Genomic DNA, 114,364 nt, shown 5'->3' with positions numbered 1-114,364 from the left:
CCTCTTCCATGAACGGTAACTCAAGCCACTGACAACTCAACAGTTCCTGTATCAATGACATCGAAGAGCTGTTGTACAGCGTTACTTTTGGACAAGTTTTGAACTTTTGGTCACACAAGGAGTGAATAATTTACTCCAGATATGAGATGTCCGTTACCGTGTATATGACTTCCGACTACACTTCAGGCCACTCGGTCGCCCCTGCGCCAAATGATGACATGTTCAACATTATGTTAATGTTTCAGTACTTGTACAATACCACCGATACAATAAGCAGAACAGGAAATGTCAATGTATGTGAACGGATTGGGGAAGTAATTCATACAAAGCTTGTGAACATTGCAAATACGCATATGACTGATATTCGATGAATAAACTGATTAATATGTGTGTGAGACATTATCAATCTTCCCCTTATGAAAATAAAAAATTCGTACATTTAGACAATGTATAACAATGCCGATGTGATAGCAACCGTATGCAGGGGGGATAATGTACCTTCATAATATAATTTCCGAGCAATGGTATTTATATTCTCACAACCCGTGTGGTCCCTGGAATCAGCACTGCCTTCCACAACTTGGGCTGTTTGTGGGGAACGGAGGATATGGCCACAGAAAATATAGTGAATCTATGTTGCAAAGTAAACAGTGTCCTCTGTATGTGTAGGATCTGTCCTACTGGAACGGGCATTTGCAGAGATTAATGTGTGATGTGAGAATCATATCGGTAGTGTAGAAGATCAGAGAGTCATTTGTAAAACATGTCTTTGTTTCAGTACCTATTACTGTATCCTTTGAGGCTTTCTCGTGAGACGGTGTTAGATTAATTCACTTTAACGTTTCATATATCAATGCATATTTGGCGAGTTGATTATTATTACCAATTCATATAATAAGTAATGCTTGTATATAAAAAACCCAACTTTCCAAGCCAAATAATGTAAGGCAACGTGTACATATGTTAACGTTATTAACAAATAGAAAATTGTAAAAGCGCTCGGTTCCAAATTAAGATAAAAGGTATCTACTCTACAATGATGACTCCATCAAATTTCAAAACAGTAGGTTTGTCTCCTTAGTAGAAAGCTGTAAAAACACGGGGAAATGTAGAGAAATTAAATTGGCGGTGTTGGTAATCATGAAATGAATCATTACCAAAATATCGAAAATCATTCCTCATTTCATTATAGGTCAAAACCAGGAACATCTACAATGCTTGCTTCCTTGAAGATTTAAGGAAAGTTGCCTGGCTTAACAAGAGCACGTACAAAGACACGATATTGACGCATTATCAATAAACAACGATACAATTTTCTTCCTGCATTTTATTTACACATTCAGCAGTTGCGGCCCTTTGTCTAAGAAGCTGGCCTGGCGTAGATGGCAACACGAGCTGGTGACATTGTGGTTAATTCTATTTAATTCAAGTTGTGGAAATAATCGATGTATTTCTGATCTAAAGACGTGTTTATAGCATTTAGGATGTATTCGAAGGTAAACAAGACACCAAGAATGGCTGGGAAAGGTAGGACTCTAGAACATACCATCGCAACTGTATATCTTCATGTATGTTAGTTTGTGACAATATAAAGTGAAACGACTGTACTGAGACCTATATATGGTTTGTGATATTTCGACTTTAATATTTATTTGGAAGTATGATATTTGGACTTGAATATTTAATTGGAAGTATGATATTTGGACTTGAATATTTAATTGGAAGTATGGTCTGGCAAAAAAAAAAAAAAAAAATATATATACAGTAACACGTGTGTACCCAAGCCATAGTTTTATCCATTCAATGCAGTATGTTCAAGAATATCAACTGGTAATTCTCATTTTGTCTGTTTGGGATAGGTCTGGTAAACTGCGGTGTACTAAATAATGTTAGGGGCCGACCATTTGATGTGTGGGCCTGGGATGTTATAGATAAAAAGAAATTGTCCCCGAAATTTCTTGAAAAAGTTAATGATGCTTCCTATTGTTGGGTAATTGTCTGCAACAAAATTTTCATTGTTGCAAAGGGTTTTTAGAAAAACATATTTTGGCTCACAGATGTAATAAAAACAGTTTTGCAGCTGTAGCTGAAAGAGCATCTGGTCTCAAAACAAAACACCGAACCCACACACGCCCAACCCCCGCACCCAACCCCACACCCCTATAATATCAAATGGTCGGTACCCTTAGAATATACATTCAATTCAATCTCAACAGAGACATACTTGCTGATTGAATACATACACGTTGTTACAGCGGATGTTAGACGCCGGTACGGTAGAGTCGTTTAACATTGTCAATATATCCGGAGAAGCTTAAATCTGTCACACCACACCTACCGGATGTTTGCTAGTGGTGATAGGACACAGCGTTACCCCATTTACTGATCGGCTAAAGCCTTCGCACATACACTGGTTCATGCAAGGATTTACGATGTATTTATGCATGCAATACATGCAATACATGCAACACATGTGGCAACACTTTCGATGTATGTTAGAATAATTCCAAATAATTGTTATGTGTTCCTGTTGATGTGGAACACACTATATCTTGTTTGGGATTAAATGTACTCACGTCACAAACAAACAATTACACCCAGCAGCATGTTTGTATAAACATACTTTGATAAAAAGACAAACATTTATCAACTTTTCCAACAAATAATCTTATTGAAAGTTATTACATAAATATATGATTTTTTATTATTGCAAACAGGATATACGACGATACTGATTTGATGTTACTATTCACCATAACCAATCTGAGGAATGGATTTGCCCTCGGTTACTTTCAGGGAAATATTTAAGAAGTAATAGAGACTGTATCTTCAGGTTGAGGCCTTTGACCAACATTAGCAGCATTATATTTATGTTAACTGTGACACAATTATAGAGTGTTGTATTTTCAGCAAACTTATTGTCCGTACAAAACGTTGAAGAGCGTCACCTTTACTTAATGAGTTAGTGAGTGATTGAGTGAGTTTGGTTTTACGCCGCTCTTTGCAATATTCCAGCAATATCACCAGACACCAGAAATGGGCTTCACACAATGTACCCATGTCGGGAATCGAACCCGGGTCTTCGGCGTGCCGAGCGAACGCTTTAACCACTAGGCTACCCGACCGCCCCCCTTTACTTAATGACAAGTGACAGTGATGTATCTGTATGCTTAAGGTCATAGAATACTAGTGCATGTTGGAATGTGAGTGAGTTCGGTTTTACGCCGCTTTTTAGCAATATTCCAGCTATATCACGGCGGGGAACACCAGAAAAGGGCTTCACACATTGTACCCATGTCGGGAATCGAACCCGGGTCTTCGGCGTGACGAGCGAACGCTTTAACCACTAGGCTACCCGACCGCCCCTGTTGGAATATGGTTGATATAGGCGCTTGTAATAGAATGACACAATACACTCTTTAAAATTGAAAGGCTTTGAAAGCGTCATATTTCAAACTAAAAAGGTTGCAACACACAGACTCAAACATAGCATGTATCAACAAAGAGCTAAGAATCAAAAGCTGAAAGTAAAAGTAATCATTTTTGTTAAAGTTATTTTCCTCATCTTTTTTTTATAGCAATAAATTTCTCGGTTGACTATGTTTTAAGTAGTTTTAAAAGTATATATATTTTCGGTTTAATTCCTTGGATTCAACATATATTTTAATGTCGCAGATGTAGTTGAATTTCTGCCTTGCATTTCAGGTATAGACTTTGCTTTATTTTATGCACATGATGGGAAAGACCTGGCAGCGTTCATACAGCAACGCTTTGGTGACACACGATTTGGGTGTTCTGTTGAAACTGTGGATGTCGCTGACCTGAGTAAGAAAAACAATAACCTGACTGACCACACTAACCGCACAGAAGCTAAAGTAAATGTAATGATCGTTTCGCCGTCCTTCCTTGCTGGAGTCAGTTCGTCAGGAATATTCCTACACGATGCCTTGGTCAAGTCACTGAAGCGAACCGTCGTTCTCTATTTCTATGTGGATGTTTCTGAAGCAGAGAAGGTTGTTCGTGGACTGAGTGACGAGGCGGTGAAGTGGATTCATAAGGATGTCGGAAACAGCAAAGAAGCACTCCGTGAATGTCTTGTGACTCTCATGGCGGTATGTGAGGAGGACAATGATGAACAACTTCCCATGCTGAAGACATTCCGACTAATGCCAGCGGTGGTGACATGGGTGAGTCTATTATCTGTAACATGCAAGCCGTTCCCTCATGCGCACGGTTGACTTGCCTTCGCTTGTTTTTGTGACGGGTGCCACAGGTGGGGCAGGATACACTCACTAGGAATCGTGCAATCGACGGTAGAGATTTCTTATGAATATGGAAAGGGTTGTGTCGCTTGTATTTACTTTAAATAGTTGTTTGACCTGGAAGGGTACTCAAGATATGTGTTGACTTCTGACAGAAGGTTAGATCAGGCAAGAGTAATGTTGGGCTGACGTGGACAATTCTGGCGTAGCCATCAAGGTTGTAAGATCAGTTTTGTCGCGGTTCTTTTTATCACATATTGTGACACATGTGTATGTAAGATAGAGAGATTAATACACGACTTAATTCAACAAGTGTATTTCACATCGTAGGACAAAAGAGAGAAAACTAATGGAGACGAGTGTAGTAATGTTTTCGTTACTTACGTAAATGTAGCTCTGTATGTACATTCGTACATAAAAACATTTTACTTGTAACATCATAGCGTCTGAAGACAGAAGTAATTGGTTCATTTTGTTCGTTTGTTTGTATGTTTTTTAATGTCCCGTACAGCAATATTCCAGCTATATGAAGCACGTGTGTTTATATGTGTGTATGTGTTTGTGATAATAAAGTACGTGGGTATATGTGTGTTAGTGTAAGTTCGTGTAAATATATATATATACACACACTCTGTGTGTGTGTGTGTGTGTGTGTGTGTGTGTGTGTGTGTGTGTGTGTGTGTGTGTGTGTGTGTGTGTGTGTGTGTGTGTGTGTGTTAATAGTGAGTGAGTATGGCTTTACGCTGCTATTAGCAATATTCCAGCAATATCACGGTGGGAACACCAGAAATACATATGTGGGGAATCGAAACCACGTGGCGTAACGTGCGAACGCTTTAAACCACTACGCTACACCACCGTCCATGTGTTAATAAGGGACGTGTGTATAGGTGTGTGTAAATAAATTACGTGTGTATATATGTGTGGTAATGAAGTACGTTGTTTATTAATAAAGTACCTGTGTACGTGTATATGATGAGGTACGTGTGTATGTGTGTGATAATGAAGTACGTGTGTACGTGTGTGTTAATGAAGTACGTGTGTATGTGTGTGTTAATGAAGTACGTGTGTATGTGTGTGTAATAATGAAGTACGTGTGTAAGTGTGTGTTAATGAAGTACGTGTGTATGTGTGTGTTGATGAAGTAGGTGTGTATGTGTGTGTTAATGAAGTAGGTGTGTATGTGTGTGTAAATGCAGTACCTGTGTATATGTGTGTGTTAATGAAGTGCCTGTGTATGTGTGTGTGTGATAATGAAGTATGTGGGTATGTGTGTGACAATGAAGTACCTGTTTATGTGTGATAAGTACGTGTGTGTATGTGTGTTAATGAAGTACCTATGTATGTGTGTGTGTTAATGAAGTACTTGTGTATGTGTGTGTTAATGAAGTAGGTGTGTATGTGTGTGTTAATGAAGTATGTGTGTATGTGTGTGTAATGCAGTACCTGTGTATATGTGTGTGTTAATGAAGTGCCTGTGTATGTGTGTGTGATAATGAAGTATGTGTGTATGTGTGTGACAATGAAGTACCTGTTAATGTGTGATAGGTACGTGTGTGTATGTGTGTTAATGAAGTACCTCGGTATGTGTGTGTGTTAATGAAGTACTTGTGTATGTGTGTGTTAGTGAAGTACCTAGGTATGTGTGTGTTAATAAAGTACGTGTGTATGTGTGTGTTAGTGAAGTACCTAGGTATGTGTGTGTGTTAATGAAGTACGTGTGTATGTGTGTGTTAGTGAAGTACGTGTGTATGTGTGTGTAAATGCAGTACCTGTGTATATGTGTGTGTTAATGAAGTGCTTGTGTATGTGTGTGTGATAATGAAGTATGTGTGTATGTGTGTGACAATGAAGTACCTGTTTATGTGTGATAGGTACGTGTGTGTATGTGTGTTAATGAAGTACCTCGGTATGTGTGTGTGTTAATGAAGTACTTGTGTATGTGTGTGTTAGTGAAGTACCTAGGTATGTGTGTGTTAATAAAGTACGTGTGTATGTATGTGTTAGTGAAGTACCTAGGTATGTGTGTGTGTTAATGAAGTACGTGTGTATGTGTGTGTTAGTGAAGTACGTGTGTATGTGTGTGTTAATGAAGTACGTGTGTATGTGTGTGTTAATGAAGTAGGTGTGTATGTGTGTGTTAATGAAGTATGTGTGTATGTGGGTGTTAATGTAGTACCTGTGTATATGTGTGTGTTAATGAAGTACCTAGGTATATGTGTGTGTTAATGAAGTACGTGTGTATTAGTGAAGTACCTAGGTGTGTGTGTGTATGTGTGTGTTAGTGAAGTACCTAGGTATGTGTGTGTGTTAATGAAGTACGTGTGTATGTGTGTGTTATTGAAGTACCTGTATATGTGTGTGTGATAATGAAGTACCTGTGCATATGTGGGTGATAATGAAGTACGTGTGTATATGTGTATTAATAATGAACACATGTAAATGGGTGTGTTACAATTTTGTCAATCCAAGTTATACAAGGACGCCCAGTTCACGGCCAATGCATGTCACATTATAACAGGATGTTTGATTGAATAAACAGGGAACTGCGTCGTATCACAACAAGGCTAAACGACCCTGGTGAATGTCACATGTATTTTCCTTGTTCCTTCTTGAATGTTCGTGTTCGTCGAGGGACAATGAATAATATAGAATAATGGTGATTATGACTAGGTTATAAACTTTCTTAACCAATAAAACCGTCGTGACGATGGAAGGTGCGTATAGACACGCATGGATGACGAAAACGCGTATAGGTGTATGTATGAGTATGTGTGTGAGTGGGCTGGATATTAGCGCCGCTTTTAACAGTATTCCAGTTATATCACGGCGTGTCAGCTCTATGTGGGAGGAAAGCCCGAAGTGATGCAGACGTTTACCACTTCGATGACACCCACGAGCACGGGTATGGTGCTGATAAACCTAGAAACATAATCGGGGCGAACCGGGATTCGAACCCACAATCAAAGGTTTCTGGGCGCCCAAGGGACGCAAATCTGCACAGCGATTCGCGGCGCCTTAGACGACTGGGCCACCCGTGCCCCCGTATGTGTGTGTGTGAATGAAGTACACTTGTATATATGTGTGTGAAAAGAATGATACTAACATGTGTTTATATATGTGAATGAAAAACGTGCATATGTGTATGCATAAAGACCATGTGCACTTGTGAGTAAAGGAGGTACATACAAGTTGCTCTCCGGCATGTGTAGTCTAATAAAGTATAGTTTGCCCTGAACACTTATAGTTGAAGCATGAGGACGCTTGCAGTGAATCCATTTTATGAGATTTTCGAACGACAACATTTATAGTTTGCTGGATGTTGGTATTGTAAATGATGGTACAGTGATTGATACTAGCACGGAAGGAAGTTTGACGATTGCCTAAACGTTGCCAGGGTAAGGGGTTTTCCCCGTGTTTGATCGTGAATCTGTGGTTCGATTCACCTTCCATCTGCAAGCTCTTGTTTGTTTCCTCATCTAAATCGTTGTTGAGTCTTTCAGGATATATTCGCGACCTAAATACTTGCTCAGTCCCGGAGTCGACAGAGATGTACGATAGCCAGACGCATTGTTTTATTATATTAGTATGCGACTTAAACAAAATCAGGGCATTGTCAAATTACAGTGACCAGCACTTTGACAGATAACGCTTTATGATAACTCTAGCAATTCTACCGATAACACATTTTATCATATAATGGGTAGGTTTCTCGACAGGATAAAGCCAACGGATAAAAACGATATCCGTTGGGGTCATATGCGGATAGAGATGCAAATATCAAAGGTCAAGTAGGGACTACTTTCACTGTTTATAAACAAACATGGCGTCGCACTCGTCATTCGGCGATCGAGTCAGAATTAACCATCGGGAATCTGGATAAACTACAGGGATAATTGCTATTATTATCAAAAGAACAGTCTAATATACTGAAAATCTGTGTCTAACTGTGACGTAGCTAAGGCATTTTATAAGTTTTGGCAACTTTGGAGATATAAATTTCGAAACAATTTGGCGAGGGCACGAGGCCTAGCCAAGCGGAATCAGTAGCCATATCTGTGCTTGTAGACCTCTGCGGCTTGGAACCTCCTCCACAAATTAAAATAGTTGGATTTGGCGGAAATATGTTTGAATTGTTACCTTGTTTCGTTTTGTCGCTGTGTGTACATCTGACTACACTTCTTATCGTTATGACAGGACAGACCGACTGTCAACAACGTCTGACCGTGGCCGTGACGTCTCATAGACTAGGGTTAGAGTAGCTTCCCTTTGACAAAGAGCAGTTACTCTAGCGGACAGACAGATGGATTGCCGCGAAAGGCAATTAAAAACAATTGTTGTTTTGCGTATATGTTGCTTCGCCACTGTATAAGAAACATATTTCAGTTGGAACTATATCGGCTACTGTCACTGTCCGACTGACACATCACTTACCCTGTGACGTAATAAATATTAATGCGCGCATTCCAGGAAAACTCGCAATGTTTCTGTAATGTTTGTGAGAGAGGGAAAGCGATTTTGAAGCACAGAATTAAAGAATGACATTATATGATAAAGAGGTTATCACTCTTGTGTGTTTGGGGATGTTTAATATCCTGTATTAGGAATAAACACTATGTATTTAGCTCGCCAAGGCTCGCTAAATACAATGTTTATTCCTAATGCAGGATATTTACCATCCCCAAACACACTCGCGTGATAACCTCTATTTATACAAATCATGCAAAATACATTTATCATACAATTGCTAAAAAGAAGATAGTATGATCTAGGTGTTCTATCACTGGTAACATAGCCTATTGTTTCATAAGTCTTTCTTGCAGAGTTTCGTGTACACAATATAGAAGTTACACTTTGTTTGTTTATTTTGACAGAATGTAGACAAGGTCTATGTGATGTTTTCAAGAGAAACTCGAGGATGTGTTGAAATACAGCAAGACAAATCGGACAAGATTGCTGCAACTTTCTACAACCCTTACACGTATTTTTTCAACCCTGTGGGTAAGTATCATGACATATGTTTTAGAAACGGGAAATATAATCTTAAAGTTCGAATAAAAGGTAGCACATAAACTTTATTTACGTTAACCTGATACATGGGTGTGGTAACGTGACATATTTAAGATAAACATAGTGACTCTATATGTATGCGTTGATGGATTTGCAAATGGAAAAAAACCCACGTATTATCAAACTGCTGTGGGGTCCCATCTGTGTCATGATAGAGCGACGACGACTTTAAACGATGTGACCATGTTGTGACATTTGGTACTTCTCTAGGATCCGCCGCTTTTTAAAGACGATTAAGTGACGAACTCGTTGACGTGGCGATATGCCATTTCGAACCCCACAGTGAACAGGAAACTATATGCGACATTTAGCACACTTAGCATATTGTTGCGTTTAAACACATATTCATTTAGATATTCATTTTGTCGAGAGGAATACGAAGACAATCAATAAACCAAATCACATCGTCGCTGTACACACGTCTTTTGAGATATGAGTTCCATATGTACTATCTGGGCATCGAATACTCAATACCAAACGCAAATCTAAAAGCGCGTTGTGTTTATTTTCTGAATCTGTGATCATTAAGCTGTTGTTATCAATAATAACAATGAGCTTCATTCAGTTGTACACTGTTATGCCAGGATGTGTTCTGTGTGAAGGTGTTTACTCGGGCGAGACAGAGGTGCAAGTGTTCGTGAACGGGTGTTCATCGGGCGTGGAAACGTTGGTATACTACTCAAAGCTGGCCGAGGTTCAGTATCTCCTTGACGAAGTGACCAGGCCTTTGGATCTGCTGTGTCAGGCAGTGCTAGGGGACACTAGCTCCAACACCGGCATCCTTGACCAAACTCTATGCCACATGTTCGGCAATGCCCACAGCTTAACGACAATAGATTGTGATAAACAAGATGTTCAAGGTAAATGAATATCTATTTCAATGACAATATATGTGTCATGGTACTTTTAAGTTTGGCTAGAAATATAGCACGGCACTTCATGTAATATTTAATATACCAAAAGCAATACCTATACTCACCGACAAAAGAAACGTGAATACCCTTACATGTCGGTTAACATAAGAAGGATTACTCATATTCAAGAGATGTTAGATTTGTTCAATGCACAAACGGACATATTGGTATGTTGTGTGAATCGAAGCTCATGAACACATTACATGTGACGTCACAGACCCATGACACGAGATGAAAAAATTGTCTCGTGCAGGGTTAGCGTAAGTTTGGAAATCACGTGCAGCATATTGTGATCAGAATAAAGACACGCAGTGGTAAAACTTGACTGATTGTTAGTTTTGTCATTACGTGGTACACATTGGAAACATATCTCTTCTTAAACTACGCACTTCTCCATATGTTTCTAAATTCGAGTTTCTTTTGGCGGTGAGTATATAAGTATGGTGTGTTCTTCTTGGCATAATGTGCGTCGTAAATATGTACTTGCATGTCTCATTATGGACAATTGTAACTTTGCTTCTATGCGAGAATCATGACCGACAGCCAGATTTTGAGGTCAGAGAGAAGTTTGATCATTTACTTAGAAACTGCTTTCCTGTGTACTCATCAATTGCAAAGATTTTAGAAATTGCAGACACAATAATTACAGAAACATATTTTATTTTTTTTGCCTTGGTACTTTGAAAGAAATATCTTTGGAAAATATGGTCCACGTCTACAAAAACCTATAGAATGTTCAGAATGGATCTAGGTTTTACAAAAAGAAAAGATTAACCAGTTTGGAAAATATATAAATGCCCCTTTTACTGACCAGTGTGTGCTTCATGGCCCTGTGGCCCAGCGTTGTGCTTCGTGCATGGGTGAATATGCCAAACAATAATTACGAATTAATTACGTTCGAAATGTATGTCGTTTTCCTGGTCAAATAGGTGTATCAGTGAATGCTCGATTGACTTTTTTGACTGCATGGTTTCATAGGCAACAGAGAACAGGATTCGCCAACGTTACTTCATGTAGCGGCTCGGTTTGGACTCAAGGAGTTATGCAGATCCATACAGGATACACCAGTGGGAAAACTAGCCAGCAAGATGAAAAACAGAAATGGTCTCACACCAGCAGATATCGCACTGAAATTTCAACACATCCGGCTTTCCGAAAGTCTCAGGGTATTAATGGTTAGGGATGTCAGCAGTGACCATTTGATGTTCTGTGTGTGTGTGTGTGTGTGTGTGTGTGTGTGTGCGTGCGTGCGTGTGCGTGCGTGCGTGCGTGCGTGCGTGCGTGGATGCGTCCATTACTACCACCCTTTGTAGGTCATATGGAGTGAAGTGAAGTGAAGTGAGGTGAAGTGAAGTGGTGTTAAACGTTCTCCACTGAGAAACCATGGCACAGTTTAACATAATTATCCAACTCAGACACAGCATACTGATTCCGAGTCCAACAGTCCTTGTTTTAACCGCTTAATGCCGAGCGTAATACCATCATTTAACGTTTTTTGGTATGACGCGGGTGGGGATCGAACCCCCGACCTTCCACTAGACCACGGAGTTGGTCTCATGTGGAGTGAATGAGTTTGTATGAATCTAACCTACAGAGTCATATGTTTGTCGTGAATGACTTAGTCGTTCTTTCGTCGCGTCAAAGACACGAATTCCCCCTTTTTTACGATGGTACAAAGTATGAAACATAAATTTTGGGTCCTAGGCCCTTATTAAACTGTAATATATTAAACTAGGTGTCAATATTTAACAATTCACAATATTCGAATCAATTGTTTGTTTATATTTTGACACAACATTTTTGTTTGGTGTAATAATCAACCTGCAGTAGCTGATCTGAACAGGACTATTTGGCTGTATCAAACAGTGTCTGTATTTGTAATGTTATAGGTCTATCCATTTGTTTTTAAGGAGCCTTCGCTAACACAGTCAGAAAAGGAAACGATAGAGGCTGCACAAGGTAAATATGTGAGAAGCTGTACTTGAGCATGATCAAACCACATTAGGACGCACGTCTTGTCATGATTAATGTCTTGCTGATCTGTCTTTTAGCCATCATGTGTTTTGCTCATTCGTGGGGATGGTCATAGCATGGCTCAAATCAAGGCTTTACTCAAATACAACATTGTTTTTCTGGACAAACATTGAGGAATAAACTCGTGATCCTATTCGTGTGATTCTGTACTCGAGAATTGAACAGGATCATTTGATCAAAGCAGACACTCAGTATCAGCCTTCCATGGCGTCCTCAAGTTGAATAGTATGTCTGACCGCCGATTCGTTTATGGTTGGTTTCAACATTATTGATTGGTTTCACATTTAGGTGGGACATGTTTAACTTAAGTTAGTGTTGATTGAGGGACGGATACAAAATGAGTGAACATGCAAGACGTGTTTCGCTGCAGACTCTAACCTCTCTATACACTACTTGCTTCCCATGTACCGTCCCCTTTAACCCATGCTTCTTACTAATATTGCCAAGCAACTCGTCATAAACTACATCTGAAGGCTATCCTCATGTTTGTATTAATGTATACTCTTTCAAAAAAGAAACGCACTCTTGGTGTGGAAAGATGCAATTTCAAATATTTGTCAGAAATCGTCTTTGATTGTAACATGTTTACTAACAAAATGCTCCTATATGTTAACGGAAAAGATTCAGCGTGTCAAAACGTAACATTTTAAAATGAAGTGCATTTCTGCGTGGGGTAGTGTAAATTTGCATGAAAATGTAATGCAGAAAGAACTGTTTGGAATATCGACGAGCAATTTAAGGAATCGTGGGCAGCGGTAGTACCTATTTAAAACCACACTGCATCGTCTTTGGGATTTAGGTCAGCGATACAATTCCAAGCAACATCGGCCACGAAGTAGTGGAACTCGGATCACCACTGCAGCGGCAACTGAAACTGAGTTAGAGTGTCTGTTGTAAGCAGTGTGACGGCAGAGTAACGAAAGAGTGATGTGCATATCCTACACGCAGAGATCAAACCATGTGCACGTAAAGACTAATTGAACAGTTATTCGCTACAGGGATGACCTTTTACGTCATTAGATTCAAAGACTTCATCAATCTAGGCCGAAAAGATGCAGAGCAGTTTTGGTGGCACATGGTGGTCACAATAGGTACCGACGCCCACTTGTGAATTGACGTCACCACTGATTGAACTTCTTTTATTTACTTATTTATGTTACTGACATTCCGACTTCCTTTTTATATAATTTGGCTGAAAATGATATTGTATTAAATGGGTTATCCTACTTTGGACACACCAGACTATGCGTTTCTTTGGAGAGTATATTTCGTTCAACACTGCTGAATGTTTTCTATCCTATATCTTGGTCTTACAAATGCACATATATCTCTTGCAAATAATACCGAAAGGATAACCTACACGGAGAGTGTGCAATAAGCGTTCACACGCATCATATTGGTAGAAATATCCGATCTACAATTGACCACTGTGACACATTTGTGTTTTATGAAATACAGTTTACTGTATACACATGGGCAAAAGATAAGTGCCCCCAGTTGATTTGGAGTTATGTTTAAAAACCATGCGATGGTCCGAAATATATGGCATAGAAACCAGAACATATGCTGTTTTTGTCAATAAACAAAGACAACAATCATGATATTTTAGGAAATAGTATTCATATTATCGGTGGACAGTGTATTGTGTATATTATTGACAAAATTAGTACGTAACTACGTACGTAACCCAGACAGTTGTTGCTGGTAAAATTGACCCTCATGTCCCCAAAATGACTTTATGTGACGAGATTGTCCACAAAATGTACATCCGCCACGTGACCGGAAGACCGCCTCAACCCTGCTCCCGAACCCGCCTCCTCATGCCTCATGTGAGATGCCTCCTGCGTTCCTGCGTCCCTGCGTCCCTGCGGTAGGTTTTGCCATTCTTGGTGGTGCTGTGATTGTGCCAGTTCCTATAGATTGGCTAGTAGTGGGTACAGCTTCTGTATCTTCTGCGCTCTATGGTGTCCTAGATGTATTGCACCGTGTTGAGATCTGGATTCATGGTGGGCCAAGGGATGGGTTGTGACAGCGTTTTGCTGGAGGACCTCTGTCACCTGTCGAGAAGGGTGTGGTCTCGCGTAGCCGTCCTTGTAGAAGGGTCTGGATGCCATAGGTTTTCCTAATGTGGTTTATCGATCGGATCCAGAATTTAAGGCCTGCACCCGTGACGTCACCCATTAGAAGCCCCCTATGTCCGGCTTAGAATCGCGGTACAGGCAACCCCATGTCATGACTGATCCTTCAGCAAAGGGGACTGTGGGAATCTTCTTGGGCGTGTATGGCGTGTCTCGTTGCCGCCAGGTGCGAGTACCCACCAGTGACACGCCACCAGAACATGCTCCCATACAACCAGTGGATTTACCTCAATGCCCAGTTCTTCTCGTGTATAAAGGAATGTCGCCTAACCAAGCGAAGCAGGCTGCGATCTTCGCGGCCCTTTACCTCAGCACTTTGCATACCTATTATTCCCACGAGCCCTGTTGAACATACATTAAGACAACAGTTCAGGATAATTTCAAAGTGTGCTTGGATTTAGCGTTGACAAGCGTTGTTAACAAGTCGTAGTTCACTTGTTGCACGTCTTTGGCGCGTCACAACCGGTAGCAAACATTTACATTCTAGCTATGGCTAACTGTTGGTATGATTACCAAAATGATTTGACAATTATATTCGCGGTCGCCCGACAGTGGTTAACTTTTTTCAGGGAGTGCTTAACATTTTCACTTGTGTATGTAAACGTTCTAATCGTGAAGAAGTAACTTTGTCATGAGATAGACAACATGATGAAATATACTGAAATTTCTTTGAATGAATGTTCATTATCCGTGTTTATTTATAGACAAAGAAGCTTATTGTGACATGATGAAAGATGCAAATAGTGCTTTAAGAGGCAAGTATTCTGTTTAATCAAAGGATAAACAATACCACTTTTCTGGTCAATTTATACCCGCTTTGTAGTATTCCTGGTGACAAAGTATGATTCAAGACACTCCTTATTTATTTCAATATTGCATGTCATATAATTATGCTTGTTTCCTTACTAACCTACTAGGAACATAATAAGCAGTCTAGGATTGATACCATTTAACGTAAAAGGAACTAAATGTGACTCTCTTTAATATTTATTATTTATTACCTTCAATCAAAATGTATGAATATTTGTTACTGGTAAATGAAAACGTTATCAGAGTACATCCGAGAAAAGTCGTATCGGAGAGATAATAGTGAAATGAAACATCATATGCTTATACTATTCTTCTTATTGGCAAGTGTATTTCCCTGACAACATTCAATGACGTTGCAGAGGTAAAGAGAATAGACTATGAAGATATCAGTGCTTCTCAAGTTCCTGACGGCGGTATGAAAAATAATGATAACAAACTAACTTGAGACATGTGATAGACACGCTGTAGAAGCGAGGTATTGTTTTCATGGTATCATGAGATACCACCATACCAAGTAGTTTATCTTCGAAACACAACCGGATATTATATCCTGGTGTTCCTTCGCTTACCATTACTGTTGTCTCATTGTTACTCCTATAATAATATCATTTAAAGGGTATGTATAGTATAGTGTATGATTATGCGTAAAATGTTTGATTTACTTGTGGGTGCCACTGCATTTAGGAATGAAATTGGATGTGTTTTTAATTTATGAAACATGCAGTCATGTGCATTTTCATGTCATTTTTACACTTTCTTTTCAGTTCAAAGATCAATATTGCCAGCCGGCAATCACTACATGGCCATGGATATGGTATGAATAACGATTCACGTTAAAACTGCCTATCAATGCATTCGTTGACTACGGACAATATATGTTTATTGATTAAATATCGGAAAGTATTTTACTGCTCAGATATCAATTCCTCATGGATATATATTTCGGAAACAACAGCAATACATATATGGTCAAGGAAAAAGCAAATTCAGATACCCTTAACCACTGCCATGTCTATGTACATGCACTAGAGAATAAGCTGTCCAGCCAAGACAACAGACACGTGCACTCTTCAGTATTGCATGCTCTTTGTAAAGCATGAAACAACCAGCATTGTTGATTGGTACACAAACCATGGGCATAAACAAGGAATTTATGTTTTGGCAGGTGGGCACAGAATTTCGCCCCAGAATTGGTATCAGGGACGACAACAGCAATCGTGAGTTTATTTATTCGATGTACCTGATCAATGTCTACCTCACTTTACAATGAATATCTTAAATGTACAACGCACTGTCTTTAACTTCAACATATGTCGTGATTTTTTGTTGTGACTATTATTATTTTGGTTTCATTATCTATGTATTTGGACAGCGGTGCCCCCAACTGTTACTCTAAGAAGTCGCAGCAGAACACTCAACACTGAGGTAAAGTGGTTGCAATTCACTTTACGGGAATTCAGTTTCGTGCGGTAGATTGAGTAACAGTGTACATACTTATTATTTAAACAAGTTATTCACTTCAGTTGTTTCGTTATGAAAGTGGCCAACAGTTAGTATGATTAAACTGAAAATGTAATCTCTGTGCGTTTTCTTTTCACTTACAAATTGGTATAACACAATAATAATATATAATATTTTGCAGTCTTCGCGGGAATCAGCACGCATATCGATGATCAAGGAAGAAGACATTGTTTTCTTGCCACGGTTACCACCAAGAAGAGATGACAGAATCTACGCAAGCATAAAGGATGTCTCACAGCCGACACAAAACACCAGGGCTGAAATGTTGCATTTCAGAAAATCCTAGAAGAGTTCTCACAGACTGACGGGGATAATTACAGAATGCAACGAGTTTTTAAAGTGTTCGACCGACATTTTAATGATTCGTAACTCCGAGTATATTAGATTCAGTATATATTATTCCTGATATTACAATGTTTCATGCTTAGAAGGCAAATGCAAGAACATCTTTAAGATGTAGATATCCTATGAAGCCAAGCTATTGTTCGTTTCTTAATAGTTGCGTCTCGTTGCCGTGCCAGTAATCATTGATCGTGGGTTCGAATCCCTGATTTGAACCGGTCGTGATTAATGGTTTGTTACTCTTAAACATCTACGACATGCATAACCGTTAAGTACCCCCGCATTGCACTGATCTAACTGAAATACTGTTCAAACTGAGATCAACCAAGCCATGTCGCGGATGTCTCCAAAAGGTCTACATTCCAAAACATCTACACTTAGTTAAAACAACAAAGGAAGTTTCCTAATGCTGGAATGGAACAGATCAGGAGAAGAGATTAGACGAGAAACGGTGAAGTCATTGAGAGGATTGAGACAGCAGATAAGCCAAGACATTGTCCTTCTTGGATGCAGTGGCATATTTGCTAAAACTTGGATACTTGAACTTGAACATTGTAGGAATTATGAACTCAGTGCTATGTCATATGAAATATTGTCAAAATAATGATACTTTTAACAGTTAAGTTAGCAGAGGCTTTCGTGAAATTTGTAAATAATTGTAAAGGTATTACCTAGATTTTTCAATATTATGTTACTATGTTTTTTTATGTTTAATACATGCAACACGAACAAAATCTAAAGAGCTAAATTTAGTATACCTGCAAAACACGCGGTTCATTGATGGGCCTTGGAAAGATAACATTCTCGTGAGAGAACATGCATTTATTGTCCTTTTCGGTGTGGATTCTAAAAGTGCACTCTTGGTGCGCTCGCTGCCAAATGGTTGCAGCCTTGTAGGTACATGCTTGACATCCTCCTCATTTACTTGTCTACATCACGTTTTGACATATATACTTTGAAACAAGACCTATGCACAATAAACAATCAAATTATAATAAACTGTCCATGGATTTTTCAGAATCGTGCATCATAATCACATGTAAGGGCACTTACTTACACATGATTACCCGTGATGATCCTGAAATTGCACGCGTATCCCGGTCATTGCATGCATAAAATACCATGAGTAAGAAATTCATCACGCATTTACATTACACCTGAGACCGAGTCAAACACAAAGTAAATCGTTGAAGTGCTTTAACTATGAAAAGCAACTTTGTTGAAACCTCGTAAACGTTATGCCACATCCATCTGAAAATGAGTGGTTGCGTGCAGTTAAAAAGCTTGAAACTTGAATTGGACAAAACACTGCTTGGCGTTTTGGTGTAAATCGTAACACACCATACAGTCACTCTGGGGTCGGTACCAACAGACGTGTAACACCACGGACCGACCACGTTCTACGTCCACGAGTAACGTCACGTCGGCAAGATACTCATATTCGTCTGGTTCACCTGGAAAATCGGTTTCAGACTGCAACTTGACTGCCCGTTGAATCGTTGGTGTACTTCCGATTAGTGCAAGGACTGTGAGGAATCGATTACAAGAGCACAACATCCGACCACGACGTGCAGCTGTACGTCCAATTTTGCTGCCACGTCATCGAACTGCCCGCAAACATGTTCAAGACAACATCTGAGGTTCAGTCCTCTTCACAGTTGAGTCCAGGTTTCATCCGGACAGCAGTGATGGTCGTCAGCGTGTTTATCGACGTCGAATGGAACGTTACAGCTGCGACAGGCCTTGGTCCAGACATGGAATGACTTCCAATAAGGCTCCCTCTGATGGTTCGACTGGTATACTAGGTCCTGACAAAAATCTCGATTCGTCTGAACGCCAAGCTAATACGTTATACCTATATGTGACAACTGGATTCGAAAAACACACCTACGCAATCGATTCCAGCCAGCAACAGTGACTGCAAGAAGCATCCCTGGCCTTCGACGAATATCTTCACAAACCGTATGTCGTCGCCTCAGATGTGTATGGACTGTCGCCAGAAGAACCACGTCCCATTTTGACGTCCCATTTTGACAGAAAAACCACCGTCAAGCACGTATACAGTGGTTCAGACAGCGTCTACGCTGGACGGCCATGCAGTGGGGATAAGTTCTATTCACTGACGAGTCTCGTTTTCACCTCAGTCACAGCGATGGACGGATTCGAGTGTACCGACGTCGAGGTGAACGTTACGTCAATCATTGTGTCATGGAAGAAGATCGGTTCGGTGGCGGCAACGTTATGGTATGGGGTGGGATTACAGCAAGACAGAGGACCCATTTGATAGTGGTAGAGGGAAATCTCAATGGACAGCGCTACCGCGACGAGATCATCGGCCCTGTTGTTCTACCATTTTTGCGTCGTCATGGCTCAGGCATTACCTTTCAACATGACAACGCCCGGCCTCATATTGCTCGACTTGTTCAGGATTCTTTTCAACAAAACAACGTGAATGTCATCCCCTGGTCGGCTCTCTCCCCTGATCTCTCACCAATCGAGCACATGTGAGATGTGATGGATCGGCGCCTTCGACGTCAACCACGTGTTACACAGACACTCCGGGCACTTCGAAACATGCTCCAGCAGATATGGACAGATATCCCACAGGACTTTGTGCGACGGCTGGTCCATTCCATGAGACGAAGATGTGTTGCTTGCATCGCAACCAGAGGTGGACACACTCGCTATTGATTTGTAAATTGACATTTTGGCATGTTCATGGTTTTTTTTATGAAATCACGCATTTTCTGAAGTCAGTATGGCAAATTAAACCATTCGAACACTTACAGGAGTCTTTTATCTGTTGCAAAACGAAATTGATTCAGATTTGGTAAAAAACATAACTTTGCATTAAATCTTATTCAATGTCACAGGAACTTTTGTTGTTCAGTATATAAAGTGGAAGTAAGGCGGCAAAGAGAAAAACTTATATTATCTAAAAGTATATTCCCCTGTATTCACAGGTGCTTAACCCTGTTCCTAAATCACATGTAACTTCAACTGATCTCCCATTGAATTATAAAGACTAAAAGAAGCAACGCTCCTCGCTGTAAAAAAAGCAAACATTCAGAACCCAGTATTCCCAGAAATAAGGGTAACACAAGTGGATAGATGTGTTAATGACCGTTAAAACAGGTTACCTGGTGAAGCTACACTTTGTCATTATGAAATTATACGAGGGCTGGTCAAAACGTTCTAAGCCTAACATACAAAACTAAGAATTGTATAAGTTTTAAATTTTATTTTTCAACATAATCTCCACGCTTATCAATACACTTTCTTATATCGAGAGTGAAGCTTTTCAATTCAAGTCAGGAAGACGTTTTCTGAATCCACCCTGAAAGCCCCATTCACGGCAGCTTTGGGGTTATCGTTGTCGTCATAGCGCTTCCCACAAAGGTGTTCTTTCAGTTTAGGAAACAGGTTGAAATCACTTGGTGCCAGGTCAGGCGACTATGGAGGAAGCTCTTCGAACCCACATTGTCGCACAGCAGTCTTTGCAAGTCGAGAGGTGTGAGAAGAGGCATTGTCATGAGGAAGTGGAAAACCAGCAGTAACCATTCCTCGCCGCTTTTCTTTGATAGAATATCTCAGGCGATGAAACAAATCAGCATAGTAGGCACCGGTAATCGTCTTTTGACTTTCTAAGTAATCAACAGGGATCACACCCTTTGCATCACAGAATACAGTGGCCATAACTTCCTTCACTGATCTTGAAGATTTGATTTTTTTTGGTGCCGAAGAAGTGGAATGGTGCCATTCCATGGATTGACGTTTTGACTCGTGATTCTAGTGGTAGGCCCATGTTTCATCACCCGTTACTGATCTCTTTCCGAATTTGACGAAATCCTCGCCAAACAGCTTTAAATGTCCTCTGGCGATGTCGTTCTTTTTTCCTTAAGATCAGAATTTAGAAACTTTGCCACTCATCGAGCAGATATGTTATTCATGAATAATAGTTTCAATGGATCCATGGCTTAGACCTGTATCTTCCTCAAGTTCAACTATGCTAATACGTCTATCTGACAGTATAAGTTTTATCTCCTTGACTGAATCTTCATTAATGGAAGTTAAGGGACGTCCAGACCTAGGGTCATCATCAAGGCTTGTTCTCCCAGCCTTAAACATAGCTGCTTAACGTTTAACAGTGGAATAGCTAGGGCATTTATCCCAATACACTTGTGACATGCGGTCATGAATTTCTTGGCGAGTGCTTTTCTCTAAAGTCTAAAAACTTGATGACTGCTCGGTACTCATTCTTTTCCATGTCTGTGTCCATTTGTACCCATATAACTATTCAAACGGCATCAACAGACCAAATACACTTGCAATGTTCTATTCAAACATGTACTACATTGACTACAGTCCGTTTGATTCCATCTGAGACCGATGAATTGCTCACTAACTCAAAATCTAATAATTGCAACAAAACCAAAATGTGCACAGCGACATGAATTGGACAGACCAACTCTGATGGTTTGTTATCCCCCCGGCATATAATGCGGGGGGATATAGCGATCAGCCAGTCTGTCTGTCCGTCCGTCTGTCCGTACGTAATCATTTCCTTTTCCGGGGCAGAATTCCCAAACCATTCAGTGTATTTGATCGAAACTTGGCAAAGGTATCAGGCACATACTGAAGTGGTGCCTTTTGATATTTTGGGATTTTTCTAATTTGTATTTTTTAAATTTTTTATGGAATGAAGTTCGACATAGACTCAATTGGGGATGGGGTTCGTTTCCGGGGCAGAATTCGAAAACCATTCAGTGTATTTGATCGAAACTTGGCAAAGCTATCAGGCACATACTGAAGTGGTGCCTTTTGATATTTTGGGTTTTTTCTAATTTTTATTTTTTAAAATTTTTATGGAATGAAGTTGGACATAGACTCAATTGGGGATGGGGTTCGTTTCCGGGGAAGAATTCGAAAACCATTCAGTGTATTTGATCGAAACTTAGCAAAGCTATCAGGCACATACTGAAGTGGTGCCTTTTGATATTTTGGGTTTTTTCTAATTTTTATTTTTTTAAATTTTTATGGAATGAAGTTGGACATAGATGGTGGATCATTTGTGGGTAAACAATGTATGCTTCTTAAAGAACATTAAACTGTTGACTCATTACATACAAAATTGCACATTTACTAGTGGTTACTTTACAGACAGCTGCCGGGGGGATATGTCATCTTTCTGATGACTCTTGTCTCATAATTTTGGACCCCCCGAATAAAAAAAAAATGTTTTACAAACGATCATCATATTGTTGACATTCTTCGCCATCCCATACCAGGGAGGACCAGTCGCTCATGGAACAGCCCGGTAATGAACACGCGTGTGCACCGTATATGGGGGTCATCTCAAAAGCCGTTTGGGGTTTTCAATCGGAGTCACTGTTGCAGGTTTCTGAAGCCGTGACAGTGCATTCGGAATCGGCGTCGCTGTTGTCCGAATCGCTATCGCCGCTGTCCGAGTCTACTCTGATGATCACTGGCTTGGTTGTGGCATGGTCTAATCCACTGTGATCCCAATAATGTCTCTCTATTTCATTCTCAACACACTTTTGCCACGTTTCCTGCGTGATGGTGTCTAGTGATTGTTGAACCAGTTTCTGTACATCCCGCAGTTTGAATGTTGTATTTGCCTGGCAACATCCGCTTTAATGATACCCCAAATTAGTTCTATTGGGTTTAAATCGCAATGATAGGGCGGCAATCGCAAAACTGAATGGCCATGTTCTTTAAGATACTCGTCAACTTTAAAGACATGTGTGGTTTTATTAGACTTTATAATACCACACAGAACAGGTTTCGTTGCTTTTTGTGGATACGGTATTGCTTTGTGTGTCAACCATTCTATCATAACGTCGTTAGACGTTGGGGCTTTTGTGTTAGGTACCTAAACGCCATGATATGGAGCATTGTCCATGACAACCAGACTCTTGGGGGGCAATACCGGTACCAGTTGAGTTTTAACCCATTCTAGGAATAACGCTCCGTTCATTTCGGTATGATAGTCTCGGTATGTCCTTGGATTTTTTCTTGAAGACTAGCGAACAGCCTGGTAGGAATCCCTGACTCTTGCAGCCAGCATGGAGCACAATAAGCCACTCACCCTTGACAAGTGGCAATTTCCTGGCACAGAAATCAGAAGAGGAGCTAGGGAACCATTGTGTTCATGTGGTATGGGAAGCGTTTACCCACGTTTCGTCCAAGTATACGGGCTCATAACCCTCGTAACGTTTTTCTCGTATTGTGCGTAAGAAATGGTTCCTTAGTCGAACAATATCAGACCTCTCGCATAATGCATGTCTATTTTCGGTGCCTACTTTTTTGTAGGCAATTTCCATAACTGATATTTTGAAATGGTCAAAGAATGTTTTGTCTCCATATATTTTTTTAGAGTACGGAGAGAGACATAGATATTTTGTTTATACAGAGTCTTAATGGCGTTTCTAACCATCTCTTGTTGAAATGAATCGACTTTAAAACATCGCTTGGGTTTTGAGATGGTCCCTTCAGGTGTGTCACTGCAGGTTGAATCAGTACACTTTTTTAACATAGTTTTTACCTTCCCTTCTGTTATCCCAACTGCACGTGCAGTTCGTAAACGATACTTTTTCAAAGCATATTGTGGTCTACCTCTTTCACAATCTTTTAAAAAAAAATTGAAGACGTTGCAAATAATTGACTTCGCGTCGAGTGATGTTCTCATTGTTTCAGGTATAGCAATCACGCATCTATGGTTTGCTCAGCAAGCCTTACGTCACTTTCGCACACCTGGCTGTTCTATGAGCGACTGGTCCTCCCTAGTAGGTATGGCGAAGAATGTCAACAATATGATGTTCGTTTGTTAAACAATTTTTTTATTCGGGTGTCCAAAATTATGAGACAAACCATCAGAGTTGGTCTGTCCAATTCATGTCGCTGTGCACATTTTGGTTTTGTTGCAATTATTAGATTTTGAGTTAATGAGCAATTCATCGGTCTCAAATGGAATCAAACGGACTGTAGTTGCCTCTGTTATGGCCCTTAGTTAGTCAGGCTTAGAACATTTTGACCAGCCCTCGTATTCAACGTACAGAACATGATTAGGGGATGTGAACAGATGTGGGGTGAAGGAATATTGGTTCCATGAGTGTTATTTTGTGTTATATTTGTGTTATATGTATGGCTGTTACGAGTTATGTCCCTTCTATGTCCCTCCTATGGACCAATCAGAGTCCAACCCTCATATTACTTGCATTTGCTTCAAACAAAATGGCGGCGCCCATGTTGATCAAGATCTATATTGTAATAAAACGGGTCTTACCTCGCGAAGTGCATTAAACCACATGAGCACCTTGATTAAAAACATAAAAAGGTTTAGAAAAAAACTGTCGATACCCAGTTGGCGCTATACATCCCTTGCAAATCCTGCAGTCGACCGAAATCTGCACATTGAAATCCATGTTGGTTATGAAGCAGATGTCGATTTTGTTACGCGATTTTGATTGGTCTATGCACAGACTCATTAGTCCAGGCAGCGAGATAGAAAGAAGACTGTGAAGAAATATTTTTGCTCTATATCAGATCAAAAACCATGTTATAATTGAATGTTTAGTATTATCAGAGCAGGTTTAAGATACACATTTTTACAGAGAATGACATACCACCCAAATCTCCATCACCCATAATTACTATAAAGGAAAACACGCAAAATGCTGTGATTTAATTTCTTTGTATTCTTAAAGATGTCTCGGCAATTGACGGTTTATGTCTATTTTGTCCCGAAATGAATTAAAAGTAGGAAGTCGGTACTATGTATTTTTGACAATTTATGGATCCACTTCGAAAATAACGCATTAATGTAGTAACGCTGCGGTAATGAAAAATATATTGGAAAAACGAAACTTAAGTTGAAATGAATTTGTAACACATCACAAATAAAACTAGAAAGTGTTTTTACTCGTAAAAACATATGTCTCCCCCCCCACTCCCCTAACCCCCATTCATTCGTTTACTTCACGTTAAACCCCATCTCTTCATTCCCACCCTCCATTACTAAATAACAGAGACAAAAAAAGAACTCCTAGAAATTTCAAACAACTAATGGGCACCACTTCAGTGCTGGGTTAATGTGTATACAAAGTTTCGCGAAAAAATATTAAACGGTTTCTGAGTTATGGTCAGGAAACAAAGCTTACCCCCATTCAGAGCTTTGTTCAAGTTATCTCCATGGAAACGAGAAAAAATAAAAATGTCAAAAATCTCTAAATAGCAAAAGGCACCACTTCAGTGCTGGGTTAATGTGTATATAAAGTTTCACGAAAACATATTAAACGGTTTCTGAGTTATGGTCAGGAAACAAAGCTTACCCCCATTCAGAGCTTTGTTCAACTTATCTCCATGGAAACGAGAAAAAATAAAAATGTCAAAAATCTCTAAATAGCAAAAGGCACCACTTCAGTGCTGGGTTAATGTGTATATAAAGTTTCACGAAAACATATTAAACGGTTTCTGAGTTATGGTCAGGAAACAAAGCTTACCCCCATTCAGAGCCTATGTTCAACTTATCTCCATGGAAACGAGAAAAAATAAAAATGTCAAAAATCTCTAAATAGCAAAAGGCACCACTTCAGTGCTGGGTTAATGTGTATATAAAGTTTCACGAAAAACTATTAAACGGTTTCCGAGTTATGGTCCGGAAACCAAGCTTACCCCCATTCAGAGTCTATGTTCAACTTATCTCCATGGAAACGAGAAAAATAAAAATGTCAAAAATCTCTAAATAGCAAAAGGCACCACTTCAGTGCTGGGTTAATGTGTATACAAAGTTTCGCGAAAAAATATTAAACGGTTTCCGAGTTATGGTCCGGAAACCAAGGTCACCCCCATTCAAAGTCTATGTTCAAGTTATCTCCATGGAAACGAGAAAAAATAAAAATGTCAAAAATCTCTAAATAGCAAAAGGCACCACTTCAGTGCTGGGTTAATGTGTATACAAAGTTTCGCGAAAAAATATTAAACGGTTTCCGAGTTATGGTCCGGAAACCAAGCTTACCCCCATTCAGAGTCTATGTTCAAGTTATCTCCATGGAAACGAGAAAAAATAAAAATGTCAAATATCTCTAAATAGCAAAAGGCACCACTTCAGTACTGGGTTAATGTGTATACAAAGTTTCGCGAAAAAATATTAAACGGTTTCTGAGTTATGGTCCGGAAACGGTGGGAACGCTGACGCCAACGCCGACGCCAACGCCGACGCCGACGCCGACGCCGACGCCGACGCCGACGCCGACGGGAACCGTGCCAAAAACAATATGTCTCCCTCCATTCTGGGGGAGACATAATAATCTCATTAAGTATACTATACCTAAACGTAATCATTTTGGAAAATATCGACACTGGCCATTTACAGTTTATTTCAAAATACTTTTTTACAATGATAAGTGAACCGTGATGATTATCTCCTTCGTTTCCGTCATATAATATACTTGTAAAACAATTATATTTTTAGCAATAACATGTACATAATGTTAGAGAAAAACACTGGATTGTTTTCAACTTTGAATATTTCAGAATATTAAACTGTTCTATACTAAACAAATATATTTGATAATATATATCGTTTGAGTACTGGATTTATAATGTATATATATAACATTGATGACTAACAGGTATTCCGTCTTTTGTCGTAAAAATTAAATATACAAACAGATTCTTGTATACTATGAACAATAAACAGATGAAATATACATTTATCAAAATAGCGCTGTCGTCTTTTATCGGCGTCGTGAAAAACACAAAACAAGTCTTGATGTCAAATGCACAGTTGTGAAAATGTATTGAATTCTTTATGTATGTAATACGCTATGAATTATGGTGGCAACATGAGACACTTACATAATTAAGTGAATGCGGGAATCCATTTCGCTATCCTGTTCTTTATGTCGATATCCTCAACTAATCCCTCCCTCCAACCCTCTCATGAACAATCAACTAGCCTGTAAGCATCGAAGTCGTATTTACCAAATTTATTGCAAGAAAAATTGCAGTGATCTGGCAAAGCGGAAAGGACATGGGAATCATCATGTAAAGTATATTGCATGACTGGGGGGGGGGGGGGGGGGGGTTCTGATGTCTCAAATGCTATTTGTTTAGATGTTGGGTGGCATTGGCGTTAATGCTCTTTTTGTTTCTTTTCGCTAATATCATTAATGTTGAGCGTTGTGTAAATGTGGGGAGGTGAGGTGAGGTGAAGTGAAATGGGGTTTAACGTCGTGTCCAAGATCATTGCACTTACATAGCGACGTGCATGCACGTGTGTGTGTGTAGCTGCTTGTACAAGTCCGGACTGATGCCGATTTATAGCTCACTGAGATATTATGCCGCAGTTTAACATGAATACCCCACTCAGACACAGTATACTGACTCCTAGCCGACCAGTCCTTCTTTTAAGTACCATCTTTTAACGTCTTTTGGTATGACACGGCCTGGGATCGAACCCCGGACCTTCCGCTCTCTGCCACCAGACCATGGAGGCGGTCCAAACAAAATGGCGACAGATGGGATGGAAAGGTCGTCTCATTACATTAACTGCATTACCCAATAGAATCAAATCTGCTCTTGTTGTCAATAGAAAATTCCGTACAATAACATAATGGCGAATTTCAACTTTTATTTACAAAAAGAAACGGCTCTGTGCAGCCCGTCTGAAAGCAAGGCGTCCTGTCAAGGATGTGATACTAACAGCTTATCATAGACGGCAAAGATTGGGGTGGACAAGGCAACACCAGGGACGGGATGTGCGCCAATGGCGATACACCATGTTGACAGACGAATCAAGGTTTTGCCTTGAATTCACAGATGGCAAAAAAGTTGTTGGCGACGTAGCGGCGAGCAGTATGCCAGGGCAACAATTTGGACAATGATCGGTATTGAAAAGGTAGTGTCATGGTGTAGGGCGGTATCACACTTGCTATTGGAACTGATGTGGTTATTGTAAATGGACAATTGATTGGCCAGCGATGTGTTGTCGAAATTCTGCGTTCTGTTGTTCTTCGCTAGAATTATAGGCAGTAACTTTGAACTGACAATGCCAAACCAGGTGGTCACCGATTATCTCCGACCAGAAGGCATACGGACATTGGACTGGCCAGCTAAATGCCCATGTCATAGAGCCTCTGTAAGATGTTCTCGGGCGGAGAGTGTAAGCCAGAGACCAGGCACCAGCCAACGTGGCCCAGCTTGTGGTAGCTCTTCAGGCGGAATGGCGGGCAATGCCAAGGTAAACCATATGCAAGTAAATCAACAGTATGCAATCAAGGTTTCATGCTAACATGGTGGACATGCCAGATGTTGATATACATGCCCAAAAATAATTTAACAGACATTTATCCTCATTACACCTTCACTATTACTTCACCAGTTTCCTTACTTGTCAGTGATATATTTATTTGAACATGCTAAACTAACATTTCCTGAAATCTACCAGCTAAAATGTCCAAAAATTACTTGGTTCATGACTATGGACTTTCCAGAAGCACATTTTTTTATATAAACAAACTAATTATCAAGAAGACCTTCGACTTCATGATATAAAAATTATGTATATTTACTTCATTGTACAAAAGAATATGTATTAATGCAAAATATGTAGGAATGCTTAAACAGGTTCTTGTCACATGGAGTCAGCAGGGTTTTCCATGAGGCAGAAATATGCGTCCAGTACACACAAATGTATAGAATGGACGCAGTAAAAAATTATGTAGAATAATGAATATATCGATGAAGAAATCTATTATTTGTTACATTTTCTTACAACATAAAACGTTCATCATGAAATCATCATGACAAGGTTTAAGATGTGAAAAACATTTAAAAATATCAAACAATTCTTGCTGTAATGTGGTATACCACATTCAAAGTGTATACTCCATGAAAAATATCTGGAAAATGTACGCGCTAGTCTGAAATATTAATGTCATTATCAGGCTGAAAAGCACCTAGCTTTAAAAGCGCCTCTATCATGGCAGATGATAACATAAAGTAAAGAAAACAATATTGAACGTATTATTGAGTGTCGTATATAAATACTATCACGATTATGGTCTGGTGCATGCTATAAGTTAGATTTAGTTCAAAATGTCACCTAAAGGGGTTAAAAACTTGCATAAATCATGCTCCATGAGTTTTGGTGAAATCACAATTTGTACTGTCCAGCCAAAAAATGGTAGTTGCTACTTACCAATTTCTGCTTTGGCGTGGACAGCGCTTAACCCCTTTGATATACTTCTACAATGTCTCATTTAACATGCTTATTCGCAAAATATTTTATTTCATTTGTATAGCTTGTTAAAGATGACAAACTTGGTTTTATCCACATTCACATTGAGTTGAGTCATTTACACACAGCTTTTATTTATCAATTCACTTTGCAATTCTACCATAGCTTCAGCAACAGGCATCAGAAAATAACAAGAAAATGTATAAAATCAGGACCTACAACTAAATAGCAGGATAACATGATGATCTTATTTTATCTAGTAAATATATCAACTTAATACAACCTTGGTTGAGAAGATTCAACTCGGAGATCCATGGTAACATATCATATTAAAATCATTACACAGAAGCTGTTTCATTTTTCAAATGTTTAATTTCAAGGACTCATATTCAAGGAAATTTCACCTGTACAAAAGAAAACCAACTAACACCATTCATCTCCCAAACGTCTTCATATTCTGGGGTATAGCAGGTGTACAAATGACATGCCTGCTGATCACAAAGAGTGTATGTAGTAACAGCTGGTAGTGATCAGCATCTAGAAATTCAATTATTGTATTGTCTACAGCCTAGTCACTACATTATGCTTGGCTCTCCAACTTGCGTCTCTCCCAGATCAGCCGATGCTTTTGTTTCATGTAGGCATCAATTCCTGTGGCGCTGGCACCAATATCACCATCTGGAAGCAAATGCTTGTAATAGTGTATGAATCCTCATTAGGCTATCCATAAAATTGTGTCTACCTTCTTATTAGTCAGTCCATACTTTTTTCTGTGTATACCATCTCTAACTCGCCCTGAATTTCCATTCTGAAGTGAAATAATAAAGTTTTCTTATCTTAATTTTCCTGCTGCTGTGGACATATATGCCCTGATGTGATAAGAAATACTCATACAAATAACACATCAGAATGATCTTTCTTTAGCTATATTTAATAAAGATTCGCTTTCAAAGCAAGGTGATTTGACCTACATAATAAATTAATTTAAGGACTGTAACAAACTGTTCTAAACTTAAAAATTTCATTTAAAAAGTTACACAATTACTGAAAAACAGGTCTTTAAAAAAAATAATCAAACTTTTAAAAACAATTTGCCCACCTGCACTCTTGCTGGTTGAGGTTGGAGATGAGAAACACATAAAACATATAAATGGCTTCAAGAACAGACAATTGACAGAGATATAAGACAATAATCAACTGCCAGAAATGCTGCCAGGATTTGGGAGATAACATTCTCCCATCCTTTAACAGAGATAGTCATATCAGAGGGAAGGGAAATCACCATGTCAGTTGGTATCCCCCTACACTTGCGTTCTGCAACAGAATTCTGTGAAACAAAGTTGCTTGTTGCAAAACGATCTCACTAAGTAATTCAAGCAAAGTTTTGGTATACATGTTGATATACACTGACTTGGCCCTTATGAATAAATTTCCAGCAATCTTTATAGTGGATATTGGGAAATCACACACTAAAAAACCTAGAATAAACATCATCAGAAAGATAATTTAAATATGGTATCTACTGGGCCATATATGGATAAAAATGCAAATATGAAAGGTCAGACAGGTACTGTTTTTGGTCTTGCCAAACAAACAATGAGTCAGAATTAACCATCAGGGATCAGGATAACCTACTTGGATAACTGTTATCATCATTAAAATGATAGTCTAAGATACTGAAATAGGTGTCTTATATAAGCGGGGCATTGTCAAAGTTTTGGCAAGTCTCGAGATTAAAATGTGAAACAATTTATTGTGGATAGTAGTGGGATTAGCTTCCATTAGTGCTTGAAGACCTCTGCAGCATGGGGTCTTTTCCCAATGTAAACAGTTGGATTTGGCCTTAATAGTTTTGAAATGTTACCTTGTTTCATGTATTCATTGTGTGGAACATCTGACTACAGTTTATAACATTGTGACAGGTCAGGCAGACAAACATGATGTCTCACAGACTAGAGTATCTTTCCTTTGACATAGCTCTAGTGGGCGGACCGATGGACTGCCATGAAAGACCAGTAGACAAAATACGTGAAGATGACTGTCATTTTGCCTATATGTAGTTATGTCACTGTATGAAAAAACAAATTTCATTTGGAACCATATCCCCTGATGTCACTCTCTGACTGACTAATGTAATATATATATTTAAGCACACATTCCAGGAAAACTTGCCATGTGTAGGTACCGATTGTAGGATAGGATAGGATAGGATTTCAACAACAAAATTTAAGAATGACATCATGATAAAGAGTTTATCATGCTTGTGTCTTTTGGGATGTTAAATATCCTGTATTAAAAATATACTCTATTTATTTAGCTTTCTAAATTTGATGTTTATTACTAACACAGGATATTTACCATCCATACCACAGAATGAAAACAGATCAACCTGAACGCACCCTGGAAGTACACCCACAGGGTTATCTGCCCCTCATCTTCCCCTTGCTTCAATCGTACATCTAAGATCGTCAACTTAATAACTTGCTGTTGCGGGTGCCCTCACTAGTCTGTATCAACAACACCCCAGTTGTATCAGAACACGATACACCAGCAGGAAGACTCATGGCAATAGACCAAAAGCATTTATGAATGTAGATAAGCAAGGAACAAGTAGGTGATTGATTATTCAGCCAATTCAGTGTTTAGGGATGATGGTCCTCCTCTGGCAAAGACAGATCAGATCACCAAAAGCAGCCTTTTGTCACATCCACTTCAGATACATTCTTATGAAGGGCCAGGGTGGATGCTTACACTCATCGTTCATGGGGATTATTAGCTTCAGGAGGCGGCAATGCTTCCAGAATTGTCAATAATAATGACAGTGAGATCGTATTCTTGGAAATCTCTGCTGAACTTGTACGGGTAATTGACAGAAACAATCACTTCCACAAGTGCACAAAGCAGACACAAAGCAAGGTTTTTGGTATCGCTAGGGCCCAAGATCATAGATAAAGCTGAAAGGGTGAATAAAGCTAGAAGGTTGAATAAAGCTGAAAGGTTAAATAAAGCTGAAAGGTTGAATAAAGCTGAAAGGGTGAATAAAGCTAGAAGGTTGAATAAAGCTGAAAGGTTAAATAAAGCTGAAAGGTTGAATAAAGCTGAAAGGTTGAATAAAGCTGAAAGGGGGAATAAAGCTGAAAGGTTGAATAAAGCTGAAAGGTTGAATAAAGCTGAAAGGGTGAATAAAGCTGAAAGGGTGAATAAAGCTGAAAGGATGAATAAAGCTGAAAGGGGGAATAAAGCTGAAAGGTTAAATAAAGCTGAAAGGTTGAATAAAGCTGAAAGGTTGAATAAAGCTGAAAGGGTGAATAAAGCTGAAAGGGTGAATAAAGCTGAAAGGATGAATAAAGCTGAAAGGGGGAATAAAACTGAAAGGGGGAATAAAGCTGAAAGGGGGAATAAAGCTGAAAGGGTGAATAAAGCTGAAAGGGTGAATAAAGCTGAAAGGGTGAATAAAAGCTAAAAGGGTGCCCAGGTCATCAATTCTATGCCACAAAATCAAACATTAGGCCAAAATACACTTGAGCCATTGTCGCCACAGTCAAAGATGTGACGACAAGTGTGTGAATATCACAGATTCTTGCTTCTGTTGCTAATGCCGACAGAAACACTGTTTTTTGTATCAGACCGAGTAGACTGCAGAAGTTCGTAAGTATTGGAAATGAGATAAAATAATGTCATATTAAGATCCCACTCTGGGGAATGGAATTTTTTAAGCTGTTCATCGTGATGGAAATCCCTAATTCCTAGAGCCTTGCTTATCTTGTAAGGAGTGATTGAGTGAGACAGCATCTGTGAGGACATTCATCCCAGAATGTTACAAGTTCGGGACTCCAACATAATTCGGTCTATCAGACTGCAAAACTGATTAGAACGCTGTAAATGGAGCCTACAGAGTCGTCAAGAAGTTTGGGAAGTTCCAACATTATAGGCGCCGGAGGCAGGGTTAGGCGGATCTTGTCCTCGAATCCCTAGATTGAAGCCCCCCCCATCGGTGACCTACTTCTGCATTGTGTTTGGGCAAGCTGTTTTCATTCTATGTCTTATAAGATGAACCAAGCGTGCAGATGAAATCTGCTTGGCTTTGGGTGAGGTAGTTTGCTGTGAGGGTGGATGAGCGAGTTCAACCACTCTGGGAGGAGAAGTGGATCTTCATCTGCAAGGTTTTTTAGGTCGACGAAGCTCCCCCTCACTGGCCACCAGGCATAACGGAAATCAGAGCAAGGCTCTTGGTAGCTTTGTATCACCCTGGGAAGTAGGCTGAAAAGCGTATGCTTTTAGCCCTTCCCAGAGGATGCTGAATGTATCTACTGCCCAAGCCTGTGGATCTGGGAGCGATGAGACATACGTCATAAGCTGGTGGTTCTGCAAACAGGTCTTTTTTGGGTTGACCAAAGCACTGAAGCACCAGTTGGAACGCCTCTGAGTGGAGTTTCCACTCAGTCGGAGACACCCTGTCTGACATCTGGGGATGTGCTGGACTATGAATTGTAGTCTCAGACGATCCACTAGATGAAAGAACCTATACTTCTGTTGCAGAAGGGAGTGAGAGTGTGTTGTCCCTTGTTTGCAGAGGCACCTCACCACCGTGCTGTTGTTGGTGGAGACTGCAAGTTGTGTGAGTTAAAATTTAACGTCACATCAGCAGTATCTCAGCCATATAGTGACGAAAACAAATTGAAAGCTGAATACCTGTCACAAAGGACAGTAAAACATTAGCATGATATCACAGATTGATAAAAAACCTGAGACTGTCTGACCCTGTAGATGAGCACCCCACCCCTAAGGCATCTACAAACAGGTGTAGATCAGGATAAGGAGACGCCTCTTTATATGTTTGAATTCACCTGTTGAGATGAGTCCTTTGATAGGATGGTAGAATGATAGCAGTGTACAGATACAGAACTGTTGTATTGGGCGCAGATGTAGGCGGCCTCTGCTTGTCAAATCCTGGGCTCAAGCAAGTAGCCCCAGCAACACTTATCATTGGTGAAGTCTGCGTGATTGACACAGGGCAGATGACAGGTGTTGTAAGATCTTGAGCCATCTGTCCCTTGGTATTGGAATTAAGTCCTGATCTGTCTGAAAAAGGCCTCCTGCGAACTGGAGCCGGTAAGAGGGAGTTAACTCCGACTTCGCCTCATTGACATCCATCCCAATTGACATAGTGAAATCCCGATGGAGCACCAGTGTGGACGTTTTCAGATGACGCACAAGACAATTGTCTATGTACAACTCAAACCAGATTTCCTCAGGTGTAGAAAGCAGATATTGGCTTGGTTAATTGTGTAAATAGTCACTGGGCCACTCAAATTGCAATTGCAGGACTGCCCATTGGTAGTGGACCCCATTTAACTTGAACCTGAGGAACCAGCAGTCAGAGGGATGGACAGGTACATGCAGGTACGCATCCTGCAAATCAAGACTGATCAGGAATCGAAAGGGTTGAAAGGGTCACGAAAGTTTGTGAGGTGGAAGTAAGGTGGACAATCCAGGTAGCGCTCGTTGAACAAGGAGAGATTGTCCTATTAGGGTACCAGAAAGATGGTAGAGTAAAAGCCTGGTGTTAATGCTGGGGCATGTACAATCTCTACAGCTCTTTTCTTCAACAAGATGTCTATTTTGGATTTTAGTAGCAGATGTTGCTTCCTTGGATAATACCAAGGTGGAGTAGCTGTGGTCAACGGTGGATCTACCTCTATGTTTAGACGGTAACCATAGCGCAGTACATTGACTTTAAACTCAGAATCCCATTTGGAGAGTGCTAGGCATCCATTTCTCATATGGTCGATTTGGCAGTGCTGACAAACCACAATCTGGAAATGATCTAGACCAATCTGGTTAATTTGTGACCAGTCCTGCTCCCTTGCACGTGTAGAAGATGCTAGTGTGGGCGATGGTTCAGTCTCAATAAAGGCAAATCTGGTGACTGGGAACCAGTCATCCTCTGCAAGTTCTCATCCAAAGCGTGAGCCTGGTCTGCTACAGTGAAATCATGGATAATGAAATCATCTGTCCTGAACATTGGCGCCTTGAATGACGGTTCAAGTGTCAACCTGGAAAAGTCTTCATCCAGCGCCCTGACCATACCCTTAAGCATAGGATCCACTGGTATAGATGTGGGCTGCGACCAGATACTGGCGCTTCTGATGTGCCATGGACTGCTGCCATATGAACTGCATGAAGAAGCGTCGTAAGACATGTACGCCGGCGTTGCTGGGACCATCACAGTGGAAGCCAGGGACGCCTGAAAATTAGAGAATGGTGCAATACTCACAATCAAGTCGAGTGCCGTAGTACGCTGAGGCAATGAATGTTGGCAGTAGAGAACCTTAGATAATGCTCCATTAGACAACAAAAGTTGAATGGTGATGACCGGGGAAGGGTGACTAGAAGTATCCTGCGACTCTGAGATCTTCCTCACAACATGACGGGACTGCTGTAGAATAGATTTGTGTGTGACCTGTCCATAAATGGAGAAGCTCGGTGGGGAGAGAGGTGAGCAAAAATTATATTTAAAAAATTTGGAGCGCATACCTGACTGCAGCCCAAGCAACATGGATGAAGATCTTTAGAAGATTTATCACCACGGCAATTAGTGCACCACGCAAACATAAGTTGAAAACAAAAATTGAATTTTAAAGTGTATCAGAAATAGAAATGTGATAACTCCAAAAGGCTAAAGGTATTTAAACATACATAAAGTAATACCTAGCCAAGAGTTGCAAACAATAAAGACAGCCTCCCAGGGAGACAAACATTGTAACGCAAATTCAAAATGGTGGAAACAAGCCACAGGGCGGGAAAAAGACAAAGTCTTTTGAGATGGAAAACACCTGCATATTAATACACATTTAAGTGAACATAATATGAAAAGGAATACATTATGCTTCGCCAACGACATTTTACGTGATATCCACAAAACTAAGCCAAAAGTTGAAGGAGCAAAATAAAGTACATCTTCCCAGTAGAACGATGAGCAGGAAAGTGAATTGGTTGTGACATCACAATCTGTCACATGACAGCAGCGATGGGTCCTGCAAAAAGTAGACCGAAGATGGAAACATTTTTCTTCACCCAGGACCATTGGGAGGCGCTGTCTTTATTTGCCGTAAGGTAAGCAGTATATGCACTAAGGAGTAACGTAAAAAATATACATAGTAGTATCACTGAATAATGCCCTTGTAATAAACATATAATCAACATCAACATACACTGTCCAATCTTGATAAATATAATGATCTAAACAGCCATACTTGTCCAACAGGACCAGCAACATAAATTATTTATGTCTATTCTCAATTTGTATGCATATAGGAATCTATTTTGCCTCCCGTAAAAGAGTGATATTGTTTGAAACATTTTGCATATTTGGTTTTGGTTACTGTTCAGAGTCACAAGTGTTTTCTTAATTAAAACACTTGCCCATTGTATAAGTTGTTTACTTACATTTGATGAACCAGTTGGTGGCTGAGGTTTCATAGTCCTCGGTCACTTTCTTGCATTTCCTGGAGGCATCAGGACCCTCCCAGGCCAAACACTCTATCTTCCTCTGTCGCAGGATCTTCAGAATCTGGTTGTCAACAAGTCTGCAAACAATTCATCATGTACTTGATAGTGTCACAGATGAAGGCCAGGAAACTGTATATTGTCAGCAGTCAATTCAATCAGTTCATTCATATATAACTGTAAGGCCACAGGCCCATTGTACAGAATACATGACAATGTGGAAGCGGTTAGAAATGTTACAAGGATTCATTTCTTAATAACATGGCATGATATATAAAGAGAGAGAGATTTTGTATAGCCGTTTTGCTCAAATGTGATATTAAAGAGATAAACTTGTATTTATTTGGATGTACATAGTATTTCTGTTCAATATATTTTTTCCTTAAATTATCATATCTACAACATACAAGTAGAAAATGAAATTCATCTTCGACAACATTTAAAGAACATTGTTTACATAATCTTAAACATTTGGGTATTTTGTTGTGCCTGCCAACTTCAACCATTAACCTGTGTGAGCTGCTTCTAAATTGTGTTAATGATATTCTGCATTTTCTTATATTTACATCAGTTAAATATTTTCTGCGCATATTTGCATTTTAAAATATCTATAATATTCGCATTTGCAAGAAACATCTACAGTAGATCTCCATGTTTGAAAGTACATGTCAAAAAGCGTCTGCCTTATTTTCGATATGAACATGGCATGATTCTCTAAGAAACATTGGTTTTCCCAGATGTAACCATACCCACATTTATACAGTAGACATTTAACATTGTATGCCCAATTTTGATCTCCATTCTTTTCATACAATAGCATCATATTATAACATTTTTTTGGCAATCTACTTACTGACATTTTTTTGTAATTTTAACCAGTATCTTATGATTTTTAAGTAGTGATATATATACAAGGGCATGCGACCACATTCACCATAAACCATTACGTTAGAAGTACTAGTCAAGCTTGTGCATTGCTAACTTTACTATTATTTCACACTAAACAGTTGTCAGAATAAGAAATACGTCAAACTTGCTATCAGAACTAACAATCTCAAATCCAGCAAGAACTCAAACACAGCGCCCCTGCACCTGCTGCTCACCTGGACATGTAGTCCTCAGGCACAGAACAAAAGTTGCTTTCAGCATTGATATTCAAATATAAGGAAGAGAATTTATGGATGTCAACTTCTTTATTATGAGGAACAATACATTACGGAGTATATAATTGCTCCTTCATAATTTTTTTCACCTAATGAAGGAGTACCGGTAAGTACATACTTCGAAATGTTGTGTTCCTCATAATAAAGTAGTTGACATCCATAGATTAACCTCCTTATGTGTATCACTTCTAAATGCCTTTCAAAGAATTGATCTTCATGTAGGTTCTGCATGAATGCTGAAGACACTATATTTTAATGAATTGAACAAAGCACTACATCAAACAAAAAAACATCTGTGGCTAGGTTCAGCTACCTCAGGGTCGTATTTTCAGAGATGTTTACAGAGGCAAAAATGCATTTTGAGAGAAATTAAGAGCATGGTCTAAACAAGGTCAAATTTAAATAATGCCCCCCAAAAAGCAGAACTATTTATTGAATCCCACAAATAACCAAACAAATACCACATGTCATATCAATTTAAAAATAAATGACTGAAATTCGCGGAAAAAAGCTTTTTCAGTATGTCAGCTTTGAGCTTCAGTGCTCAATTGGTTTCATTTTGAGAGAATTTAGGAGCATGGTTGAAGTGCAAGGGTAAAATAAAAGTCTATATATAAAGTAACACAAATAACTTCTTGTTCGTATGTTGTTTCTCGTCGCACTCAGCAATATTCCATCTATATGTAATGATTTTAAATATCGCAAACAAACGGAACATATATGTTGAACCCAACATCAGAGCAATGACAAGAACTGAGCATACTGACAGAAAACAGCAAGCAATTCCACCGATTCGGCAAGATCATTATGATCGTATTGATACACAAGATAGTGGACAACATTCATTGCATTTAATTGAATGGAAAATCTGTCAATTATGTCAATGAAGAGGTTAACCTACTTGTCTCGGCGATACTGTTCCTCAGCTTCATACATGCAGATAGGCTCATCCACCTCACACTCATCAAACGAAGGAATACGTCGGTATCGCCTGTGGTACCATTTGTGTGTGCCCTTTTCTTGGTTTGGTAACACAAACTTCTCTGAAAGAAACATAGTTCTCGGTAAGACAATTAATCATTCAAATTACAGTAGTGCCACAGCACTAAATCTAGCTTATCTGGTACATACAGGGTTCAAGCAAAAGAAACTTGTATTACAATTATTAATGCGGGCACATGAATCCTTATCCTTAATATTGCTAAATTCTGTTAATAAGATTTCTAATATCGGTGCCTCAAAGTGAATGAGTGAGTTGGGTTCAACGGAGCATTGAACAATATTCCAGTTGTGCTACAGAGCATGTAGATGATGGTCTGTAGTAGTTCACATCATGGTTGTCCCGCTTACTTAATGACAAATCCAATTAACGACAGATCCTCTTGCATGAACTTGTAAATTGTACAATAAATTGTATAATTATATACTTATCCTATCTCACACTATGCATTTCTCATTCTTCTTTCGATCCTAAGTGGAAACATGCCTGAACAAAGGTTTCCAGCTTCTAAAACAATCATCCACCCGAACACACCTACTATATCCATGGTCACAAGGAAGGTGGTGCTATGCAGCTTAATACTGTTACAGAACAGTATTAAGTAACACTGTCTAGTGTCATAAAGACAAAACTCGTGGATATGGAAGAAAAAGACCTCCCAAAAAGTTATTTGACCCTGATACATGTACAAATGAAACACATGAAATCGGGAACAAGTCTGAACAACATAAGAAACTTGTTCCTTTGTAGAGGTAACAGCGCAAGTTTCATGAGGGTTGCAAGCGACCAGAGCAGGCAGGCCAGCCCGAAGGATAACTGCCTGAATACAAAACAAAATCGTGGTATGGAAAACTACTGTAACAGCTGTTGCACAAAACTGGAAAAACAGTCTCTTATCGGAATGCCGAAGAGGTTTCGCCACATCAAGATCCGAAGCGCATATGCGGGACACAAGGATATAACTTGAAGATCTTAGGATTCAAGATGGATGTCAAAGGTGGGATAGCACCTGTGAAGATCAAGGTAGAATAGGTCTTCAGCAACCCATGCTTGCCATAACAGGTGACTAAACTTGTCGTTAGAGGTGACTAACATGATCGGGTGGTCAGGCTCTTTGACTTGGTTGATGCATGTCATCATATCCCAATTGCATAGATGGATGCTCTTGATGTCAATCACTGGATTTTCAGGTCCAGACTCACTTATTGACGGACTGCCATCATATAGCTGGAATATTGCTGACTGCAGCATTATACAACAAACATACAAACAAAAGTAAATATCCGATCTGGGTGTCTGAGAAGCTGATTTTTGGCAATGAAAGCCAAGGAAAACTTTGCCATGAAGAGCATGTTCAAAGCGAACTCTGAAGAAAGATATGTTCTAACTCCTTCTCAGCAAGTGGCTTGTAATTAGCCGAAGTTAGATGTCAAAGTATGACATTAAGATCCCAGATCGATCGTCAGAACTGAGATGACTGGTCCATCACCTTGTAATTAAGGATTGCAGTTCCGCAACCATAGACACCTTTGCACCCACTGTAGTAACGATGACAGAATTGATTGCAGCAAGATATGTAGCTTGTAGATCCTGACAATGAGCTTCCCGAAACCCAAACCATGATCGAGGCGTCGATGAAGAGACAAGCTAAACGGCCACAAGAAGACTCCTTCGCAGACGTTCAACGGTACCAGCCACCATTTGAGATGGACATTCGGCAAGGAAATTAGAACCTCACAATCGTCGTTCTGATGGTAGGGTTTTTTGAAAACACTGAATTAGTTGGAGGTAGAGTTCTCCTCTCCTGGTGAGAACCCGTGCTGACAAGAAGTTGTTGCCAATGACACAGGGAGAGTGACTGTCTGAGCGCCAATTGTGTGGAATCTTCACCCAATAATCTTGGGGCACGAACATCCTGCGTCATTGAGTGGGTTTTGGTTCAGACTTTTTGGCGGTGACAAGCCAGCAAGTTGATGAAGAAGACGATGTGTGAAGTTGAGATGTAGGAGGAGAATGCCTTGATCTTCGATGGCCTGAATGCAGTCGTCAATGTATGAATCGAAGACGATGCCTCAAACATGTAGGAATAATGACGATGGGCTTGGGGAGGTGGGTAAATAGTCACAGGGCCTGAGAAGTTCCAAATGGGAGCACCTTCCATTGGTAGTCTTGGTTGAGGAAAACGAGGAAAAACGGAGGAAGCTCCCGATGAATAAGGACGTGTAAATATTGGTCCTGTAGATCTACAATGAACATGAAGTTGCTGAGTCGAAGAATTGTATGTAGTCACGCGATTGACTTCATCCGGAAGTCTGGAAGTATCTCTAGGTTGAAAGTTTTCATGTTAAAAATGAGGCAACATTTTTGTTATTTCTTGGTTTACTGATGCGGCGACATTTGCCAGAAAAACGCGTTTATCTTCTGCCCCACCCCCCCAAATACATCGAATCCCTTCAGCAAATTCAGGGAAACAAACATCATAACAATTATTTGTTAGTTTGTTGTTTAATGACGCAATCAGCAATATTCCAGGTATATGACGACGGTCTGTAAATAATCAAGTCTGGACCAGACAATCCAGTGATTGACATAATGAGCATCGATCCATGCAATTGGGCTTCGATGACATGCATCAACCAAGTAATCGAGCCTGACGACCCGATCCCGCCTCTTATGACAAGCATAGTTGCTGTTTACATGAAGCATGGATTGCCGAAGCCCTGTTCTACCCAGGATCTTCATCATGGGACACTGTATTTAAGATGCATGACAGGAATCAATATGGTGTATCCTGTGACAACTGTGACCAGTGGACCCACCGATTTTGTGACACTGGACAATGACAAATACGGTAGAAATAAAAAATAAATGAACATCACCAATGAATACAGTATCCTAAGCCTACTACAGAAATCATTCTTATCGTTATTAAAATATGAAGTGCCATTTTCGCTTGAAGATCAGTAGATGTTTTCGCCAGAGGATATCGGTGCATATAATCACGAGGCCGCTTATAGTCACGATGCCATTTCATAAGTATAAGCAATCCGTGGTAATCAATCTGCTGTGTCTCTGTGTGTGTGTGTGTGCGAAAACAGGGGGTCTTTACGCGGAAATTGTCACCAGCTCGATCTACTACTAAACAGCAAATAATATACCTCTGAAAAGCGTCACTGGGGCATCAATAACCTTGAATACACCCATTGCAATTTTTGCGAAGGAAGGGGTGTTGTCGTCTGACATTTTCTTCTCTGAATCACAGAACAGTTGCAGCTGAACGCGAGCTTTCTCGCTGAACTTGAAGGTTAAGGACAAATGTTGAAGTTGGTTTACGGCAAGCTGAAATTTTATCTTTCCAAAGACAACTTGCAATTTAATATACATATTTGTGTCAATGTATAAGGCAAAATAGAACGTATCCCACAGTTATCGTATGTAATAAACCTTTTAAAATTACTTAAGCGGAAACGACAGTGGTCGTAAACCGGAAGAACCTCGTTGTTGGTCGTCCTTTTCCATTTGTGGCTGCCAGCATGGTAGGATGCATTAGAACGAGCTCCCAACATATCGATGCCAATCGTATTCATAGACATAACAGATATACTTATTTACTGAAAACATAATCATTCTAAATAGTAAAGCGACATTTGAAATACATATTTTTGTCTGATTAAATGTTATAACATGAAATATCACCGTTTCAGTCGCATCGTAAGTTCTCGGCACCACGTCACGGTTCAAAGGGCTTTTTGCCCAAGAAGAGAAGTAGTAGACAACGTGGCAAAGTCAAGTCCTTCCCTAAGGATGACAAGAGCAAACCTGTTCACCTGACAACCTTTTTGACGTATAAGGCTGGCATGACCCACATTGTCCGCGAGGTCGACAGACCCGGTTCCAGTAAGTGAGATGTTTTAGCCGATTATGAATTCCTAAGAAGATATGCTTGGACACATTCTGTTATTCCGTCCTAATTGAAACAAATTACGGGATTTGAATTATTTTGTTTTGAGTTGATTTAGTACATTTTGTTCTTTTGCCAAGGAAAACATTGTTGAATAGAAGTTGAATAGTTAACTTCCCTCATGCTTATTCCTTCACTACAGAACATGTAATAAAAAAAGCCATTGAAATAGTTTGACATGTATCTACTGCCCCACTCTTGCAGGCTGTAGCTAGTCATGTTATTTCTCTCATCAGAAACCAATAAGAAGGAAGTTGTGGAGGCTGTCACCATCCTTGAGGCACCACCAATGGTTATTGCTGGTGTCACAGGATACATTGAAACGCCCCATGGACTGAGAACCCTGAAGACTATCTGGGCTGAACACCTCAGTGAGGAGTGCAGACGCCGATTCTACAAGAACTGGTAACTACTCGTGCAAAGTTAACAATTGTAAAGTAATATGATGCATTATCCTCAAAGTTGTTTCTTGGTAGAATAGTCCCAAAGTACCTTATTCTTGTAAAATCTGGAGATTGGCTGGTTAGGCTGTGATGTTGATAGCGTGTTATTAAGATCACTGCTCATGCTTTCAGTTACGAACCGATTCCGACTCAATTATTTACTCGATGCATTGATATAGTGGCATATTGCAAGTGGAGTGTTGAGCTTTAGTAACATTCAATCACCTTACTTAAAATCCATTTATATGGGTAACCTAAGTTGTCAATATAAGCAGTGTGATAAGGAAAGGTCTGAACTTGTCTGTAATTATCAACATGTTTTGAATGTTAACAAACAGAACAGCTGTTTTTGTGAGAACTTTTACAGGGTCCAGCCTGTTCGACAACTCTTTGCTCCTCTCAGTTCAAACTGATGAGCATTTACCTATCCATCTCCGCTCATGGACTCAGTTCATGATGAGATATACTGGATGATTTCATTAGGTCTCGATCCAAGAAGAAGGCATTCACCAAGAGCAACAAGAAGTGGCAGGATGAAGCTGGCAAGAAGGAAATTGACCGGGACTTCGGCAAGCTGAAGAAATATTGCACCATCATCCGTGTCATTGCACACACCCAGGTAAAGCTTACTTAGGAATTATGAGCCGGTATACTTTTTTATCCTGCGCCACGAAGTGGAAGGGGGATATAGGAATGGGTGCTGTCCGTCCGTCACATTTCGTTTCCGGAGCAGATCTTGAAAATCGTACTGTATTTCTTCACCAAACTTGGCACATAGATAGGTCTAGTGGTGAACTAGATTTGAACTAATTTTTTAAAATTATTTTTCGAGTTTCCATGGCAACGACTTTGATTTAGACTGAAAATGGCGGTAGTCCTCGTTTCCGGAGCAGATCTTGAAAACTGTACCATATTTCTTCACCAAACTTGGAACATATTGTTGTCTTTTTGAATAAATTTCCTTCCTTGTTGGTAAGTTCAGCATTGCTTAAGTGTATGTTCCTCCAAAAGTGTCATGGACACAGTTGTTGCATTCACTAACTTCATGCAGAAACAAGACCACCTCCGTGGTGTAGTGGTAGAGCGGAAGGTCCGGGGTTCGATCCCTGGCCGTGTCATACCAAAAAGATGGTACTTGTTACCCTGTCTGGTGCTCGGCGTTAAGGGGCTAAAACAAGCACTGGTTGGCTTGGGGTCAGTATACTGTGTCTGAGTGGGGTATTCATGTTAAACTGCGGCATGGTATCTCAGTGAGCTAGCACTATAAATCGGCATCAGTCTGGACGAGTACAAGCAGCCACACAAACACACACACGTACATGCACGTCGCTATATAAGTGCAATAATCTTTGACGCGACGTTAAACCCCATTTCACCTCACCTCATCTCATGCTTAAACACAACTCATTACAAATACAACAGTGTAACTGATCTTAAACCTACTCAACTGTATAAACACTGTATATTCTTGTAAACCATACTCTGTAATTCACTTGCTAGATAATGGTGTTAGAACCTACATCGAAACCATCGCTCCTAATTGTATTAAAGAAGTTGCTCGTCAATATGTCTCATCCTTACTCATTACAAATTCAGTTACCTATTCTATCATAAACTGCAGATGGCAAAACACCAGTAGCAACTTTTATTAGTGCTGCAATTAGGCCATTTACAAAAAGGCCCAGTGAACATAGTTCACAGGAGCTAATGCATTGCACACAAACGGACATATATTGGCGGGGGATGTGAGTATTTCATGCTTGTTCAATTTTGTGACACATTTTCAACTGGCTAATGAACAGCAGAGATGCAATGCTCTGGGTCTGTTCGTAGATCAATTACGACTTTTCTTTTTTTTTTCCAATGTTAATATTTGTGATTTGATAAGAAAAGAAAAAAAACAACTTTAGCTGTGATAATACATATTCTTTTTATAAGCAATATATTTTTTTAATTAATATTATGTTGAGTAAATGGACAGCATTAAAATTTCCCTGTCCTAAGTATGTTTATAACAGTTATGGCACAAATGTCTCCGGTTACAAATAGTTTTCATCACCAAATTAAATTAGAGTTCGCATTGTTTACAGACCGCCGTCATATAGCTGGAATATTGCTAAGTGGTTCTTTAAACAACAAACAAGTAATACAATTAATAAAACAGAACTGAAAAATAAGATCGTAAGTCCTTGACCCATTTTCATGTTGATCCGCTTGCAGCTTTGAAACTCCAGTAAGGGAAAAATGTTTGAGAAAAAAAAAAGATATGATTGTTTCTTCAATGTGAAAACATGGATTTTACTAGATTTGTTGTGTGATCTATGAGGTTGATGTAGATATGACATCAGATGTTTTTTTTAAAACTGAATTGACAAATGACATCCAGAAGTTACTGTGCATGATATTTTCCACTCACCTATTGTTAATCAAATTATCTTGGACTGAAACATTGTAACATATATAACTCGCTCAACCTGGATTGTCCAGATTGATGTCATTACTTCCTTGTTTACCATTTTTAATGTAACTCCTTAGTGATACCAAAACCTTTCTGGCTTGTTAAACTAATGTCTCTGTACGGTTTATGTATGTATGTATTTCCGGTCATGCATGCATTGGTCAGTTCACTTTCACAAGTAATGTGCCTCTCTGAATGTTCATTAGTTTCTGTATTTGTTACAGACTAAGCTGCTCCGAAAACGCCAGAAGAAGGCTCATTTGATGGAGATTCAGCTAAATGGAGGCAGTATTGCCGACAAAGTTGACTGGGCCCGTGAACACCTGGAGAAGCCTGTTCCTGTCAGTGCTGTGTTCGAACAGGATGAGGTCATTGATATCATCGGCGTCACCAAGGGTAGAGGAGTGAAGGGTAGGTTATAGTTGGTTGCATATACTAGCCTGTTTTATACATTCTTATACATGTTTTAATTTTATTAATGCCAGAGTACTTGCCATGTTTATAATGAATCGTTTTGCTCATAGGTGTGACTTCCCGTTGGCACTGTAAGAAACTGCCCAGGAAGACTCACAAGGGTCTGAGGAAGGTGGCCTGTATTGGAGCGTGGCATCCCAGCAGAGTTCAGTACACTGTGGCCAGGGCCGGTCAGAAGGGCTATCACCACCGTACTGAGAGGAACAAGAAGATCTACCGCCTGGGTGCAGGCATCCACACCAAGGATGGCAAGGTTATTAAGAATAATGCTGCTACTGACTTTGATCCCACTGAGAAGACCATAACACCAATGGGTGGCTTCCCTCACTATGGTGAAGTAAGGAATGACTTTGTGATGATCAAGGGATGCTGTGTTGGACCCAAGAAGAGGCCGCTCACTCTGCGAAAAGTAAGTACATTGTTGCATGTTTGTTCAAAGTTTCATTTATATGCGTTAATTCGAGAATCAAAATAGCTATACTGTGCTTGGGGTCACTTCAGTCCTGTAAATTGGATTAATATTTGTAATGCCAATTGAGCATCCCATTGAGTTTTGCTGTTCCCTCCAGTTGCTATTTCATTTGTTAAACACAAGCTTTTAGCTGCATGATACTGCCTCCTCCAAGCTTGGTGTGAGAACCCAGCATGTGATGAATACATGGAATCTGTGCCCCCTGCCAGGGGTACCTGAACTTTGTGTGGAACTAACCATGTTGCCTTCCTTCTGATGCTGTATTCTATAGTAAACCATAACCAGCTTGAATGTTTAGAAGCACATCAGGCATCTGTCTTACAATAAACTTCAATTAAAGTCTCTAAATAAAATTTTATTCCAGTCCCTGATCACCCATTTCAAGAAGCGCTTCATGGAGAAGATTACCCTCAAGTTTGTGGACACCGCCAGCAAGTGGGGCCATGGACGTTTCCAGACCCAGGAGGAGAGAAGGAACTTCATGGTAAGAGAATGAAAATTGGTCCTGAAGCTTTAGTACACGCTTGTCCACATATTTCAGAATTGGACACTGCACCTTGCCTGGAACCATAGTTGGGTCAAATGTGCAACATGTGTATGAACTCCATGGTGGAGGTGTTTAGACTGCTTTAAGTTAATTTTCATTGTTAAAAAAATTTGTCATATACTTGGTTGCATTTCCTCTAGAACTGTTCTGAAGTGATGTAGGTCAGAATTTACTAGGTTTAAGATGGTAATCTGATTTGTGTTTAGCCATTGACAACATTGAACTTTGTTTCAGGGCCCGCTCAAGAAGGAGCTGGAAAGGAAAATCTAAGCAAGTCGTTCTTCTCCTGTATTTCCTTTGGAAATAAATTCATGGAAGCTAAATTTCGGAGTTGTTTGAATTTGACTATATAGAGTGAATCTGGGAAGACAAATCTGTCTACATGAGCAAAGATGATCAGGATGACGGCAATGTAGCCCATTAAAATTTATGGACCCCATTCTGCCCTGGCATGCATTGATTGAAAATTTCCAACAATCAGAACCAATATGGATGCCTGTTCATAACCCAAGAAATGACATGAAAGGTCAAGGACACATGTCACACACTAGTCAGTTTTTTTTTTTAGAAATATTTTATTCCCTCCCTTAAGATCTGAACCAACCAACTGATACCAATACAATACTGCTATCAGTATGCTACTGTTTTAATATTCTAAGCTAACAATACTGTTACTAACACTCATATCTGGGGTAGAATAGGTCTTCAGCAACCCATGCTTGCTGTAGAAGGCGACTATGCTTGTAAGAGGCGACTGACGGGATGGGGTGATCAGGCTCGCTGACTTGGTGCATGTCATCGATCTCATTTGTGTGGATCGATGCTGATGATATTAATCACTGGATTGTTTGGTCAAGACTCTATTATTTACGGTCATATAGCTGGAATATTGCTGAGTGCAGCGTTTGCCAACAAACCAACAAATATAACAATACTAATACACCCCCCATAAGATCCGGGGTAGAATAGGTCTTCAGCAACCAATGCTTACTGTTAAAAGCTGACCATGCTTGTAAGAGGCGACTAATAGGATCACGTTGTCAGGCTCGCTGACTGGTTGATGCATGTCATTGTATACTAATTGCGTGCATCGATGCTCCAGTCAATCACTGGATTGTCTGGTCCACACTCGATTTACAAATTTACAGTGTTGATTCTCACACCCTGGCGTCTATTAAAAGTTGCATACGAGCACAACGATCTCGATACGGGCTTTACAAATTTGGTACGAGGTGGCTACGAGCTGCTAAATAATTCGGCGGGAATTTGTCACATGATTTGACATGGAGGCTCGTATAGCTCGTATTAGCAACTCGGCAATATATTTTGCAGACGATCCTCATACGAGGTCTGTACGAGCACCACGAGTGTGGGAGGTTTAGTTCGACCTCGCTACGAGCTCCATACGAGTACTCCCGAGTCAGCTCTAGTCCATACTCGGGACGCAACTCAGCAAAGTGTGAGAGCCCCTTTACACGGTATGAGAGGTACTTCCTTCCTCCTTACGTTATCAGTGGTAAATAAACAAACATTTTTAGTCCACTGGTCCTTATAATGATAACATATAACAAAACTCTTTAAAATGGCAAATTGCTACTATTCCTTATTATACCTTAACTATTGGGCAGTTTGACAAGAGCTCCAGGACTAGCCAATTTCTACCGCTGCCGTTATTATAAGGATGGCCGGCTAGTTCCGTGACACTACAATATGAAATCAGCAACTACAGTTAGTTGGGTGTCATTACATACAAAAATGCGTCAATACTCAGATTTACATTTCGCCGAGTGGAACTGTTTATACTTTAGTCATATGCTGTTGTTTTTGGAAGTGGCTGCTACCCTGTCCCGCTATTTAAAATTTACACTGACCCATACTACCCAAGTTACCCTGACCTCCCTATTATTATACAAAAAAACACCCCAGCTATCAGCCATATAGTCACGCTACCCTGAATCTAACCCGTTTTCCATGGTATTACCTGACAGTATCTACACACCCACTGAAATGACGAACAAGACGTCCACATCAGCCAATTAGAAAGCAGCTTTCTCGAGCTTTACGGCACTCGTTTCAACCTGGCAACTTCCACTTCAGACTACGCTTGAAAAATATGTTGACACAGTTCTGATTTCAACTTTTGAAAACTGAACAAACGAACCTTCCCGAATGTCTAAATATATGGTTGAGATTGCATGGCAGTGCTTCCCACGTACTGTGCAACGCCTCCTCCGTTCAAATGTTTACCCCACGGAAGCGAGAGACAGACGATAATTTTGACGGAATCAGTCGTACGGGTCGTAACTGTCGTAAGTAATACCCCGGGTTAACGTTTTCGAGGTTGCATGATTAGAAAACACATTCCGACTGTCACTTTCATGATCTGGTAAGTGACGCGATTGGTCGGTTGAAAGGTCGTTCTGACGTGACCCGTAATGGGATGTTCTCAGATCTTTGTTTGGCGACAGCGAGAACTAATATCTGATTTAAATGAGATTGGGATGTAGTGTATACCCCCCCCCCCCCCCCCCGACACTAAAACAATGAAAGGTTTCCTCATAGAGATCAAATTTTATTAAGTTTCCACAACAGATTGTTACACTGGCCAGTACAGAGGTCAAAGTAATTTGTTGAGATTGGTTATAACAACAAGGGAACTCACCTGGAAGAGATTATATTGTAATTACAACCTCTAATGTCATTCATGTATTTCAGGGCACAGTGGAAAACAATTAAGTTAACTGAGGTAATATGAGTTACCCCCCTTTAGCTGTAAGCCAAGTGTGGTGAACTTTGTCACAATTTACTCAACTTTCTGTCCTCTTATTTCCGCCTCTTACGACAAGCATAGTCGCCTTTTATGGCAAGCATGGGTTGCTGAATACCTATTCTACCACGGATCTTCATGGGTCTGTTAAATAGGGGACAGATGTGGAGGAACAGCCGGCCATGGCAGTACAGCAATGGTATGCTTCCTGAAACAGTGTGTTACAACATTTGCAACATGTGGGCGGGCACTATCCTGCTGCAACGTGACGTTACGTCCATTTGCACAGTGGGTAGAATATGAACTATGTCGCCGCGGTAGCGTACGCCATTCAAATTGCCATTAACTGTGCCATTAAGAGTTGTCTCCCACGACTGATTCTTGTATACTTGTCTTAGAACACAACCATATACTCGAGGTCCACGGATCACATATTGATCAGCGTCTGCAGTAAACAACTCACACAAGCGACATGGCCCAGGCGTCGGCTACGAAATTCATGATATACATGCAGTTGGAGCAGCATTGATTACCGGGATCTAAACCATGGCTCGTTTGTCTTTGTCTTTCCTGTGCATTAACTAACTGAAGTTTAAGGTAAACATCATTTGCAAACTATGGAATTGCTTTCAAACTTTATCATTTACCTTGATAGAACCCTTTCACAAAACACGCATGTTGATCAGTCATGTTCGTAATTTTAACCACTAGCTATCTGACCCAGATTTACTATTTACAACCCACATTGAAAATCCTGTTGGGTGCGGCGTTAAAGTGCAAGTCTCGTGGGAAGGTACAACCAGTGCAGGACTGGCTAGGCCATGACATCGTTAATGCAAATATGGTATTTGAAATATCGTCATGGGCGCGTAAATATGGTTATTTTGCACTATAGTTCTGACTATCAATTCAAAGACTGAAACGAAAACACATGGAGACTTTATTTATACAGGCTCCATACATGGTCTCTGTAAGTTGAGATGTTCTCCAAAAATTACACGCTTCATCGCACAAGAAGCTCGCCCTCCGATTAAGGGCATGGTCGTTTGCACTCGTTTCGTGGCAAGCATGGACCTATATAACCGGTTATACAAGTCCGTGTGGCAAGTAACCTCATCACAGCAACTTTTTAGAATTAAATATTTTAGGGCATACCTAATCACAGAAGCTTGACCCAAATAAAATTTGAAAAACGAAAAGAGACGATGATAAGAAATGGCAGGCTAAATCGTACCCCAAACGAAAACATCCGTCACTTGGGTACAAACGGGTTCCTCATGTTTTTGGCGCACTGGAACGATCGGCCCGCGTCCAGTCTGCCTGCTTCCGCCTCGCATTTATTAATCGCATTACGGGTCTTTTTCAGTTTGCTCATCCGTTTGATCGCCACAACTTATGCCTTATTAGTAACAACATTGAAGGTGCCTTCATATGTCCACTCAGGAGATGAATCCCTGACAGGCATTCACTGAGTTGAATAGGACAGAGGGCAGCGAACAGGATGTTAGACATGAAAAGCTAACTACATTAGCAATTATTTGTTCTTTTAATAATTCACAATGTCAAGATCAAAGGTCGTTTCATACTCTCAACATGTATGCAGTGTTATGTTATATTGACAGAAATACCAACACTTTCGTAAAACTGCTTAGCATCACAAGATGAATTCGACGCACAGAAAAAGTCAGTCGTCTGATGAGGTCACGTTGGATTTGACGCCATTCTTTTTGGAGGGCCAAGATCAGTTCTTGCCGGTTGGCTGGAGAGTGTGGTCGTTGTCGGACACGACGATCCATCAAGTCCCAGAGGTGTTCTATGGGGGACATGTCGGGTGAGCGTGCAGGCCACGTCAGGAAGTTGACGTTGTTGGCTGCGAGTGACAATTCTGGCTGTATGGGCTCCAGCGTTGTTATGCTGATAAATGACACCACGTGGCTGCTGTTGGAGAAATGGTAGGACACGGACGAAGAATGTTATCCATGTAACGCTGAGCTGTCAAGTTTCCGTCAACGATGACCAGCGGTGTCCTCTCCTGCCAACAGATCCCTCCCCACACCATGACACTCCCTCCACCATATGGTACGACCTCCTGCACGCAACACGCCGCCGTTCGTTCACCCCTTCGGCGGTAAACACGTTGTCTTCCATCAGCCCTAAACATACAGAATCGACTTTCGTCAGTGAAGACAACCCTCTGCAAGTCACGTCGTTGCTAACGTCGTACAGTCTGGGCCCATCTCAATCGGAGACGACGATGTTGCGCTGTCAATAGCTGTCCTCTGTATGGTCTAAAAGCCCTGATTCCATGAGCCCCGAATCTCCTGGCCACTGTCTGTCGACTAACCCTGTGACCTAAGGCATTTGTCGCCGATGACGTCACTGTCAGGAAGCGATTTCGGAGGTGCAAGGTACGCAAGTACCGGTCATCATGGGGCGTGGTCACCCTGGGTCTGCCTGTTCTTGGCCTGTCAGCGGTCCGCGATGTCTGTAACGTTGCATCAAGTTGGTAACGGCAACACGGGAGCAACCGAAGGTTCGTGCGATATGGGCGTGGGTGGCTCCCATCTGTACCATACCCAAGGCTCGTTCACGTTGTTCGACTATGAGACGTGGCATTTCTTTTGTGTTTTTTTTTATCACTGTGGATGTCTGACTTGCCGATGCAATCGTTTTATACCCTTACCCGCACGTGCATTTGCAGTTGTCCGTGGTGCACGTGTTTTTCACTTTTTCGCGTGTTATCTCGCAAACATGTAACAGACGATTAACATTTTCTGCATACACTATTGTTGTATTTAGATTATGTGTTTTAGATAGACTTCATCGGAAAATGTTTTTATTCTTTGTCTGAAATTTATATTTGCAGTTGGTAAAGTTTCTTTTGGACGTCAGTTAAGTTTTGTTTTACAGTCCGATGACAGAGCGTGTGGTTTCAATACTTTCACTTGGACATTTTGACTTTTGATGATTTCGGATTTATAAAAAATAATTTTTTAAATGTTTTCATGACGATAAGGTGGGACTTTACTGAAAATGAGTTCAGTGCTCCTTTCCGGAGCAGAACTAAAAAAAGTTAAAAATAAATCTTGATGAAACTTGCTATACAGATAAATCTAGTGGTGAACTGGTGCCTTTTTGATGATTTGAATTTTTGTGTGTATATTTGCTTTGCTTTCATGACAAGTTTGGCTTATACTAAAAATGAGGCCTGTGCTCGTTTCCTCCGGAGAATTCCCAAACCGTTGAATAATTCTAGATGAAACGTGCTGTAGAGATCAGTCTAGTGGTGACTGGTGCCCTTTGATGTCATCTCGTGATGACTCTTGTTATACATGAACATAGTTGCTGCCAACGATACCTTCGGCGCTAACAAAATGTATTCATCAACAACTGATTGTTGTTTTAAGCTGCAGTTAACATTATGTCAGTATTGCAGCGGTTGCAATTCGATGTAAATCTTGCACGATATGGAACTATACATTTTCCATTGGACGAGAGACCGATCGCATGATCGCGAAGATGATGTTTATTTAAGAAGTGACTTTCACTTTATGAACATTGCTGTGTTTGATCCTCATTCTCAAGGTCCATACTAAAAGGAATCACACAAAGTGAATGTCAACTCTAATAATGTTTATATCACTGCCTTGTACAGCGAAAGGTGTATATAAATCTCCTACAGAATGTGTGATTTTCTGTTTACACTGACAGTCGTACAAAAATCAGCTGTGTTGCTGAATAAAATAGTTCCTCAAAAGGAGAGTGAATGAGGTTAACGCCGCTTTGAATAGTATTTCAGTTATATCACGTCATATCAGCTTAATGTGGGAGGGAAGCCAGAATTGATGCAGGTCTTACGTATTTAACACTTTGATAAAATCCACGGGCACTGGTATGGTGCTCACAAACTAAGGAACATGATCGGGGCGAACTGGAATTCGAACCCACGATCACTGATTTCTGGCGTTCCAAAGGGACGCAACTCTGCACAGCGAATTGCGGCGCCGTAGACGACTGGGCCACCCGTGAGCCTCCTCAAAATTAACTCGTTTTGTAGTTTGGTAACAAGAAATAGATTCAAATAATATTATTATATGAATAGGTCTGTTAAGAACTTCCCCAATAAGTATGTCACAGTGCTTCGTAATACATTTACATGGACCCGTGAAGATCCGGGGTAGAGTAGGTCTTTAGCAACCCATGCTTGCCGTAAAAGGCTACTATTCTTGTCGTAAGAGGCGACTAACGGGATCGGGTGGTCAGGCCCGCTGACTTGGTTGAAGCATGTCAGCGTATCCCAATTGCGTGGATCGATGCTCAGGATATCAATCACTGGATTGTCTGGTCTAGACTGGATTATTTACAGACCGCCGTCATGTAGATGGAATATGGCTGAGTGCCAACCAACCAACCAACCATTTACATGGAGTACAAAGCGTCAAAATGGCCGAAACGATCAACGTGAAGGTAGGGATTTTCGAATTTGTTAATGAACCTGAAGCGATTACAATTGTTATTCACCATTGGTCAATTGGCCGTTCATTGAAAGGTGATCAAACGGACTAAGTGGATCGGCTCAGGCTTTAGCGACTTGGTTGATGCATGTCATCGTAACCCAATTGGGTGGATGGATTGATCTCATGATGTCAGTCACTGTTATTGTCTAGTCCAGACTTGGCTCTTTACAAATCGCCGATGTGTTATCGATATATGATGTATTTATAGTTCCGTCAGTATTACTTGTATAAAATGCAGGTTCAGAATGGCCAGTGAATTCTTGCCTAACAATATACGCATGAAGTCATCATAATGGTTTAATAAATGAACACATAAACTGAGAATGTATAAAAAACCCAAACATTTTACACTGCTTGCGAGTTCTTAGAACCAAACAAATGATTGAGTCGTTAGATAGATTTCTGTGTCACAGTTATATATATTTGTTCCGAGCGCTAATTTCAAATGGGGGTCCGAGCGCTTATTACAAATGGTCGATCGGGTTCATAACATTCCGAGAAACAGGAGCTGCTATACTATTATAACGACGTGTTCACGACATCCATTCACGACTAACCCATCCTCAAAATTCTCATGTACTTACTAACCAATCCACACACTTCTCATCTACTTACTAACCCATCCACACACTTCTCATCTACTCAACTAACCCACCCTTACATTTCTCATCAACTCATTAACATATCCAGACACTTTTCACCTACTTACTAACCAATCCACACACTTCTCATCTACTTACTAACCCACCCTTACATTTCTCATCAACTCATTAACATATCCAGACACTTTTCACCTACTTACTAACTCATCCACACACTTCTCACCAACTCATCCACACACACTTCTCCTCTGCTGAATAGCCATCCGCACACTTCTCATCTACTTACTAACCCACCCACATACTTCTCATCTATTCACTAACCCACCCACAAGCTTCTCACCTACTTACCAACCAATCGACACATTTTTTATCTACTTACTAACCCATCCACACATTTCTCACCTACTGACTAACCAATCCACACACTTCTCACCTACCGAATAACCCATCCACATACATGTAGTTCTGATCTACTTACTAACCCACCCACACACTTCTCACCTACTTACTAACCCATCCACACAGTTCTCACCTTCTTACAAACTCATCCACACACTTCTCACCTACTTACTAACTCATCCACACACTTCTCACCTACTTACTAACTCATCCACACACTTCTCACCTACTTACTAACCCATCCACACAGTTCTCACCTTCTTACTAACTCATCCACACACTTCTCACCTACCTACTAACTCATCCACACACTTCTCACCTACTTACTAACTCATCCACAAACTTCTCACTACTTACTAACCCATCCACACATTTCTCATCTACTTACTAACCAATCCACAAACTTCTCACCCTCGTACTAACTCATCCACATACTTCTTATCTACTTACTAACTCATCCGTATACTTCTCATCCACTTACTGACCCATCCTTACACTTCTCATCTACTTGCTAACCTATCCGCACACTTCTCACCTACTTACAAACCCATCCACACACTTCTCACCTAGCGAATAACCCATCCACACATTTCTCCTCTGCTGACTTTCCCATCCATACACTTCTAATATACTTACTAACTCATCCACACACTTCTCAACTTCTTACTAACTCATCCACACACTTCTCATCTACTTACTAACCATCCACACACTTTTCCTCCACTGACTATCCCATCCACACTCTTCTCACCTATTTACTAACCCATCCACACACTTCTCACCTTCTTACTAACTCATCCACACACTTCTCATCTACTTACTAACCATCCACACACTTCTTTTCCACTGACTATTCTATCCACACACTTCTCATCTACTTACTAACCCATCCACACACTTCTCACCTTCTTACTAACTCATCCTAACTCTTCACATATACTTACTAACCCATCCACACACTTCTCAGCTTCTTACTAAACCATCCACACACTTCTCACCTACCGAATAACCACCCACATACATGTAGTTCTGATCTACTTACTAACCCACCCAGACAATTCTCACCTACTGACTAACTCATCCACACACTTCTCACCTACTTACTAACCCATCCACACAGTTCTCACCTTCTTACTAACTCATCCACACACTTCTCACCTACTTACTAACCAATCAACACACTTCTCACCTTCTTACTAACTCATCCACACACTTCTCACCTACTTACTAACTCATCCACACACTTCTCACCTACTTACTAACCCATCCACACAGTTCTCACCTTCTTACTAACTCATCCACACACTTCTCACCTACTTACTAACTCATCCACACACTTCTCACCTACTTACTAACTCATCCACAAACTTCTCACTACTTACTAACCATCCACACACTTCTCATCTACTTACTAACCCATCCACACAGTTCTCACCTTCTTACTAACTCATCCACACACTTCTCACCTACTTACTAACTCATCCACACACTTCTCACCTACTTACTAACTCATCCACAAACTTCTCACTACTTACTAACCATCCACACACTTCTCATCTACTTACTAACCAATCCACAAACTTCTCACCCTCGTACTAACTCATCCACATACTTCTTATCTACTTACTAACTCATCCGTATACTTCTCATCCACTTACTGACCCATCCTTACACTTCTCATCTACTTGCTAACCTATCCGCACACTTCTCACCTACTTACAAACCCATCCACACAGTTCTCACCTAGCGAATAACCCATCCACACATTTCTCCTCTGCTGACTTTCCCATCCACACACTTCTCATATACTTACTAACTCATCCACACACTTCTCAACTTCTTACTAACTCATCCACACACTTCTCATCTACTTACTAACCATCCACACACTTTTCCTCCACTGACTATCCCATCCACACTCTTCTCACCTATTTACTAACCCATCCACACACTTCTCACCTTCTTACTAACTCATCCACACACTTCTCATCTACTTACTAACCATCCACACACTTCTTTCCCACTGACTATTCTATCCACACACTTCTCATCTACTTACTAACCCATCCACACACTTCTCACCTTCTTACTAACTCATCCTAACTCTTCACATATACTTACTAACCCATCCACACACTTCTCACCTTCTTACTAAACCATCCACACACTTCTCATCTACCGAATAACCCATCAACACATTTCTCCTCTGCTGACTATCCCATCCACATACTTCTCATATACTTACTTACTCATCCACACACTTCACATCTACTTACTAACCCATCCACACACTTCTCACCTTCTTACTAACTCATCCACATACTTCTCATCTACTTACTAACTCATCCGTATACTTCTCATCCACTTATTGACCCATCCTTACACTTCTCATCTACTTGCTAACCTATCCGCACACTTCTCACCTACTTACAAACCCATCCACACACTTCTGACCTACCGAATAACCCATCCATAGAGATTACTACACGAGTGTCTGTCAGATACCATTGATCTTACAACGAGTTGTTTCAAAACGAATCTAACGAGCGAAAGCGAGTTAGATACGCTTTGTAACAACGAGTTGTAAGATCAATGGTATCTGACAGACACGAGTGCAGTAATCTGTTTCTTGCACACCCTTAAATCGCACCTTTTTAGCATCGAACCGATGAATTTTGTCTATTCTCATGATTGCAGTAGCGCATTAATACATGTAACACCACTGTCATAAGTGACGTCATCCTATGTGCTGCTTACTACTCATAAATAATGTGACCCTACTCAAAAAGGTTTCCGTCCTATCTGTGGATTATCAAGGCGATGATGAAAATGCAAACTAGACAAAAACCAAGAACACGCTGGGTGCCAAGTTGAAATTTTACACCGCAAAGAAATTACCAAATATGTACAACAATGTTTACTTCCGTATGACATCACTACCGGTGACCGACTTTTACAAAATGGCGTGTTCACTGACAACAGTACGCGGGATTTCCAGAGGAGGTTTTCGTTGATTAAGAGATCGTATATTCTTACACACCTGTGGGTGAGAAACCCATTTGAGATAACTGGTATCAAACATATGTGTGAGATCGAATTCCAGGCCCGTGATTGGCTACTCCATGGTGATGACCTGGGGTCAGATGATGACGAACTACTTTCCTGAGTAAGTCATTCATAAGTTGCTCGTGCTTCAGTCGAATGTTCACCTACGTCTGTATTGAACAACAGGACCGTGTAATTAATAATAAAAATAAACAAACTCGTCCTCCTCTGCGAGTTTGTTTGTTATTATTATTATCAGTTACATTATCTGTTGTTATGGCAACATTATCGTTTTCTGACATTCTGCGTACTGTTATTTGTTTACCATGTTTTCCAATGTAACAGAGAATTAGTCAGAAATGCAGATAACTAGGCCTACCGTCATCGTTGTGCGTGATTTAGCGTCAGTCATGGCGTCACACAGGACGGAAACTTTTACGGCTTCTGTTGAATTTACCACATCATTGTAATGTAAATATGTGTAATTCCATAATTAGTGCAACGATACTCTTCCCATGAATATTCTCAAACGCGTGATCGAGCCAACAATTAGACGAAAGTACCTCTTTTAATGCTACAGTGTAAATCTGAATTTTGCTTTGTTTACATTTCAGCAAGTACAATTTTCCGAGCACAGTTTTCGTGTTCATAGCTAATTTATTTCGCATGATTTCAACTAGATAATTTGCATTGGTGACAAAGACCATTTATCCATTGTTTCGAAAATGTATGAGGAATTCAGGGATGCATGTATAGCAGCTGAGTTTGAAATATACCTGATCGAATATAGGCGTCTCATAATCGACATTTTGTAAACACAATCCAATATGGCGGAACGTACACTTCGGCGTTCGTGTGTGCATATTTTCCAAAACATTCTAAACGATTCTAGGCTTATCAGCGACGTTTCAGAGTTATCATTAGTGATTTGATACCCGTGATCGCTAATATGCTATTTTTCTACTTTAAATATTCGAGTAAATATCCGATATTTAGATTTCTAAACACACAGTAGATTCTAAATATTTATATAGCGCCGTGAACTGTGAATTTGGCGAGATTTACAATGTACCTAACTTTCAGTCACTTTCAGTAATTTTGAATTGCCTAAAATGACAGTAAATGATAAACAGAAGGGGGAATTCAAAACTGTGAAGATTCTGCGTGATGTATTTTGAATTTTATTCGATTTCGAAGTGAGGGTTGAAGAGAAGGGACATGTGTCGCTGTTGCAGCCAGGGGGTTTACACTCTGAAAAAACGATAATGTTGCCATAACAACAGATAATGTAACTGATAATAATAATAACAAACAAACTCGCAGACGAGGACGAGTTTGTTTATTTTTATTATTAATTACACGGTCCTGTTGTTCAATACAGACGTAGGTGAACATTCGACTGAAGCACGAGCAACTTATGAATGACTTACTCAGGAAAGTAGTCCGTCATCATCTGACCCCAGGTCATCACCATGGAGTAGCCAATCACGGGCCTGGTATTTGATCTCACACATATGTTTGATACCAGTTATCTCAAATGGGTTTCTCACCCACAGGTGTGTAAGAAACACATTTCTCCTTTGCTGACTTTCCCATCCACACACTTCTCATATACTTACTTACTCATCCACAAACTTCTCACCTTCTTACTAACTCATCCACACACTTGCCATCTACTTACTAACCATCCACACACTTCTCATCTACTTACTAACCAATCCACACACTTCTCACCTACTGAATAACCCATCCACATACATGTAGTTCTGATCTACTTACTAACCCACCCAGACAAATCTCACCTACTGACTAACTCATCCAGACACTTCTCACCTACTTACTAACCCATCCACACAGTTCTCACCTTCTTACTAAATCATCCACACACTTCTCACCTACTTACTAACTCATCCACACACTTCTCACCTACTTACTAACTCATCCACAAACTTCTCATCTACTTACTAACCATCCACACACTTCTCATCTACTTACTAACCAATCCACAAACTTATCACACTCTTACAAACTCATCCACATACTTCTTATCTACTTACTAACTCATCCGTATACTTCTCATCCACTTACTGACCCATCCTTACACTTCTCATCTACTTGCTAACCTATCCGCACACTTCTCACCTACTTACAAACCCATCCACACATTTCTCACCTAGCGAATAACCCATCCACACATTTCTCCTCTGCTGACTTTCCCATCCACACACTTCTCATATACTTACTAACTCATCCACACACTTCTCATCTACTTACTAACCATCCACACACTTCTCCTCCACTGACTATCCCATCCACACTCTTCTCACCTATTTACTAACCCATCCACACACTTCTCACCTTCTTACTAACTCATCCACACACTTCTCATCTACTTACTAACCATCCACACAGTTCTCACCTTCTTACTAACTCATCCACACACTTCTCACCTACTTACTGACTCATCCACACACTTCTCACCTACTTACTAACTCATCCACAAACTTCTCATCTACTTACTAACCATCCACACACTTCTCATCTACTTACTAACCAATCCACACACTTCTCACCTACCGAATAACCCATCCACGCATTTCTCCTCTGCTTACTTTCCCATCCACACACTTCTCATATACTTACTAACTCATCCACACACTTCTCACCTTCTTACTAACTCATCCACACACTTTTCATCTACTTACTAACCATCCACACACTTCTCATCTACCGAATAACCCATCAACACATTTCTCCTCTGCTGACTATCCCATCCACATACTTCTCATATATTAACTTACTCATCCACACACTTCACATCTACTTACTAACCCATTCACACACTTCTCACCTTCTTACTAACTCATCCACAAACTTCTCATCTACTTACTAACCATCCACACACTTCTCATCTACTTACTAACCCATCCACACACTTCTCACCTTCTTACTAAACCATCCACACACTTCTCATCTACCGAATAACCCATCAACACATTTCTCCTCTGCTGACTATCCCATCCACATACTTCTCATATATTTACTTACTCATCCACACACTTCACATCTACTTACTAACCCATCCACACACTTCTCACCTTCTTACTAACTCATCCACAAACTTCTCATCTACTTACTAACCATCCACACACTTCTCATCTACTTACTAACCAATCCACAAACTTATCACACTCTTACAAACTCATCCACATACTTCTTATCTACTTACTAACTCATCCGTATACTTCTCATCCACTTACTGACCCATCCTTACACTTCTCATCTACTTGCTAACCTATCCGCACACTTCTCACCTACTTACAAACCCATCCACACACTTCTCACCTAGCGAATAACCCATCCACACATTTCTCCTCTGCTGACTTTCCCATCCACACACTTCTCATATACTTACTAACTCATCCACACACTTCTCATCTACTTACTAACCATCCACACACTTCTCACCTACTGAATAACCCATCCACACATTTCTCCTCTGCTGACTTTCCCATCCACACACTTCTCATATACTTACTAACTCATCCACACACTTCTCAACTTCTTACTAACTCATCCACACACTTCTCATCTACTTACTAACCATCGACACACTTTTCCTCCACTGACTATCCCATCCACACTCTTCTCACCTATTTACTAACCCATCCACACACTTCTCACCTTCTTACTAACTCATCCACACACTTCTCATCTACTTACTAACCATCCACACACTTCTCACCTTCTTACTAACTCATCCTAACTCTTCACATATACTTACTAACCCATCCACACACTTCTCACCTTCTTACTAAACCATCCACACACTTCTCATCTACCGAATAACCCATCAACACATTTCTCCTCTGCTGACTATCCCATCCACATACTTCTCATATATTAACTTACTCATCCACACACTTCACATCTACTTACTAACCCATTCACACACTTCTCACCTTCTTACTAACTCATCCACAAACTTCTCATCTACTTACTAACCATCCACACACTTCTCATCTACTTACTAACCCATCCACACACTTCTCACCTTCTTACTAAACCATCCACACACTTCTCATCTACCGAATAACCCATCAACACATTTCTCCTCTGCTGACTATCCCATCCACATACTTCTCATATATTTACTTACTCATCCACACACTTCACATCTACTTACTAACCCATCCACACACTTCTCACCTTCTTACTAACTCATCCACAAACTTCTCATCTACTTACTAACCATCCACACACTTCTCATCTACTTACTAACCAATCCACAAACTTATCACACTCTTACAAACTCATCCACATACTTCTTATCTACTTACTAACTCATCCGTATACTTCTCATCCACTTACTGACCCATCCTTACACTTCTCATCTACTTGCTAACCTATCCGCACACTTCTCACCTACTTACAAACCCATCCACACACTTCTCACCTAGCGAATAACCCATCCACACATTTCTCCTCTGCTGACTTTCCCATCCACACACTTCTCATATACTTACTAACTCATCCACACACTTCTCATCTACTTACTAACCATCCACACACTTCTCCTCCACTGACTATCCCATCCACACTCTTCTCACCTATTTACTAACCCATCCACACACTTCTCACCTTCTTACTAACTCATCCACACACTTCTCATCTACTTACTAACCATCCACACAGTTCTCACCTTCTTACTAACTCATCCACACACTTCTCACCTACTTACTAACTCATCCACACACTTCTCACCTACTTACTAACTCATCCATAAACTTCTCATCTACTTACTAACCATCCACACACTTCTCATCTACTTACTAACCAATCCACACACTTCTCACCTACCGAATAACCCATCCACACATTTCTCCTCTGCTTACTTTCCCATCCACACACTTCTCATATACTTACTAACTCATCCACACACTTCTCACCTTCTTACTTACTCATCCACACACTTTTCATCTACTTACTAACCATCCACACACTTCTCATCTACTTACTAACCCATCCACACACTTCTCACCTTCTTAATAACTGATCCACACACGTCGCATCTACTTTCTATCAACACACTTCTTTTCCACTGACTATCCTATCCGCACACTTCTCACCTACTTACTAACCCATCCACACACTTCTCATCTACTTCCTAACTCATCCATAAACTTTTCATCTACTTACTAACCATCCACACACTTCTCATCTACTTACTAACCAATCCACACACTTCTCACCTACCGAATAAACCATCCACACATTTCTCCTCTGCTGACTTTCCCATCCACACACTTCTCATATACTTACTAACTCATCCACACACTTCTCACCTTCTTACTAACTCATCCACACACTTTTCATCTACTTACTAACCATCCACACACTTCTCATCTACTTACTAACCCATCCACACACTTCTCACCTTCTTAATAACTGATCCACACACGTCGCATCTACTTTCTAACCCATCCACTCACTTCTAACCTTCTTACTAACTCATCCACATACTTCTCATCTACTTACTAACCATCCACACACTTCTTTTCCACTGACTATCCTATCCGCACACTTCTCATCTACTTACTAACCCATCCACACACTTCTCACCTTCTTACTAACTCATCCACACACTTCACATATACTTACTAACCCATCCACACACTTCTCACCTTCTTACTAAACCATCCACACACTTCTGATCTACCGAATAACCCATCAACACATTTCTCCTCTGCTGACTATCCCATCCACACACTTCCCATATACTTACTAACTCATCCACACACTGCACATCTACTTACTAACCCATCCACACACTTCTCACCTTCTTACTAAAACATCCACACACTTCTCACCTACCGAATAACCCATCAACTCATTTCTCCTCTGCTGACTATCCCATCCACACACTTCTCATATACTAACTAACTCATCCACACACTTCTCATCTACTTACTAACTCATCTACACACTTCACATCTACTTACTAACCATCCACACACTTCTCATATACTTACTAACTCATCCACACACTTCTCATCTACTTACTAACTAGTTTTTATCTAAGTAAATCAGGCCACAGGCCTATTTTACAATATATATTCAAGCATTCAAACATGTTGCGCCACAAGTGCATGTAGTAATATCAATACTAATCAGTACAAGTGTATCTGAGACCATATACATATGGTGGTAGAATTAATAGTTTATACAATGGACAACTGCTTGCTCCTCATTTTAAGAGCAAAGAATGTAAACTTGGCAAGATTATTGATTGTGAAAGCATTACTGGTGGTAAATAAAACTTTACATTTTTGCTCTGATGGAGATGTATAATAATAACTTGGCAGAAAGTTTCTTCTAAGATCGTCATAAAACGGACAAACTAAACAAAACATGGTTTTCTGTTTCTACATTTGGAATGATACAAAATGGACAGAATCTGTCACATTTTGGAATACCTAATTTTCTACCCTGTGATACCATAAGATCACTGCTGTGAGAGAGTAATCCTAAATGCAGCAATATTCACAACACTTCAATAATTTTCATATTCATTTGATAGCTTAATTGTTTTATACAAATATAATGAAGATAATTTGTCAAAAGATTCAAAGAGACACTGGTTATCAATATCAATACATCTTGTTCTAAAAGTGGATATAAATGACTGAATACAAGAAACTGATTGTCTATTTCAAATTTCACCATATCCAAAGGAAAATAACAGATTTTTAACTTTCCGTGCCCAGCAATCTAGACCCTTTTCTGCCCGGTCATACTGGTACACATACGTGTGATATAATATACTGTTTTCGTTCTGAGTTGATAAACGCAGCCAGTACTTAATGATTTTCAGATGTTGATTTACTTTTAACGAGTATCTCCCAAGTTTAGCTCTTGCTACAATATTAGGAACAGTTTTTCTCAGTTTCAAAATACGCTTGCAGAATTTATCATTTCAAAATATCTTTAGAGGGATGAAATCCACTTATCTCTGAGCCATATAATAATATGGGCAGTACTTTAACATCAAAAATACGAAGTAACATTTTCAGGGGAAGTTGGTGAAAATTGTACATATGTGATTGTAACAATAATATTACCTTCCAAGCTTGTTGGGATAATATCTTTTGAGTTTTATACCAGGAACCCGAGCTAGCAAAATGTACTCCCAAGATATTTATAACTGGGGACTATCTCAAGAGGGCTGCCATTAAGAAAAATCTTTTCATAGCTTTTAAGCCTACCTGCCTTACGAAAAATAATGATTTTACTCTTGGTAGAATTAACCCTTAATTGCCACTTATTGCAATAATCCACCAACTTATCTAAACGTTTTTGTAACCCGAGGACAATGCTATCAAATATGATAATGTCATCTGCTAATAAGAGTATAAAGAGATCCAGCAAGTCTAAATTAACACAGTATTGCTTATCCACACTCAAAAACTGTACTATATCATTAACAAAAAAATGAAAATAGGAAAGGTGACAACTGGCAACCTTGCCGTACACCAAAAGGACAGTCAAAGAAGGGAGTACATCTATTGTTAACCAAAACACGTGACTTCACGTTTTGATACATATTATTCAAAAGTCTAAACATTTCCCCCTTAACATTACCAATCCACAATTTATAAAAATAAGATGGTCTATAAACAGAGTCGAAGGCTGCTTTCAAATTAATGAAAGCACAAAAAAGTCTACCTTTATATAATGATAAGTATTTCTGTATGATAGTATCAATTACAAAATCATTAACTACCGTTTGAAAACCTTTTCTAAACCCTGACTGTTCAGGAATAATAAAATTTTGATTTTCAGCCCATTTAGAAAGTCTAGTGCACAGAAATTTCGAAAAGATTTTACCCCAGACTTCGAGTTAAGTGATTGGTCTGAAGTTTCCTGGATTATTACACGGTCCTTTTTTATGGATAGGAATAATGACACCAACTGTCCACTGAGTAGGATAAACACCAGTTGACAAAATCATATCATACAGTTTTTTCAGCATATCTAGACACTGCATGGGAGCATTCTTTAAAAATTCTCTTGGAAAGCCACTGCACCCTTGGGCTTTTCCACAGTGCATACTGGAGATTGCATCCTGTATATCAGACACAGTACTGTCATAGTCAAGTTCATTATCAATATCAGTAGTTGCATCAATGAGATTGTCAGTTATACCTGAAATGAAATCATTTACATGAACATAAACATCAAGTGAGTTTGGATCATGGTTTGTTCCACTAAACAGTTCTTTATAATGTTCAATCCACGCAAGTGGTGTAATATTTATTAATTGTGATTTTGTTTTTGGTCTCAATAACGACCAAAAAAGTTTCACATTATTAGATTGGAGTGATTGTTCCAGTTTGTTTACAAACACATGTGTCGAGACAGCTGACTTGCGCGAGCAGAGTTCCTTGTAGTGTTTACGTGCAGAAATGTAGGTCAGCCGGTCGCATGCCTCGTTGCTTGCATGAAATGCACGCAGCAATTGACGAGCTGTCAATCTTGCCAGCAAACATTCCTCATCGAACCAGTCACAATGTTTTTGTCCAGTTCTAGCTCCGTTACACGGTTTTCTAAATTTAACACAGCAATTTTCAAGAGTGTTCTGAAAACAGTTAAAAGCATTATCTACATCATTGTTAATGATTTGATTGTTGAAATTCTTCTTAGTAGAATCACTGAGATTATTCCATGAATTTACGTATTCACTGTAAAAACGATCAGACCAAACATACCTCTGACGCTCAGTGAGATTTTCACGGTAACAGTCAGGCATACTGTTTAAAGCTAATGAGTAGGTTATAGGTAAATGAGTACATTCAACTTCATCTGACAAATCAAACTTTGTAATAAGCTGAAAAAGATTTGGGTTACACAACACATAATCGACAACACTCTGGCCTTTATTGGCAAAACAGGTTATTTTACCCACACTGCTATCTGAGCACAATCGACCATTACAAATCCGGAGTCCTGTTGAATGACAGACGTTTAACAATGAGAGTCCACGTTTATTACCAACACTGTCTTGAGATCTGCGTGGTAGGTTATCGTCTTGAATATAATCCATTTCATAATCGATGGGCAGGTAGGTAATATCATTGTTTTCAATAAAATCTGGGCGTGTACCATCACCGGTGCGAGCATTGAAATCACCATGAATAACTATCTCACAGTTTGGAAAGTCTGATTTTTAGCTCAAAATATCGCTTTCCAATATATCAAATAAATCCTCCTCGGAGTGTAGACTAGACCCCTCCGGAGAGAAATACACAGTGCAGATAAATAAAAGCGTTTGTCCTCCATTATACTTTATCCACAGAGTGTTGCTGGATGTTGATTTAAGTCGAGTGACTTGCGTCGAGATACTGTCTTTAACAAGAGTGAGTATACCTCCCGAGTTTCGTATTGCCCTATCGGTTTTGTTTCTCAATTGGCTAAACTGTTGATATCCAGGAAAGCTGAAGACATCATCATAGTTCGCCCATTTCTCCACAAGAGATATGATATGAAATCTGTTAATAAAGTCCATTATACAATTATTAGTCATTTTTCTTTTCAATCCTTCAACATTCCAAATAACTATGTCAATAGCACCAGGGCTTTGTTAACAGCCTTGGCCACATCCCTAGCTCTCAGTGTTTGTGTAGTTAGAACGAGGTTTCCATGGTAACGTTTTCACTGCAAAGAGTTCATTTTCATTTAGATTCAATTTATACAGTTTATTGTCATTTTGAATTTTGTCAAAATGTAAGGTTGCATATTTACCATCTTCCCGTGCTTTGTCCTGGAATGGTTTTAACATCCGTCTGATTTGTCGAATCCTCTCCGTGAAATCCTGCGAGATGTTTACATCCTGGTTCCGCAGTTTAGAAGTTGATCTCAGAATACATGCCTTGGTTTGATAGTCTTTGAATGACACCAGTACCGGACGATTACCGCGGGACTCTGTAGACATGCGTCGAGCACTGTATATATCAACTGATTCCTCGATTCCAAGAACATCATGGATTACTTCACGCACTTTTTCTTCAGTGGTACCCGTGGCCTCGTTACTTTCGTCAAGAATATTGTGAAAGATCAGATTATTCATCCTTACTTTATTTTCCATGAAATCAATCATTTATTCTTCTCATTCAGTTGTTCCGTAGTCTTTCTAAGTTCCACATTTTCTCACACACTTCTCACCTACTGTCTAACCCAACACACTTCTCACCTACTTACCAACCAATCGACATTTTTTTTATCTACTTACTAACCCATCCACACATTTCTCACCTACTGACTAACCAATCCACACACTTCTCACCTACTTACTAACCCATCCACACACTTCTCACCTTCTTACTAACTCATCCACACATTTCTCACCTACTGACTAACCAATCCACACACTTCTCACCTACCGAATAACCCATCCACATACATGTAGATCTGATCTACTTACTAACCCACCGAGACAATTCTCACCTACTGACTAACTCATCCACACACTTCTCACCTACTTACTAACCCATCCACACACTTCTCACCTTCTTACTTACTCTTCCACACACTTCTCATCTACTTACTAACCAATCAACACACTTCTCACCTTCTTACTAACTCATCCGTATACTTCTCATCCATTTACTGACCCATCCTTACACTTCTCATCTACTTGCTAACCCATCAACACAATTCTCATCTACTTACTAACCCATCAACACACTTCTCATCTACTTACTAACCCATCCACACACTTCTCACCTTCTTACTAACCAATCAACACACTTCTCACCTTCTTACTAACTCATCCGTATACTTCTCATCCACTTACTGACCCATCCTTACACTTCTCACCTACTTACTAACCCATCCACAGACTTCTCATCTACTTACTAACCTAACCACACACTTCTCGTCTACCTACTAACCCATCCACACACTTCTCATCTACTTACTAACCTAACCACACACTTCTCGTCTACTTACTAACCAATCTACACACTTCTCGTCTACTTACTAACCCATCCACACACTTCTCGTCGACCTACTAACCCACCCATACACTTCTCATCTACTTACTAACCCATCCACACACTTCTCATCTACTTACTAACCCACCAACACACTTCTCATCTACTTACTAACCCACCAACACACTTCTCACCTGCTGACTATTCCATCCACATTCTTCTGACCTTTTTCTCATCGATCCACACACTTCTCATTCGGGCCTGGTCATTGATTGAAGTGCATTAATACTGTTTATGTTCTCTGTTCTGATGGGTTAGTAAGTACATGAGAATTGTTTGGATGGGTTACTAACTCATCGACACACTTCTCATCTACTTACTAGCTCATCCACCTACTTCTCACCTACGTACTAGCCCACCCACACACTTCTCATCTACTTACTAACCTAACCACACACTTCTCGTCTACTTACTAACCAATCTACACACTTCTCGTCTACTTACTAACCCATCCACACACTTCTCGTCGACCTACTAACCCACCCATACACTTCTCATCTACTTACTAACCTAACCACACACGTCTCGTCTACCTACTAACCCATCCACACACTTCTCATCTACTTACTAACCCACCAACACACTTCTCATCTACTTACTAACCCACCAACACACTTCTCACCTGCTGACTATTCCATCCACATTCTTCTGACCTTTTTCTCATCGATCCACACACTTCTCATTCGGGCCTGGTCATTGATTGAAGTGCATTAATACTGTTTATGTTCTCTGTTCTGATGGGTTAGTAAGTACATGAGAATTGTTTGGATGGGTTACTAACTCATCGACACACTTCTCATCTACTTACTAGCTCATCCACCTACTTCTCACCTACGTACTAGCCCACCCACACACTTCTCATCTACTTACTAACCTAACCACACACTTCTCGTCTACCTACTAACCCATCCACACACTTCTCATCTACTTACTAACCCACCAACACACTTCTCATCTACTTACTAACCCATACACACACTTCTCACCTCCTGACTATTCCATCCACATTATTCTGACCTTTTTCTCATCCATCCACACACTTCTCATTCGGGCCTGGTCATTGATTGAAGTGCATTAATACTGTTTATGTCCTCTGTTCTGAGTGTGGTTAATTCACGACAAACAACGACAAACAATACGAGTTGAAAGTGCATGTTTTCAGTATTTACTCTTGATCAATTATCCACGTGGAGCGCATTAAGATTGATCAATAGCAAACCGCAATGATAAACTAGACAGAATGTACAACAGTCGACTTATTCAGTTCTGAAATACCGATAATAGTCTGTAATCAAAGTAGGTCACTGTCTGCCTCAAACATTGTTTTTATCACATCATTATACCTAACTAGCATATATGACAGGGATTGCAAGTGTGCATCACGCCAACTTTAGAAGCCAACCAAAATTGGGCACCCCAAAAGAAAATGAATCAAGCCTCGCCAGGGTTAGTGCTCCACCGCACGTCATTATTATGACGTCACAGTGGCCAATTTGAGGCACAAAATTTGACGTCACAGTCGGCAAAAGAAAAGCGCCACACCTCAATTGAAGTCGACATTATGTGGACACCCTAACAAAATTAGGCAAGCCTTGTTCTCCGCCGCATGTCTCCATGTGTCACCTTGATCACTGCGACGCAATAGATAAGACGTAATAGTTAGATATATATCAAGCGCTTGAAATACACTGACTTACTTATTCTGTCGTGTTTTCTGCCCGCAATTTTTTTTCACACATAATTTGAATATTGCAGTGCCCGGACCACTGCATTTTGTAACCGATAATTGTAATCTAATTATTATATAGTACCCACCGACAATGACTGAGAAAGGAGTACGTTTGTTTTGTTTGTTTGTTTGTTTGTTTGTTTATTTGATGTTTAACGCCGCACTCGACAATATTCCAGCTTTATGACTGCGATCGAGTAAATAATCGAGTCTGGACCAGACAACCCAGTGATTGACAACATGAGCTGCGACCTACGCCATTGTGATACGATGACAACCATCAACACAGTCAGCGAACCTGACCACCTGATCCCGCTATTCCCTTCTTACGACAAACATGGGTTGCTGAAGACCCAATTCTAACCCGGATCTTCACAGGTTGAAAATTAACCGGATACATTTTCTTGCTCGAATAGTGATGACATAAGGACATCCTGTTAGTCACCTCCAAGGACAAAAATGGTTTACTGAAGACAAATTCTAACCCGGATCTTCACGGGTCCATAAATATTAGCTTCAGCCGTGACGTGGTCGTCGAATTGGCTGTTTCAATGAGAGGTGGTTATTGTGATTTGATACCTTCTAATGACTAATTTATGACTTCACTTCAATTCACTTCATTTATTTAAAAAAATCTCCAACGGTGGTACACGAGCGAAATACAATGTACAATATATAGGTATAAACAATTTACCAAGATGGTTGGAATTTAATTTCACAAAGTATTTCCAATTACTTTAAACAGATGGACAATAAATCGCGATAGGTTTTTCAGGTTTGCAAAAGTATTATTTGTCAGCATTTTTTAAATTTAATTTTTTGGCCATTTTCTGTATTGTGCAAGTATAAGGCTTAGTCTGGCTTACATAAATTGCATAGTCTGTTTTCTCGTGGTACATTATTCCATTGGCCAGTCTCAATCGATAGGTTATGGTTTATGGTTCTGAATTTTTAGTTATGACAAAGACATAATTTTCAAATTCTGATAGTTGTTTAAAATACTTATAAGAGTCTTTTGAACTCGAGCGAATGCAACATTGCCAGTTTTGAATAAAGTGATATTTTAAAATCTCGTCAACCTTTGAGACCACAGTCTTGTGCAAGACGACTTAGGCTGAGTAAAAATACTTTTCTATAAATATTCGTTTCAGCGGTGATGCGGTCGTTTAATCGATTCTCTCAATCTGAGGTGGTTATTGTGGTTTGATTCCTATGATTGAACAATCAGGATCGAATAATGTCCAAATTCATGGTGGAATGGCAAATAACACATTTTATAATTACATTTAGTACCAGCGACTTTTATATCATCTTATGTTTACAATTTTACTAACTTCCTGTTGCGTCATTGCACGCGCGTGTCCTCGGAAGTTACGTAACCATCTCGTGGTGACGTAATCACTGCTTTTTCAATTACGTAACTGTCTCTACTTATCACTTTCGCACAGCCGTTCATCCGTGGTACATCGCATTGTCGCTCTCCGCTTTCTCTCCGTTTTTACGCTTTTCTCTATTCCGTCAATCCTACATTCGCTGACGTTTAGTCATACTCTTCTCACAACCGTTGATAGATCCATCTAATAGCTATGCCCGAGAAAAGAAGAGCTGCCATAAACCATCGTTTGGTCAGAGGGGCCAAACAGGCACGAGTTGTCACCCCATCCCCAAGAGAGGTTAACGGGATCCCCATCATGCCAAGTGCTACAGCGGACGGTGAGTTACAATATTCCATAACAAATAATCGTGTGTCAATACCATCGGGCATTTGGCTTCCACCGCGCCCGCGCCCAAACAAACTGATCAAGTTTTGCATAATCATCAAAACGCATCAGTAGCGCAGCAGCTGCAACAAATCTGGGCGCTCTTGGGGCAATCGGGGGCCAATAACATGGGCCAACAACGTAGCATCGACAGTGCTGATATTCCCGCGCATTCTCTCAATGCTTGCAGGCCAGGCGGGGTTAACCCGCCTTTTCAGAACGAGGCTCACGGTGACGTGTCAATACTGAACACGTCAGCCAATGAAAATCGTCCGTCGGGGGAATCCCTCGTCTTCAACTCCGAGTTCATCGATGCACATGTCAAACAACAAACCAGGGGAAAAGTATGGCGAGGTGAGTATGTGGACATCGGGACACTTCTACCCAACGACGCTGGCACCGAGGAGAGCGAAGCTCTTACTATGGTCACCGATACTGCAGGTAAGGTGCTATTTAAACCTGTCAAAGCGCGAACGCGAAAAATAACACTTGGAAGCTGGACATCCGCTTTCCATATTTACATGAACATATACCTTGCCAAACACTTCAGGCTACGGATGGTGCAAAGCCTATTATCGTACATGGAGACAATCCGTTCAGCGGCACTTAGATTTGGACCGGATGCCTTGTGTCTATACGTCCAGCAATTCCGACACAGGATGGCTACAGACCCGCTACGACAATGGGACAAAATTGACGGTGACCTATGGCTAAAATACATGATCCCGCAGTCGGGGCGTCAACAGGTAGGTGGTTCATTCGGTCAGCTGACTGCTTCAAGTGTTTCAGACCCTGCACTTAACCTATGCTACGCATTCAACAAACCTCATGGGTGTAAAAAGTACAGCTGCGCCTACTCCCGCATATGCAGCAAGTGCGGCGAAACAGCTCACGGGGCGTCGACCTGCTTTCGAGGACAGGGGTCCCCCCCGTATCAAACAAGAGCTCAAGCTCACGCTTTAATGGCTCAAGCCCACGCTTTAACGGCCCAAGGCAGTCAACCAGAGGAACTAGAGGTAAGGTCTTTGGCTCCTACTCCCGTCACACTAGATAAGTTAACACCATGGTTGTGTCGTTATTCTCAGTTAAACGCAGAGGATGCGCAATATTTGCTCGACGGTTTTACATTTGGTTTCCAACTCGAGTTTCAAGGTACACGCCATAGTCGGCTAGCAGGCAATTTACAATCTGCAACCCATAAAGATAGGAGGGACATCGTTAGACAAAAGCTTAAAAAAGAACTGGATCTTAACAGAGTGGCAGGACCGTTTATCACTATGCCCTTTGTTGACTTGCAAGTATCCCCTGTAGGTCTAATCCCAAAGAAACAGGCAGAATCACAACAATGCCAAGGTGAGAAAGTCGATGATTTCCGTCTAATTCATCATCTGTCTTATCCGAAAGGAGGGTCAATAAACGACCACATAGATCCGCAAGCATGTTCCTCTTATGCCAAGTTCGACGAAGCTGTACAGATGGTGCAACACTTGGGAAAGGGAGCACTGCTTGCAAAGTTTGACATCAAGTCAGCATTCAGAATTAAACCAGCACACCCGGATGATTTCGAACTGCTGGGTATCCAATTCGAAGGTAAATTTTACTTTGATAAATGCTTACCATTTGGCTGCTCTATATCATGTGCTATTTTTGAGACCTTCAGCTCATTCCTACAATGGTGCATAAGTCAGCGTACCCCAGCAATACCGATCATGCATTACCTTGATGACTTTCTGACCGGGGGACAGCAGGGCACAACACAATGCCAATCCTATTTGCAGTCTGCATTAGAAATGCTAACTCAGCTTGGTATTCCCATCGCCCAGGATAAAACAGTAGGCCCAGTGTCTCAACTTACATTTCTGGGCCTTGAAATAGACACGCTAGCTATGCAGGTGAGAATACCGGAAGGTAAGATCAGTGAAATCACAGCTCAAATGCGGCACATACTCGCCACATCAAACTCAAAGGCAACGAAGAAAGAGTTACAGTCAACCTTTCCATCATATTCGAATCACAGAATGGGTAAAACAGGATCTTCAAATGTGGCTTACATTTCTCACGAACTTTAATGGTGTATCAGTATTTCAGGACAAGCTGTGGGTGGACAACTCTCACCTTCAGCTTTACACAGATGCAGCAGGGAGCATAGGTGTTGGGACCTTCAGGGCAGATGGTTCTGCGGTAGATGGCCTGACCATTGGGTTAAGGATGGGACAACACTTGACATGACCTTTCTGGAGCTGTTTCCCATTGTCTGCGCCATTCAGCTATGGGGAACACAGCTGATGAACAAGAAAATACTGTTCTACTGTGACAACCAGGCAGTGGTGGCAATCATCAACAAGCAATCAACCAAAGCCCCTCGGGTGATGAATCTTCTCCGCCGCCTCACCCTCCTTTGTCTTAACTATAACATTTTGTTTAAGTCAAAATACATTGCAACTAATTCCAATGTTATAGCCGATGCACTCTCGAGGTTTCAGTTCAATCGTTTCCGGGCAGTAGCACCGGAAGCAGAGCCTGCGCCAACGCCGGTCCCAGACAACGTATGGCACATCTGAAGCAAGAAGTAGACAGGCTACTACTACAGTCCCTATCTGGAAATACCTGGTCGACCTACAAGACAGGCATCAACGCGCTGCAGCAGTTCAGATCGGTGCATCAGCTTCCGGAAACGTGACCAGTCCCCCTAGATCAGGTCGTAAACTTTATTGCTCATTTGTCAGTCACCAACCATTCTCCCAACACAGTAAAAACATATATCGCGGGTATATCCGCCAACCATAAATTTAAGGGTATGGAAGACTGTACCAGTCATTTCCTGGTTACTAAACTAATAACAGGTATGTACAAGTCAAGAGGGCGCCAGGACACAAGGAAACCTATTACTCTGGATCTGTTGAAGGTGGTCATCAACAATCTCACGCAGGTTTGTTCCTCGTCATACGAGGTATGCCTCTTCAGAGCTGTCTATTGTATAGCCTTCTTTGGCTTCTTTAGGGTAAGTGAACTAGTTCAGACTAAGATGTCACAGCCAGGCTGCTCCATCAATAATGTAAGTATATCAGGTAAACCGGAGAAAGCTACTATACACCTTCCACACTCCAAAGGCGACCAACATGGGTACGGCAATTCAGTGGGTATAGAGGCGACACCAGGTAAATCAACCTGCCCAGTGGCTGCCCTTAAGGCATACTTAAATGTGCGCCCATCTGGCCCCGCCCCAGCATATATCCACTTTGATCATTCACCGCTAACCAGGTATCAGTTCCAAGCGGTCCTTAAAGAGGCCTTGGCCCTCAGCTCAATAGGTACTGAAAGTTATTCTTCCCACTCTTTCCGAATCGGAGCAGCAACAACAGCAGCTATCAATGGGGTACCACAACATCTCATCCAGCAATACGGCAGGTGGAAGTCAGAATGCTATCAGTCGTATATACATCTTCCTGCGACATAATTATTCATGTTAGTTAACAAGAACTAAAAAAAATAACAAAAAAAATAACTAATAACTGCCAAATGCTACTATAGTACATTTGTTCCAGTCTGGATGGTGGGCTCAAGCTTTATGGCAAGGGCAAGGCAACAGCTATCCCCACGGTATCCTCCCAAAACGTAGACCTTTCACTTGTTTATCATCAGTGGACCAACTGCATCCAGGTACTGAAGGGGTGTCTTTTCACGGCGATGAAGCCGTTCCTTTTCTCTGTAGACAACCTTCCTGGGTGGCGGTGCTGCTCCAAATTGAATCTGCGCTAGTTTCGCTCTCTCCGAAATTTCTACCTTCTGGATCAGTTCGATAAATCTGAAGATGTTTGGATGCTTGTGCTGGAGGGATTTGCCGATTCTGGAGTAGAAACCTTCTAGGTTGTTGTTTGTACAGGGCCCTTGTGTCGCATGGTATATCCACAGTCGAGGTGGGAACCGGGCATCGTCATCCACCCATGTCGTAACCTCCAGTACACATTTTCATTCTTCGTCCTGTACTTAGCATACGTGTAGCCGTCTAGGAGAACTTGTGGGGCACCTTTCTGGGACAAGACATACTCAACTGGAAAAGAGCAGATCCAAGGTGAATAGGCGGTTAGCCAATCGTCTCCGCGACCTTCCTAAATTCTCATTTATCCCCCATCCCAAAAGACTGGCCACTGACCGATCCTGGTTCCAGTGGGAGGGAATCCACCTTAGTTTTAAAGGGATTCAAGCTTTCGTCAAGGATATCGATAATGCCTTGGTCCCAATTTGCAAGTAGGTAATTATAAAGGTAAGACATCTTTTTTTTATGAGGCAATCATGGCGGGCACGCGTATCATCCGCGGCCGTGGGGTGTTGGGTAGCACTTTGGTTCTAAGTGGCGAGGTTCTTCTGGGCTACCTCCTATATCATCATAATTTATATTGTTATATATACTAATTAGGGTTTCCGGTTACCTGCTTTCCAGCGGGAACCCAGACTCGGTTATCTTCTTACCAGTTGGAACCCAGTCTTTCCCGGGTTTTCACTTGGGAATCTAGTAACAATTATATTTGGCAACGCAAGTTGCTACATAGCTGGGCCTGGCGGCGTTCGCGCCCATTTAGACCCGCAGCGTTGGTCGGGTTGCGTCGTTTCCGTCATTTGGGCCGTAGCATTAAGTATATATTTACAATTAAATTTGGCCTGGCGGCGTTCGCTCCCATTTAGACCCGCAGCTGTGGTCGGGTAGTGACGTTTCCGCCATTTGGGCCTTAGCATTAATTATCTATTAACAAATATGTTTGGCGACTCAAGTCGCCACATAACGAAATTTGCCCTGGCATGGTTATGCCATTTAGGCCAGTATTAGTATTTATTCCATTTCTAAATTGGTGTAGCCCTTTAGAACCTCCACACCCTCGGCCATTAAATCCTCTGTTGCGTCTTTGTCATTCTTTCAACATAGCCCACCTTCCTCAGGTAGGTGGGCCCTCGCTGTAATATCCTGCAATAATTACATTTAGTACTAGCGACTAAATGTTTTTATTGCAGGAATATCATCTTATGTTTACAATTTTACTTACTTTCTGTTGCGTCATTGCACGCGCGTGTCCTCGGAAGTTACGTAACCATCTCGTGGTGACGTAATCACTGCTTTTTCAATTACGTAACTGTCTCTACTCATCACTTTCCTGTTATAGTATTTATTCCATTTCTAAATTGGGGTAGCCCTTTAGAACCTCCAAACTTAGAATATCCTGCAATAAAGGCTTCATATGTCATATAGTCACACCGTCTGACAAGTCCAGAAAGCTAGCATATGTGTAATACTTAGGCTGCGCACATTTGTAACATTTGTGGCTTCTTTGACCTCAACTGTTTTCTTGATATTTAGGAACTCTTCCTTATCTGCCTTAAAATAGCTTATAATAGTCCAAATGACTGATACATCTGTACATTGAACTAACAAAACTTAAACTCAGGTGAGAAGTGTGTGGATGTGTTAGTAAGTAGATGAAAGTGTGTGGATGTGTTAGTAAGTAGATAAAAGTGTGTGGATGTGTTAGTAAGTAGATGAAAGTGTGTGGATGGGTTAGTAAGTAAACTATCTCACGTAGGTGATGCATTCCATTGTTTGTTTATTTGTCCATCTTTAGAAAACGAAAGAATTTATTACACAGATTCTAACCACACTGAACCAAATATGTCTAAAATGAATTCATTTTTCAGTAATCCACGATTAGGAACACTGAGAAAATTTTCCAAATTCTACAAAATCATCATATCACCTGTCAAGTAACTTTCCCCTTCATTGAATTACATGTATATTGCTACCCCAGTGAAACTGTTTAAATATGCATGTATGCTCGGCAAAGATGTTTTTGTATCTATTATATATTTATATGTATTATGTTGTTGAAATAATTTTGTACCTTCGATGCAGCTGATAGCGGCCTGTGTGTAAATAAAAGTTCAGTTCAGTTCAGCAAGTTAATAACGAGTTAGTCAGCTCGATGAAATACCTGAAACCAAGACCAGTGTGTTGTGTCTTCCAACACAATGTGGCCATTGAAGGATATTCGTTGATTCGATGCTCCATAATAATATTGAAAAGGAAATTCCGACAACTTCTTTCTTACCACAAACACATTTTACCTTCTCATTTCAATTGTCTTCTAACTCAAAACCAAGCTTTAACTTGTGAGGTGATTATGAATAATTGAATCTCTTTGACCAAATGGCTGTCGGTTTTCGATCTATAAAATTCACAGAGGATGGTGCATTTCGGTCAATATTGGCCTACTATTCCTATAAACGTTTCTCAGGCATTGTCGATTCCAAACAGACGAATTTGATAACCATTACTTTAATTCTTCACTTGCATTCGTGAAAAAGCTGTAAGTAAACAAACCGGTGTTTGTCAAAACCAATATTTCCAATATCTCCATGACATCCGTCTCTAAGGCCCTGTCTAGTGCTTTCATTTGTCATTGTCATTTAGTGCAAGTACGGAATAGTTTGAAATCAGCCACAAACGACATTGACTTTATGCCATTGTTAATCTAGTACTTCGGAACATGGTCGGCTATATAGAGGGATGTTGACGTCAACCGCTTGGGTGTCTCTGTAATAACACATTTGTCTCAATTTGTAAAATTGTTTTCTGCGCATCTCTGTCACTCGGTTTTCGTAACAGTAACTTAACCAGTCTGTGTTGAGTGTTGATTTCAACAGCTAAGAAATATAACTTACATAATCATATTTCTCACTACGTTTGTAAGAAGTATAAGTGGAGAAACATTGTATTAAACGAAACTATCCACGATGTAGAAGTATGGAAATATACATTATCATGTAAAACTGACATGTCTCTCGATTCTAAAAGTCACACAACTCTTACTCATCATGTGTTTTACGGCATAGAAAGGTTACACCAGGATTGAGAGAAGAAATACAGTATGTAATAAGGAGAGGATTTTCGATTAAAATCTCTAAGGAATGTAAAGAATATAATACGTTTGCTAAGGATTCTTTTCACCATGTCATCTTATTCTATTCGATTCAAATAGATACTCATGATATTTAAACGTGTGTCGACCCGTGAAGATCCTGGGTAGAATAGGTCTTCAGCAACCCTTGCTTGCCGTAAAAGGCGACTATGCTTGTCGTAAGAGGCGACTAACGGGATCGGGTGGTCTGACTCGCTGACTTGGTTGATGCATGTCATCGTATCCCATTTGCGTGGATCGATGCTCATGATGTCAATCATTGGATTGTCTGGTCAAGACTCGATTATTTACAGACCCCCGTCATATAGTTGGAATATTGTTGAGTCCGGCATTAAACAAAAAACAAACAAACAAATCTTATAAACGCCTACTCGCGAATCAACTTTTGATATCTCAGAAGTTTCCATATTTCCAAATTTTCTTTATCATGCAGGCACATGAGTGCGTCGTTAAACAAAACAAAAATGAAACGTGTTTCAAAATAGAGATGGAAGATCATGAAATGTTAGCATTGTTGTTTTTGTGCAGATAACAATGATATTGATGGAGTAATGACGCATGTTTCTATTAAAGATATTTTATATAACATAAAGAATATTTTAAACCATGTGTGGCAATAATAAGGGCAATATTTCTCACTGTTTGCAGATTGTATATATGTATTGTATATGTATTGTGATGTGTATGTTTGAATAATTAGTTTGTAGTTAATTACATGACCCTGATGTTTCGGGAATCTTCTGAGCTTAAAGTGGGTTAGAATCCTTGGTTTGTTTAATGACACTAAACCCCTGCTCCTGGCTTAAAGTGGCGTTAGGCACAGCTTATTCACTAGTCTCTCATGTTACTAATGTACGGATGGGATCAGATTACCTTACATGGCTTTGTTTTACTTTCACCTACAGAAATTAATATTTGTTGTGTGTTCAAAAGTTTATTGATAGATAAATAGTATGGCAGATAAATTCGTATCTGCACGTGCTCCCTCAACATCTTCTTAACGATCTGTGTTGCATTAAGCTGAACTATTTACTGAAGAGAGTAGTTAACACACACACACACACACATATATATGGAGGTATTCACATTTCCGCATACTGCCCAGGCCACAATCCATACCTGCCGTATGTGCAGCTATAAGCTACTGGAAGTCCGAGCACTATCTTTGAAGGTCAATATCTTTAGGACACGTTGATAAAGACGTTGCATGAAACATGTTGGTGTCAAAACTTGCAATTATAATCACCGCATGTTTGATGATTTCAAGAGGCTATGTTATGAACACAGCAGGTAAGTATTTTTTCATACGATTATTTGCTTACAGACATTCTGTGCGTGCCTCACATTTAGGGAAAACTGTAATTTAATAACGTGAGTGTAGTGTTATCGTATTGATAAAATAAGGATAATATATAATAAAATTTGTATTTATTACCGTTGGGGTTCTAATGTTGTAATGGAAAATGACGTTTGTTTCAAACATATATGAGAGCGAAAACATTGTAAACGATGTGCAGAGAGAGACAATTCAAGTATAACATGCTTGATGGGAACGCTTACATTTATCGTTCGTGATGGAAGGATCTGATATATCTTTATATACCATAAGGAACATTACACTGTATCGCAAGGCGTGTTCGTGTACAGTATGTCGTGTAACTGAAACTATAAGATAAACTGTATGGAATAGCGGTATTGATAAAACGTACCAGTCACAGTTCTCTCTCATGTTCTGTGACCTACTTAAACGATGCTTTAGGGTAGCAGTTTATGCAGTGAAAACATCACGTACATACAAATACAAATATCCTGTCTTCAACAGCTTCACACAAGTCATTGTTTGGAGGCCCAGAGCTGAGCGGTTTATTGAATTTGATGACTCTAGACATTGGCTCCACACTGGTGTACATTCATGGGGATTCAATATGTAAGTGATGCAATCAGATACATATAAATGCGCTTATTTGTGTTACCTATGATTTGGATTATTTAGTTAATATCCGTCTTACCTGTATCCTAGATGGATAATAGAGTTATAAAGACATCTATATATGATAATTTATTGTGAAAGATTTGCTAATACGACGGAAAATTTGAACTCACGCACTCTCATATTATGAATATGTTGTTCCTCGTCTCTAGCGGACATATTAAATGCACCCGACAATTATTTCTTAGATTAACATATTAAAGGTTTACGTACATTCGCGAATAAGTCATCATCGACGCAAGATTGCATTTCATAGGCAAGGCAAACTTTCTGCATTTGTCTCATACAATGTTACAGGCATGGAAACAACAAACACTATAGAAGAATGGGCACGTGACAAAAGGATGACCTTGATGTCCGTATCTCTGGCCAACCTTGACGACTTTCTTACAACAGTCACGACTACTATCATACAAAAGAACAAAATCAGCATTTACCGTAAACAACTCAATTTTATTGTAATCTGTGAGAGAACAAGTGATTGCTTGAGTGGCATTACTGATATGGTATGTAAATTGTCTCTTTTTCTGCTTATGCCAAGTATATATGGTCCATTATATTTCTTGGGGCTACATATGATGTCATTTCTCGAATTTATACCTGCATGATTGGTGAGGCGTCGTAATGCAAAGATTACTCTTTCATATTCATTGAATATTCACATTGTTGAATCTTGAAAACAATCTCCCCTGAAAGCAAGACAACTGGTGCAAGAACTTATGGGAATGTTTACTAAAATACTTGTAATATCAAAACTGTATTTTCTACCCAGAAGAGATTTTTCAAACTATCCGCACGTTGAAAGTTCCCGGCTTCTTTGGAACGACAAGGAACAATGTTTGTCAACAGAATGATATACATGTTGGATATCTAATGTTTAACACATTCTCGATGATCATTTTAGACTCACGATATTATATTATATAACAGTCGGCTCACTTTGACTTTGAGGGGAATTGAAATTGGGTTTGACGTCTCCCTCAATATAATTCCACTTAGATAGCGAGTTGTTCATGCCTCTCCTTGTTGATGCCGTGGACAAGGCAGGGTTACAAAACAGCTACCATCTTTTAACGTCTCTGGAAAAGCATATTGCTAAAAAATATATATCTGGGTGAACAAATACATCCGAAACTCATGTAAAGCACCGCAAAGCGATCTTAGTGCTAAGACACTAAATTCCTAGACATTAAGGTTGACTTACAACAGTTGTAGCCCTTTATGGAACTGGACCAAGGTATTCACCTGTACTTTACATAAACTTGGTGACCTGTTCCGCCGATTACCATAATTATATTTATATTTTCGACCATAAAGATCGAGATTGATTAGACTATTGGTAAAGATGCTTTGAAGGAAGCAGTATTGTATTTACACGTTTTCAATAACTGCAAGGTTTCAGACAAAGACAGAAGATATGGCAAACGAGCGCTTTTCCGACATTTCTCAAAATGGCTTTTCGTTCACCCTTACCAGGCCACATCATTGCCCCGTGCTATCGACACTGAAATCGATAATGTGGCTTTTGCGATTAAGCTGATCTTGTCTCAGGTAAGTTTGTATTCGGCAACACTAATTAGACAAAATCAGATTGATGTAAATGTTTGATAAACATTACCGAATGATATCTACACATTTGTTTATACGGCAAATCTCAATTATCTTCATCTATAAGTTTCTGTAGTCAGTGATTAGGCAACATATTTTTATTTCTTGGTTTAGGACAAAATTCAAGTATAAACAATCTCTCAGGCTTTTTTTTTGTAAATTGGCCTCCCTCACTTTTGAAATGAGTTTGAAATCCGTAAACCAAGATTTCGGTATCATTTTCATAGTTCAAGTCAACCGCATATAAATACCACCAGAACAAGACCATGTACTAAATCAAACTAAATGAATCAACGGAAAGAATGTGTTTATTGACCTTAAATGCTTCGTGACAAATATGGCTGTAAATTTCGTAAGATTATTTAAAAACAATAATATCTTATTAAACAAGGTGCAGAATCAGAATAGTTCCAGTTTCACTTGCACACATGTGATGACGCTGCAGTGGACAAGCACTGGACGAGAGTGGACACGCATTGGTGAACCGTGCAATGTAACCAACACATCAACAAGCTATATATCAATTTTTCCAAATGCACGAAGGGGATTAAACGGTAGAAAGCTTACTATTGTTGTTTTAGAGGTGAGTTTCTACACGATGTTCTCTGTGCAGATAACACCCAAAGGGAAAGTCTTTGTCTAGCATACAGATATCTCCCTAAGTAAATAGACATGTTGATATAATGCCTACAATATGATGTAGTAATGATTGAATGATGATCAAGGCTATAACAGTACTAGTTTCAATGTGCAAGTTGAACTGCAAGCAACTTTGTAGTTATCATCCATTCAACCTTGTAGCTTATGGAATACTTTGGAAATAGTGTATTTGAGTTTTAGTTAATTGAGCATAATTCCTGTATGATCTCTGTTTCCAGACACATTATTACAAACTGGTCGGCCTAAAAGTTTTTTAACCTTACCTAAGGCAGGCATTTCAGCAACACTCTTTAACTGATGAAAATGCCTCTGTTTTGAGTTGAACCTTCTGGACAGGCTAATTATATTTAATCTCACAGATTGTTTGTAAAAGACGATTCGTTTAGATAATATATGTTTTTCAAGACAATCAAAAGAGTATGATATTTAGGTATAACGAAACATCTTCATATACATAGAAATTGTATGTATTTCATCTGATTTCTGTAATGACCAGTTAAACAGATACACACGGTAGATACTCTATTCGACAGTGGCAGGCAAAGTATGTGCGTTATATATCAATACATAGGCAATGCCACAGTGGCTGTATTCAAACGTAGACGTGACCACATCGCAAACTATCAGACTAACAATATATATACTGTTTAGTTTGAAAACAGGCTATGCATCTAAATGTCAATAAATGTGCTTATGTCTGCAGGTCTGAGTCATATTGTCTGGTATTTCTTTTGTTAGCTATGTATATACAACCGGAGAGGTTAATTCTTTGACAGGCATACAGAAGTTGAAAACAGATGAAGACATTAAACATTTATGGATAAAAACTTCTTTATTGTTTGTTACAACGTTTCAAGACTTTTTTTGCCCCTTGATCAGATAAGTGAAAACATCCGTAATTCGACTTTATCTAAATTCTAAATTGCTGGTATGTTGGAAACATACGATCACCACGTGCCATATATTTCAGTGGGTTGATTACTGTAAGAAAGTGCAATCTCCAAAGCTTCACCCTGTAACATACACCCATGTGTGCAGGGATCTTTTTGACAGTCTAGCGGCATTTCTCAACTTTAGGTGAGTAGTACTGCTTAGTTTGTCAAAGACTGTTTTGAACTCATCACTATTTTAACTGTTCCAGTACACATCCTCGGTACACTCATGTTTCAAATGTATTATTTTCTTGTAAACGTTATTGGTAAAGTTACAAAGTAAAAATATATGAAATCGTTAACCATAATAGGTTGTATACGATTATTACTGTTTACTAATGGTAAACAGAAAATGTGGTCATACACTGAATATGAATAATATAGACTGTAGTTCCGTGATATAGACTATTTGACTTCTTCAGCATTCATTGCAAACACAATACATTGATCAAGAGAGCTCTGGGAGTCTGAAGTAGTTTTTATGTATATCTATTACCCCTTTATATTTGTACACATGAACGTACGATTACATGAGATACAGACACCAAAACTGATAGTCAGTATCTATAACCTGCCAATTCAAATGTGGTGTGGTGAAGTGAAATGGAGTTTAACGTCGCGTCCAAGATTATAGCGACGTCCATGCACGTTTGTGTTTGTGTGGCTGCTTGTACTAGTCCGGACTGATGCCGGTTTATAGTGCCAGCCCACTGAGATACCATGCCGCAGTTTAACATGAATTCCCCACTCAGACACAGATGTTGACTCCGAGCCGACCAGTCCTTGTTTTAGCCCCTTAATGCCGAGCGCCAGACAGGGTAACGGCAAGTACCAGCTTTTAACATATTTTGGTATGACGCGGTCGGGGATCGACACCCCCGGACATTCCGCTCTCCGGGCGGACTCTTTACCATTAGACTACGAAGGCGGTCTAGTGCCAGACAGGGTAACAGCAAGTACCATCTTTAAACGTCTTTTGGAATGACGCGACCGGGTATCGAACCCCGGACCTTCCGCTCTCCGGGCGGACGCGCAAATTTAAATGTAATGAATTATGACATCTTAAAATAACTTCAGAGACCCACGCTCAATCGAACTAAAACACCAGGGTAAATTCAATCTTTAAAAGGAATATGGTTATGTATTTAAATAATTTAATACTCTGCTGAATAAGCATATACCCACATGTATTGTTTACCCCTTTTTGTGATTTTGTGCGCTTTTAGATATAAAATAGTTGTTCAATGTCATTTAATTGGTCTATGTTCTCTGTTGCATTGTTGCATGATGCATTGTAAACAAACTACTACATATGATTTCAGTTATGTGTTTATTGAGCCATCTGTTACATCGTGGGGTAAGCGGCTTCCCAACACATCATGGAGTGGATTACTAGGCATGATAGCCCGCAATGTGAGCAGTTTCAATGTTACACTGTCAATTGTTTTAATTAAGATCACAGTCTGAAGAATTTAAAACTCTTTTCTACATGCAATTACACATTTGTGGAAGCACAATGTATGCTGGAAGTTTTTTTGCAGGGTAAAAAACACACTGCCAACCTATAGAACTGTAAAGGAGGTTTTCGTGTAGGAAGTCATACATGGTCTGACAAACAGGACTGTCAAACCATGTTTACATGCAGGAAACCAGGTATCTATAGCCCGTAGAAAACGTAGGATTTACGTATAGGAAAACACACAGAGCGTGACAAACGGTAGGGTAGTCAAAGACAATCACAAATAGGAAATATAACCATGACAAACCATCGAACAATAAAAAAATCAACCTGGAAGGCTTACACAGCAAAACATATTTTCATAATATCAGGAAAAACAATTGAACTGATACATATTTTTGCTACAAGGAAGCATAGTATAGCCTGACAGAAGGCAGCGGAAGAGATTTACATGAAGTAAGGCATACATAGACTGACAGTGGAGCAGTAGAAGAGCTTTACATTTACATGTGAAGGAAAACATAATAAATTTACAGTAAGGCAGTAGGAGCGATTTACATTTACATGAAGGAAAACATAATTGCTTGGCGGGAGAAGAGATTTACATTTACATGAAGGAAAACATACTAGTCTGAGAGTGGGGCAGGATAAGAGAATTATATTTACGCGATGAGAAACATATTAGCCTGACAGTGGGGCTGTAGAGTGAGTGAGTGAGTAAATGTTGCTTTAAGCCGCAACAGCAATATTCCAGCTATTCGCGGCTAGAGTGGGGCTGTAGAAGACATTTACATTTACATGAAGGAAAACATAGTAGTCTGAGAGTGGGGCAGGAGAAGAGATTAACATTTACATGAAGGAAAACATAATAATATGAGAGTGGGGCAGGAGAAGAGATTTACATTTACATGAAGGAAAACATAATAATCTGAGAGTGGGGCAGGAGAAGAGATTTACATTTACATGAAGGAAAACATAATAATCTGAGAGTGGGGCAGGAGGAGAGATTTACATGAAGGAAAACATAATAGCTTGGCAGGAGAAGAGATTTACATTTACATGACGGAAAAAGATAACAGCCTGAGAGTAGGGCAGTAGGAGAGATTTACAAGGAAAAGGGAACATTCATAGCTTAACACGTTTGATACACTCACAGTGGCTGCTTATGTGCTTGTTTGCAGGAAGCTGATCTTTCCGGGGTGCCATTTGGCATAACAATGGAGAGGTCAACGGTAGTAACATACTCATACATGATACAGTTCTCAGCATATCGTGTACTGTACAAGAAACCCAAAGATGAAGAAACAGCCTGGCTTTCACTTTTGTCCTGCTTTAGTCTGGAAGTTTATTTATACGGTATATGTGCCATGTTATGGTGTATGGGACTTTTCAAAGTAATGGAGGAAATTGACGTTGGACCTCGAGACGTTGGGCACAGAAGAAAACCACCCAGCTCATCGACAACGATGTTAAGTATCATTATCGCGATCCAGGTGCCATTGCGTCAAGGTATATTATCTCTTCTTTGAAAGGCATTTAGAAGTTGGAGTACTAAGTAAAATTATGGATGAACAACTTCTTTATTACTCTTAATTGTAATAAAGAAGTTGTTCATCCATACATTCTTATCCTTACTTAGTATATTACCTCGTTCATAGAAAGTACACAGTGTTAAAAAGTATTTCAGGTTTTTTCTTATATAGCTTACCAGTAATATCAAATCATAAATTCTATGAATCCAAACTAAAACCTTTCTTCTTTAATGTTTGACGCCATATGGCATAAACATGAATCTTAGTAGAGTAGTCCATAAAAAAATAATTGCTAAATATATGATATTAAATATTGTTTCTATTTTAGGGTTGTCATATCTACCTAGGAAATTACCGAGCCGTGTCTTTTACACATTCTGGTGGTTTTTCTGTATAGTCATCACGTCTGTATACATGGGGAATCTCATATCAATCCTCGCTGTGGTTAGAGAAAAGGTGCCTTTTAAAAATCTAGAAGAACTCGCCACAAACACTGAATTCTCATTAAGTGTACCAAGAGGATCATACATTGAAGATGCGGTGAAGGTAGGGGTCTGAATAGCATATTCATAGTTACCCATGTTTCCCATGTCTAACATGTTTGGCAGCATTAATTCAAATATAGGTGTAACGTCTTTCACTGGCACATGAATATATGATTAAAAGTGGGATACGAATGGAACGGTTAACATTTTACACATGTACAAAAACCCTTAATTCCAAACGCATTAAACTTACCGAATATACACATACTATTTTATTTAAATGAATCTGATAATTCTTATTTTGGCAGCATTCTAACGACTCTATTATGAAGGCTTTATGGAAAAAGGCTGTCGCAAGTAGAACCACCGAAATCGTCAGTTCCTTAAACGAGCATCAAGAATTTATAAAACTCCTTCAGTCTGGAAACCATGCTCTAATTGAAGTGGAAACTGTCATAGCTGCAATCGAACAAGAAATAAAGGACTTGAGAGTAATGAAAGGAATCGTAATCAACATAGGACTGAGCTTGCCTTTTCCTCTCAACTCGCCGCTTGCTGATCTGTTTTCAGAGAAGTATGTAGATTTTGCACCATGAATAACATCATGTATATTATTCGTTTGCAATAAGGGATTTTGTCACATATCTAATCCAAAATGATTGTTGACTCAAAGCTGCCGAAGAGGGAACATATTTGTGGCCAAGCTTAAACATCTACACCATGCAGACGCATTCATCGTAAATAATGATAGACATGGACAGATACTAATTTGAATCTTACTTTTCATTTCTATTTTCAGACTCATGTTACTGTATGATAATGGAATGCTTGATGGCTGGACCAAAAAGTGGAGTACCAATAAGCAAGAGATTCATGATACTTCGACGCAAGTAAAACCACTAACCATAGCTAAATTGCAAAGTGCTTTGGTAGCATGTGCTGCCGGAATTATACTAGCTGCGTGTATTCTTGGAACAGAGCTCATTATCAAAAAGCTTAGGCGAACATAAAATAATGTTAAAATCTTACCTACATACTACACAACAGGTTAAATGCACACATGAAATCGTCTTCAGGTGAAACGTAGTAAGAAATTCAATATGTACACCCATTTGACTACCGTCAGATATGAAAAAGAAAGTCCCTACAATTTCTGGAGTGAAATTGCATTTTCAGCATTTTAAACGTGCGTTGTCAGTGAACCTAAGTCACGTGTTGGGCAAAGTTGAATGTTCTGACTATTGCGCCCTTGGTTAATCAATATGTCCGAAAGCACTTTGTATTGGTTACATCAGCATGAGACATCACGTGTCCAACCCACGTCATGCCGACTCCGCCCAGGACCACTTCATACGGCTATGTTATTTCCAGCAAATGTGAACAAGTTAGCTGCGACAACGGTGATGTTACGCAATATATGGCTTAACCAGCGATGGGGGACTGTTTGGTTCAGCGACGTGTCAAGGGTGTACGTCGTCATCATCAAAATTTGCCACCGATTCCATAGGGTTGGTCGACAGATTTGACGGTGGAAGCGAAATGATCTGGACTGAGTCTCCCACACTGGTCGAACAAACCTGGTGCAAATTAACAGCCTAATGCTAGTGTGATGAACTGCTACAGCCGTAGGTTACACAAGGAACCACGCTCATCTTTCTACAACACAATTCGACCCCAAACAACACACGTGGCAGCAGCATACCTACGGAACTATAGTGTACAAATCCTCCCATGGCCCTTTGAATAATCAGTTTTGATCCGCGTCGCCTCGTACGACGACATCCTGAACCACGGACCCTGCAACAGCTTGCACATCTACTAAAGGCCGAGCTAGCTAACATTCACCGATGTGTTGGTCGTATCGGCAGGGGATACTTGATGCTTATGGTGGACACTAGATACCAGATATGTTGAGTTCTCATTACCTTGATGTTCGTCATTTTCCGTGTAATTTCTTCATATTGGACACGTGTCCACTGTTGTCCTATTTGCATTATGGCATTACTTCAAGTGTTCATATGTGCAGTAAATGTGTGTTACTTCATCTAACAAAAGTTTGGTTTCTCTTTCTTAAGACTATTTCTTAATTATTTCCCTATAATGCATTTTTACATGTTCTTCTTATGCAAAAAATGGTTTGGTAAATCATTATTCAAGACACGACATAGGATTGTTGCTATATTTAGCCTTTTGGTAAAACCAAGAATATGTATGATCAGGAATGAAGGGATAACAGCACATATTGCAAACCCACCTAAAATATATCAACGATTTATGAAGTCAGAAAAATGTGAAAAATGAATGATGTATTTCATTACTGAAAGACTATAGGCCCATAGTAAATATAGATTTGTTGTTCGGTAGCAAATTAGATTTTAAGTAACATGGAATTAAAAATAAATGAACAATTCCGCATCGAAAGGCTACGAACAGTTGCCACAAATTCTGTAAACGTATATAAAGTAGGATTATTGAGGGAGAGAGTGAGTTGGATGTAACGCCACTTTGAACAGTGTTTGAATTACATCAGTGTCACATTAATAACGGAGAAATTATTTCTTGAATTGTGACTTTGTTGTGGTTACCGCCACTCTCAGCTCGATTTGGGAGGAAAACCCCAGTGATGCATATGCAAGTCTCTGACGTTTACCACGTTTGGTGAAACACACGATCAAGTGTGTGGTGCTGATAAATCTACAAACATTATCAGGGCAAATCTTGGATTCGAACCCACGACCATAGGTTACTGGCAAGCCTGAGTGACACAGTTCTACCCAGCGAATTGCAGTACCATAAACAACTAGGTTCCATGACCCCCTAAGTAGGAATAATATACTAGCGGAAAAAATATTGTGCAGCTTAAAATAATCGCATTAAAAGTATATTGGTATTAGGTCTTTGAAAGGCATTTAGAAGTCATATAAGGAAGAGAATTTATGGATGTCAACTTCTTTATTATGAGGAGCAAAACGTCTTGGAGTATATGCTTACTCATGGCCTCATGGCATTCATTCACCTGGTGAAGGAGTAAGCATATGCTCTGAAACGTTGAGTTCCTCATAATAAAGAAGTTGACATCCATAAAATCTCTTCCTTATATTGCTATGGATGTTTCGGAATCATGCATGATAATCGCATGTGCAAATGCTTTGTGGTGATTACCAATGATGACCCTAAAACTGCACATGCATCCCGGTCATTACATGCATAAAATCCTATGAGAAAGAAATTCGTCACATATATTCACAGTACACGTCAATTTACAGGCTAAATGACTGAAGTGTGTTAACGGTGAAAAGCAACTTTGTTGACGGCCAAACCTCATAAATATCACGCCTGTTTGAAATGTGCGGTTGTGACCAATTGTAATTCTTGATGCTTAATGGTTTTGGTTGTCAACAGGCTGGCAACACCATTAACCGAACACGTCCACGAGTATCGTCACGTCGGTGGATTAATCATATCCGTCTTGTTTACTTGCGAATTAAACTTTGACAGCCCGCAGCATCCCCGGATTATGTCCGATTAGTGTAAGGACTTGAGGAAGCAATCACGAGAGCATAAGATTCAACCAGCTGTACGTCCCACGTTAATGAAATGCCTGTCATGGTCAACTGTCAATACTAGTATATTTCAGTGATGCTGACTTATCCTCAGCTTCATTGACTGATTAGCCAATCGGAAAGGATATTGCTGGCGTCACTGTTTACATCTGAATCGTACGTTTCCTCTTCAGTCAGCGAGTTCTCCAGGGGGAGGCCACTCACGTTTTTGTTATTATTGTTGAACTGTCAAATGAGTTTGTACAAAAGATTTTGTACGTAAGGGTAGTCGTTCTGAGCACGATGAGCAGAAGCGATAATATTATCGTCACCACTGTGCTTTTCTTTGAAAGTATATTTCTCCTCAGAAGATGCTTGACCAATGAATCTATAACTTTACATGCTTTTTTAATTTGTTTACGAGCTTCAAATTGTTTCAACATATATGTTCGTTTTTAGTATATTCATTTTACTGGGAATAAAACCGAGAGAGGTGAGAAAACAATGTTCAAGAAACTATTCTAGAAACAGGCACTGACAAATTGTGCGTCAACTACCCATCATAATACAAGGTTCAAAATAACACAGACGGAAATCACTGAAATCCATTTTGTGTCAGTGTTGGTGCATGGTGTTTAAAAAAGATGGTATGGGTGAACGGTAGCCGTTTGTTTTCAGTTGCTGCAAAGATTACATCTCAATTAAGATAAGTGAGATATTACTGTACCAATTTTGTCATTTTGAACATTAGAAGAATTTATTTTTTTCAGACACAGAAGAGCCTATTTGTGGTTTGAATACGTTACCAACTACATATTTTCATCTTATAAATTAACAACAATATATGTATACTTATTTTCAATCTCTGTAATGATAATTGTATGAAAAGTGTTGTAACTTCAAACAATTTGATGTACATCCAGTTTGCTATGGCAAGGATCAGACGATTACAATAGATAAAGCTAATTTTTATTTGCATCATGAGCCTCTTATGTTTAGACATTCTGGACTGAATTTTCAAGTTCCCAATCACATAGATAATTCATGGTAGATTTGCATTTGGTATATTTCTAAAATATTGTCAGATTTCAAAGAAATGAAATCAGATTTGAGAGGAAATGTTGATGTAACAGGAACGAAAATAAAAATAGTTTTTCTCGTCGGCACGGATTTATAGTAATTATAGATCCGTGGTAAAAGGATGAATGCGGCAAAGGTTAAGGCCTTTTCGTAGGAAATAGAACAAAGGCTGATAAATAAAGTAAGGGTGGATTATCGATGCGACGTTGCTCTAGACTGACAGAATGGCGTTTCCCCCAGTTATCTTCCATCGTGTCAATTCGTGTTTTAGTTGAAGACTGAACAAATGTTGTTATTCTAAACTAACAATCATTAGAACACATTAGCTAGTTCAAGATATTCAGTTGTAAACGATCGTTTCCGAATTCAGATGCAAAAGGGTACCGTTTTAGCATGTCTACGTCTCTCTATGTCACAATTTGTCGCAGTTCACATTGAGCCTGGAACCATCCAGCAAGCAACAGGTTGCAACGTCGCTTATATCATTGCAATAGGAGAGTTATCACCCTTTTGGCAAAACGATCGCCCATTCATTTCACGACATCGTCTGTTCAGAACTACATTTTACGAACGCTTTATCAGGTATTAATGTGTAAGCACTTAACTTGAATTTCAGACATACGTTTAGTGAGTGAGTGGGACGCCTTTAAACATTACGGCGTGGCAGCCTGATGTTGGAGGAAAGACGGAAGTATTGCAGATCTTTGAAATAATCTCGTGGTGAAACTCATACGGGTATGGTGCTGACAAACCTAGAAATATAATCAGGGCGAACCGGGATCCGAACCTTCGATCATAGGTTGCTAGCACGCATTTGCGGCGGCTTACGCGACTGGAACTCTCGTGCCACGTTAGATATTTGTACAAAAACACCGTACAATCGAGCATGTTCTTTCTGCGAATATTTCAAAGAGTTGTTTGATCAAGGCCTATGTGAAGCTTTCAAAAAGTAGTATGGTAGACATGTGAAGGATATTTCCAAATTTGACGTATCAGTGATAGAAATGGTGTCTGTAGCAATTCCCTCTTTGGACTTATACCATATGATCTCGTGCTTTTCAGGTGATGAATTGGCTTGATTTTGCATGTGTTTGTGATGGGAGCCACCGGTGGGATCATTTCGCGAAAACCTACTGTCTTCAATATTGGATAGTGATTCATAAAGACAGACCGAGCTTTTAGCAGAGCTTTGTCGTTTTTATTTGTACAGGAATCTAAGTACTTATTCTCAGATGTAATTTGTTTTTCGAACTAATACAGTTCGTAAGGTTTTATTGAACGCTCATTAACATTGTATGCTCCATCCTCTTGTGATCGATTGAACGAACGGAAACCTAACTAATTTCCAAACAGAATGAATTTACATACTTTTAACCGTTTAAACATTGACAATTCATTTGTGTCTGATAAGATTTCCAAATACATGTGTATTGATTATCATTAAGCCTCCAGACATTCACCGATGGAAAGTAAGTTGTATGTGTGAATAAATGGAAAACGCCTTTCATGCAGGCTGTTCTTTATCCTGGTTACTCCTGCTGTCTGCATCTCCTTGACTCCCTGCTTGTTGCAGCAAGATGAGTATCGTTGTCATTTTTCTTCCCATAATCCTTGATATATTCACTAAATGTAAGTATGCCTTCAACATATTTAAAGTATAGCCTACCTTACTTTATTAGACAGATGCTTCACAGCAATCCTTGGTATACCGCTTCTTGTTCAGTAACCCGGGCCCCGCCCTAAGTCTATGTTAAAGTATGGGAGTTACGATCGTCTTAGTACTTTGTGCAACGGCGCCCTGATTGTAGTATAACGTCAATAACTTACACAATGGCGTGTATATTCGTTATAGAAGAACACATCGAGTCTTTTTCCATGGTATCATTAATCTTACATTCAAAGGATAATAAAATGATTATGTTGTAATTACAAAACAGCCGTTATTCAAAATACTTATATGTATCATTCATTGCTTTTGAACTACGTCTCAGAGTCTGTCCAATTTGAATGTGTTTTAGTGCAACTTGCCCAGTCGGGGTGTGCTCCTCAAATGGAAATACATCAAGCATTGCTGCGTTCAATGGATTTGACAGACACCTCGAATATTTTTCTTCTTTTTGAAGACATCTTAGGTCAGTTTTTTTATTTTTTTATAAAAGACTGTTGATGTTTCGTAATATTCTATATATGTCTAGGGACGTCACTTTACATACGGTAATTTAGGTAATTATTTATAGAGATATTGACGTTGTTGTCTGTTGTGAAGACAATGTTTCCTTTGTCATACTCGATTCACAATTTAGGAGAAGCTGAGAAGGCCTTACATGTCTATGTCAAATCTGAATTTGTTAATATTAATACACATGATAAACAAATAGTTGTTCTCGTCGATTATAATTCATGACATGATAAAATCTACACAATAGTCCTTTGCATATCCATAATAGAGATAGAAAGTAATTAGCATTTCACCTGGTTCCTTAATGACTCACCCGTGAAGAGATCCCCGTTTAATGACAATGCAGATTTATTACACAGTGTTTAATATCATCACGTGCAAACTGGACTATTTTTCACATCAGCTGAACGTCGGTAGCACTGTGCAACTGTGCTCCGCAACATCTACACTACTCCTAGACAGATAATCTACTCCCGATCGACAATACTAGTTTTCACAAAACACCATAGATGCACAGACACACTCCACATGCATCTCAAAACTGCCAACGCAGTCCGTGAGTTTTAGCAATTGCCCATCGCAGGACTCGCGAACAAATTTGTTTGACATAGTAATAGTAGTCTGACTATCACTTTGCATTGTAGTAGTGCACGTATCGTGGAATTATTAAGGTTCAGACTATCATTAATAAACAAAACATTGTGTCGAGAGATTATTACCGCGTCTACTAACGACCTTGAACTTCGTGTTGAAAATGTGTGTAGCGTTTCTTGGACCAAGTGGACAGTCATTAGAAATGTCGTCCTAATGTCAACAGGTGCAATCTAGTGTTGTGAATTATTCGTGCTCCGAAAATGAACAGATCTTGTAGTTCAATGGTAATTACAACCAATTTCATAAGCAATGAACCATATGCTCGTATGAAATCACACAGCCACCATGAAATGACTCAATGAGTCTACCGTCTCGCGGGTTCCCCTCACGGCTCACCTACACTGAAACGAGTTTGAAGCTAGAGTTTCCGTTGAACGCAAATGTTCTTACCTAGGTGATGTCTGTGTATATAAATGCTATACTGAACCGCAAAGGAAACGTCATCCCAAGTAACATTGCATGAAAAGTTGTCATTTAAATATCTGGGTAATTTTTGTCAAAGTTTCTAAAATTTAACATTACCTTGGCTGGAAAAATGAAATTTGATGATAAAAACCCAAAAGCAGATGACAATAAAACCGATCGCCCAAACGCATCACGGCAACGGCCATGGTAACCCGATACACGTGAGTTCCGTGTAAATTGAAATGCACATGCGTTCCTCCATTTCTTGTCCTATAAAAATCAACCCAGATCAGATAACATCCATTCGTCGTTGAATTGCTGCCACATGCCAAGACTGACAAGAAATCAGCAACACCAAGCCCTTGGACGATTGCAAACTGGACAAACCGCCCGGCAAATAGCCAATGCATTTCAAGTCCACGTAAGGACAATATACAGGTTGCAGCAACGGTACCAGACCACCAACACTACAGATGTCTGACCACGTAGTGGAAGACCAAGGGTCACCACCCGACGTCAGGATCGTCAGATTGTGCGACAGCATCTTCAAGATCGCTTTGTTACTGCTGCGGTATCTGCTCGACGGATCACGGGGACACCAGCGACACATTAGTGCGGACACCGTGCGTCGACGATTGACGAGCAGACACCTCCACTGTCACAGGCCACACCGAGGACTCATTCTGACACCACGTCATCGCCGGGACCGTCCTCAGTGGGCATTTGCGCCACCAACAGTTGAGAAGAGTCCTCTTCTCAGATGAGAGCTGTCACTGTATCTCAACATCAGATGGCAGAGAGAGAGAGAGAGAGAGAGAGAGAGAGAGTCTGGCGACGCCGTGGGGAGCGCTATTCGGATGCTTGTGTTGTTGAGAGAGACTTGTGGGGTTGTCCGAGCAGCATATGGTGGTGTGGAATTGGTCTTGCACAGAGGATTGGCCCTGTAGTCGTCCAGAACATCGGTCCAGAAAGAGGCAATGGTGTCACAGCGGCTCGGTACATTGATCAAGTCTTGAGACCACACGCCATACCTCATTTGCCCGCAACCACGAGTTTCAGCATGATAACGCCCGTGCCAAAACTGTGAGAGGAACAAGAGACTTCCTCCAGCAGAATGGCATCAGAACCATACAGTGGCCTGCCCTCAGTCACGATTTAAATCCAACTGAGCAACTATGGGACGAGATTCAAAGACGGCTAAATGACGTCCGACCAAGGCAGACAACTACAGCTGAACTGCGTCAGGCGTTCCTCAGGGAGCTCAAGTGCCTATGGCCTTCATCAACCGCCTCATCCATTCCATGTATTGACGTTGCACGGCAGTCATCAATGCACATGGCGGACACACGAGATACTGACTTGTGGTGCTATTTTCTCAGAGACTATTGTTGTGTTTCACTTTAAGAACATTTGACACTTTAATTTCAACCTTGATGATCAGGTTTGAAAAATTTCATCTTTTTAATATGTCTCAAAGTATGTTTACAGTGTTTGGACAAATACAGTTTCTCATTTATCTACCCATGGTGACGTTTCTTTTGCGGTTCAGTGTATTATGAACACCATTTTAGAATCGGCATCTTACCGTTTCCTATGACCGATATTGGAGAAAGCTGCGCACTTTATTTCCAGGTGTCACCTTTTAGAGAATATTCTATGATCGAATGTATTACTACACGCGTCTCCGTTGGATACCGTTTCTTTTACATCTAGTGATTCCAAACGTATAAAACGAGCGAAAGCTTGTAATAAAAACGGTATCGTCTGGTAATCTAAGTGTATCCAATGTGCAAACACATGTATAAAATGTTTTGTTTCATCAAAATATTGCAGAAATGCCCTGCTTCAACCATCAGTGTGAAGCTTCAACTGTAAATTGTTCATTTTCATTATGCAATATTATGTATAACATAATATGGAGAAGGCGGTAATAAGTGCTGCACTTGTGCCCAATCCCTTTGTCTTTTTGGACAATAAAATATGTTTAAGAATAGTGGCCATTGTTAAAATCTAACACTTATCATTCATCAGGGATCGGGCACTGGACACTGGAGTAATGAATCAATTGTCTAATTGGAAGTTGTTCATTATCCTCTGCCAAAGAGATTGTTTACCGTTTCTGTCTGTATGTGTTCGTGAAATCATGAATTTGACTAAAAGCGTTAGAGACCTCACGCGTCTTCTATATGATCCTTGTCGTTTCCTTCTGATATGGTTAAGCTGTATAATGTATGTGTCAAAGTTCATTAAATATGTGCCACTAAGTCTTGTCATCACGAATGCTGTAAACACGATGTTACGTCAAATTTGACGTACGTAATTTCTAGGTTGATGTTTACATCAATTAGGGTTTGTATCACTTTCACAGACCATTTTCACAAATTATACAGAAATCAATTTTTACGATCAAATACAATATGAAAAATATTGATGATGATAATTAGAGTGTCATTTCAAATGTTTAGCAATTTTAAACTGGAAAACAACTCGGCCTTTCGTACATTACATTTGCAAATACCACTATTTTAAACTGGCATTTAGAATTTCGAAAGAAGTATTTTCTAATGTGTATTAATTTCCGACATAGGTCAATAATCAATTCGACTCTGAGGCATATGGATGTCCTTAAGATACAAACCAGTTGGTTGACAATTTCATCAAAGATAATCAAGTTGCTTATATTATATTGTTGAAGAAAATGTGATAATATTTAGTCAAACGAGATACAGCTACAATGTCATGTTACTATTTTGAATCCTTTGAAAATCTTATTATTCAATTTATTTACTGTTCATCAATGTGCGGTAGCTATATTGTATACCTTGTTAAATAGATGAAGATGTCAACCACCTGTCATCTGCTGTCAGTATCCGAGGCTTCACTTCCATGAGGTTTTACCTAAATGATAGTGCAAATCACCTGGAAAGCATTATGAGGACGTCAATCAATACAAATAACCTGGATAGCTTTCGAGATTTGTTTAACTTCATCGTTATATGCAAATCAGACTGTGTTCAACAGATAATAGATAAGGTATGTATTTATGGTGTCTAATTAGTACTGTGAATATTCTTATCCGAGATTCCGTATGCATTATGTAGGGGAGACCGGGGCACATTGGAACACCCTGTGTATTGCAATTGGGATATTGTTTTGCATTGGAACACCCTGTGTATTGCAATTGGGATAGTGCAATCACATGACCCTTCCCCGTAGGCGTCGTGACATGTTCCCTGCCAAGTTTGAAGCAGAAACAGAAATCTTAATCTTGGTGAGTAAAATTTGCTTTTTGCACTTGTATGTAAAATTGAGACATCCAACTCTAAACTCCTTTATGAAAAGACAGGTGCACATTCACTTGATTTAATACTTTTGTGAAAATACATGATTATTGAGGATGTTCTTCTCGCCACATGGTTATTTGATTCAGAAATTGTAAGAATGCATGGGTATGTGTAGCGTACAATGGGACATGAAAAACGGGGTGTTACAGCGATCAGCATGTCCGTCCGCCCGTGTGCCCTCCGTCCATTTTCTCTTTCCGGAGCAGAACTCCTACGCCGTTGAATATGTCTTGATGAAACTTGCTATACAGATCAGTCAAGTGGTGAATTAGTGCCTTTCGATGATTTTGGATTTCTATTTGTAATTTTTTTATTTGCTTTCATGACTACATGTCGGACTTTATTGAAAATGAGGGAAGTGCTCGTTTCTAGCGCAGAACCCCCAAACCGTTGAATATGTCTTGATGAAACGTGCTATACAGATCAGTCTAATGATGAACTTGTGCCTTCTGAGAATTTGGGATGTTTATTGTTTAATGGTTTTTTAAAATTTCTTTATGACGACAAGTTAGACCTTTACTGAAAATAAGGGTGGTGCGCATTTCTGGAGCAGAACCCCAAAGTGTAGAATTTTTCTTGATGAAACTTGATAAAAGATCTGTCTAGTGGTGAACTGGTGCATATTGAGGTTTTGGAGATATTGAAAAATACTCAACAGCATATTCCATTACCTTTGTCTTCACTGACATGAATGTACCCCATGGCAATGAACCAAACGTTTGGTATAAGTAGCCATACACTATTTCGGAATTTACCAGATCGGGGGTTAACATTAATCTGATATCAAGGACAGTGTATGTAGTTTGGTCGCTGAACTGAATACGATACAGGGCATGGTTTGAAATAAAAATATGTATATATGTTGTTATTGGTGATTCGACATTACGACAAACGGGATATCTTTTGTCTGTCAAAATATGATTGATTTCATAGGGGTGAAAAGTTAAAATCCTCAAATGTAACAAAAAATCTAGTCTTGCATTCTGTTGCCTACAGTCCAATAAGTGATTGTCCTAAACTGCCCAAACAAGTATTCTAATGCACCTGGACAAAGGGTGGACTGTGACAAAGAAAATTCAATTGATAATATCTAAGATTGTCTAATGTTGTTGCAAAGTTCTCTTGCTCCAATGTTTGTCGTTAGAGGCTCTAGTGATATGATGTGTTGTTTTGTTTCTGTACCCATTGCAACAGAAGATATGGAACAAAACATAGTGTTGTCTCAATGTGGCCCAATCTCTCCTATGTATTTATTTTCATGGCTTTGATAAATGAAATTTAAGTATAAATATATGGATAGAGATGACAATGGCGATAACACCATACGTGGATGTTCACATAAAACTAAGAACTGACCTATTTTAGGTGACATACCTAGACAAGGAATTTGGTAGAAGATCACTACTGCGTCACTTTTCAAAGTGGATGTTCATATGCAAGCACCACGATGCATCCTTAATGGTTCCTGAGACGACACTGGACAATGTGGCAGTTGTTCACGCTGAAGAACCTGGTCAGGTATGCATATTTGATAATGTTAGATACAAAGGTACACTGCTCTTCGATAACAATGTGTATAATGATGCTACATTATGCTACTTATGTATTCACAGGGATGTCGTGAACCATCGTCAAAGACCTGTTTCACTATTAAGACTTTAATGTGGGATACGAAAGGGCGGAACTTAAAGAAGGTTTACGATCGGTGTCCTGCTGAGGGGGTAGAATGCAGTTTTGACAGGATGTTCCCCAACACTAGATACGGGCTTAATGGAAGGAACCTAACGATTGGTGTTGTTGAGGTAATCTGACTAAATAATACGTGTCTATATGTCTACCATTTTCCCACAGAATATGAATAAAATTTGAATCGTGATCAAGCTGTACAGTATTTGTCATAAACTTCACCAAAAATTACATACATTCCATGGAGTGTATTCTTTTCCCCGGACACGTGAAGGATTCTTCTATTCAATTCTGGAAGTCACTAATTTATTTTGTTAAAATCCTCTAAATTGCCTTGACATTGACAACAACCATTTGTTGTATCAATGTAGTAGAATATGACATGTGCTACGCTTAAACACTGATAACGTTCCACAGAGTTCAACCACAAATATCACTCATACATGCAGAATAAATATATGTTTTGTTTTGTCAGTGGATACCATATTGCCGTATTGTCCATGGCGATGAAGTAGTTGTTTATGGGCAATTGTGCTGTGAACTCTTCAACATGTTGGGACGCACACTAAACTTTAGGTATATGTCGGATCTTTTCTAAAATGATAAATGAAAGAAAATACCGGACAAACGAAAGTATCCATTTATAAATTGGATTTGACTTTAAATTACAACGTTATCAAAACGTTACAGGCTGAAAACAGTCACCGAAACACTGTAACCTTACGGTCCAAAACACAACTATGAAACCCGTATCAAATATACCACTATCGAATAACGTTCCATTTCTTGTTTGTTTCATATTTCGCTACTATCAAACATCGGTGTATACTTTCTTTTGCCCGGCAGTTTATTTCACCGATACATATATGTTTGCCGTAGATTTATTCGTAACATATATACATTTATCCCATTTTAATTTACATTTAAAGCTTGTTCCGATCTTAAATAAAAACGACAAAACCCTTTCATAAGAAATGTCTGCTAAAAGAAGAGTCGATTGTAGGAAAACCGACCATGAGCATGTGTTTACGAATCACTATCAAAGAGTGATGATACCTGGTGTTGTGTGATGCCTGTCGGTGTACTTTAGAGTATGCTTGTATTTTCCACATATTTGTTTCACGCAGCCACCATTTTGTGGAACCGCGTGACGGATCTTTTGGATATTTGACTGCCAACAACAGCTGGACAGGATTGCTTGGGATGGCAGCCAGTGACGTATGCGTGTACTTTATGACACAATTTGTGAATTCATTGTTATAGACAATAACGCACTGAAATCACAACCTATGTACTGGTATTACAAATTGTGTAACATCGAAATATTCAGACACATGTCACACCTTTACAGTTTTGGTTTCATGGGGTTGACATGGTGTACCTTGTTAATAAGTATCCTTGTTTATACAGTTGTATTGAAAACAGGACGGAATTATTTGAACTTGGCAGTCGTAGTGATCCATTATGAAGCTAACCCTTCGTCAAGAATTGTATTTATGGCATTTAACGCAAACGTAATAAACGATTAACCAATAACCGGCATACAAGAAAGTATGCGTACCAAACACATGTTGCTTTGATGTATCAAACAATTATTTAGATAAAATGTAAATTAATAATTGTGATTCTGATAAAGATTTTCTTCTTTTTCGCAAACTGATATTAATCCTCTATATAGGTATGTTGATATGGTCAGGAAAATGCGATAAAGTTCATTTGTGTATCGATGATTGGTATTGATTGCGTTTTAGATATGTAGTAGCGGGCAAGGCTCCGGTTAGGGCAACAAAACACAGAACAACCTACTCGGATGTGACTGGTCAGCTGGATCTTTATTTGATGTGCAATGCACATATGCTTGCTAGTTATATATGCTAACTCTGCAAATTTGCATAAAAAATACAAAGAAAATATCTAATAGATGAAAAGCCGTGATATTGCTGGAATATTGCTAAAAGCGGCGTAAAATCAAACTCACTCACTGACTAATAGATGAAATAAGAAAACAAATCACATGGTATCAACACACAGATGCATACACTAGAAATAATATTTATACTTGATATTTATACATTAATGTAACATAAACATGCAGAGCAGTAGTTACAGTTAAACAGGTGTTAAGCCAACTTACAACTTAAAATACTTGAGACGTTACAAATTAATGCCTCTACAAATTGCCATGATATAACACAATATAAACAAAATATACACATAACTGACGACACTGTGTGGCGATCAGATGGCAACCATGTGTATGATGATAAGATCAATTAAGAATTAAGAGAGAAGGTATACAAGCGGCACAGTTGGTAGAATATCAAGATACATGTATACTAATTATGAAATACTAGTTTACCAATCAAAATTACCAATCAATGCATTACCTTAATGCATCTTATTCATAAAACTAAATACACAGACATATAGGTGAGGTGAACTGTCACCTGAATTGATAAAGTCACATGTTTCTGACGGCAAAGTTTTCGGGCCTCAGGAAATGGTCGGTATGGATCTGCTTCTGTTTTTGCATGTACTGTAAATACTGGTTGGTTTTATTAATCATATATTTTTCTCATAAACAGAACTCTTTCCTATATGTACAATTCTAAGATTATTTTTTTTCAGGAGGTCGATCTCATTGGGATTCCATTTGGCTCTACAGACGAAAGAAAAAGTATTGTGTCATTTTCAAGTATTATCGGTGCAGATAATATCCAAGTTGCATATAGAAAAAGTGTATACACTGGTGAATGGCTGTTATTATTAAACTGTTATTCGTGGGAAGTATATATATGGGGTCTGGTCGGATTTGTATGGGTTATAATGTTGTATACAAGTCTGGAACTGGCATATTGGAAAAGACAGAGCACGACATTCACACCTGGGAAAATGGATGTGATACAGACTCCAGTCGCTGTTGCCCTAAACCAAGGTAATAAGAGGTTGTTGATGCAAGGAGACAAGAATAAATACCTGACATATCCAGTTCAATAGCAAACGTCAAGTAGCTGCAGCGGTATACCCGTTTAACTGAACAACATTAGCCATCGAACATGTATATGTTATACTATCATGGGTTCTAGTTGCTCGGAATTCCAGACTAACAAAATACACGGAGATTTATGGGGTTATATGTGAAATGTTATAAGAATATCGCTCATATTTTAATGTTTATAATGTTTTTATTTTTCATTGTCAGGATCACCTCATCTACCTACAGCTTCATCAGGACGTGTACTGCTGGGTTCTTGGCGTATTGTATGCATGATTATAATTGCTGTCTACACTGGGAATCAAACTGCATTTAATGCTGTGAAGAAGAATTATGTTCCATTTTCAAACCTCGAAGAGCTGGCCGAAAATAATGAATTTAATATTGTGATGACAAAGTCGATTTATCTAGAAGAGATGCTTCAGGTACGAAATTAATATTTTCGAATATTTTAACAATTTGGGCCGAATAAAAGTGTTGTTTAAAAAGGATTAACATAACTATAACTATTCAAAATAATGCTTACTATGTATATCAGTGACACAAGTATCTCTATTCTAGACGTCTAACGATTCTGTTCTTGAGAAGATTTGGACAAAGATTAAAGACAGTAGAAGACCAGTTCATCAAGGGGCGCTGGAGGAACTTCACTGGCACACAGCCCTCCTACTCTCGGGACAGCATGCATTCATTGAGTACGAGACTATATTTGATGCCATATCTGCAAACAACTCCAATGTGGAGCGAATGAAACACAGCATTGTCTCAGTCATGCTACGGTATCCCTTTCCACTTCAGTCGCCGCTTGCTGAGCTATTTTCTAACAAGTAAGTATGTTCGTAATTTCCTACGATAGTGTGTATGATAAGTACGATGTATGTATTAAACGAATTACAATATATGCTGTGATTGTAAACATAAATGGGTTTTGCCTCCTTATCAATACTTGTGGTTATTTCAGACTAACAGCCCTGTATGAAAACGGAGTAATCCAGAATATGCTGAAAACATTTAAACCCAAAGCGAAACTTGAAACCAATGACGAAGGTGGAAACACGCAATTCGTTTTGACAGATCTGAAAGCCGCCGTTGTTGTTTGTGCAGTTAGCGTTGGCATCAGTTGTATAATACTTGCAGTCGAGTGCTTTTTGAAAAAAATACAATTCTAAGATAGTCATCATGTATGATGTGTGCGCGAAAATTTGAAAGGTTTCATGCTATATGAATGTTCGAGGACAGACCCAGTTGCACTACTATTATGCGTGTGATAAGGGTAACTACTTCAAGCAATGATATATTTCATAATCATAGAGAGATGCGTGCATCATATATGCATGGTCTATTTCAGAACGTTAACATTAGCCTCTTGTAATCGCACTGGCTAATGTGTTAACTGCTTATGGATTTAAGTGGTTGAATTTGAACGGGTGTTTGTTGACAGTATGTTCCATTTTCACAATAGTTCGCATGTATATCCTTCTTCCTAATTATGATAGTAATGCAGTGCGTTAATACATGTGTGTCCATTCTTCGCAACAAAAGTGTTCTTTAAGTGTGAATCATCTGCCTTATTTATGAGAATCATACCTCGATGACACTTCATATAACAACCAACCCTTCAATGCCGTTAGGTACCTCTATGTTGTTTAGTTTGACTTACATCTTGTGGCTGAAATGAAAAGATTTTACAGATTAATTCTCGTATTAATTATCGTAATAAAATATAACAAAAAGGAGCCGAGACTCCCTTCATTTCTGCCATGATCTAGACTTGCCAACGGTAATAAATCTCCTTCGGATATGTTTGTTTCAGGGTCAGTATGACAGAATAATTGTTTAGTGTACAATCACGATTAGTTGTTAATGCACACGGACATGGTGTACTTATTGAGTATTTTAACAGTTTTATTTCTTGGTAATTATTTTTCTTTTCATTTTTTAATCTATGAAAATGAAAATCCAAAGACATTATTTGTTGTACATGTAGTTAAGGTTTCGGCTTTGGTTTCGTTTGTTGTTTTACACCGCACTCAGCAATATTCCAGTTATATGACGGTGGTCTGAAAATAATCGAGTCTGGACCAGACAATCGAGTGATTGACATCATTAGCATCGATCCACGCAATTGGGATCGATGACATGCTTCAACCAATTTGTAGTTAAGGGAGATATAATATAATGGACGCATGTAATAATGTTAATATATACTCTTCAAAAAAAGAAACTTGACACTGACTTTCAAAATGTAATATAATGCGATTGTTTCAAAATAGGACACAGAAACCATAATTGAAACACTGTTTGAAGATCAATGTACACAATGTTCAAAACATTAATCGTGTCACCTAGACAGACACACGTACACGATACAGTTAATGTCACAGGGGTACAGAAAATGTCAGTATCGGTTGTGCCCAACACGTGCATCAATCACCGCTTGACACCGACCCATAGGATGCAATCAAGTTGTCAATAACACGCTGTTGGATGTGCTGCCATTCATGCTGAAGTGCATCAAGAAGCGCCGGAAGTGTTTGGGGCGGTGGATTCCTTCCGCGAACGCGTCGACCCAACTCGTCCCACAGATGCTCAATCGGGGACAAATCTGGTGACCGGGCTGGCCAAGGTAATGTCTGGATGTTGTTGTGGTGTAAGAAGTCCTGACAAACACGTGAAATATGCGGTCGAGCGTTGTCCTGCTGGAACTGTCCGCCATTAACGTTGACGTGAGGAAGTACGTAAGGCTGTAGGATCAAGTCTCTGTAACGCACACCTGTCAATGCACCTGCCACATGCACGAGAGGCGTCCTACCACCGTGATGAATTCCGGACCATACCATGACACTCTCGCCGCCAAATTGGACAACCTGCTGCACACAGTTGGGGGCGTAACGTTCACCCCGACGTCTGTAGACACGTGCGCGCCCATCAGCACGTGTGAGTAGGAAACGGGACTCATCAGTAGACAGTTCATTTCTCCACCTTGCACGTGCCCATCTAACCCTCTGTTGGCGCCAAAGCAGACGGTCTGCCAGATGACGTGTGGTCAATACATGACGTCGAACAGTCTTCGTGCAAAAAGTCCAGCCTCCCTCAGTCTGTTGCGTACCGTTTGATCTGATATCCTGCGTACCCCAGGGATCTGTGTGGTTGGAGACGTGGCTGTGGTAGTGCGGTCTCGGAGGTGTCGCGGGGGCACGGGTGGCCCAGCCGTCTAAGGCGCCGCGATTCGCTGTGCACGCCAGAAACCTATGATTGTGGGTTCGAATCCCGGTTCGCCCCGATTATGTTTCTAGGTTTGTCAGCACCATACCCGTGCTCGTAGGTTTCACCGAAGTGGTAAACGTCTGGGACCTGCATCACTTCGGACTTTCCTCCCACATTAAGCTGACACGCCGCGATATAACTGGAATACTGTTAAAGGCGGCGTTAAACCCAACTCACTCACTCACTCGGAGGTGTCTCAGCCGGATGTATCGTTCTTGTGCTTGGGTTGTCACCCTTGGTCTTCCTGACCTTGGTCTGTCGTCAACTCTGTTGGTGTTGTTGTATTGGGTCCACAGTGCGGATATTGTCTGTCTGGATACGTCAAAGTGCCTAGCCAATTCTTGCTGAGTTGCTCCAGCTTGTAATCTCCCAATGGCGTTGTTCCGTTAAGCTGCATTCAGTCTTGGCATTCTGTCACCGCCTCTACTGCCGTTATAAGGACTGTACATGTATGAACAGCCGTTGATGTGGATTTTTATACTCATTTAGCAGGGGGGCCTGCATGCCTAAATGCAGGATCCTGTGATGCACGTTTTTTTTACAGGCGGTTGCGTTTGGATGAAGCTGAAAAATTGATCCCCAAACGCTACGTTTATGTGCTTTGCATGTGTTTTCGCGAATTATAGACACATCATCTTTCTGTTTGACTTATTTGGTTCTCATTTAATGTAATTATTTTAGATATTTGGCAAAAAGAGGTTTTACATGTATGTCAAGTTTCTTTTTTTTGAAGAGTATATATATTATTTACTACATGTTAAATATGGCAATGTTCCTTTAGAATATCATAATGGTTCCCAAGGGTACATTAGTCACATGTGCCGCTAATGACCGCTTGTTGACGTTTTTGATTGCACATGTAGTTAAAGAAGATAATTTTATATAATGGAAGGACACATGTAATAATGTTGCTATATGTTATTTACTTCATGTTAAATATGGGAAAAATTCATTTAAAATTGAATTTCATCATGGTTCCCAAGGGTACATTATTCACGTAGGCCGTTGATGACCGCTAGTTGGCGTAATCTTTCGTACATGTAGATGAGGAAGATTTAATACAATGGACACGTGAATTTATATTACAATATGTTATTTACATGTTAAATATTGTAATGTTCATTTAATATTGAGTTTCATAATGGTTCCGGAGGGTATATTATTCACATATGCCGCTGATGTCCGCTAGTTGAAGTATTGTTTTGCACATGTAGTTCCCAATGGTGCTTAAATAAAATAATAAACCAATGAAACATTTTGTGATTTTATTAGAAGTAATGTTGAAGGAGAACGTGTTGAATGAGAATAAATCCTGCGGATAATTACACCCACCTGTATATAACACATCCACATATCCAGTATTAACAGTCTTTTAGGACCCCGGTTGATTTAACAATGACTGCAACTATGATGAAACAAATGTTGAAGGGAGTGCCTTCTAACAAAACATGTTTAGGAAATATATTTTACCGTAAGCAGGGTAATGGAAGAAAAGAGTGAGTAAGTGAGTAAGTTAGGGTTAAAGCCGCTTTTGACAGTATTCCAGTTATATCACGGCGCGTCAGCTTGATGTGGGAGGAAAGCCCGAAGTGATGCAGGTCTCAGACGTTTACCAATTCGGTGAAACCCACGAGCACGGGTATGGTGCTGACAAACCTAGAAACATAATCGGGGCGAACCAGGATTCGAACCAACAATCATAGATTTCTGGCGTGCCCAAGGGACGCAACTCTGTACAGCGAATCGCGGCGCCTTGGACGACTTGGCCACCCGTGCCGCCGGGAAGAAAAGAGAGTCTTTTGTGTGCACAGCCTAATGGAAGCATATTGTAAACCTTAAATAGATGAATGACCTGGGCTGTGATTTCGACATGTGACATGAAAATACACAAATGCTATAAATAATATCATACCTGATCGAAAATACGGTCTTTAAACTTGTATATGTCTGTTTTTGTTGTTGTCGAAATACAAAGCTTTGTGGAAACAATGCTTGTATTACATATATCATGATCATGACCTTCACCAGCAATTTACTATCAACTGAATTGACTGACGGAAATGTGAAAATATGTGCAGCAACTGTAAAATCTCTACACCAATATTGCCTACAGATCTTGATATAGGCAAACGGCAGTGTTAGTTGACATGCCATTGACTCAATGCCATTATCTATGGAGGTGGTAATAATTTAGACTGTGCCATTGAGAAATGTTAGTTCAGGCATTGTGGTTACGGAGCTGTGTCACAGAGATCGGGGTATCTTTAAATAAGAATAAAGTAATAACAGAAAACGTGGTAAAGGTCACAGTTTTATTATTATCAGCTAAATGTAACTTAAAATGGTAATCTAAAGGATCAAGACCCCAACTGACACTGACAATGATCACTAATTAATAAACCATGCAGATATATAAAACTGTTCAGCTAACCAACTGTATAACAGCTATTACAAAAGATGACTAAGTCAACACTCTGACAAGACAATCGACAAGATGCATTTGAAAACCAATTAAGCAGGCGGTGACCAACTGACACGTGTTAGTTAATTAACTCAACACCACTCTAATGAGTGAATAGACTCGGCTTGGTTAGACAGGGAAAATGAGCAGTGCGTTACATATCCCAAAAATATGTCTCTTGGAAATTAAGACTAGACTAAAAGCTTAGTCGTATAGACTAAAGTCGCTCCGCCTGAGCAAGGAAATTCGAGACTTCTTCAAAATGCAGGTACTTGATCAACACAGTATATAGACCAACAACAATTAAAAATATACTTGACCTAAAAAATAACTTGACTCACAATTATGAAAAATGGTCCTGGACCTAAACTAGACAATCCCAGGAACTTTGGGCATTCACGGCTCACTAGCAAAACGGGTATGACATCCTAGCCAATATGTTTAGCCCAGTAACACCAGATTAAGTCAGTACAAGATCAAAATCGCCCCATAATTACTTACTTACTAGCGAAACTAAGTTTCGATCTGATCATTCAGTAACAATACGAACCGCATACGGTCTAGCGAGTATTGGCAGTAGATACACTTGAAAGCGCCAAGGCTTATTAACCATACAACATGGCCTCCCCCACAACCTTGATGGAATCTATAATTTATTTCGCCTGTATTTCCTGCAAAAATGATTACAATTAGTCTTGGTTTTTGAAAACTTAAATCCATTTTCAAGAGACCAGTTTTGAATTTCGTTGAGACATAACTGCAACTGTCTCTCGATCGTACGCATATTTGTGCTACGACATGAAATATTAAAATCATCCACAAAAAGGGACCCGCCAATGGAGTCACTTAAAACCTTGGAAAGACTATCAATCTTTATACTAAACAGAGTGACAGATAAAATGTTGTTTGTGGGACACTCTGCTCCTGATTATAATGGTCAGACAGGGTGGAACCCTCACGAACCTGAAATTGTCGACCATGTAGATCTTTTAAAATACCATGCTTCCATGGGGTATCATACGCTTTTTCTAAATCGAAAAACGATTGATACTGCATGCTGTTTATTTACAATGACATTCTTAACAAAGGATTCTAAACGTTTCAGGTCGTCAAGGGTACTTCTATTTTGACGGAAATCACATTTGAATATTCTTAGTGAGATTGTTGGTTTTCAATTCGATTATTTACTATTCGTTCCATGGGTTTGCAAACACAGCTGGTTAGTGATATTGGGCGATAATGTGATGCATCTGTATGGTCCCTGCCAGGTTTAGGTATAAGAACAACTGTTGCATTACGCCATGAAAGAGGAAAATGTCCTGATGTCCAGATCAGATTAATTATGTCTACTATCGTCTTAAAACGTGAATCAGGCAAATGCTTCAGTAGCTGATAGTGAATATTAACAGCTCCCGTTGCAGTATCACGAGCTTGGCCAAGGGAAGTATTCAGCTCGTGGAGCGTAAAAATAATCTTCCTCCATTTGGAGAAGTAAAATCAACCCTTTTTCTGTTGTTTCTGATATTTTTGAAACGTACGAACACAGTTCGATGATGAAGAGTGTTTTGCCAACGTTTCGCCAAATTTATTTGCAATGTCCAATTTATCTGTTAACAGTTGGTTGGTTTGTTTGTTGTTTAACGCCGCGCTCAGCAATATTCCAGCTATATGACGGCGGTCTGTAAATAATCGTGTCTGGACCAGACAATCCAGTGATTGACATCATGAGCATCGATCCATGCAATTGGGATCGATGACATGCATCAACCAAGTCAGCGAGCCTGATCCCGTTCGTCGCCTTTTACGTCAAGCATAGTCGCCTTTTACGGCAAGCATGGGTTGCTGAAGACCTATTCTACCCCGGATCTTCACGGTTCTATCTGTTAACAGATGATCACCTTCCTTACGATGTCGGACACTCGACTTTGATGCTCGACTTTGATCCCTTGCCTTTAAATTTTTGCAATCACGTTTCCACCCCTTAGATATTGGTATGCAGGAACAGAGACATAATTCCTCCCAGACTAGCGCTGATTTTGTTTGAAGGCTCGGCATGAATTGGCGCTTGTGATTTTAACATTATTCCAATAAGGTACAGTAAGATGTCGGTTGTAATATTTCTCCTCTCTTTTCCCTGCACTTCCTAGCCTGTTTGCACTCATTATCAAACCATGGTTTGCGAAAGTGTGGATTTGCAGAGTACTTTGTAAGGTAAGCAATTTCCTTCAGCACATCCGAAAACAGTTGAATAGAATCGGTAACATTCGTATCAAGTGTTAACCTATCGTTACAGAGTTCCTGAAATGAAGGCCAGTTTGCTTCGGCAAAATTCAACCGTGATGTGGGTGGAACATCAGATGGATTATTTGCTGTAAGAAATGAAAGAAAACGGTCGCTTTTACACAAGTCATCATGGACTAACCATGTAAAGTCGTTTAAAAATTTAATCTGTCAATGACAGACCTAAAGCAGAATAGGTTCCTGTAGCAGGATGTATAATATGTATGTGATCAATCATTGAATATGCATATATTGTTATCAGAAACACAATCTTCAATGACTTCCCCATAACGGATTATAGCTGTTTAAATCACCCATGATCAAGCAATACTTAGAGAGCTGATAAGATAAGGATTGAATATCCGATCGCTGAAGCACACAGGAAGGAGAAATATACAGAGAAGACAGAGTAAAGGTTATGGGTGGAGTTAGTCATACTGCAACAGCTGGAAGATGAGTATGAATTGAAACAGGGCTGTTGATCGCTCCCTACTTCACCAAAACAGTGGATCCTCCAGTAGCTTTTAACACCTGGAGGAGAAAATCAAAGTTGGCGATAGATTGCCGACGGCGAATAATATTGTATTAAAAGATGTAACTCATTAAAACTGGTCCTGAGACCTCTGCAATTCCACTGAACTAAGTGGATGAACAGGAGATATACTTCTCCCATTTCGCGGCGACTTACTTCTGCTGCGCCCATGGAGATGAGGACAGACATCCATGTCCTCCAGAATTTGAACACGATACTATATCTGTATAGGGTCGTGGTGACCCTTTGGGATATGATCTGAATTTTTTTAATAATCAACATTTTTGTTGGCATTTTTAACAACAGGGGGTGGTTTTGGAGATGGTGCCGGTTCCAGTGCTGCTGGCCATTAATGGTGTCGACACAGTTGTTGATACTGATGTATAAGTTTGAGAAGAACTCGATGTAACAAGGAATATTTTGCTGTTGAAAATGCATGTCTGGCATTGAACGGATGTGACGGATTTTGAAGGTGTGCGAGTCACAGCTGCCGAGGAGGACACAGCTGTGGTTGGAGAGACAGTAGCCATGATTACACCCTTAGCTTCCAGACAGGTGATGATCCTGTCATGTTTTAATTTAACAATCACATGCTGGATTTTAAACTTTGGGCAGGACTTCGAGGAAGCCACATGGTCCCCAGAGCAGTTTGCACATTTAGGAGTTTTAGTGTGTCTCCTCAGTTTTGTGGTCATTTTCCCCAAATTGGTATCATATCTTGTGATTGTCACATGAAACCGCTGGCATTTGTAACAGGGTTTGTACGCTTACCAATATATGCTGCTTTAATATATTTTGGAGGAATTGGTTGTGAAAATGTAATGAGATGTGTGGGATTTATAGACTCTTCTCTTTCGTATGTGAAAATGTTCCACGTGTGTAAAACCCTGATCTTTCAATTCATCTGCAATTTCATTTCTGTCACATCATAGAGACAACGCGTCCTTGCTCTGACGATCCCTTTGCTTGAATTTAATGTTTTATATGGGGAAACTAGAACAGCAGAAATAGAAATGTTTTGCAGCTTGTAAGGTTTTTGACTGTTTTTGAGTTTTGCA

At 39.8% G+C, this 114,364-nt stretch overlaps 5 protein-coding genes and 1 long non-coding RNA gene across 14 annotated transcripts; 5 read left to right on the top strand and 1 right to left on the bottom strand.

The window, feature by feature from the left end:
* The first annotated feature begins 1,356 nt into the window (after window positions 1-1,356).
* On the top strand, window positions 1,357-18,086 carry LOC124139777 (phosphoinositide 3-kinase adapter protein 1-like). Of its 9 annotated transcripts, none has more exons than XM_046507118.2 (12): window positions 1,357-1,527; window positions 3,706-4,187; window positions 9,137-9,263; window positions 9,935-10,192; window positions 11,225-11,421; window positions 12,157-12,205; window positions 15,123-15,173; window positions 15,588-15,641; window positions 15,993-16,042; window positions 16,394-16,445; window positions 16,601-16,653; window positions 16,871-18,086. In XM_046507118.2, exons 1-12 carry the CDS (start codon window positions 1,485-1,487, stop codon window positions 17,033-17,035), a joined length of 1,581 nt encoding a protein of 526 aa, XP_046363074.2. In that variant the 5' UTR covers window positions 1,357-1,484; the 3' UTR covers window positions 17,036-18,086. The 9 variants fall into 9 exon arrangements, with proteins under 9 accessions (XP_046363074.2, XP_046363069.2, XP_046363062.2 ...); XM_046507113.2 differs by having other exon boundaries at window positions 9,917-10,192; window positions 11,225-11,412; XM_046507106.2 differs by having other exon boundaries at window positions 9,917-10,192.
* An 11,619-nt stretch (window positions 18,087-29,705) lies between these two features.
* LOC124139823 (NADH dehydrogenase [ubiquinone] 1 beta subcomplex subunit 10-like) lies at window positions 29,706-42,354 on the bottom strand. Its single transcript, XM_046507186.2, has 4 exons — window positions 42,184-42,354; window positions 38,927-39,068; window positions 36,803-36,942; window positions 29,706-30,031 (listed from the first exon to the last, which is right to left on the bottom strand). Exons 1-4 carry the CDS (start codon window positions 42,266-42,268, stop codon window positions 29,934-29,936), a joined length of 465 nt encoding a protein of 154 aa, XP_046363142.1. The 5' UTR covers window positions 42,269-42,354; the 3' UTR covers window positions 29,706-29,933.
* Window positions 42,355-42,479: 125 nt separating this feature from the next.
* On the top strand, window positions 42,480-47,703 carry LOC124139820 (60S ribosomal protein L3-like). The gene is made up of 8 exons (XM_046507172.2): window positions 42,480-42,561; window positions 42,730-42,922; window positions 43,223-43,391; window positions 43,913-44,048; window positions 46,112-46,298; window positions 46,412-46,770; window positions 47,198-47,317; window positions 47,615-47,703. Exons 1-8 carry the CDS (start codon window positions 42,559-42,561, stop codon window positions 47,648-47,650), a joined length of 1,203 nt encoding a protein of 400 aa, XP_046363128.1. The 5' UTR covers window positions 42,480-42,558; the 3' UTR covers window positions 47,651-47,703.
* A 32,790-nt stretch (window positions 47,704-80,493) lies between these two features.
* On the top strand, window positions 80,494-91,751 carry LOC124139828 (glutamate receptor-like). Its single transcript, XM_046507201.2, has 10 exons — window positions 80,494-82,142; window positions 82,503-82,711; window positions 83,601-83,756; window positions 84,205-84,396; window positions 85,444-85,550; window positions 86,728-86,818; window positions 88,046-88,373; window positions 88,725-88,942; window positions 89,190-89,455; window positions 89,681-91,751. The coding sequence occupies exons 1-10, from the start codon at window positions 82,091-82,093 to the stop codon at window positions 89,889-89,891; spliced, it is 1,830 nt and encodes a 609-aa protein (XP_046363157.1). The 5' UTR covers window positions 80,494-82,090; the 3' UTR covers window positions 89,892-91,751.
* Window positions 91,752-95,419: 3,668 nt separating this feature from the next.
* On the top strand, window positions 95,420-101,876 carry LOC124140162. Its single transcript, XR_006861887.2, has 3 exons — window positions 95,420-95,635; window positions 99,575-101,603; window positions 101,699-101,876. It is a non-coding gene; the product is annotated as an uncharacterized LOC124140162 (long non-coding RNA).
* A 2,534-nt stretch (window positions 101,877-104,410) lies between these two features.
* LOC124137266 lies at window positions 104,411-107,043 on the top strand. Its single transcript, XM_046503503.2, has 4 exons — window positions 104,411-104,706; window positions 104,974-105,191; window positions 105,328-105,593; window positions 105,728-107,043. The coding sequence occupies exons 1-4, from the start codon at window positions 104,598-104,600 to the stop codon at window positions 105,933-105,935; spliced, it is 801 nt and encodes a 266-aa protein (XP_046359459.2). The 5' UTR covers window positions 104,411-104,597; the 3' UTR covers window positions 105,936-107,043.
* Window positions 107,044-114,364: the final 7,321 nt, after the last annotated feature.

Source organism: Haliotis rufescens, unplaced genomic scaffold (genome assembly GCF_023055435.1).
Source record: "Haliotis rufescens isolate VD_foot unplaced genomic scaffold, xgHalRufe1.0.p SCAF_28, whole genome shotgun sequence".
Taxonomy (NCBI): Eukaryota; Metazoa; Mollusca; class Gastropoda; order Lepetellida; family Haliotidae; genus Haliotis; species Haliotis rufescens.
This window is presented reverse-complemented; position numbering and strand designations above follow the sequence as displayed.

Excerpts from the sequence above, each read along its gene's own strand:
- LOC124139777 (XM_046507106.2), top strand. The coding sequence starts at position 1,485 with ATGTATTCGAAGGTAAACAAGACACCAAGAATGGCTGGGAAAG. Across the intron at positions 1,528-3,705 it reads ACCAAGAATGGCTGGGAAAG|GTATAGACTTTGCTTTATTT; the intron begins GTAGGACTCTAG and ends CTTGCATTTCAG. Across the intron at positions 15,642-15,992 it reads TTCTCAAGTTCCTGACGGCG|TTCAAAGATCAATATTGCCA; the intron begins GTATGAAAAATA and ends CTTTCTTTTCAG.
- LOC124139823 (XM_046507186.2), bottom strand. The coding sequence starts at position 42,268 with ATGTCAGACGACAACACCCCTTCCTTCGCAAAAATTGCAATGGGTGTA. Across the intron at positions 39,069-42,183 it reads CCCAGTGACGCTTTTCAGAG|AGAAGTTTGTGTTACCAAAC; the intron begins GTATATTATTTG and ends TGTTTCTTTCAG. Across the intron at positions 36,943-38,926 it reads GAACAGTATCGCCGAGACAA|ACTTGTTGACAACCAGATTC; the intron begins GTAGGTTAACCT and ends AATTGTTTGCAG.
- LOC124139820 (XM_046507172.2), top strand. Across the intron at positions 42,923-43,222 it reads GGTCGACAGACCCGGTTCCA|AAACCAATAAGAAGGAAGTT; the intron begins GTAAGTGAGATG and ends TTCTCTCATCAG. Across the intron at positions 46,299-46,411 it reads CAAGGGTAGAGGAGTGAAGG|GTGTGACTTCCCGTTGGCAC; the intron begins GTAGGTTATAGT and ends TTTTGCTCATAG.
- LOC124139828 (XM_046507201.2), top strand. The coding sequence starts at position 82,091 with ATGACTCTAGACATTGGCTCCACACTGGTGTACATTCATGGGGATTCA. Across the intron at positions 85,551-86,727 it reads GCGGCATTTCTCAACTTTAG|TTATGTGTTTATTGAGCCAT; the intron begins GTGAGTAGTACT and ends ATATGATTTCAG. Across the intron at positions 88,374-88,724 it reads CCAGGTGCCATTGCGTCAAG|GGTTGTCATATCTACCTAGG; the intron begins GTATATTATCTC and ends TTTCTATTTTAG.
- LOC124137266 (XM_046503503.2), top strand. The coding sequence starts at position 104,598 with ATGTTGTATACAAGTCTGGAACTGGCATATTGGAAAAGACAGAGCACG. Across the intron at positions 104,707-104,973 it reads CGCTGTTGCCCTAAACCAAG|GATCACCTCATCTACCTACA; the intron begins GTAATAAGAGGT and ends TTTCATTGTCAG. Across the intron at positions 105,192-105,327 it reads ATCTAGAAGAGATGCTTCAG|ACGTCTAACGATTCTGTTCT; the intron begins GTACGAAATTAA and ends TCTCTATTCTAG.